The sequence below is a fragment of the Microplitis demolitor genome, chromosome 10 (genome assembly GCF_026212275.2).
Source record: "Microplitis demolitor isolate Queensland-Clemson2020A chromosome 10, iyMicDemo2.1a, whole genome shotgun sequence".
Lineage (NCBI taxonomy): Eukaryota > Metazoa > Arthropoda > Insecta > Hymenoptera > Braconidae > Microplitis > Microplitis demolitor.
Genome location: NC_068554.1, coordinates 15709749 through 15853927, shown reverse-complemented (window position 1 = coordinate 15853927; position 144179 = coordinate 15709749). Strand labels below are relative to the sequence as shown.

At 31.3% G+C, this 144179-nt stretch overlaps 7 protein-coding genes and 3 long non-coding RNA genes across 15 annotated transcripts in view; 5 read left to right on the top strand and 5 right to left on the bottom strand.

Annotated features, from left to right (window-relative positions):
* LOC103573780 (uncharacterized) overlaps positions 1–3404 on the bottom strand; it is a 7720-nt gene extending 4316 nt beyond the window's left edge. Inside the window, exons 1-3 of the mRNA XM_008552986.3 lie at positions 3129–3404; positions 2898–3050; positions 1743–1782 (exon numbers count right to left, since the gene is read on the bottom strand). Of these exons, the coding sequence (XP_008551208.1) occupies positions 1743–1782; positions 2898–3050; positions 3129–3185 (250 nt within the window). The 5' untranslated portion in view covers positions 3186–3404. The remainder of the gene's footprint in view (positions 1–1742; positions 1783–2897; positions 3051–3128) is intronic.
* Positions 3405–14090: 10686 nt separating this feature from the next.
* On the bottom strand, positions 14091–21185 carry LOC103573779 (uncharacterized). 2 transcript variants are annotated; one of them, XM_008552985.3, is made up of 8 exons: positions 21015–21176; positions 19376–19474; positions 19205–19297; positions 19074–19113; positions 17453–17628; positions 16289–16512; positions 16050–16202; positions 14091–14431 (listed from the first exon to the last, which is right to left on the bottom strand). In XM_008552985.3, the coding sequence occupies exons 2-8, from the start codon at positions 19376–19378 to the stop codon at positions 14263–14265; spliced, it is 858 nt and encodes a 285-aa protein (XP_008551207.1). In that variant the 5' UTR covers positions 19379–19474; positions 21015–21176; the 3' UTR covers positions 14091–14262. The 2 variants fall into 2 exon arrangements, with proteins under 2 accessions (XP_008551207.1, XP_008551206.1); XM_008552984.3 differs by lacking the exon at positions 19376–19474 and having other exon boundaries at positions 21015–21185.
* A 6839-nt stretch (positions 21186–28024) lies between these two features.
* LOC106693265 (uncharacterized) lies at positions 28025–41285 on the bottom strand. Its single transcript, XR_008404427.1, has 7 exons — positions 40652–41285; positions 38857–39808; positions 36224–36318; positions 33440–33728; positions 32320–32495; positions 28698–28831; positions 28025–28476 (listed from the first exon to the last, which is right to left on the bottom strand). It is a non-coding gene; the product is annotated as an uncharacterized LOC106693265 (long non-coding RNA).
* An 8052-nt stretch (positions 41286–49337) lies between these two features.
* Positions 49338–50633, top strand: LOC106693702 (uncharacterized). The gene has a single exon (XM_014442588.2). It carries the CDS (start codon positions 49338–49340, stop codon positions 50631–50633), a length of 1296 nt encoding a protein of 431 aa, XP_014298074.2.
* A 90-nt stretch (positions 50634–50723) lies between these two features.
* LOC103573783 (uncharacterized) lies at positions 50724–54560 on the top strand. Its single transcript, XM_008552989.3, has one exon. The coding sequence runs from the start codon at positions 50724–50726 to the stop codon at positions 54558–54560; it is 3837 nt and encodes a 1278-aa protein (XP_008551211.3).
* A 2630-nt stretch (positions 54561–57190) lies between these two features.
* LOC103573777 (uncharacterized) lies at positions 57191–59068 on the bottom strand. Of its 2 annotated transcripts, none has more exons than XR_549184.2 (3): positions 58239–59068; positions 57716–58156; positions 57191–57646 (listed from the first exon to the last, which is right to left on the bottom strand). It is a non-coding gene; the product is annotated as an uncharacterized LOC103573777 (long non-coding RNA). The 2 variants fall into 2 exon arrangements; XR_001345221.1 differs by having other exon boundaries at positions 57728–58156.
* Positions 59069–70188: 11120 nt separating this feature from the next.
* On the top strand, positions 70189–73142 carry LOC103573776 (uncharacterized). Its single transcript, XR_549183.2, has 3 exons — positions 70189–70283; positions 70429–70545; positions 72983–73142. It is a non-coding gene; the product is annotated as an uncharacterized LOC103573776 (long non-coding RNA).
* A 6209-nt stretch (positions 73143–79351) lies between these two features.
* Positions 79352–102318, bottom strand: LOC103573775 (hemicentin-1). Its single transcript, XM_014442594.2, has 24 exons — positions 102208–102318; positions 101395–101522; positions 100169–100382; positions 99961–100088; positions 98815–98968; positions 98527–98690; positions 98283–98448; positions 98081–98195; positions 97708–97892; positions 96242–96414; positions 96011–96149; positions 95743–95876; positions 95414–95630; positions 95117–95262; positions 93118–93277; positions 91771–91916; positions 91523–91694; positions 91319–91436; positions 82980–83164; positions 82740–82909; positions 81179–81317; positions 80937–81092; positions 80708–80863; positions 79352–79906 (listed from the first exon to the last, which is right to left on the bottom strand). The coding sequence occupies exons 1-24, from the start codon at positions 102257–102259 to the stop codon at positions 79839–79841; spliced, it is 3585 nt and encodes a 1194-aa protein (XP_014298080.2). The 5' UTR covers positions 102260–102318; the 3' UTR covers positions 79352–79838.
* Positions 102319–103148: 830 nt separating this feature from the next.
* Positions 103149–117271, top strand: LOC103573774 (uncharacterized). Of its 4 annotated transcripts, XR_549182.3 has the most exons (4): positions 103149–106044; positions 107139–107505; positions 116204–116779; positions 116869–117271. XR_549182.3 is itself a non-coding variant. In XM_008552981.3 (3 exons), the coding sequence occupies exons 1-3, from the start codon at positions 105782–105784 to the stop codon at positions 108549–108551; spliced, it is 645 nt and encodes a 214-aa protein (XP_008551203.1). In that variant the 5' UTR covers positions 103149–105781; the 3' UTR covers positions 108552–111458. The 4 variants fall into 4 exon arrangements, 2 of the variants coding, with proteins under 2 accessions (XP_008551203.1, XP_008551202.1); XM_008552981.3 differs by lacking the exons at positions 116204–116779; positions 116869–117271 and adding an exon at positions 108537–111458; XM_008552980.1 differs by lacking the exons at positions 116204–116779; positions 116869–117271 and adding an exon at positions 108482–111458.
* A 5082-nt stretch (positions 117272–122353) lies between these two features.
* Positions 122354–126953, top strand: LOC103573782 (uncharacterized). The gene is made up of 3 exons (XM_014442586.1): positions 122354–123332; positions 125783–126149; positions 126789–126953. Exons 1-3 carry the CDS (start codon positions 122518–122520, stop codon positions 126951–126953), a joined length of 1347 nt encoding a protein of 448 aa, XP_014298072.1. The 5' UTR covers positions 122354–122517.
* The last annotated feature ends 17226 nt before the right edge of the window (positions 126954–144179 follow it).

Sequence of the window (144179 nt, the reverse complement as noted above, 5' to 3'; positions counted from 1 at the left end):
AGTGTGTCAGATAAATGCCAGGCATTGACCTTGGGATTAATTGGCGATCCCAGATCCATATATTGGGCCTTCTTCTTGAAAAGACCGAGTCTTCAAGTCGTCCGGTAACATCTGCCGTTCATTCTGTGATTTGCTGCACTCGGCTGGCTTAGATGCCGCGTCACAAATTCCTATGTATCTCCGAAAATAATTCGAATTTTGAAAAATCCGTTTAAGGGCATATTTTTGAGAGTCTGAACTTTAAAAATGTACAAAAAAAAGAAAATCGATTTTTTCAAATTTCTAGACCAGAATACCCCCTTAAGCAAGTTATTTGACAGATTTCCTTCAACAAGTTTCTTACGGAAGATTTGAACTAGTTTTGATGAAAATGGATTTCATAAGTATACTTGCTGCAGATTTCATCAAGTCTCCGTTAAGGTTCTCCTTAAAGACTTACTGAAATCTGTAGGAACAGTGTGCAGCAATTTTTAAGCAATAAAACGTTCTCTATAACATTTTGAAGTCAGAGTTGCTAAAGAATTGCTTGATGTAGGGTTACTTTATCGTCAAGCCACTCCACACTCAATAATATTATCACTCGATAAAATTATGCCAACATATCTAACATTTATCTGACGAAAAAATAATTGTTTCATTCATTAATACTTTTTCAAAATTTATTAGTTGTTAACCATTTGATTTTCTGAAATAAAATACACCAACGCAAAAAATTAAAGGAACAAAAAATTTTTAAAACTTTTTAGTGATTTTTGCAAGGCTGTAATTTTGTGAAAAATAATCGTATCGAGATTCTAAAAAAATCGTTTTGTAGCTTGAAATCTCTAGTTTCGATGAATTTTCATTAAAATTTTTTTAAACCAACGGCTATTGCGCTAATATGAGAAATATAACGGAACAAAAAAATTACAAATTTTCAATTTTTCAATAAAAAAAAAAATGTCCCTTGAATTATTTGGTTCGATAGATCAATTGAAAATTTTACAGGATTTGAGGGGGTCCATTAAGCTAAAAGTTACCAAGCAACATTCTTCTGTTTTTCCATCGATTTTTACAAAGTAGCGGTTGATTTACTAAAAAAACAAAAAAAGCTATTTTTTTATACTTCTAATAGGTATTAAAAATATAAAGAATTTTTCCAAAAATTAATAAAGGAATCTTTTAGGGAGTTAATGTGTTTTTTAACGCCGCTTTTCAATTTATCGTGCGTTTATTGATAGCTGAGATATCGACTATCAAAGCTAAAAGGATCCTCTTTCGATTGCAGTCTGATATCTCGGCGACAAATTGTCCTACGAGATTAAAAAGAAACCAAAATAAAGCTGAATAAATTTGCTAAACGACCCATACATTGGTTTAGCTGAAAAAAAATTTCCACGGCCCGTGGGGTCTATATAAAATTAAAAAAAAAAAAATTGGGAATGTTTGACTCGTCATATTGCTCATGTTAGAGCAATAGCCGTAAGTCTAAAAAACTTTTGATGAAAATGCAACGAAACTAGAGATTTCAAGCTATAAAGTGCTTTTTTTAGATCTCCATACGATTATTTTTCACAGTTACTGCCTTGCAAAAATCACTAACAAATTTCTAAAATTTTTATGTTCCTTTAATTTTTTTGCGTCAGTGTATTTCTACCAAGATACTTTTGAAAATGACTATAAAATTATTTTCGATTTTACAGTTTTGTCAAATTTTTTTAATGCTTATTATTTTCAAAATATACAAAATTGAGTGTACTCACTTGGATAAACTGAGTCAGGTGAATCACCACTGGAAAATTTCTGTTAGACCCAAGAAAATGATCGTTAAAGTCGATGAAAATGTAAATAAACAAAAACATGGACAATGGATTTATGCAACTCAGAAAAAAATGTTTTTATAAAGTTTTATAAAATTTTGTAAAAGGTTATAAAATTATATGAAATTTAATACAAATATATAAAAACACTTTTTCCCAGGAAGAATCATATCAAAGTATTCGAGATATTTTAGACATAAATTTTTTTTGGATAACTTCCCGTATGATAATAACATATATGGTCAAAATATATTTAAAAATATATGATAAATATCAGAAAATGTATGTGGCCAATTTAACTATATTTTCTGATATATTTTTTTTTTATATTAAAAAGTATAATATGCATTATATAAAAGTTCGTATATGTTTAGCATAGATAAAATATATATGTCAATCATATACAAAAAATATATTTTTATTATATATGGAAATATATATTCCTGTCATATACGAAAGCTATATTTCCATCATACATAAAAATATATATTTCTATCATATACGAAAAATATATTCTGATCATAAATAAAAACATATATTTATATTGTGTGTAGAAAAGAAAAATTTCTTATTCGTATGACCAACTCTAATTAAATCAGATCTTAATTTTAACATTTTTGCGAATATGCACACCCATATACATATACATACACCGAATAAAATATATGCTTAAATATACTAAAGAAAATATATGGTGTTATACATAATATAAGTTATATGCTACCATATATTTCATTCCGTATAAAAATTTTATATTTTTTAAATATAAAAGGAAATATATCAATACAATATATATTATAAGGTAAATGTAAATGTATATATAACTTAATATAAAAAACATATAAGTAACATCCATGTATACATATATTTACTACTGTATATAATTTTATATTAAATCGGCATAAATCTCTATATGACTATAATATACAATATAATATATCATAGATTTTTTTGTTGCAAACATATATGATTTTATATATTTTAACCATATACTGTTTTTTCATACGGGTCTATTCAATTCTCTTACATGATCCATGTCCGATATTTCTAAAAAAACAGGACGATGTTATCCCGTGTAATAGTATAATTATTACTCACGTTTGTTTCCCGGACAACCTTCAAGTAATCTTTTCTTAAAAGCTCAAGGTAATATACTGGGGTATCGGATCCATATACAACATTCGTTCCCAAATAATCATTCGAATCAGATTGCTCCTCAGTATCAGCATCATAATCATAATTATAATCACTCTTAGTATGTAAGCAGAGTAAAATTAATTATTACTTCGTTAAAAAACAAAATTAATTGCGCATTATTTTAATACTCACTGAACCAGATGTCGAATAAATTACAGTCGATAACAAACATATTAAAAACAGCTTCATGATTATAATATTACTTAAACGTCTTCTTCAATTGAAATTCTGATATTTTCTGATGATTTTTAAGAGAACCAAAGTACGTCAGTGTTCACAATATATAAAGAAATTATCAGCTTGGTTCGAGTTTTAATATTCTACAGCAATCACTAATTGATCGGAAACGTTCACTTTAACCCATCTTTATTGTCGTGGCCTGATAATCATCTACTATGTACTAATGAAGCTTGAATTATTTCCAAATATATATATATATATATATATATATATATATATATATATATATATATATATATATATATATATATATATATATATATTGGGTGTACAAATTAGTTCGGTCCGTTTTAAAAAGATGGATCTGGCTGTCATGAATGTTTTATTGTGACAGTTGATCTCGGTGGTTTCAGAGAGGTTAGACATCTGTCAATAACATTCCGTTCCCATCACTTCGAATTTCGTAAAAGAACTTGTTTTTAATTTTTTTGAATATGTCAAATTTTGTGTTAACTAAGCAGCATTTGCGGGAGGTTTTAATTTTTTGCTTTAATTGGAAGAAAAGTGCATCGGAAGCGCATCGAATGCTTGTGGAAGTTTATGGTGATAATGCTCCAACTGATAAATCATGTAGGGAATGGTTCCGACGTTTTAAGGATGGTGATTTCAGCGTTGAAGATAAGCCTAGACCCGGACAACCAAAAAAATTCGAGGACGAAGAATTGGAGGCATTACTCGATGAAGATCGAAGTCAAACATAAGAGGAGCTTGCAGATAGTTTAGGAGTGACTCAACAAGCAGTTTCTGTACGATTAAAGTCCATCGGAATGATTCAAAAACAGGGATACTGGGTTCCTCATGAATTGAAACCAAGAGACGTTGAAAAGCGATTTTTCACTTGCGAGCAGTTAATTCAAAGGCAAAAAGGAAAGGGTGTTTTACATCGAATTGTTACTGGAGATGAGAAATGGATATTCTACGATAATCCCAAGAAGAAAAAATACTGCGATAAGCCTGGTGAATCGTTACCATCGACCTCGACATCAACAGCAAAGCAAAATTTGAGTTCAAAAGTCATGCTGTGTATTTGGTGGGACCAAAAAGGTGTTGCGTACTATGAGTTGCTACAACCTGGCGAATCTATTACGGGTGATCGGTATAGGTTACTATTAATTCGATTGAGCCGTGCATTACGTGAAAAGCGGCCGGAATACGAACAAAGACATGATAAAGTTATTCTTTTGCACGACAACGCTCGACCTCATGTCGCAAACGTCGTCAAAAAATATTTAGAAACACTCAAGTGGGATATTTTACCACACCCGCCGTATTCTCCGGACCTTGCTCCTTCGGATTACTGGTTATTCCGACAGATGCAGCACGACTTGGCACGTCACCGGTTCACTTCTTTTGCAGAAATAGAAAATTGGATCGGAAGTTGGATTGCCTCGAAAGACGAATCATTTTTTCGAGATGGAATTCGAAAATTACCTGAGAGATGGGAAAAAGTAGTAATCAACGATGGACAATACTTTGATTAATCTATTAATTTATTTTGATTTAAAAATAATTATATTTTTAACAACAAAAAACGGACCAAATTAATTTGTACACCCAATATATATATATATATATATATATATATATATTAGACTGGTTCAAAAAAAGTGACTATTTTTTTATTTTTCGAAACTATTCCATTTATACCTTCGAGGAGGTGTAGATAGATGCCTGTTAAAAGGAGAGCTCTTAATATTAATATTCAGAGGTCGCTCATCGCAGATTTTTATTTCCCATTGAAATAACATTGGAAAAAAAATTTTAAACTTTGGATTTTTATATTTCGGTCGAGAAGCGAAATGCCGGGATGAGCAATACATATTTTTATAGAAAATTTGTTGTCCTACAAAATAGGTTTTCTATCATTTTTCGACAAATTCACTCCTTCAAAAGTTATTCAAGGTTAAAGTTTAATTTAGAGTAAATTTTTTTTTTCTCGATTTCTGACAAAATGTTAAAACTTATCACTTAAAATCATAAAATCATTCATAGAAATTTGATAGATGATTATCTAGGGAAAAGGAGGGCCATTTAAAATTCTAGATTTGCGAAGTTAATCGTTTTACGTTCTAGATTTCCTTCGAAAAATAGATGAATAAATAAAAAAGATGTCGATAAAAAAATGCCAATCTTAAAATAAATACTGTTTAAAATCCATCAATATATAAAAATGTATTTCTACATACATATCTTGTTTAACATTACTTTATAAAACAATATTTTCTCAAATTGAAAGCGTATAAATTTTTATCAAAAAGTATGGATGATTATTTCAAAGTTTTTTTGTTGCAATCCGGAAAACGCCGACGATGTTCTTGCACGAGTTGTAAAAGATATTGTAATTGCTCCTCGTTCTTCGTTATTTTTTTATTAACCTTCAAATGGGAAATTAATAAACTTTAAATGGGATTATTTATTATTTTAACGAGAGATTTCTAAATCTAGAATTTTTAACTGGCCCTACTTTTTCCTGGATAATTATTCATAAAATTTTCACATACGATTTTATTATGTTAAGTGATAAGTTTTAACATTTTGTCAGAAATAAAAAAAAAAAAAACTTAAATTTACTCTAAATTAAACTTTAACCTTGAATAACTTTTGAAGGAGTGAATTTGTCGAAAAATGATGAGAAACCTTTTTGTAGAGCATCTAATATTCTATAACAATATGTATCGCTCATCCCGGCATATTGCTTCTTGACCGAAATATAAAATTCCAAAGTTTAAAATTTTTTTTTCCAATGTTATTTCAATGGGAAATAAAAATCTGCGATGAGCGACCTCTAAATATTAATATTAAGAGCTCTCCTTTTAACAGGCATCTATCTACACATCCTCGAAGGTATAAATGGAATTGTTTCGAAAAATAAAAAAATTGTCACTTTTTTTGAATCAATCAAATATATATATATATATATATATATATATTTATATATATATATATTAGGGTGCTTCGTTTCCGGCGAAAGTATTTTTTATGTTGCTCATCAAGCAAAATATAGTTTTTTATGCTAAAACAAAAATTCCTGCCAAGTATGAGCTCTTGATTCCAATGCTAAGTACTTTCCATTTGATTCCAAAGATTTCCCATTTAAAATACACGTAAATTAAATTACTTTTTTTTTAACTTTCTAATACTCAGCTGCGTTTTATGATATCGACGCGGTTTCAGTTGCAAATTGTAGGGTATTTGGTGTTCTTCAAAAGTGTCCATAGTAACTTAGCTGTAATTCCAGCTGTTTTATTGATGTCCGCTGAGGGAGTCATATTTCGTATCAAGTTGACCTTTATTGGCTTGCAGAACGTAAACCAATGAATACACACCAAAAATGTAAATGGGAATTTTATAGGAAATTTTATTCCCTTCAAAAAAAGCCCTATGAGTCAAGTCACAAAATTCCAGAGTTTCCGAGTTATAGGAATTTTAATAGTTTAAAAAATAAAATAGCAATTGTCATTTTTTTTTAATATTATATTTTTTAAATTATTAAAATTCATACGAGTAACATTTTTTTTTTTATTGAATTGAACCTCAAAATGTCAAGATCTGTTAGAAATTCGATTTTCGAAAATTGGACTGAAACCAATAACTTCCCGACTTGTTGAAAATTTTTAATTTTGTTATCGGGAAGTTAAAAACAAAAAATTAATTGTAGACATTGTAGTGTAATAATAATAATAGATAAAAGGACAATAGTATTAGTCATATATCTTATAAATGGCCGATGAAATGTTATTATAACATATAAAATATAATAAACAAGAAGATGGACGTTAGTCTTTAGTGATCGTCATATCTTATGATTTTGTTCCTCTAATAAAACCCATTACTATTTATCAGACTAATGCACTCTTATTACCTCTATACCCACAACACGACATTACCAAGTAATCTTGTAAGCAATACTAATGGTCCGTAATATTTTATATTTATAATCGATATATAGTTATATCGCATTTATACAACTCATTTTATTATATATATAAATATATATTTATATAAGATTGGTTCAGAAAAGTCGACTTTTTTTCTTTTTTTTTTTAATTTTAGATTTCCTTTTCTCTCTACGAAAAAGGTCCCTTATCATATTTCGATAAATTTAATTTTTCAAAAATAATTCAAGGTCAAAGTTTAATTTACACTAAATTTTAATGTTATTTAACTTTTTCAGCAAAACTATCAAGCTTATCGCAAAATATTACAAGACCTTTTTTGGTGATCATTTCATTTCCTACAACTAAATTTTTGCAAAGTTTCCAAAATTCCTGTATCTAAGTATTTGCATTTAAATCTCAATGTGTTCCAAAAAATCGTATTCTGGCCGATTATAATTACTTACTATTAAATGCAAACAACCAACGAACTTTCAAAAATTTCGGAAACTTTTTTTCGATAATTTGTGCGGGTAATAAATGGTTTAGATACCATTATTATATGAGTAAATTTTTTGTTGATATTTAAAAACTATTTTAGCTTTCCCTCTCTCAATGTCTTTATAGAACTTTCAAAAATTTATTCAGCTTTATGAAATTAACGAATAAGGTAAATTAAAGTTTGACAAAATTCTGTGAAAACATTTTATAAATCATGATAAAATGAATTCCTGTGATTCCAAAATGTAATGATAAAAATTTGACGTCAGTTCATCAACTTTTATCAGCAGTAATCACATGTTTGTAATGACGACAATTTTTTTTTCTTATCATAAACTTCAAGTCAGTACGTTATCAATCGATGAAATAAATTAATTATACCGTATATTGACGTATGTAAATAATAATTACTTGAACACAAAAAAGAAATCTAGATATTGGTTGGCCCTGCGGGCCAGTCCCAAAACTTTCCACGGTTTCCGAGCTCGAAAACACTCTTGCACGTGAGCATTGTTTTTCAAACTTTTCAAGCTCAAGCAAATTACATTATATGCTAATGTTTGAAAATTTAAGAATTGAAAATTATTAATGAACGAGCGTTTTTTCAATTTTTATTTCCAATTTTGTTCAATCAAATAAATGTATTCAGGCAGAAATCAATGCAAGTGATCAAAATAAAGATTTAAATGGGTTCTGACTCAGATCAGAGTGTTCATGTATAAAAAATCCGACAAAAAAATTAAAAACGATGTTTTTTTAATTTTTTTATTGACAATATCATTTAAATTAAAAAACGAGTTCCATCACTTTACAAGGTAATCGAAAAAAATCATAAAGACAAAGATTTGATAACGTTTTTCACACACTTCAGTCCGATATATGACGATTGATCCCGGAAAAGTAACATAAACGTTATTTTTCAAACTTTTCAACGCTGATATCTTCTGAACTTATTAACCAATTTTGGTGTTCAATGCAAGAATCGACGCGTTTTATTAAGTCCTAGAGCTGATTAGATTTGAAAATCAATCGATCATGCTGTTTTCGAAAAATGTATAAAAATTAAAAAAAAAATGTTTTTTTTTTGTATTACTTCTATATCTCAGAGTCTATTAAATCGATCGATCGAAAATTTTCAGAAAAGTTCGATTGCCTTACGAACCATTTCAATCGGTTAATTCATTAAAAAGATATGGAGAGTTTACATTATTTATACACACACGCACACACACATGCATACATACAGACGATGGGAAATCATTCTAGAAATGGTCGGAACAACTTCCTAGGATCTTAAAATGTTCACATCTCATGAAAGCTCGATTTTTGAAAATCGGGGTGAAAACAATAACTTCCCGAATTATTGAAAATTTACAATTTTCTTAGCAGGAAGTTAAAAAAAAACTTAACGAGTTAGAAAGTAATGAGTAATTTGGATAAAGACAAAATCTGTTAATAATTAGTAAGTCAATATTAATAGCAATTGATTTATTAAATTAACAGACGATTGCACTGGCAGCATGTGCAGTTAAATTGTCCAGTTAAATTCGTCTCAATGACTTTCACATGTTCACTGATTACATTATCAATATCTGAGTCAACACCCTCACTGATTTTACATCTCACTAATACTTAATTTTCTCTCATTATATAGAATGAATTAATAAAATGGTTTGTTAGTAATTATTAATTTGTTATTATTTATTGATTAATATACGGATATTTGTCAACAAATGAATTAACAAAAGGGAAGAGATGAGAATAAGCACATATTAAATGCGCATGCACTACGTGCGTGTGAATTCAAATGTGTTTCATTTCAGCAGTCATTACAAAATCATTGTCATGATGCACCAGATTGGGTACAATGAGTATTGTACATTATTTATATGTTACCAACGATTATATTTAATTAATAACAATACACTAGGTGAATATTATACGGGTGATTTTTAGCTACTGAAAAAATAAAATTTTATAAATATAGCTATCCAAAGTCTCCTCTAATGACGTGTTGTTAATACGACAAATTAGTTCTTGGTAATTTCAAAACTTCTAATTACTCTGATCACTTTCACTCTCTTAATTTGAAAAAGTGAGCAATCTACTGGTTCATTCAGTGAGTAAAACCCGCATGTAAAAGCTATATATTTTTAAAAGTATATAAAAAAATATATGGTGAATATGTGATAAATATATACCGGCAAAAATATTTATATTGAAAAATATATGTTTTCTACATATATTGGATTATATTTTTATAATAATATATTTACCCACATATAATATTGTGTATTTTTCTATATATATATATATATCATCTCATATAATGCTCAATGTATTCTTGCCATATATGGATAGTATATATATAATTTATAAGTATAATATAATAAACTTGATATATACTTCCATAAATTTTGACCCATAAAATTAGTGGTATATGGTCTCTATATAATTGATTATATATGAAAGAATTTATATGTTTAAATATATAGTTCGCAGTATATTGGAATTATATTTTTCCAATACATTAAAACTTATATTTTTCGCAATATATTGAAAATTTTATTTTTTCAATATACTTTTTCAATTTTTACACAATTCCACAAAAAAAAGTTAAGTTTATTATTTTTTTTCTTTTCCTTGATCTTGCATTTACTGAATAACTAACGCAATAACCTAAGAAAAGTAAAATAAGTGCCATATATTTTACAATATACTGGAAACCATATATTTTGCAATATACTGGAAACCATATATTTTGCAATATACTGGAAAACATATATAAAAAATACAAAAAATACTATATGGGTCATTCCACCAAATAAAGTTATTTTAACGGGGCGACCCTCGTCGATTTGATTTAAACTTTGTGGAGTCTTTCTATATATTTAAAAAAAAATTCTCTGAAAATTTAAGCCTTTAATATGCAGCAGTTTCAAAGTTATGATTTTTTGAATTTTTTAAAAATGTTTGTTTTCAACTTTTTCATTAATTTTTTTGAAGGAAAAAATATTTTTAAAAAAATGAGCACATAACAGTTTTTCGTAGGAAAAATTCTCAGCTTTCTAACAAAAATATCCATTTTTTATTTTAAGTTACAGAAAGCCCTTTAAAATTCGTTTAAGAAAAAACGAATTTTATGACCGTGCGGCGCTTGATTTATCTAATTTGATATTTTTTTCTGAAAGCTGAGCCTTTTTCCCACAAAATATGTAATTTTCACGATGTGCATATTTTTAATTTGAACAAAATCAATAATTATTTAAATACAAATCATTGATTTTATAGTTTTATCAAACTGTAATAGTTTATTGTGTGGCAAGAGATGAAATAAAAAGATATCAGACGAGAATGAAGTAGACTACCCAAGCCGTAGGCAAAAGCTGGCAATAACTGCAATCTGAAGTCGTGTTTTATCTCGTGTTACACACTATTTTTTCATGATTACCTGCACTGAAAATTAGTTTCAGTGGCAGCAGCAAGTTAGAATTAAGTCTGTTTAAGATCGATGGTGTGATCAACCATAAGTCTACGCGTAGCTTATGATTAGTAATTTATAATTAAACGGAAACCATAAAGACTATTTATTATTTACACAAATTTTTATAAAACTCGATGACAAAGTTAGAACTGTCATTAAGACAGATAACATCAATAACCTAAAATCATTTTTGAACAAAACGCAAGAATCAAAGTTCAAATCACTTATTGCTAAACTTGAAGCTTTGATGCTGGTATCATGAAAAATAGTTTTATAACTTTTGTTGTCAGAGCTTTACTGCAGATACATACCAGAAAACATATCCTCACACCGCAAGATTTATGCATCCGGGCTATTCAAAATTTTACCAGCGATGATTTCACTTTTATAACCAACCCTTCTTAAAAGAAACGATTTCAAACGATGGGAAAAAAAATTTGTAATACTTTTTTATGCTATTGAATACTTTGAATACTTTTTAATCACACTTTTTTATTGGCATTTAACATTACAAATCGTTTCGAATCGTTTCTTTTAATTAAGGAATAATGACTTTATAGAAAATAAATGTTTTAGACGTATAATACTTAGAGTCAAATACGGGGAAAGAAACATAAGCAGTACATCCTTTCTTACCTATTGTTGATAGCCTAGGATATACATGTATTAAAAATGTATCAAGATTCTCAAAAAAGTTTAGAATTAAAGTTTTTTAATCATAGAGAGTTTATATTTTATTTAATTTTGTTCAAACTAAAAATATGCACATCGTGAAAATTACATATTTTGTGGGAAAAAGGCTCAGCTTTCAGAAAAAAATATCAAATTAGATATATCAAGCGCCGCACGGTCATAAAATTCGTTTTTTCTATTTTAAACGAATTTTAAAGGGCCTTCTGTAACTTAAAATAAAAAATGGATATTTTTGTTAGAAAGCTGAGAATTTTTCCTACGAAAAACCATTATGTGCTCATTTTTTTTTAAAAATTGTTTCTTTCAAAAAAAGTAATTAAAAAGTTTTTTAAAAAAATTCAAGAAATCATAACTTTGAAACTGCTGCATATAAAAGGCTTAAATTTTCAGAGAATTTTTTTTTAAATATATAGAAAGACTCTACAAAGTTTAAATCAAATCGACGAGGGTCGCCCCGTAAAAATAACTTTATTTGGTGGAATGACCCATATATTAATTAATATACTACTTTCAATTTAATATATCAATATAAAAAAAGATATACCAAAATATATATGTAAAACATACATAAAAAAGTCGTATATTGGTAATATATTCTAGCAATATATTTTTATTCAATATATTATCATATATTAATACGGCAAAAATATTAATATTATTTTATATATTGTATAATACATCACATTATAATATTCATATATTTAATCATATATGTTTTCACATAAAAAGCGTTTTCATGCGAAAATAGTCACTGGTGAATCAGTGAGAAAAAGATTTACTGATTCGATCCATTGCGAAATTTAAGTACCTCGAATGTCCGTTGTCAACAACGACCTATGATTAGTTATACCGATTACACCAAGTTACACATAACCTAATGTTCATTTGGTAATTAAAATCGAATTAATTAAGATTGTGTCACAGCTTTCATGCAAGTAAGAAAGAAAAATAAAATAATTAAATTTTTATTTTACGTTACTGAAATACGTAAGAATAACAAAAATGTATATTTTGTTTTTGAAATAATAATAACCATTGATTATTTTAAATCAAGCCCATTTTTAATTTTACAACGATAGATATCGTTCAGTTGTCTACCCAGGTTAAAAAATTCGATCTGTTTTAAAATAAATGTAGCATTTAAATATTTTTTCTCTAATTTAAGTTTATAAATCGTATTTATTTCATATAGGAATTTAGTCTGTTTTTGCCCGTACTATTCCTTATATCGGCAAAAATCAGACTTATTTTTGTATGAAGTTTAGTCTGTTCTAAATCGCTTTTAGGCTAAAATCAGACTTTTTGTGATAATTATTAGTCTGTGTTCAATAGTTTTTAAGGTTAAAAATAGATTTTATTCATTATAATTCTTAGTCTACTTTTGATCGACTTTAGATCAAAAACAGGACTTTTTACAAATATTAATAATGATAATAATAGTTTAGATTTAAAAACTTATTTTAATTTTCTTGATATTTGAAATATGCTAACCTGCTTCCGTAAGCAGATATCACAAGAATTTTGATGGTTTCTAATGCCAAAATATTTTTTGATTTTATCTACTACATAAGAAAAATTTCTCGATACTTTAAGAGTTATTTTATTACTTTTATTTAAAACTATAAATATTCAGTTAAGTCAACTAAAAAATAAAGCTGTCAATCTTTCATTAACTGCCGACATTTTTAAACAAAAGACACTAAATAAGTAGTAAAACAAAACATAATCAATTCTGTAACTTAAATTCCTTTTTACAAATATTGTCCATCAACAAAAATATTACTAGTCCATGATTTAATCTAGTTTTGTCTTTATTAATTTTCGGATCTAAAATTTTTTAAAGTTCAAGAATTAATCCAGTTTTGTCTGCCCGTAACGCAATTTTTTTTTTAAACAACAACGGATAGTAAGGAATTAATAGACTATTAAGGACCAATTATTAACGATGAAGATACGATGAGAAAACTAGAAGGTATACTCATTTTGTTTCAAAGTTATCGGGAATGAAATTTTTCTTCATATCTCGGGCGAAAGTACGTATCTCCAGCATCAATTTCGCGGCAGAAAGTCTAAGATTCATGCATTGATAAAACTACAGGCTCACCATCTGAAACAGCGGGAGCAGTGATTGCCCCGAATACCGTCAGTCACTAGACACTATCTGGGAAAAAATGTTCAGACGACCATGCCTGTTCATGTATCATCAGACCCGAAATTAGACATGATCATGTCTGTTTACGTATGATTAGTCCTGAAATTAGAGATGTCTGATTTCTTTAAAAAAAAGATAATTCAAAACGATTTACGTAACAATATGCAATTTAATATGATATTATATTTGATTGGATCTAATTACATATCATTTTGTTTTCTATTATTGTTAATTGAAAGAAAATGTAAAGTTTACATAGTTTAGAATAATCTATACAAACGGAATATGAGATTTATTTATTTATGCCAGTAGATTAGATTATTAGTATTCATCTGGTTCAATCAAACATTCATAATTATTATTTTCAGCATTAACTTGAACTGCTTGCTTCAACCGTCTACGCCAATCCTCCTTTACTGACTCAGGAATAAAGAAAGTTGAAGAAAAGTATTTTGAGTCATCTCGGTCTTGAGGATGTGACATACGGAGACTGGAAATAAAAAAATAAAATATAAGTAATGGAATATTAATTAAGATCCTATGTAACAATTTCTATAACAAGTTGCTGGTCAAAGCACTGATCACAAGAATCTTTCAATAAATTCTACATGGGCTTGCCCAAGATTACGTACACAAAACAATTTTGTAGTAGTCTTGTACTATTTTTATGAAAGTATTTTACGGAAGACCCCTAGGCGTCTACGTCTTTATAAACCTATCAATTTGTCACGAGATATTAATGCAAGATTCTAAGTGAAGATTGCTGTAGGACTTACGCATGATATTTTACAAAAGAATATTCAAAATGATTTACTCAAGATGTGCTAGTAAAGTTTCTTACGCGTATCTTGAGAAAGTTTTGCACTAGAAATTACTTGCTGACGCTAACACATATCTTGCGACAAATCTGCTCGAGAAGTCTTATATTTTACACTATTTACCCGAGTAACACGCACTTAAGAAAGTGCTATTGTACAAGAACCTTGTGGAAGGACCATAGTTACTAGTGTCTCCTTCTACGTATGTGCCTTGCGCAATATCATGTAGCAAGGAACTGACTTAAAAATTGTACATGATTTGCTCATGTTATCATAGGCAAGAATATTGAAGATATTCTTAATATGGTGCAACCAAAAGTTTCTGACGCATTTCTAGCCCAAGAAACTTGCACATGGCTTGCTCAAAATCTGCTCAAAACGCGCGATACTCCTCATACTATTTCTTTCCCTTCTAGTTTTAGCTTGAGCAAGCCATGCGCAACGTAAATTCAACATGCTTCTGGCGCCGATTTTTCCCTAGAATTGAAAAATAACTACACCAAAATTCTTGTGTAAGGCTAGCATAAGACTTGCAATTCAAATCATCTCACTTCTATCTCTGTCACTTTACGCCAGGATCCTGTATCGTATACCAATAAAGAGGATAAAGTGACAGCGACAGGAGTGAGATAGCTAGTGTAATATGACACTTTTTGAGCAGATCTGCTGCAAGATATGTGTTAGTATCTGCAAGTAATTTCTGCTGCAAGACTAGTTCAAGTCTCTGTACCAATCTACCTTGTGCAAGATGTTTTCAATGTTTTGCAATTTAAAATTTCGTATCAGTGTCGTTAGCGATATCAATAGGTACATAAAGATGTAGATAATACGTGTACTAGTGACCAATAATGGGAAACTTTGTTGTATGATAAGCTTTGAACGTTGAAATAAGACGATTTCAGACGCGAAAGGTGACTGTTTGAATTGACTTTGGTAGGAATGAATTAGATATTCGAAGGCAAAGTCAAATTTGAATCGCATATTCACAATCTGGGGAAAAAAATCAGATATTCTAACCCGCGAGTACACTCGGTCGTTCCGCAGGTGGTAACCAACATATGAGGCGACAAGTCTTTCAATCTTTCCCACAAAGATACTAATTTTCTACCAAGTATGCAACGCAAAGTCTGAATATTTGCCATCGTATGACGGATAATTGACGCACACTTGTCGTTATTTTATTCGTTTTCGTGTTAGAGGTAAACGAATATTTCTCTTTTCAAAATGGAACAGGGATTCACACATTCCGTGCAGATGACGTGAAAATATAATTCCATTAGAAATACATACGTGGAAGAAACGGCTAATGGAATTGCTGCATGATTATCTCCAATCAAATCACTTATAATTACACTTGCTGTTGTTGAACAAACATATCCCCTTGATAATCCCATTACTATATTAGCAGTCGAAAGTGGATTGGTGCTATCAGCTAAATGATATCTGAATAGTGATAAATATTTATAATCATTGATTAACGTCTCGTTCTCTTCATCTCTGCTGGTTTCAATTATTTTAAAGAAACTTACGGAGATAAATATAATAAGATATTGGCATCCATATTCTCAAATCGATTTTTGTTTTCGTTGAACCATTCTGTGACTTTTCTCAATTCTGATTGAGCGTTTACGTATTCCGTTGAAGGTCCATTTTCGGTTGATGCTTCTACTATATGTTTTTGTGTCAATATATCATTATGGATGAATCCAATGTCGTAGATACTTGAGGGTTCTGGATCGTATATGCCTTTCGCCTAGTAAAAAAAATATATTATTGTTATTTTTATTAAAACTACGATGGTGATGGTACCCAAAACTCTGATTGTACCTCAGAAGAAAAATCAAACCTCAATTTAGGCTTCTAAATTAAACTTTAAAAAAGAGGTGATAGAAGTGGAATTGAGGCTTAATAATGAACTTCACAAGTGTCCATAAAAGAATCTTTTCATATAATTTTATGAAATTTCATAAAAATTCAGGAAATTTCGGGGAGTTTTATAAAATAGGAACTCGGTCCTAATGACAACGATTTTGTAACATTTACAAAAGGTCATAAAATTGATAAAATTCTGAGGAATTGTACAAAATCTAACAAAATTTTCTAACACTTTGTTGCATAAAATTTATAGAGTTTATGATTTCCCATTAAGTCTTAAAAAATTTTATCGAATCTCAGCTTCTTTGCGATCTATAATTTTCAAAAAAAATTTTTTTTTTATATTATATACTCTGGTATGAAGTTGCCAGATTCATCAAAATTACATGTAATTCCATTATTATGGAAGTTTAAAACTTCATATCTCGATAAATATTCTATTAGTCCGCGGTTTATTCATACGCGCCTACGTACGTGGTTCGGTGCAATGGATAGCAGCAGTGACAGTAGCAGAGTCGAAAGGATCCGGGTTCAAGCCCGACAGTCACTACGATTTTTTCATTAACAAAAGACATACTTAATCCGTTTCAGTAATGCGACTCAATTTAAATCCATTAGATTGATATATTAGATTAAGTTGAAATTTATTTTTCGCGATCTCATTTTTTTTTTAAATAATTATTGTCGGTAAAATTTTATAAGATTTCACCAGACCATCTTTGGTATAAAATTTTATAAAAAGAATTTTTCACGGGATAATCAGATGCAACTATTTTTTCTCAGGTAAATTTGTCATTAATTCATTAGTCATTACTTACTGGCATTATAATGAGTCCTTGTAATAATACTTCAACCGCCGGACTAGTATCGGCCCAGCTGAAAAAGCTATTTATCCAGTTGATTATTATTTGTGAACGTTCAATTAATTTACTTTCACCGTATTTTTTATAACTAACGTTATCAGTGATAATTGCTACCTTTGGAAATAGTACACCTGGAACAACATGAAATTTTAAATTTATTTATTGCATGTACAAAATATTACTTCAAAATCCAGCCCATGGTCAGTATTGGGCTAATATGACGGTACTTATATATTTTATACGAATCAAATAATAAATCATATTATATTACTTGTATCGCATTATTAAACTATCATTCAAATGAACCCATATTAAAAAAATATATGTAAAGTAAATATTTATGATATAAGTTGGATAAGTAACCATAATGGCATGGATTGGTTCCAGCATCCTTGAGCTCGAAAACAGCGGGAATTTCCTGGGCTGGTCCGCAGGGTCAGGTGGTTCTCAGATTTTTTTACATTTTACGTAATGGCTTTTACAACACGTGATAATGAACAAATGATACAGATTAAAATTCCAGAGTTGAAAAAGTTAATCTGATTTTGGTCTAACTGGACTGCGTTTAGTTTAATTGGTTCGTATTTGAACTATTTCATTTATTTTTGATTTTTAGGCAGACAAATTATAGCAAAAAAGTCTTATTTTTATCTAAAAGCGATTGAATACACGTTAAATGTAATACGAAAACAAGTCTGATATTGGCCTGATAAGCTCATAGAATATAAACAAAGTTTAAAAACTTAAAATAAATAAAAAATATTCGAATTTATAGTTTAGTTTCAAACAGATTTAATTTTTCGACCCAAGTAAAGTAACAGCAGGGGAATTTAAAGCTTATACCCTGGCGGTCTTGAATCACGGTGTATTACGGTGATTCACTGCGATTCACCGTGATTCATCGTGATTCACGGTAGCATCACGGTGATTCACGGTGATTTACTGTGAGAGTTCACCGTGATGTTGCAGTGAATCACAATGGACGCGAGATCTCACGATGTCGTAATCGCGATGATTCCGCGAAAATCGCTGTTATTGTATAGAAAAAAAGGCAATACATTATGAAACCTCGATCGGGCAGCAGAATTTCAAAAAAATTCACCGTGAATCACGGTAAATCTCCATAGTTCGATTATAGAACATCACCATGATTCACTGTGAATAGACGTGAATCACCGTGATTTTTCTTCGAATCACCATGAAAGCTCACCGTAATATCACTCACACATTCACGGTAATTTACGGTGAATCACCGTAATTTCACCCTATTAGCGTAATTTACCGTGATTCACCGTAATTCACCCTATATCACGGTGAATCAGGACCGGCAGGGTAATTATCTCATCAGCTACAACACGCAATTATTATCATTTCTTTCCAACGTAGCATTCAGAAAATATTAAAATAAAAGCCGCGAAAAACATTTTTTCGATATTCTTTGGAATAGAAAAATATAAATACTATGTAGATTTTAATATATTTTCATATTGAAAAATTATATTATTCTATATATTTTTCCCATATATATTTCTTTCATACAGGAATACCCGACTGTAGGCCATCGAAATTAACTTACCACTGTCCTTTGAATGTTGCGTTTTTTTTTCGGGGAATATCTGGAACATATTGAATTATTTTTTTCTTTTTCAATTCATGAATGATGAAAAATTAAAAATTAAATGAATAATCAATTCATAATTAACTCACATTTCTTTTTACATCGACTTTTATAAAATAACGTATGATTTCTGGATAGTATACTGGAGTTTCGGGACCATAAACATATACATCGTTTTCATCCTTTGATTAATAGAATAGAAAATATATTATTAAAATATATTATAAAAAATATATTACATTACGATTAAAATTTTTCACCATTAATAGTAAATTGTATGATAAGGGATAAAACAAAACGATTTCAGATCAGCGTGTTGGTTGCCCAAGCCATAGGCAAGAGCTGATATTGCCCGCAGTCTGAAATCAGGATTCATTCTGTGTCACAAACTATATTTTTTACGATTACCAGGATTGGTACTTAAAGTGTCAGCAGCCAGTCAGAAACAAGTTAATTTAAGACCAATGGTGTGAACAACTATTAGCGTAAGCATAAATTGTGATTAGCAATTTATAATTTAGCAGAAACTATAGATACCGTTTATTATTCACACTAACTTTTATATAATTTTATCCATAGCAGCCACACGTGGTAACTAGTTACCCCAGGCTCAGAAAATGTGAAATTAAAGGTCTAAAACCTTTGAAATTGATTCAAGTTACATTTGCCGGGAGTTGACAAGTGTGAAGTGTAACTCCTTTACATAAAAAGCCGAAAAGACGCGTAGCGACGCTTCGAGCATCCGTTTTCTCGGTGTGGGTTAACTAGCTACCCCATTGTAGCCGCAATCGTTTCTTGGCACTGATGTTTTTTTCTCAATTCGACTTGTTTGTGGTATCTCTTCGAACTCAAAAAATGCTATTGCATGCGATTATTTTTTATGAGCTTTTCAAGCTCTAACAAATTACGTTTTATGCTAGAATTTAAAAATTTAAGAATCGAAAATAATTAATGAAGAAGCGGCTTTCAAGTTTTTATTCCTGATTATGTTCTATGAAATAAATGTATTGAGGCAGAAATCAATGTTAGTGATCAAAATCAAAATTTGAATAAGTTTTGACGTAGGCCAGAGCAAGAATATATGAAACATCCGAGAAAAATATTAAAACTGAGTTTTTTCAATTTCTTGCTGACGATATGATTAAATCTAAAGAACAAGTTAGATGACATCACATGATGATCTAAAGAGACTATAAACAGAAAGAGTTGGTACGATTCCAGACCTTTTTTAGCACATTATATTTTGATTTATCCGAAAAAAATTACATTTTATGTTATTTTTTTAACTTTCAAGCGCCGATATCTGTTGAACTAATTAACCGATTTTCGATGTTTGAGGTGAGAATCGGCGCATTTTCTTGAATTCTAAAGCTGATTAAAATTTAGAATCGATTGGTTCAGCCGTTTCAAAGATATTTGACCGAGAGAAATCATTACAAATATTGAAGAACTCTTAAACAATCATGAAACTATCGGTTAGAAGTCTTAAAAGATCCATATGTCGGGTACAACTGGATTTTTCAGCGTGGGGTAATGAATTAATTAATGTGGCCGCTAAGGATTAACCCTTCACAAAATCACAAAGTCAGAACTATAATTTACATAAATAAAATTAATAGCCTGAAATTATTATCAAACAAATGTTAAGTATCAGAGTTAAAATTGCGAAAGCCTTCAGTCAGCATGCAGAAACATTTTTTTCCTCAAGGGACGAAATAAGTTACTTTCTGCCCGCTGACTGAAGGCGTTCACAATTTACGCATTTGCTAATATACATTCGCGGACTTGGACTTAAATGAGCTTATTTTGATTGACTGTAGAGACATAGAAATTTTAAGTTTCATGCTATTATCATGAAAATTTATGTATTCATAAAATGTAGATAATTCGTGTACTCACTGCTTGAGACGATTCAATGTACGCTGCACAAACAAACAATAATACAATAGATAACTTCATGATTTAAAATTTCGATGAAGTTATTCGTTATTATTCCAAATATTTTTATGTCCGTTAGTATGTAAAAACAATATACTAATTATCGTGAAGGTTTGGAATTGTGCTCTTATTATTATTCCTTTCCCATTATAATGACATTGTAACAAAGAATTTCTGCTCATGCGCAAACTCAAATATTGTGGTGGTGGGGAAAATAATTTTAGTGGAAGTGAAATTCTATTTTGTCACCGTAATGCTTGGAAGATGGTGATTGGTGGAATTTTATCAACTACTTCAAGTTAACAGACGTCACTAACTTTTATCGTATCACAGGCACGGTTATTAATATCTGATTATAACGAATCGTGTTATCTTACATTGGATTAAAGTTTAATTGTGATGGTAATTAACGTTTTATTGGAAAGAGCCGTGCGTCAAAAAAAAAATATAAGACGCACATTGATGAGGAAATCTGAAATGCGGACTCCCAGTAAATTCAGGTTTCAATTTTTTTAACTTCCCGCTCAAAAAGTTGAAAATTTTCAAAAAAAAGAAAAGTAAAAGAAAAAGGAAGTTATTGGTTTCGGTCTGATTTTCGAAAACCAAGCTTTCAACAGATCGTGACGTTTTGAGGTCCTAGGAATCTAGGACCTACTCTGACTATTTTTAAGAGAATGCCCGAGTGTATGTATGTGTGTATGTACGTACGTATGTAAATATTCTGTAACTTTTGAACGGATGAACCGATTTGGTTTTTTGAGGTAGCGTTTAAAGCGGCTCATTAATTCCAACAATTTCGAAAAAATTGAACATAATCGGTACGGTACATTCGAAGATAATCAAAAAATAAAATTTTTTCCAAAATGTTATTTTTCGGATAACTTGTAATGTACTCGATGAATAGATTTCAAAATTTTAACAGCTCTAAAACTTTATAAGCTGCGTCAAACGTCAACTCAACCATCAAAATCGGTTTATTCGTTCAAGAGAAACCGTTGTCGAGTAAACCGCAAAAAAGTGTTTTTTTTTCCAATAAAATTTAAATTGTTGAGCTAATTAGTAAGTGTTTTTTTTAACGTGAGTAGTGTTACGTTCCCATGATATTTATTAATCAAACGAATATAGCTTACTTGAATATTATTTTTAATTTATAATTTCTAAGCCGTTTGAATGGAAATATTGCTGATAAATATTTTAAGAACGTTGATGCAGTCCATCCGTAGACAAAAAAAAGTGTTTAGGTTGATGAAAGTTGGACAGCCTCGACGTTTCCATAATGAACCTGAGATACAACACCGTGATAATTTTTTTATATATAATTATGCAGCGCCAAAAGAAAATCAGTTAGTCGGATGACTAAGCAGAGACGAGTACCCTGCCGAATTTGAATCTGATCTATTGGTCTGTCTTTTTTTTCACTCAATTAATTATTAAATAAATCGCTCAATTAATTTGAAATTAATGAAACCTTCATTTTGGAATGCCAATTGCCACCTCAAGGTTTCACCTGTACAATTGGGAACGCTGATACCGGCGGTCCTCACTTCCTGTCTTGCTATTAGGAACGCTGTCTTGCTATTAACACCGGTGACCTAGTAATCTACCTGAGCGCTGCTACTGGCTGTCAAGGATCCTTATAAACCCGTAGCCTAATAACCACTATCTCTGGCACCACAACTTATTTTGGTTTTGTCAATAACCTAACGCATGGATCTTCCTTTCTGATAATCGATAAGATAACCTAGAAGTTTCAATATCTTCAGGTCTCAGTAAAATGTATTTTTTCAAGACGCCATAAAATTCTTTTCTAATTATGAAAGTTTGTGAATAATGATTCTCATTATCTTTTTTTTATGGTAATAAATTAAGAGCCTGTGTCTTCAACATCTTGGATTATGATATCACAAAACTCAGTCGTCCTCAGTCCACCACATACAGTCGAAGCTCCTTAAAGTTGCTCTCTCTGTACAGGACCATTCTGTGAAGTTGCTTTTTCTCCCTCCCCCTACTCTGCATTTTCGCCAGTAGGATAATTGATTCCCCTATGCGCGGTTCGATGCGTCACAAAATCAACACAAACCGTGTTTGATATACATTAAGGCTAACCTTAAAACGTGATTTTTAAATTATGTTTAATATTCTGATATTAACAAATAAATAATAAATAAGATATTAGCGCATTAATTACTAATTTAAAACATTGATTGAACTATTATTTGCAATAATGAAAAATTTTTTTTTTAATTACCGAGCGGAAATTTGAAAAAATAAACTAATAAAATTTATTACATCTTGAAAATACATTTTTTTATTATTCAGAAGTTGCTCGGATAGTTTTTTTAATAATAAAAAAATTATATTTCAAGGTTACATATCTTGCATTACAGAATATGTATTCAATCAATTATAGATGTTTGAATCGCACGCCAGAATTTTGAATTCTGATTCGTCTAGTAAAAAGAAGAGTGGAAGAAAATCCAAGCAACTTTAATGAGCGTATCCTGTCAACTTAAGAAAGCTAGCAACTTTAGCTGTAGGGAGGGCAACTTTAGAGAGCTTCGACTGTATACCGAAAATAAAAATAATCTGTTATATGAAAAGTGAATAGTTATACGAATTAAAATTATCAAATTTAAGTTGTGATCGTTTTTTATTTTATTTCATTGACTTTCATTACCAAGTAAATTAAGTCATCGGGTTCCTCCAAAAAATTTGATATTTTAGTTAAAGTCAACACTTTGGCTTACTTTAGTCTCTATAGTGTTTTGCACAATTTCTGATAAAGGCCTTTAGATTATGATATTTATGCATATTAACACCATGCCGGCTATCCACAGTCGGTCTTAACATTGACTATATACTTCCCAAAATTGAGGGTGAATGATTTTGTGCAAGCTCGTTAAAATGAACTAAAAATTCGCTCTCAGTAAATAAATTGAATTTATTATTTTCTCTTCAAGACATAAACTCTTGTTAATGTAATTCATATCGTTCTTTCGATTTTTCTAGAAGTAAAATAAATAATTAAAGGGATTGAATAACTTTTTTTTGAATAAGGATATCCTGATGAGGTCCTGATAAGGAACTCATCAGGTCAGCCCGATAGCAAATAATTTTTTTTAAATTTCCGCTTAGAAAATCGATGATTTTCAAAAATTTCGGGAAGTTATTGTTATCACCCAAATTTTCGAAAATTGAGTTTTCATCAGATGTCGACGTTTCGAGGCCCTAGGAAGCTATTCTGACTATTTTTAGAATGATGTCCGAGTGTGTGTGTGTGTGTGTGTGTGTGTGTGTGTGTGTGTGTGTGTGTGTGTGTGTGTGTGTGTGTGTGTGTGAATGGTCTGTAATTTTTTAACTAATGAATCGATTTGAATGTTTAAGGCGGCATTTAAAAGAGCTTGTTGGCCGTCAACTTTTCTGAAAATTTCAGATCATTTGATGGAGTAGACTTGAAAATATTAGCGAATTACGAAAAAAAAAATTTTTTGTAGTTTTTTATTGATTTCTCAGAAACAAATGAAATGATCGACGCCAAAATCTAATCAGCCTTAGAACTCAACAAAACGCGTCGAATGCCGTCTTAACCATCTCAATCGGTTTATTTGTTCGAAAGATATCGTTGGAGAAAGAAATTATAAAAAACGGTTTTTTTTCAGATATCTTCGAGACGACTGAATCGATCGCGTTCAAATTCTAATCAGCTCTAAAATTCAATAATAAGCGCCTATTGCCACCTTAAACGTCAAAATCGGTCAATTTGTTCAAAAGATATCAGCGTTGAAAAGTTAACAAAACGATTTCCGATTCTTAAACTTTTAAACTTTAGCATAAAGAATAACTTGTTAGAGTTTGAAAAGCTCATAAAAAAAACAATCGCATGCAATAAGATTTTCGATTTCCTTGAGCTCGAAAACAGCGGGATGTTTTGGGGCTGGCCAACCGACGCCCGGATTTTTTTTTATTAGTATATTCTGACAGGTTCCTGATAAGGAACTCGTTGGGTTGACCCGATGACAAATAAATTTTTTTCGAGTATGGATTTCCTGACATGGTCCTTATGGTACTTCAGGCAAATCCGGAAAAAATTCTAGTCGGGCATTTATGAATTTTCAACCGTGATCATTAATTATTTTCTGTAAGAGGGGAGCTGGTAATAATACTAAACGTTTGTAGTTTGAATCAATTATTTTATTTAACTGTCCATGATTATCTGCCAGCAATGAACATGTTATTTTTAAATTAGTCATAATCTTCGTTTAATGATGACTCTTCAAAACACGAATATCGATGCCTTTGGTGATTTCCGGATATTACTGCAGCTGTGCTATTTTTCCATGCCTCCAATTTATCAGCAGAAACTTCGAAGGTTGACGTATACCAATGCGAATCTTTTTTGTCGGCAGTGTGACTGAGACCAAGCCGAGATTTTTTTTTCAATTTATTAGATAAATGTTAACTAAAGCATTCTCATATCCTTACGCTGTAAAAATACTAAATAGGAATTCACTTAGAAATTCTTATGGATCTTTACAGATCTATATCTGGAGTTATCGACAGAAAATTTATTCCTTAGATTTTCATGAATTCCTTGAGAACCTTATACTTCTATTGTAGATTTCTACAGAAACTTTAGGAATCTATAAAAAGGTCTCAACAAGAATTTAAGGAAGCAGGAAAATAATAATTTAATGGAAAATATAAATAAAGTAAGACATGCTCAAATGTTCAATAAAATTGATATTATCTCTGAAACAAAAAATTAGATTTAATTTATTCTTGAGACCTTTTTCATGGAAAATTATACGATCTTTTAAATATATCCACAAACAATTACTAAACTCGCTATAAAAAAATATAAAAATATTCAAAAACATTTGTATCTTTAATATAATGGCCAATGTTTCGAAAAATTTCGATTTGACATTATTTCTTCAGAGAAACTTTTTTGTGAAGAAAAAAATTTCCTATAAAAAACGTACTCACATTACTATAATTCATGGTTACAAAGTTTGCAGATCGCAAAAAAGTGAAATTATGATATAAAATCGTCATTATCTCAAGGACTATTAATTTTTCATAATTTTTTCAGAAGACCGTTTTTGAAAAGAACCAAATTTCCTATCAAAATTAGTACCTGAATCATTTTTTTTCCGACTTTGAATTTTCATTTCATTTGGCGAGCCTAAGATGTCTGCCTAAAATTTTTGTCTTCTGCACATATTTTTTTTAACCTTATAAACGATATTTTCGCTATAATTAATTTGAATTAAAAAAAAGCGGATTTTTGGCCCACCCTAATATACATGCATACATATATATATATATATATATACAGGCATCTCTCTGAAAAAGTCAGAATAGCATCCTAGCACTTTTAAACGTCGAAATCTGATAAAAACTCAATTTTTGAAAATCAGGGTGAAACCAATACCTTCCCGAATTTTTCGAAAATCTTCGATTTTCGTAGCGGGAAGTTAGAAAATAAAAATAATGATAATTCAATTCCAAATTAACTTATTTTGTTAGTATTACTGTATTGTTAATGTTTACTGGCTGATAAGTATTTTTGAATTTTTAACCGTACCCGGTCTCGAACCCACGACCGTCATGTTATGAAGCACCTCCACTGTCCACTAGGCTGACCTATCTCATTCAATGTACAACGATTCGTGACATCTTTTGAAACTTAGGGTTGTAAAAAATAATATATTATTTGAATCCAATCTTGATTTGGTTATTAAATTTTTTTTTTAAATAATGAATAAAAATAATTGTAGTTATAAATTACAAGCAAATTTAACAATTACATTAATCTTAATTATCAATTGAAAAAAAGCAATTATATTGATTTTCATTATCAATTTAGCAAGGATTTATTAATTTAACTTTCCAATCAATTCGCCAAAAAAAATTTTAATTAAATTCATTTAATTATTTTTTGTAAAAAAAAAAAGATTTAAATTAATTATTAATTCAACCAAAATTATAAATTAAATATATTTTATAAATCGATAAAAAAAATAATCGTTTTAACTACGATCGTCAAAATGTTAAATTATCTACATTTTCTACAAAATATATTATCCGTAATTAAATGCATTATCTCTAATTACAAACTTCAATTAAATCCGATTGAAGCTTGATTGGATTTTAATCGTATTCAATCGGATCAATCGGAGTTTTCAATCATGGACATTGAATACATTATTACCAAAATTATTTTTAATGTGTAATCATGCATGATCATGCATTCTGATTTTTTCTCGGGCTCATCAAAAAAACCCATACGGGAATCTAGCCTAGATTCCACGTGAATTCCCACATGATGTTTTCGGATAGATTTCTACATGGTTTTCTATATATTATTCAAGCATAGATCCCGATATAGACTCACATAAGTTCCTAAGGGAATCCACACCACGCCAACTCCACATGGGAATCGTATGGAACCTCGGGTGGATTTTTAGTTCGATTTCCCATGGTGATCTGCGCCATGTCTAAAGTGGAATCTAGGTACCCATAGTAGAGTATTTAAAAAAAATCGACTTTTTTTTCTCAAAGAACATTAAAAATTCGACAGAATATCATCACACAAAGACTCTGTTAGAAGATGAGCCCTTACTATTAATATTTAAAGGTGGCGCTTCTCGATTTTCTATTTCTCATATAAATAACATAGGACAAAATTGTTTTCAACTTTAGAACGTTGTAACTTGATTACGAATCACTGAATAAGATTGATGATGCCATATTTTTTAGGAAATCCAATGCTCTATAAAAAAGGTATGAACAAAGGTTTTGTAAATCGAGCCGTTTCGAAGACATCAAGCCTCAAAGTTGGATTCATTAAAAATTTTCGGATTATTTATTTTTAAACGTGATAAAATTAATCTATATCACTTCAATACCCAATATTGTTAACTTGATAATGAATATCTCTAAATATTAAATAAAATAATGATCAGAAACTTATATAATTGTTAATAATTAATTATTATTCCATTGATTATTAGGGAAAGTTACTAGTACATCACAGATATATGGCAAAAAATCATCAAAAATTTTTATATAATAGATATGGATGATCTATTGCAATTTATGATGATTTTTTGGCATGTATGTAGTGACTTGCAGATGAATCTTGTGGCATCGTTTTTAATACCGATATTACATGATGTATAAGATACTATTAAATAGTTCTAGATTCTTGATAAGGATCCAGTTGGAAAGAAACGTGGTTAAATAGGAATATACATACATGTATGAGATCTCCATCGCATAGGCCGGGTGGCCATCTTCAATCTCCTTACCGATAACGGCGCCGGACTTTGACGAACAAACTATTCCTTCTGATAAGCTCGGTACCAAGTGACTTGGAATTGAATGTAAAAGTTCTGTTTTGTCATCACACAGGAATCGCCTGAAATATGATAATATTTGGAGCTAAATAATTTAAATCCACGGAGACCTAAATTTTGAATTATATTGAGACCAATTTAAAAAAAAAAGAATTTTCAGTTATAAAATCTACTGCCGAATAAATTTACATGCGTTTATTACGAAGTAAGATTTAGGATTCAAAAAATTAGATCAAATAGGATCTGAATTATTGAAGCTTGAGTACTTCTAAATATAACTTACGGAACAGTATAAATAAATAAATCATAGAGTAGATCTTCAAACTGCTGTTCATTATTTTTTACCCAACGAGTGATATTTCTTAATTCTCACATTGCTGAGTACATTTGTATCCATTCTCGTCGATCAGTTTCAACCTAAAATACATATTAATACTCTCAATAAATTTTTGTCAATAGAATCAATAGTTTTCCTCCGCAAAATGACTAGTGCCATTGAAAAAATAAATCATCAACAAAAAGAAAATTTCAGCTAATTGGTTAACTACTTCTCACTTGTACGGCGATGAACTTTTACCAGATTTTTGCATTTCTATTTTTAACTTTCTAAAAAATTAATTGCTGCTAACCTTTCAAATTTTAATTTTGAATTCATGGAGGTCCTAATAATGCTTACAGCATTTTCACTTGAATTTTTGTAAAATCGTATGGATTTCCATAAGAATCTACAAGAAATAGTATAGAATTGTATGTATTTTTATTCAACTAATGCGTGCTATTCACGTTTTATCATGCTTAAAATCCGAACCCTAAATGGCCGTTTACTGACAAGTGAAAAATTATTTTCCAAAACGCAATAAAGATGTCTACTATCCCGGCCATTGTGACGTAATGAAAATAAACGTTACCATCTTTTGGGCTCTAACTGAATATCGGGTAATTACAACTCCCTGTCATTACCCATTGAGCAGCCAAGATTATAATGCCAAATGTTCTTAAAGTGGAGTTAAAACCTTAACATTAAATTTGAATTCCCGTTAAATTAAATCAACATCCCTATAATTTTGTCATTTCTTAATATTATAAGTTTTTTTTTCACCATGTCATTAAACAACTACATTTAGTCTTCGAATTTTTGGCTATTAATAAAACATAAATAGCGCACATGAGATGAACGAAATTATGGGCGCAATATGTAGGTTAAATCATAATGTCAGCGCGATCTGGTTAGCACAAGTCGTAGGTGCGCAGGCACGAGCGAAGCGACTGCATACTGCACACCGAAGACGAGTGCTAACACATCATGGATGACAGATTATGAGTAACTTACCCTTCTAGTTACGCCAATAACTAAGATAATAATCCGTGAAAGAAACCATGGGTATCTAGATTCTCATATGGCAAATCCTCATAGGAAATTGCAGGTACCCGAATTTCCCTGTGGAAAACCTCGATAGGAAACAGTGGGTACCTTAATTCCTATTCAGGAACTAGGACCTATGGATTATTTTATGGGTAATTCATATAGGAATCTAGGTTTCTACGTGAGCAATTCCTATAGAATCAGAGTTTCTGGATTTCTATGCTCATCTATTGATAAGCAGAAATGAATAAAAGAACAGATTATTATTCTACTGGCAGGATAATTTTTGATAAATAATTGATTAATCAGTGTTCCTTATATCAGTTCTTGTAGAGAATTAATGATTTATTAATCAACTCAAGGAGGATTATTTCTATAAAGAAATCACAAAAGATTCTAATAAAACACTAGATTAGGAATTATACAATGACATTAACTTTAAAAAAATTTATTAAAACATTTACACTTTTTATGGTATTTGTTTTAGTAACGTGAAGTTTTTTCATAATTTTCCTAATTCCTAATCCATACAAGATTCCCACATAGATTTTTATTTGGTGCAGATTCCCATGGGAAATCTTCGTAAAAATCCACATGTAACTCCATACTAGATTCTTATATGAATTTTGCATGGTGTGAATTTCCATAGGAACATATGTGAGCATCTATACTGAGATCTATGCTGGGTTCCTACAAAAAACCACATGGGAATCCATCTGGAAATACTATGTGGGAACCCACATAGGAATATAGGCTGGATTCCCATATGAATTTTTTTGATAGTGGAAGCTATGTACGGTCTTTATAATAATTTCAGGCTAGAGTTGCTGCAAAATTGCTAGAGATATTAGGTTTATTTTTCTCCGAATCATTCCAAGCTCAAACGCAGGACCGATTGCAAACCCAACGGTCCTTATTTAAATTTAATGAGCTACAAACTAACAATTGTATCACTAGGTAAAATTCTATCGGGCATTAAGTGGGCGGCATTAAATTCCTTATTCACTGTTAAAAATACAGACTTGATGAAGACTTTTAAAATACTGATTCACGGAAGACTACCTTAAAAATACTGCTAGGGTAATTAAAACCGATTAATTCTGATTGAATCTGATAGGCAAAGATTGGAGACTATTAAATTCAATCAAATTCTAATAAACTTCTAACTGAAATTATTCGGTTTCAATCGGAGTTTTTAATCAGACAATGTATGGACTTCTATTCGAATTAATTTCAATTCATATCGAATTCAATGAATTACAATGAGTTTCTATAAAACTCTATTAGATCTGTTGTAATTGGATGGATTCGTATAGGATTTTCATAGATTTCACTAGAGACACACTAGATTCTATGAACTCTATATATAGCTATGGTTCCCTATTTCAGAAATGTAGGAAGTACCGAACAATAATACTCATGAATTTCAATAAGAATCCATATTTTTTTTTATAAATTCCTTTTGGCTTCCATAAATTTCTGCTATTTTTCAGTAGACCTTCGTGTTAAAATGACCTATAAAAATCTAGCTAGAAATCAATTGGGATTTCTATGGTGTATTTGGCCATAGATTCTTATGGATTCCTATAGGATCCCATAACGTTCCATCTGGATTTCTATTGAGGGTTATTGAAAAAGAAAATTTCCCATTGATTCCTATAAGACTGCCTACTTTTCTCTGTAGATTATCCAATAAATTCAAAAGAATCAATAAGTTCAATGACTTTCAGTCGATCAATCTCGATTCCTACATTGACTTTTTACAGAGCGTACACGGAAAAAAAAATATTGTTCTTCGAATGATCTAAAGTATAGCAACTCGTAGATTGTTACCACAATGATGCGTATACTTATGGTAAATATATCGTATCGTTCCTGTAACTATTCATTAGATAGTTATGAGTCCTATTCGACTTTCTGTAATCATCATCTCACACGCCACCGTCTAACCTAAATAAACATTCATTTTGGCGCCTATTTTCGAATATAAGAATTCGAGTTCATTTTTTTTTTAATTTGTTAACTATCTGTAACCTTACTGATTATTTACCTAATGATCAATCTAATAAAACTGCTATATATTTCAATTGTGAAAATTATGTAAAAATCAATTTATATCAATTTAATCAATTAAATGTATATTATATTTATATATATATATATATATATATATATATATATATATATATGTATATATATATCCTCAAAAATCAAAAGATATATTTATATTTATATTTTAAATTTAATTAGACAGCAAATGATAAATCAGTTTTATTAATTATTTTATTTAATCAAAATTATTTATTAATCATTTATTTATTAATGATAAAGATTTTAAAACGTGTGTCAGATAGGGCTCAAAACGATACGGTATAGATCTCAGAGCTATCTACCGTATTATTGACAGAACGATACAGTAGATCGTTGCAGTAACAATCTAGTAGATAACTATTACGTATTGTTACTGTAACTATACAGTATACTTCTCAGAACAATATTTTTTACTCCGTGTAGTTTATTTACATAAAGAAAATTTATTTACATTCATTAATACGACTCCAGACAATAAGACTTCAACATGTGGATTTGAATTGGTAGCCTTTGAATATGAATTTATCGTTCTAATCACTTTTGTCGCTCGTTCTAAAAATTTTTGATCTCGTTCATATTCATAATTCATAACGTGATACATCAATAATAACTTAGGATGAATTGTATCTGCAAGTAAGTATTATTAATGAAAAAAATTGACATGCAAACAAAATTAGTCTGTTATAAAATGATAGTTAACAGATCTTTAAGAAAATTTAAACGTTCATGTTTATTTAATACATTTTTATTTGTTATGAAAATAAACTACCATTTGCTTTGACAAAAAAAAAATAATTTAGATCTATGTAGATTGGCTACTGCGTAGATCTATGAAAATCTTAAATTTGGAATAGATCTTAAATTTCTGATATCATTGGAAAATCTTCAAAAAGTTTAGACTTGTGATCTCAGAAGATCGCCGATGATCTCGAATCTTTTATGATTTTAGATCTATGGTGGTCTAAAATATCTCTATTGATCTCAGGAGATCTTGAAAGATTTCGCAATGAGATCAATAGAGATCTAGTTAGATTTATACAGATCAGTAAGCAATAAACATTAATTTGTCTTTTTAAGTCTACAGAGGTCGCTAGATCTCTCCAGTAGTTTCCGTGAATTTCCACTAATTGTCGTAGATCTCTTACTGATAGAATATCCCCGGCAACTACGAGATCCATCTTGATCTCAGTATATCTGTTAGTAGTAACGGGGATCTAATTTTTGGGAAAATCAAATTTTCGTAAACCTATTGAAGATCAACGTAAAACTAAAGTTCGGTACAGATGTTTAGAGGTTTCCGATGATTTCGGTAGGTCATAAATGATTTTAGACTTATGGCAGTTTTTAAAGATCGTCGACGATCTCAAATCTTCGTTAATTTGAGATCTATGGTGCTAAAAAGATTTTTACTGATCTCAGCAAGTCTTTGAATATTTTAGAAAGACATCAATAGAGATCTGATTAAATTTATGCAGATTGATCAGTACTAATCATCAATTTTTATCGAATTTCTATAACAAGTAACATTTTATTAGATCTGCGACGGTAAAAATAATTAATAGCAAACTTACATTTCTAATCATATAAACTTTAATATTATCGCGTAGAATCTCTGGATAATATACTGAAGTATCTGGACCATAAACCAAAATTTCGCCTTCGTCCTTCAATGTATAGAATCAAATAAAATATCAAAACTCAATGGGAACTCCTTCAGCTACTGAACTTAAAATTATATTAAATTAATTATTAGAAAGTGTACTTACAGCCTGGGACTTGACGATATCAGTGATACTGATTAACGATAACACAACAAAGAACTTCATCATTCAACTCACGACGAATTCAAAAATTTATTGTCTAAACAATGAAGGATAAAAGTTTAATAAATATAATGTAGGTGCCCAGATGAATTGGGTTCGTTAAGTTAGTGACTTTAATTGACTGGCTGTCAGTTATTTGTTTTTTTTTTTTTTAACTTCCCGCTAAGAAAATCGACGATTTTCAAAAATTTCGGGAAGTTATTGTTTTCACCCCGATTTTTGAAAATCGAGTTTTCATCAGATGTCGACGTTTTGAGGTCCTAGGAAGCTATTCTGACTATTTTCAGAATGATGTCCGAGTGTGTGTGTGTGTGTGTGTGTGTGTGTGTGTGTGTGTGGGTGTGTGTGTGTGTGTGTGTGTGTGTGTGTGTGTGTGTGTGTGTGTGTAAACTCTTTGTAACTTTTTAACTAATAAATCGATTTGGATGGTTGAGGTGGCAATCGAAAGAGTTTGTTGGCCGTCAACTTTCCTAAAAATTTCAGATCATTTGATCGAATAGACTCGAAAATATTTGCGAATTACGAAAAAAAAAAAATTTTTTTTTAGTTTTTTATTGATTTCTCAGAAGCGACTCATACGATCGACTTCAAAATCTAATCAGCTCTAGTACTCAATAAAACGAGTCGATTGTCACCTCAAACATCAAAATCAGATAATTCGTTCGAGAGATATCGCGGGAGAAAGAAATGGTGGATAATGGTTTTTTCCAAATATTTTCGAAATGACTGACCCGATTAATTCCAAATTTTTTTTTTTAGTATTTTGAAAGTATTTCAAAAACGACTTGATGAATCAATTCAAAAATCTGATCAGTTATAGAACTCAATAAAACATGTCGATTGTTGCCTTGAACGTCTTAATCGGTTTATTCGTTCGAGAGATATCGTTTGAAAAAAAATCGTAAAAAACGTTTTCTTTCGAAAACAAAGGCATACAAAAGTATTTTCGAGCTCGAAGAGAAAATGTATCTACAACAATTTTCTGAGCTCAAGGAGCTCGAAATAGGCGGGAAGTTTTGGGGCTGGCCCGCAGGGTCAACCGACAGACCGATTTTATTTTACATTTCAAATTGATTCAACTTACATGAGAACGTGAAATCTACTATAGAACAATCTTTCAGTTAATAATTTGTATTAAGAAACGGATAGAAATAAACTGTTAAGGTTTAAAAAAAAATAACAATAAATGTACATAGATCGCTATAATTTTTAATTTTTTTAATAAAAATAAGTGAAATATTTACAAAATATTGTTAAAATATCAATAGTGATACTGCAGTCAACAGCGAATTAAATCCCTCTCTTCTTCGGTCCATATGATCGAATAATCACAAATCAACAGGAAATTCAACGGCTGATAAGCTCTTTCGATTGTGGCAAGAACGATCTAAATCGATCGATTGACTAAAAAGGTATAGAAAATTTACACACACACACACACAGATACCCATACAAACACTCGGATATCATTCGAAAAATACCCAAAATAGCTGCCTATATGACATCGAAAAGTCGACAACTGATGGAAAGTCGATTTTCGCTAATCGGCGTAAAAATTCCCAAATTTTTCAAGGATCATCGACTATAGTATGGATATATCATAGCGAGAAGTTGAAAAAATTGAGTACTTATTTTACGGAAATACTAAGAGAATTCCTACTACACGGAGAAAAAATTAAAGGAACTGTTCCTAGTACGTTTATGAAATATCATCCCATACCGTTATGGTAATGATTACTTGGGATTATAGGATATAGACCCATACTTTTTGGGAAGGTTTCCATAAATATAGTAACAATTCCTATCATTATGGTAACAGTTCCCATATCGCATATGGAAGAATCATGGTAATGATTACCATACTCATAGGAATAGTTCCCATAAGCAAATAGGAACCAATCCTATAACCACATTGTAACAGTTCCTATAATATTATGGTAACCATTCCCATAATATTATGGTAACTATTCCCATAATATTATGGTAACCATTCCCATAATATTATAGTAACCATTACCATACGTACATAGTAACGATTACCATAATTGCATAGGAACTATTCCGATACCGTATGGGAATTATATCCATAATTATAGGAATGGTTACCATAATATATGTGGGTGCCGTTCCTATAATCAACATTTCAAAAAAACCAGTTACCATGCAGTATGGGAACCATTCCCATAATATATTGTAACTGTTACTATAATTTTCTCTCCGTGTACACGGAAAGAAAATTCCACTAAAATTTACGAAATTAACATCGTAATCGTGGACTAGACTTTCATTGGCGTAAATTTTTAAATGTCGTATTTCAAAATTTACTATAGTCTTTATAAAAATTCTGATGTAGATTTTATTCTTCACTATTTAACATCGTAATTTTAACAAAGACTATATTAAATTTTGAAATGACATTTAAAAATTGACGCCAATAAAAGTCTAGTCCACGATTACGATGTTAACATCGTAGATTTTAGTGAAATTTTCTTTCCGTGTAGAAAATTATGTACTTTTAAAAAATTAATTTACTTTCTTTTTTTAGTATCAACCCTCAGCAAAGTTACGACTTGTTGTGAGGTACTTAATGTAACTCATCTTGGCTGCAAGATAACTGCATAACTTATCTGGACAAGAATATAATAATCGTTCATAAAAACATTAAATCGGATAAATAGAAATGATTGTGATGTATAATGTAAGGAAGACATTCAAGATGCGAACATAATAAATTTGCGAAAAATGGTTTCAAAGTATATTGACATTCAACAATACCAATCAACAAATGAATTGCTAATAAAAATTTATTTGAATTCCAGTAAGCGTGAATGAGCTCGTATATGTTTGTGTGCGCAGAGAATACATATTTAGATTAAAGCATATGTGTTTGCATACAAATTTATTGTGTGTATATGTGTGTCTTTGGACGTATGAAGGCATGAATAGCGAATTTTAAACTCAATTTTGTAATATCAATATGATTTTCACGTGAAAAAATGTAGCTCAGCTTAATAATTTTTAAAAAGAAAAACTCAATTTAATTACAAATAGCGATCTATTCTTCGAAACAAGAAAAATGATTATTCTTATACTCTTACGTCAGATTTTGATGAAATGAAATAGCTTTTGAACCGCAACATCCAAGCCAACTTCCCTGTCAAAAAATAAGTCCAAATTTCGTTTTTAAAAGTAAGTTTTGAACTCAGTTAACCTTTATTTCACAATTTTGCTCATATCACTTCCTTAATTAAACAACGTTCCTAGTAATATCAAAGAACTTATACTTCTTGCCCACATACTTTTTGCAAGTACCCTTTTTTCATTCTTTTTAAACTCATGATAACTATACACTTTGAATCTTTTTAGTTAGATTTTGTTCGATAACCGATGAAACACAAGCTGAGTTGATTAGAGTCATTATATTTATGTTATCCAAAAAGGACAATTACTAAGATCAAAGTGACTACAGAAGCGTATATTGCTTTTATCATCGGACAGCGCTTGAATCAACAGATCGAGAAAATTGGACTCGTAAGGTAAATGTCCCTATACCGGAACAAGACCCAATACCGGAACGATTTGATAATCATTATATTATATTTCAACTCGTACGCGATGAAACTAAATAAAACTTTCTTTATTTGAAACCTTAATCTTTCAGTTAAAAAATAAGATATAAAATAGATTTTAGAAAATAATTAAAATATAAAAAAAAAAAATGTAAATTAGAGCAATAGTCTCGGATTCATGACTTTTTCATGTCTCTTAATGGTTTTGCTAAGAAATCAGTCAATGGTCTTAAGCTTATAGAAAATGCATAGAATTACTTTTCAATAATTTTTTTTTTGTATATGCATCTTAAATGACATAAAATTCAAGAAAACATATTAAAAATATGAAAAAAATAGTATTATTATATTAATTTGACTGTTCGTCTATTGGTACACCAAAATGAACCCGTGCCCAGTACCGGAACAGCCAATCATATTAATGTTATCGATAGACATTAACAGTGAGTTTTATTGACTGGCTAAATCGAGTACAACATTAATTATTACTGGAGCCCTAATATTTAATGCAGTATGTATAATTGTTATGCGAAATATATTAAGTATAGATAAACTCTAATTTAAATCATACAAAATTAATTTTTGTTTTTACTTTTTTCTTTCAATTATTTTTCTAGTATAACGTCAAATGATTTATTTTGTTTCTATTCTTTAGTTCAAAATATTTATTTTCATTAAATATTCAATCATTTTAAAATTTTAAATACATTTTACATTATGGGTGTGATATAGCAGACATCAGACAAATCCAAAATTATTAATAAATCGAGTAAATAATTAATAATATAAAATTTTAAAAAATGCAAATTCAAAAAATTTTGAAATTAATAGTGCTTTTTTTGTAAATATTATTTTTTTAATTATTTATCTTATTTATTTATAATTTTAAAGTTCTCTGACGCTTGCTACATTCATACTCATTTTACATTAATATAATTTAATAATTATTAATATTTTCACCATGAATAAATGCAAAAAATAACTTATTTTATTTACTGTTCCGGTATTAGGACAACCGAATTCCCGTATTGGGACACGGCTATTTCAGCGTTCCGGTATTGGGTCTTTTGGGTGTCATACAAAAAAAATTTTTTTTTATATTAAATTTAAGAAAAATGAACTAATTTGATTATTTTTGAATTGGTAAATGTCTATTCTATATGATATAATAAATTATTTTGGTTTATAATTTATTTGAATATTTTTAAAACGATAAAAATCAGTCATATACCCTTCATCGTTCCAGTATTGGGACATTTACCTTATACGTGAGAAACAAGCAAGCTTTCCAGAATGTGATTTTACACACAGAGAAAAAAACAGTAACCATTGCTGCCCTGGCACATGGCACTCCAGAGTGAAATTCACTCTGGAGAAAAATTTTGAAAATATTATTAAAAAAAAAAACAACTAAATTAAATCAAAGTAAAAACGCACACGCACACACTCGAACACGTGGACACATACTCACACATTCGCACACACACTCACGAACATCTGAACACATGTACGCACATATTTGCACACACGTACACACACACACCCGAACACACGCACACACGTGAAAAAAATATATATGTAAAAAAAGATATTTACAAATTAACACGATATCTGTGCACGTCGTTTCTTCACATGATGGAACAAAGCCCAGACATCTCGTGGCTTTTGGAAACTGGCTGCATCACTCGCAATCGTCTCCGCTGAAGATCTGGCTTCACTTGCTTGGGAACAGTGATCAGTTCTACTTCCTTCTCGGCAACGACTGGTTGAGGCATCCGAACCATCTTCTTCTTGGGCACCATTTTTGTCTTTATGTTGACACTAATGGTCGTTTTAACTCGTTGAACGTTCACTGGACGAAAGTTTAAATTACCGTCCAGTCCACATGTTGGCAAAGAAGTGTTGGATGGAGTCACTTCGCTGGATTCTTCAATTTCAGGTTTTTTGTATTGAGCATCATGCTCAACATCAAAAATATCGGCGCACCGTTTGAATCCAGTTGCAGATTGTGGGCTTGACGACACTAAACACTTCACATCACTCATGATGATTCAATTATGAAAATTTGGAGTTTGAAATTTCAGTTATACCCAGAGACAACTTGGCTAGAGTTTGAAACTCAATGATGTTGAAATTTTAAGGACCGACGTGTAAATGCACTGCAATATTTCAGGGAGGGGATTTTGGATCCAATGGGACATTTGCACCGTACCATCAGTAATTAGATCTTTATGGTAAGGGTCAATGGCTACTTTACATCGTTCATTACTTTCCCATTTAGACTTATTTTAATATTAATCCTAAGGATTTGTGCGGATAAGGTAAGGGAATATCCGGCGACATAATTATACCTGTGTATGTCTGCTGCTTTCTCTAGGATAAAATACATTTTATTTAGGTACGGGTATAGAATATTTCGAGTAATGACATTTTTAAAGCATTAAATATTTGATACATTGTTTATACGATATTACCTATTGACCAAAATACATGTATACTTATACACAGCACCCTTATAAATAACTTGAGTACTTTACTTGTCTGGCGTCTATAATGAATAATTGGTAACAAAGTTAGCATTAAAACGTCTATGAAAATCCATTTTGTGAGAAAACGATTTTATAGTATTTTGTATGACAAATGGGCTGATGAAATTCCATGAAAATGGCTTTTTAACTTCCCGCTAAGAAAATCGACGATTTTCAAAAATTTCGGGAAGTTATTGTTTTCACCCCGATTTTCGAAAATCGAGTTTTCATCAGATATCGACGTTTTGAGGTCCTAGGAAGCTATTCTGACTATTTTCAGAATGATGTCCGAGTGTGTGTATGTATGTGTGTATGTGTGTGTGTGTGTGTGTGTGTGTGTGTGTGTGTGTGTGTAAACTCTTTGTAACTTTTGAACTAATAAATCGATTTGGATGGTTGAGGTGGCAATCGAAAGAGCTTGTTGGCCATCAACTTTCCTGAAAATTTCAGATTATTTGATGGAATAGACTCGAAAATATTTGCGAATTACGAAAAAAAAAAAAATTTTTTTTTTGTTTTTTATTGATTTCTCAAAAACGACTTATACGATCTACTTCAAAATCTAATCAGCTTTAGTGCTCAATAAAACGCGTCGATTGCCACCTCAAACATCAAAATCGGATAATTCGTTCGAGAGTTATCGCGGGAGAAAGAAATGGTGAAAAACGGTTTTTTCTAAATATTTTCGAAACGACTGACGCGATCGATTTCAAATTTTAATCAGCTCAAGAATTCAATAAAACGCGTTGATTGCTACCTCAAACGTCAAAATCGATTAATTAGTTCGAAAGATATCGGCGTGGAAAAGTTAAAAAAATAACATTTTATGTTATTTTTTCCGGATAAATCATAATATAACCTACCAAAATGTGTCTGAAATTATAACAACTCATCCTTCTTATGGTTTCTTTCGATCATATAATGTCATCGAACTTGGTTATTAGTTTAAATCATATTATCAACAAAAAAATCGATAAAATGTAGTTTTTAATATTTTTCTCGGATATTTCATATTTTGTTGTTTCTTACATGAGTCAAAATTTATTTAAATCTTGATTTTGATCCCCGACATTGATTTTTGCCTCAATACACTTATTTTACTAAACGTAATCAGGAACTAAATTTTAAAAACCGCTTCATTGATGATTTTCGATTCTTAAATTTTCAAACTTCAGCATAACAGGTAACTTGTTAGAGCTTGAAAAGATCGTAAAAAAACAATTGCATGTGATAGCATTTTCGAACTCGAAGAGCTCGAAAATATATCTACACTAATGTTTTCGAGCTCTTTGAGGTCGAAAACAGCGGGAAGTTTTGGGGCTGGCCCGCAGGGTCAACCGACGCGCAGATTTTTTTTTTCTTTATTCGACGACTTTTTAGTAAAAGCTGTCAATTCGTGATTGATTGAATTTTATCGAGTACTTGAAGTTTACAGGGATCACTGGTATAGAGAATGTTTTCGCTCCCGATTTTTAATCTATATTACAATGTGGGCAACATATCTAATACTGCTGTAGGCGTAGACTATTAAAACTACATTAACTTATTAACAGACGATTCAAAAAATGATATGATTCATTACGCGCCATTGAATTTTTTTATTATATTAGTCATTAAAAGTGAAATAAAAATGTTTATGTGCTCAAAAAATAAATATATGGCACATATAAGTTGAGAATTCTAGGAAAAAATAAACGGTCTATCGGTTGACCCTGCACGCCAGCTCCAAAACTTCCCGTTATTTTCGAGCTCCTTGAGCTGAAAAATATAGCTGTGAATCCATTTTCGAGCTCTTCGAGCTCGAAAATACTTTTGTATGCCGTTGTTTTCGAAAAAAACGTTTTTTATTATTGTTTTCTGTAATGATATCTCGAACGAATTGACGTTTTGAGACGGTTTAGTAAGTAATCGACGCGTCTCATGTAAGAAACAATAAAATATGAAATATCCGAGAAGAATATTAAAAACTACGTTATTTCGATTATTTTGTTGATAATATGATTTAAGCTAAAAACCAAGTTCGATGACATTGTATCATCGAAAAAAAACATAAAAAGGATGAGTTGGTATGATTTCAGACAAATTTTAGTACGTTATATATGATTTATCCGGAAAAAATAAGATAAAATGTTGTTTTTTTAATTTTTCAATGCCATTATCTTTTGAATTAATTAATCAATTTTGATGTTTACGGTGGCAATCGGCGCGTTTTATCAAATTCTAAAGCTGATTAAAGTTTGAAATCGATCGAGATAGTCGTTTCGAAAATAATTGGAAAAAACCGTTTTTCACCATTTCTTTCTCCAACGATAACTCGCGAACGAATATACCGATTTTGATGTTTGAGGTGGCAATCGACGCGTTTTATTGAGTACTAGAGCTAATAAGATTTTAAAGTCGATCGTTTGAGTCGTTTCTGAGAAATCATTAAAAAACTAAAAAAAAAATTTTATTTTTTTCTTAATTCGCAAATATTTTCGAGTCTACTTGATCAAATGATCGAAACTTTTCAGAAAAGTTGATGGCCAACAAGCTCTTTTGATCGCCGCCTTAACCATCCATTCGATTCATTAGTTAAAAAGTAACAAAGAGTTCACGTACACACACACACACACACACACACACACACACACACACACACACACACACACACACACACACACACACACACACACACACACACACACACACACACACACACACACACACACACACAATACAAACACATATACATATATACATACACTCGGACATCATTCTTAAAATAGTCGGAATAGCTTTCTAGGAGCACAAAACGTCGACATCTGATGAACTCGATTTTCGAAAATCGAGGTGAAACCAATAGCTTTCCGATTTTTTGAAAATTCACAATTTTCTTAGCGGGCAGTAAAAAATAAATTTAATTCGCTCTCTGCTCAAATAACGATACTCTGTAATAAATAGAATAATTAATAGCTGTTAGTGAAATGAATACTTGGGATTAGGATACATTTATACAAAAAAAATTAAATAATTGGAGGAATGAAAAAATGGAACCAAAAACTGGCTCGACTGAATAAATGTGTGAATGAAAATTACAGATACGAAAGGCCAATATATCAAAATTTTATCGTATTGTTTTATTAAGTAATAATCAAAATTTATATCATCTAGAATGTTACTTATTGTTATCATATTATACATCAAACTTACATAATAAATAGTAAAAAAAAGCATTTGTTTCTTATATTCTAATATCCAGTCTTTTATTCTCAATTCATAACTTTAAAATATTTAATAAAAACAATGTTCATGTTTTACAAGTACACTGAACAAATTTATTCAATTTACATTTACATTTTTTTTTTCATGTTCTGTACTTTACTCTAAATTTTTCATACATGAAATATCTGTAATGTGAGCGATAAACAAAACTTGCCAATATATAATCCCAAAGTGTGTGGGGGTAGAAAAAAACTTTATTTTTCATTGAATGAGATTAAAGAACGATCAACTGACGCACCAATGCCCATTTATTTTCACATTTTTCAGGCTGAAATCATGTTCATGCAACATAAATTACTTGTAATCTTTTTAGTCTTTCGAGTTTTAATGCATGTTTCTTAGAATACTTAGCAAACAGAGAATGAGCGGTTTCATTTTTATATAGTTTTGGATGGAAATGCTTCCAGAAATAGTAGAACCATGCTTTGTTTCAGTTTAGCATGTTTTACAATAAAAAATGAAAAAACCTATATTTCTCTAGATTTGTCATTTATAATATTTTGAAATTATGCCGACCAATGAGACGGCTTCAATGGCAATTGAAAACTTTATTCAAATTTTGAGGTGATTGAATTTTGATCTGAGAAGCAACCAAAAATAATTAGTATTTAAGCACGTGATATATTGTGCTGTGTATATTGCTAGTCCCGTCTCATTTATTTATTCATTCTCTCATTTATTTATTATCTATATATTTATTAATTGTCATTTGTGTGTATTGATTCATTTATAACTTAAATTATTTATTTATTAAAACCTTCCGTGATTATTCATTTATTTATCGAAATAATGGATCGCAACAACTCACGTCACCTAAGAGATGGTCAGCAAGAGTGAATAGACGAAAATTATATATTAATATTATGTCAAGAAACTAATAAGGTCGTTTTGTAATGCTACTCTGAAACACAAATGCATTGAAATGCAAAAGATTGAAGGCTCACTTAAACTTCTACGTAATGAAATTGCCCTCCATGACCGAGAGAAAAAAAATTGTAGTATATTTGGAACTAGTAGTGCGGCAAATTTATATAGATTTATTTAAAGCAGTAATTTAATAATAAATGAATGGAAATGACTTTATTAAATTGAATAGTAATCAAAGTAGCTGTTTTAAGTTTAATTATAAATTATTTATCACGCAGATGAATTTCGGGAAAAGTCGACTCTGCCAGGTGATCTGGCATCATAGTTGAAAACTTAGATGCTTGTAGGCTCTTGGAATTGAGAAACAGGTGTTTTGAAAATAATACAATAAAAAAAGAGTTTATTATTCTGAGCGGATTCTGACACCGCTCCAAAATGTCAATGTTGTTAATTCAAATGAAGTTAATTTTGGTGCTCTATTATTAGTAACACTAATATTATTACCTGTTAATAAACATGTCTACCTGAAGAACCTGGAAAATTTGAATTTCACCCTTTAACGTAACCAAGAATAACACGAGATATTATATTGTGTGTGCTGTGAGTTTCGAATCCCATGAAATTTATTTATTTTTTATCGTTTATTTATTTATTTATAAATTATTACTTTTATTTATTTTATTTTAAATTTATTTAAAAATCAAGCCAGAACATCCCACACCAAAACGGTTGATTTGGTGTGGAATGTCCCGTATATATATTTACTTCTTTTATACTGTTCAAATCAAAATTAATGAATAAATTTTAATGAAAATAATCTTAGAATTTGACCTTCACACTCAAAGACCTAACATCAGCAGTGGTAACAACCCATCGAGCCGTCTTGACGGTTCAAAAGCAGGTTAATCGAATCGCACCCCGCCGAAAAAACAAGGAATAAACAGCCAGAAATAATACGTCAAAAAAAATTCCATAAAAATTGAATCATGAAGACAAACCCAACTTAATGTTTGAGCAAAATATTTCTTAACAAACTAGTCAAATTTTTTCTTCAGTTAGCAGAAATACCCCTGTCGCGCATCACCCATGAAATCTCACGGACCATCAACCGATGGAACATGGTGACAGCCGCATTTCTGAACCGAAGACGCTATCAGGTGCGGTTCAGCACCGACCTGAAGACGCAGAGGTGGATTAGGGATCCAACTCAACCTCTGGCGGCCTCATTCATAAGTTTACGGCCATAAGATGCGTCATAAGTAAGTAATAATTACAAATTATAAATGCATATATTCTAAGAAGAATCTTTCAAGAATTATGTCGAAGATTTTTTTCCCAATGAATTATATTTTGCTATAGAACTATTTGCGAATTAATTTGTTTCTTTTGATGTAGTGATATTGAAATTTTATTTTCATAAGCTCGTAGGTGCTGGCGAAAAGAGCTGCTGATGAAGCCAATGGTGATCAGCCCTCTAATGGTTTGTATTCTTACAATGTATTTTATTATTCATAAATTTCACAATAACAATTGTTTTTTTCTATTGCAGAAGGAATCCAGCGACTCACGGCAGCCATCGCACAACGCGTCAAGTTGTCGACAACGCACATCGAGCCGTCATGGGTGTGGACGCAAGGGTGAGGAGGATCACCTTAGCCGCGGCTCCTGTTCCACCTCAGGCGAGGGGGAGTCACATAGCACCACTGTCTAGTAAAGCTAATGCTAAAAAATGTATAAAAAGAATTAAAAGCGAGATCATCGATGAATTATTTCGTATAGTTCACCTAAAAGAGCGCTTTTCCCACTTAGGTCGTTCGCGAACTACCCAAGACAATAGCTTACGCTTCTTTGGCTATGTGCTAAACAATTTAAGGTTAAAAAAAATAAGACGCAAAAACTGTGACATTTATTAAGCGTTTATATATATATATATATATATATATATATATATATATATATATATATATATATATATATATATATATATGTAAGAAGGGCATTTCAATATATTTTACTTGCTAGTGGATGAAACCAAATATTTATTTCACAGTTAAACATTATTAAACCCGACAACTAATCGTATAATGTGGACAATTGATAGTAAGTAATATAATAAGGGTAAGGGTGAGAACAGTTAGATGACGTCACGTTGGGTCCTCTCGGAGGGCTCCGTTGGAATGCCTCGTCTTCGTGCGCCTCGATGTCCAACTCACCCTTCTCTAGTGGGGGTGAACCTTGTCACGGGCTGGGGGTAGCTCTTGACGTCAGAGACTACAGGTCTCAAGATGCCAACCGAATAAAAGGCTCGGTATTCAGGAAAGGAGCACATAAAAAAATTTTCAACTTCTCGCTAAGAAAATTGTAAATTTTTAAAAATTCGGGAAATTATTAGTGTTGGTTCGATTTTCAAAAGTCGAACTTCTAAGAAATCTTGCCATTTTGAGGTTCTAGGAAGCTATCTTAATTTCACGATGATGTCCGAGTGTATGTGTAGGGCATTCCACGCCAAATCGACCACTTTTGAATTCGACCCCTTTTGATTTAAATGAAAATTTTTTTCTCTTTTCTATCCCATTATAATCAATTTTCAGGAAATTTTAAAATTTTTTTACCCAACCTAAAAAAAGTTATGAGTTTTTCGAAAATAAGGCTTTTATTTTTTTAAATAGCTATAACTTCTTCAAAAATTAACCAATTGTGACGTTTTTTTATTTCAAAATTTTTGTCTTTGAATGTTCTATTCAGAAAAAATACAAGAAAATTTTGAGATAAAAAACTTTATAACATTTTTGGTTTTTTGAGAAAACCTGCCATTTCCTTGAAATTCACCATTTTTTATTATTTTTTTAATTTCTCAAAAAGAAATTTCAACTAATTCTGCAAATTTTCCCGCCAATCCCACAGTGGGCGGACTTTTCCTTCTATTTTTTTTTCATCAATTAAAAAAATTTTTTTGCCAAATTGGGCATATTTTACAAAACATCATTCTGAAAATGTTTTAGAATTTCTCAAATACTTTCAGAGTTTGAAAAATTGAGACGAAAAATTTAATTGAAATTGGTTATCCTCGAATGAATTCGATTTTTTTTTAAAAAGTGAGAAAAAGAAAATAAAAGATACCTATAAACAATTTTATTGTAATTTTTTTTTGAAAACTATACCTGAAAGCAAAGAAAATGAAAAAAAACAATCATTGCCCTTTGGTTTATTTTTGACTAAGTCATAGGCTTTTGAAATAGTAATGTGCGTTAGATATATTTTTCGAAAGCCTGTGACTGGGTCAAAAATAAACCAAAGGCCACTTTTTTTTTCTTATTTTCTTTGTTTTCAGGTGTAGTTTTCAAATAAAATTATTTATAGATATCTTCTTTTTTTCTCACTTTTTTAAAAAAAATCCAAATACGTTCGAGGATTACTAGTTTCAATTAATTTTTTTGTTTCAATTTTTCAAACTCTGAAGTCGTCAAGAAATTCTCAAAAATTTCCAGAGTAATATTTTGTAAAATAAGCCAAACTGGGCAAAAATTGTTTTTTCAATTGATAAAAAATAATAGAAGGAAAAATCCGCCCACTCTAGGATTTGCGGGAAAAATTGCAGAGGTAATTGAAGTTTTTTTGGAGAAATTAAAAAAAAAAAATAAAAATGGTGAACTTTAAGGAAATGCCGGTTTTTCTCAAAAAAGCCAAAAATTACATAGAGTTTATAATCTTAAAATTTTTTTGTATTTTTTTCTAAAAAGTACACTCAAAGTCAAAACTTTTGAAAAAAAGAACGTCCCAATCGGCCAATTTTTAAAGAAGTTATAGCTATTTAAAAAAATGAAAGCCGTACTTTTGAAAAACTCATAACTTTTTATAGGTTGGGTAGAAAAATTAAAAAATGTCCTGAAAAATGATTTTAATAGGGTAGAAAAGGAAAAAAAAGTTTTAGTCAAATCGAAAGGGGTAAGGGTCAAAAGTGGTCGATTTGGCATGGAATGCCCCGTATGTATGTATTAGACTGTTTCAAATTCATTCGCATTTTCGCAAAAAAAAAAAAACTTAGTTGGAGACAGGATTGTTGACATTAGGGGGAGAATCTTGTGAAATTTAAAGAGAGAGTAACACTCGAGAGAATCACATAACGGAAATTCTACTGTTCGTTGATCTGCAGCAGGTTTATGAAAATTTGATTTTTCCGATAATTATGTCCACGTTACTTTTTGCAGATCTGCAGAAATCAAGGGAGATCTCATAGTTGCTAAATAGTATATTACGCTATGTTGAAAGTTATGACTGATTTTTATAATATTGTATTTCGACCATTTGTTTGTAATTTTTATTTTATTCCAAATATTCCAAATGTTTTTAAGATAACCATCGACGTTGAGAGCATAGCCAAATTTAATACCATTGTTTGTTTATATTTTAGTTTTATGATTTAAGACCTTCTTTTTTTTGTATTGTAAAACTTTAAAATGTGAGTTTCTTTGAATTTGAGTTTAGATAATTTACAACTTAATCCTAAAATCCGCTTAAAAACTATTCCCAAGTAAAATTTAAACTTATTTTCCCAGACGACATCGTCCAGCTGAACTAAATTACTTTATTGCCTTTTTCCTGTAAACGCCTTTTGTCCCAAGCCTACGCGAATATCATCTGGTGTCTCCAGTTTTTTCTAAATAATTTCTAGCCTTTCTAATATCTCGCTCTTTCCTCTTGCCTATCCTTTCTCACAGTGCCCCTTCCTACCTCAAGGGTTGTTACTCCTACAATTGCTGATTACCAATCACAAGGTCACTTTTCCCACCTTTTCTAAACAGTACGATTTTACTTAGAGTTCAAGGGTCCTGAGGTACAAGGGCCCGTATGCAAGAAAATAATAAGTTAGTTATCACCAGGATCCCAAACCGTTTAGTTGAGACTTGCCTATGTCTCATCCATACCAAAATTCAAAGAAAATTCCATTTTTTAGTTTTTACCGAATTTGTTCAGTCATAATAATATTTACCATTCTTTTGCAATTAAGTTATAGAAACGTTTTGTTCACTAATAAATCACATTAATTACGATATTGAAATTCAGAATAAATAAATATTAATAAGATATTAATTTAACTTATTAAATTATTACAATTGCATGAACAGTAACATCCCACCCGCGATTGTGATAAAAAACATGGTCCTTCGAGCCGGATTTTAATAAAGTGTTGTGCAACGTGAGATAATAGTGAAAATTTAAGTTGCAAAAAGTGGTGAAGCTTCATGTGCAGAGACAATCAGTACCAGCAGCAGCAGCACCAAAGGTCTGTTGGTCTTTATTATTTACCTAAAAAAGTGGCCGAAAATTACTTTCCTTTGTTATATTACTAAACCACCGAAAGATCAGCAATTACCTTTCCTTATTTTGTACGTATCCCTGTATCAATTATAATCCAATATGGTTGAACACAGCCGACTTAAAAGACAACGCGGTCATATTCAAGCTACTATAACTGCCTTAAAAAATGCAGTTGATGCTGCAATAGCAGATCCAGAACACCGGAATATTCATTTCATACAAGCTACTTTGAATACTGCCGTAAAAGCCTTCGAAAAATTCGACATTATTCAAACTGAATTGGAAGAGGTAGCCGAAGATGAGATTGACAACCGTATGTCGTATGTATCTAGTTTTGATGTAGAAACATCTCGTGCGCGAACTTTGATCCAAAGATTAACCCCAACTCCTGTGAATGCAGATAATTCACAGAGAGCAGTAGCTAGCGTAACCAAACCAAAAGCAGCGGTCACATTACCAACAATTCCATTACCGACTTTTGACGGAACTGTCGAAAAATGGTCAGCATTTTATAATTTATTTGCAACATTGATCGACCAAGAAGATTTACCACCGGTCAAAAAACTAAATTATTTAAGGTTGTCGCTTACTGGGAAGGCGGCGAGCGCGATTGAATCCCTAGAGCTTACAGATGACAACTATTCAGTCGCATTAGATATTTTGAAAGAAAAATATGAATCAGTCCGCCGAGTAACGCGTCGTCACTGGTCGTTGTTACGCGAATATCCAAAATTGCAAAAAGATTCAGCTGCGGCAATTAATCAACTTGTTGACACCTTCTACCAGCATACCAGAGCATTAGAAAATTTGAAAGCACCCGTCTCATCATGGGATATTCCTTTAGTAGATTTAATTTTATCGAAACTTAATTCAACAACCATATGGCATTGGGAGCTCACTTTGACCGATGAAAAAGTTCCATCGTATAAAAATCTATTAAAATTTTTAGAAAAGCGTGCTAGTTGTGGTGACACGTTTCGTTATAACGAAACACCATCTAATCCACCACCAAAAAAAGATAACCATCAGCATAGACCATTCACTCAGGCACTCCATGTTACAAACAACTCAAATCACCATTATACTAAGTTTTCGAACAATAAGATTACCGACCCGGCTATTACCTGCCCTGTGTGCAACGAGCATCATTTGTTATATACCTGTGAAAAATTCCGAAGTTTGTCCACAGAGGACCGACGTAAAGTAATTAAGGATACTAATCGCTGTTATAATTGTTTTGGAAAAGGGCACAGTATTAAGTCGTGTACATCAAAAGCATCATGTCAAATATGTTCAAAACGCCATAATACGTTTTTACATTTTCAAAGGGATGATAATTTAACCCAAACTTCGAATGTTAATTATGCAACTACAAGTAATGAAACACGAGCATGACTACATGGTCAAAATATTCACACCAATGAAGCATCATCAGAAGAAGAAAAACAAGTTAGTTTAGTATTAAATACTGTGTCGAATGACATAATGGTCACCGCTGTATTGAATATCTTAGACAAAGACCAGCAACCCATTAATTGTCGAGCCTTACTAGATACCTGTTCCACAACAAATTTTATGACTCAGAGTATGGCAAGACTTTTAAAATTGAAAACAAGCACATGTCGTGTACCTGTCGGAGCACTGAATACCATGACCACCTACTGTAATGAAATAACCACAGCGACAGTTACATCCCGAGTAAATAAATACAAGAAAACACTTACCTTTCTGATTATACCGATGATTTCTCAGATAGTACCGGATCAACCTATTCATCAAGAAACATTGAAAATTCCATCTAACATTAAATTAGCCGATCCTTGGTTTTACAAGCCCGCACCAGTTGACCTGCTAATAGGTGCAGGTACTACTCTCTCACTGTTATGTATAGGTCAAATCAAAATCTCTTTACCTGCACAGCAAGAATTATTCCTTCAGAAAACATTGCTTGGTTGGATTATAGGTGGAGCAGCGCCTTCAAGTAAATACGTCACATCAGCAGCATGCCATATTACAAGTATCAATGACTTTGACCTAAATAAATTTTGGGAAATTGAAGAATGTCCGAGCACTAAAAGATTTACTCCAGAGGAAGAGGAGTGTGAGCAGCATTTCCAAAAACATATTGCAAGAGATCCAACTGGTCGCTACGTCGTAGCACTGCCATTCAATCCACGTAGTCCAGCATTAGGAGACTCTTACCACTTAGCCCTCAAGAGATTGACAAACACCGAACAAAAATTAAAAAGAAATCCAACTTTGAAGATTCAATATCATCAAGTTTTACAAGAATATTTAGATTTAAATCATATGTCTCTAATTCACGATCAACCGACAGCCACCACCAGTTATTATCTCCCACATCATGCCGTAATAAAGGAAACAAGTATGACCACCAAGGTTAGAGTTGTATTCGATGGTTCTGCAAATACAACCACAGGTACATCATTAAACGATAAATTGTTTACTGGACCTACTATTCAATCGGATCTTTTTTCACTTTTAATTCGTTTTCGAAAGCATCCAATCGTTTTAACAGGTGACATTGAAAAGATGTACCGACAATTTCTAGTGCGGAAAGAAGACAGAAAATTTCAACGGATATTATGGAATCATGGTAATAAAACACAATCCTATGAATTGAATACAATAACCTTTGGACTGAGACCCGCACCATACCTGGCTATCCGTTGTTTACATCAACTGGCTCAAGATGAAGGTCATTCGTTTCCTATAGCAGCCAAAATTCTAACGGAGGACTTTTATGTAGATGATCTACTCACTGGAGCCCAAACCAAATTAGAAGCGATTCAAATGCAACAAGAAGTCTCCCATATACTTGCCAAAGCGGGTTTAATTATTCGTCAATGGGCATCAAATGACAGTGAGGTATTAAAAGATATTTCTAAAGAAAATATCAACCCTCATTTACAGTTGGGTGAAACAACATTAAAAACTTTGGGCGTCTGCTGGGAGTCAAAGACCGATAACATAATGTACACAGTTAATGCTATTACCATTACAAACCAGACTAAGATCACAAAGAGAACTATTCTTTCAGAAGTCGCAAAAATTTTTGATCCTCTAGGACTATTAGCACCTGTTATTATCATAGCAAAAATTCTTCTACAGAGATTATGGTCCGAGAAACTCGATTGGGATGAATCTTTACCACTGGAACTTCACACGGAATGGAAAACCTACTGCGGCCAACTGCCGGTATTGAACCAGATATCTTTTCCCCGAACAATTATGTCATCAACAATAAAAAATATACAGCTACATGGATTTTCAGATGCAAGTGAAAAGGCATATGGTGCTTGCGTTTATTTGCGTGTACTTGATCATCAAGGGAAGACTCGAGTACAATTATTGTGTGCCAAATCAAGGGTCGCTCCATTAAAAACAATTACCATACCAAGATTAGAATTGTGCGGTGCACAACTTCTGGCAACATTAATTACAGCTATAGTTTCAGCCATTAAGATTACATTTGATGGAATATATTGTTGGACCGATTCAACTATAGTTTTACATTGGCTCAATACATCACCTCATCACTTAAAAACGTTTGTTTCCAATCGGGTGGCAGACATTCAAAACAAAACGATTATTGACAACTGGCACCATGTACCCACAAAAGAAAATCCGGCAGATCTTGTGTCACGAGGGGTTTCACCTACTGACTTTCTTTCAATGAGCATTTGGAGAATGGGACCTCTATGGTTGAGCGAGCCCCAGAATAAGTGGCCAGTCACTAATTTACAGTTCAGTAAAGAAATATCTGAGCAACGGCGCGTCACTTGTCTGTTTACCAACCAAAAGGAATTTACAACATTCGATAAGTTTTCGAATCTTGACCGGTTGATGCGTTCGTTGGCTTATTGCTTCAGATTTGTACGAGGGCGTCAAACAAAAGGCCCCTTAACAGTAAAAGAATTACAGGAAGTAGAGATTCGAGTAATTAAAACAGTTCAACGTCAAGCTTTTGCCGAAGACCTTAAAATTCTGAATAAATTGGAATGGTCGAAACATAAAAATGCTCAACTTTCAAAATTAACCCCAAGATTGGATGATAATGGGATAATGAGAGTCGGTGGTCGTCTATCCCTCTTTAATTTACCCTTCGATGCAAAACATCCTATTATCTTACCAAAAAATCACCATGTCACAAATCTGTTTATTCATCATACACATAGGATACATTTACACTGCGGAGTGCAACAAACATTGTACATTTTGCGGCGCAAATACTGGATTATTGAAGGTCGAAGCCAGGTATACAAAATTATCAACAAATGTGTACAGTGTTGTAAAGCTAGACCCCCGACAACTAATTATCTGATGGGTAATCTACCTAGGCCTCGAGTCAATCCTTCACGTCCATTTAGTCAAGTCGGCGTAGATTACTGTGGACCATTTCTCCTTAAGGAAAAGAAATTCCGCAATCGGGCACAAATCAAATCGTATGTTGCTGTCTTTGTGTGTCTTGCAGTGAAAGCAGTCCACCTTGAATTAATTACTGATTTGACATCCGAAGGCTTCTTATCAGCATTAAGACGATTTATCTCACGACGTGGTTTGTGCCAAGATATATATAGTGACAATGGGACTAACTTTGTCGGTGCAAACAATATTTTACGAGAATTGACCGATGAACTTTCTACGGCTGAGGCTCAAGAGAAAATTCAAGGGTATCTTACTACCAAAGGCATTCAGTGGCATTTCATTCCCCCACAGGCCCCTCACGTTGGAGGTCTATGGGAAGCTGCAGTGAAAAGTTTTAAAAGGCTTCTACAACATGTGGCTGGACATGAGATGCTGTTTACATATGAACAATTTAACACATTGGTAATTGAAATCGAAGCCATCTTAAATTCAAGACCACTAACTCCTATTTCCTCAGATTCCAATGATCCCTTAGTCCTGACCCCCGGCCATTTTTTAATTGGTGATTCACTGACCAACCTTCGAGGTCACGATTTTACAAAGATTCAAACTAACCGCTTATCAGCCTGGGAACATATTCAGAAGGTAAAACAAGATTTCTGGAAGCGGTGGAGCTTAGAATATCTTAATGAACTCACTTGTAGAACTAAGTGGGACACACCTGAGCCTAATATTGTTCAGGGAGCAGTCGTTCTTCTTCGAGATGACAACTCTCCGCCAGCACAATGGGTGATGGGGAGAGTCATCGAATGTCATCCAGGTGATGATGGCATCATTCGTACGGTGACAGTGAAAACCGCAAGAAATACCTTTGTGCGAAATATTAAAAAACTTGCAATTTTACCTGTGTGTGAAGATTCTAACCAAAACTAAAATTAACTATTTAAAGACATTAAGTTGCTCGGCTATGACCTCTCAACGGGGGGAGAATGTTGAAAGTTATGACTGATTTTTATAATATTGTATTTCGACCATTTGTTTGTAATTTTTATTTTATTCCAAATATTCCAAATGTTTTTAAGATAACCATCGACGTTGAGAGCATAGCCAAATTTAATACCATTGTTTGTTTATATTTTAGTTTTATGATTTAAGACCTTCTTTTTTTTGTATTGTAAAACTTTAAAATGTGAGTTTCTTTGAATTTGAGTTTAGATAATTTACAACTTAATCCTAAAATCCGCTTAAAAACTATTCCCAAGTAAAATTTAAACTTATTTTCCCAGACGACATCGTCCAGCTGAACTAAATTACTTTATTGCCTTTTTCCTGTAAACGCCTTTTGTCCCAAGCCTACGCGAATATCATCTGGTGTCTCCAGTTTTTTCTAAATAATTTCTAGCCTTTCTAATATCTCGCTCTTTCCTCTTGCCTATCCTTTCTCACAGTGCCCCTTCCTACCTCAAGGGTTGTTACTCCTACAATTGCTGATTACCAATCACAAGGTCACTTTTCCCACCTTTTCTAAACAGTACGATTTTACTTAGAGTTCAAGGGTCCTGAGGTACAAGGGCCCGTATGCAAGAAAATAATAAGTTAGTTATCACCAGGATCCCAAACCGTTTAGTTGAGACTTGCCTATGTCTCATCCATACCAAAATTCAAAGAAAATTCCATTTTTTAGTTTTTACCGAATTTGTTCAGTCATAATAATATTTACCATTCTTTTGCAATTAAGTTATAGAAACGTTTTGTTCACTAATAAATCACATTAATTACGATATTGAAATTCAGAATAAATAAATATTAATAAGATATTAATTTAACTTATTAAATTATTACAATTGCATGAACAGTAACATCCCACCCGCGATTGTGATAAAAAACACGCTTCAAGGGATGAAAGTTGAAATTCCTGCCCTATGTGCCTTACGATTTTTCTTTTTTTCTGGTCGAAAGTACGTTTATTAATTACATCTTTGAATACTATAGACAATACAAGCTCGTCCTGCCTTCAGCTGACAGGTCCGCCATGTTTTTTTATTTTCCCCCTATTGACGTGCCTTTTTCGGATATACATAAAACTTTAATTTTTTCTGTCTCGCTTTTTAACTTCCCGCTAAGAAAAACGACGATTTCCAAAAATTTTGGGAAGTTATTGTTTTCACCCCGATTTTCGAAAATCGAGTTTTCATCAGATGTCGACGTTTTGAGGTCCTAGGAAGCTATTCTGACTATTTTCAGAATGATGTCCGAGTGTGTGTGTGTGTGTGTGTGTGTAAACTCTTTGTAACTTTTGAACTAATGAATCGATTTGGATGGTTGAGGTGGCAATCAAAAGAGCTTGTTGGCCTTCAACTTTCCTGAAAATTTCAGATTATTTGATCGAATAGACTCGAAAATATTGGCGAATTACGAAAAAAAAAAAAATTTTTTTTTAGTTTTTTATTGATTTCTCAAAAACGACTTATACGATCGACTTTAAAATCTAATCAGCTCAAGAATTCAATAAAACGCGTTGATTGCTACCTCAAACGTCAAAATCGATTAATTAGTTCGAAAGATATCGGCGTTGAAATGTTAAAAAAATAACATTTTATGTTATTTTTTCCGGATAAATCATAATATAACGTACTAAAATGTGCCTGATATCATACCAACTCATCTTTTTTTATGGTTTCTTTTGATCATATAATGTCATCGAACTTGGTTTTTAGTTTAAATCATATTATCAACGAAAAAATCGATAAAACGTAGTTTTTAATATTTTTATCGGATATTTCATATTTTATTGTTTCTTACATGAGTCAAAATTTATTCAAATCTTGATTTTGATCCCCGACATTGATTTCTGCCTCAATACACTTATTTTACTGAACAAAATCAGGAACTAAATTTAAAAAACCGCTTCATTGATGATTTTCGATTCTTAAATTTTCAAACTTCAACATAACAGGTAACTTGTTAGAGCTTGAAAAGATCATAAAAAAACAACTGCATGTGATAGCATTTTCGAGCTCGAAAATAGATCTACACTAATGTTTTCGAGCTCTTTGAGGTCGAAAACAGCGGGAAGTTTTGGGGCTGACCCGCAGGGTCAACCGACAGACCGACTTTTTTTTGTTTCTTTTTTTATGCCTGCCCCGCGATGTTTAAAAGCACGAGCGAAGCGAGTGCGTCTGGTTGGCGGGAGCAGGCTTAAAAAAAAAAAAAAACAAAAAAAAAAGATATTACACTTATGAAAAAATAATTAATAATTACCTTTTTTTGAAATAAATAAATTTACGCTTATGAACTTAATTTTTTTTTTGCCAATAAAAAATATATAAATAAATACATAAACAAAGAAATTATTTGGCATAAATTATTTATTGCTTATTATTATAATAATTTTGGCATAGAACATTTATTGCTTATTTTTGTTTTCATCAATACGATTAGAATTTTTTTTTCCAAATTTTTATCTAAGCAATGTAATTCAATATTTGTTACGTAATACATGTCGAATTGACTATCCCCCTGAATGTAACAATGCATATCAAATTGAAAATCCCCCCCCCCCTCAAAATGTGTTACGTAATTTATGGATGTTTCCATTGTATGCATGAGTTTTAGCGTCAGATTTGAATTTTTTCGACGATGGTATATTTTCTGATTCCTCAGAAATATATTAACAGGTGATTTAAAACTAAAATGCGTCGGTAATTGTGATTGGTTATTACAAGTAAGTATTTTTCTGCTCTTTGTATTTGTAATAAATGGTGTCGGTAATTTAGATCTTGTTAATTCAGATAATCCGTCAATCATTGCTAAATCCAGATCATTTATATCAAAATGATCAAAGTTATTACACCCAGCTTCTTCACGCTAAGACTTTTTATTGATATTTTTATTAATTATTGCAATTGAATCATTTTCACTGGTTGATGGTTGAGGATTTAATTGATCACTAGGTTTAGCTGTATGGATTATGCTATCGAAAATTTTCTGTCTATTCTTGAGAGGATTTTCCACATAACCTGTAAATACATAAATTATTTGTAAATAATAAGCATTATTTATAATCTTATTAAAAAGAAAAAATTAACTTTGTGCAATACTCGTAAACTTCCATCCTTCTCGTTACTTTATCATGGTGATGTTCGCACCTGAGTCCAATAGAAATGTCTTTCTGGTTCTGCGGAAACAGTGTCCAGTGTACAGCTTTGGGTTTGGTAAATTTAAATACGAAGCAATGACCTAAGGTGTTTAACCAATTTTATTTTTACCAATATTTTCCCGCTGACACTTCCCATTGTGGTATCGTATAAGGAAATCTGTCTGTAAATGATTCACTCGCTCTTAACGAAATGTACTCTTTTATTTTTCTGTAAAAAAAGCTCTCCGATGATAAATTGACGTGGTTTATCATTTTTTGTTTCGATGATGGATCCAAGAAATCGAATGTAAAGATCTTCTACATCGTGCACCTCCAATTCAGTAAATTCATCACATCTTAGTCCTCCACAGATGCCAAATACGAGTATAATCTTAAATTATGATATGAATAAAAGTTTAAGATAATTAACTGATTAATGATTAATTAATTAAATTTTCCGTAAATACACTTACTTTTGCAACTAAATGCACGAAATCTGGTGCATTGTTCATAAAATTCATTATGTCGTTCCACTTGAACATTAATGATTTTTTAGGTTTGTAACCTTTAGAGTTGTTTTTGACTAAACACTTCAAATTGTGAAATTTGCTTATATCAATATTGCCTTAAATGTTAAGTGTTTTCTTTAACATAGACCAGATGCTCCACAATGTTGGTGGTTTTAATTTTTTCCTTAACTCTGTGATATACACGACCAAGTTACTTTCTTCTAAGTCCGATAGAGAATTTCGATGTTCAGTTAGCCATGTTGGGTAGCCTTCGTAGACCATTTGGTATCGATTGGCTGATTTTTTTTGACAAAATTGCCGTTTCAATAATTAACTTTGCCTCTGCATCAAAATCTTTTATCATCTCATCCTCGTCTATAGAGTCATTCCATGAAACTTTATCAGTCATCTTATTATTGTAAGTACACTGTTTAATTAAAATATCGCAAACACCAAGACACAGAAATACTGACGTATATATAAATCAAGCAACGATCTATGACGTTATAGTGAAAAATTTTATCGATAAAGTGGTAGACGATCACTAGATGGCAGTAGCTGGCTATTTCTATAGGCACGAAAAAATTTTTTGCTCTCAGCGATATAAGTGAGGCGCGTGTAATTCTACCAAAGGAGGGAAATAGGACTTAAGGCCTTAAATTAGGAAGGGAAGTGCGTACTTTCAACTAAGGGACAAAGAAAAAGTTTTTTTTTAAAAGATCTACGAAAATTTGTGAAAATTTTACCGTGTCGTATAGTAAAAATAGTTATCGTTTAAGGTATATGTTGTTACGTTTTGGGAAATTACCCAAAATTAATTAAAAAAAAAAATTATTTTTAATTATTTAATTTTATCCAGGTTTGGCCTCGTTAGAGTGCCTATAGACCCCTGGTGGGCCGTGGTCGTAGATTATTTTATTAATTATTAATTTTAATTGTTTTTCGCAATTTAAAGTATTTTCGGTGCCAGTTCCAACTACATATTTTTATTATAGCAGCAGGTGAATGAATGGAAAATCGGCAGAAAATTTGAAGGAAACCCGAACTGCTGTTCAACGCTCAGGGTGATAGGACAGGGTGGAACTGCTGATAAGCGCTCGCCCCTGGGTGGTAATAATGTTATGAACAGGCCAGGGTGTAGTTGAAAATATTGGGGTGCCAATTGACACCCCACAATAAGGTTAAATTAATTTAGGATTAATTATAATGTATTAATTATCGCTGGAGAGCAGAGGCTTGAGCTCTAGGAGCTCTCTCCAAAGACTGACTATCAGACGTTATAAAAATATAATAGAGCCAACAGAGTTGACAAAGTGTCGACGCTGTATCTCAGGTTCCCTGTGAGAGAATCGTCGTGGCCCGGGTCTCATGCATCGTCATCTGTTTTGACTACCCGCGAGCCACGGCGACTCTCTTATCGTAACCGATTTCAGTTATATTGCGTAAAATTAATTTAATAAAAATAATAAATTTAATTTAATCAATAAAATATTACGGGAACGTAACAATGTTAATAATATTTTATCAAAAATTACTGAAACAAATAGTATCGTTCTCAAAAATATCGAGGTGTCCTAACGTTACCTAAAATTTTTGGATAATTTTACTACACAAAATTATCTGCGTGTGGTTCCCAATGATATTATCATACACGGAGAAAAAAATGTTGTTCTCAGAAATATATATTGTATAGTTACAGTAACAATACATAATTGTTATTTATTAGATTGTTACTGCAACGATCTACTGTATCGTTCTGTCAATAATACGGTAGATAGCTCTGAGACCTATACCGTATCGTTCTGAGCCTTATGTGACACACGTTTAGAAATCTTTATTATTAATAAATAAATGATTAATATACAATTTTGATTAAATAAAATAATTTATAAAACTGATGTATCATTTGCAGTCTAAATAAATTTCAAATATAAATACAAATATATCTTTTAATTTTTGAGGTTATGTATGCATAAATATTTAAATATAATATAAATTTAATTGATTAAATTAATGTAAGTTGATTTTTACATAATTTTTACAATTGAAATATATAGCCGTTTTATTAGATTGATTATAAGGTAAGTAATTAGTAAGGTTATAGTTAGTTAATAAATTTAAAAAAAATGAACTTGAATTGTTATATTTGAAAATAGGCAGCAAAATGGATGTTTAATTAGGTTAGACGGTGATGTGTGAGATGACGATTACAGGAAATTGTATAGGGCTCAAAGCTATCTAATGAATAGTTACAGGAATGATACGATATTTTCACCATAAGTATACGTATCGTTGTGGTAATAATCTACTAGTTGCTATACTTTCGATTGTTCGAGGAACAATATTTTTTTTTCCGTATTACTTGGAAAAATAATCATTAAAACACACACACACACACACACACACACACACACACACACACACACACACACACACACACACACACACACACTCAAAGTACGACTTGAAATAGTTTGTAAACTACCAAGGAACTCAAAATGCCGAAATTAGAGTCCACCTAACAATTTTATTTCCTATAAACTCAGGTTAAAAACAATAACTTGCCTATTATTTTTTTTTTTTTTGTTGATTTTAATTTTTTCAGTCGAAAGTTAAAAATATTTAATAATTAATTTAATCAAGTAATTTTGTTACAATGAACATCTGGGAGTAACATTAACGTGCTTATATATATATATATATATATATATATAACATTTTTTTACCATATTGCAGTGGGTAAAGCGTAGAAAGATCAAACGTCCCGCGGCAAAACCCACGGTCAAAGTATGAAGACTGAAAGTAACAGGAGACGATGATGAGTACGTAGACATTACATATAATAAGAGACAGTAATATTGCAGATATTTACTGTTAAATAAAGATAGAATGTAACTCGTATATAATATATATGAGACAGAGTTTAAACCCGAGACCAGAGACCAGACCGCGACTCGCGATACTTACCAGCATCAGTATGAACCATCATGAACATTTTCAGTGGCACGGCGGCTCTTTGTACTCGCGCAATCACCAACAGATCATCACATGCTTTTATAATTTTTTTCTTTTTTTTTACGGTTCGCGCATTGCGCTGATGCTCTAGTAAAAACATTGATGCGAATTACCTATGACAGTAACTGACTTATTATATATATCAAAATTTTTAGTCTAGTTGGATGAAAAAATGTACGGGGCAAAAGTGGCCATCGTAAAACTTTTTTTTTTTTTTTAAATCTAAATTTCTAAGACTAGGTTTAAACTCAATGACTTGGATGCTTATGATCGTAAATTGTTCTACAAAAAATATCATTTATAGCCGGAAGTTCGATCATTACAATAAGACTAATGTTATTTTTAAAAATTATAAATTTTTTAAGTTTTAGAAATCATTATTTTTTACATTAAAAAAAAGTAGACGAGAAACTTAAAAATGCCCATGAAATGTATTTAATAATAAATTTAATCGTATAGATTATCAGAGATAATTATGTGAAATATAAATTAAAAAAATGAAATATTATTTATAAACTTCAGCGATTGCCAATAACAAATTGTAATCATATGTAGGGAAAGGAAGGACCCTAAAACTTTTGATGCCTCGAAATATTCAGAGGCAAAATGGGCCCCCAAAATTTTTTCTTTAGTTTAAATAATTTATGAACAAGGAACCTTTGAAAAGTTTTTGACATTGTGGTTTACGTTTAATAAGTCTAAATAGAAAAATTTTTTAAACTTAAATTTGGAAATTAATTTTTTTTTAAAGCTTAAAAATAATCTGGAAGTTAAACCGAGTACTCTTTCAGTTGAGCTATTTGAGCTTATAACATAATCTGATCAATGTATGTGCATACAAAACATTAAATTAATTAACCGCGAAAAATCGATATTGTAGAGAAATTTATTAATTAGCGTTTTTACTATACCGACATCGAAAGTTTAAATTCTTGACCTGCAGGGAGTGAAAAAAAAAATAGTCGTTTTAAATGGACCACCCTCACATATATACATACACACATACATACTAGGGTGTTTCATATTTAAGCAATATTTTGTTTTTTTCTGTCCTACCTGAAAAACTAACAATTTATAGAACAAAAAAAATATTCCCAATTAAAAAAAAAATTCTGAGTCAATTAAAGGCTTCACTCATCAAAAAATTCGATTTTTCATTTAAATAACATAGTAAAAAAAATTTTTTTTAGTTTATTATGTTTTACCTCGGCAATGGCTCAATGTACGAATAAGCCTAGCATACATTTTTGTAGAGAGTTTAACGTTCTACAAAAGAAGGCATCTATGATTTTTTGATAAATCCATTTATTCAAAAGTTATCGGACCTCGAATCAAGTTAGAATAAATTTTGAGATTTTTTTGCTTTTCCGGTGAAACTATAGGACTTATTATGAAATTTCATAGATATTTTTTGTAGACAATTTTATTGCATGCAAATTATCATTGATAATTTTTTTTTAAATTCTGCATTGTTTTCTAGTTATTTCTATTTTAATGTCAAGTTCTTAAAAACGATCAGAACACTATTTTTTTAGGAGCTTGGCATTAAAACGGAAATAACTAGAAAATAATGTAGAATTAAAAAAAAAATTTTTAAAGATAATTTGCAGGAAATAAAATTGTCTACAAAAAATATCTATAAAATTTTATAATAAGTCCTATAGTTTCGCCGAAAAAGCAAAAAAATCTCGAAATTTACTCTAACTTAATTCGAGGTTTGATAACTTTTGAACAGATGGATTTATCAAAAAATCATAGGAGACTTTTTTGTAGAACGTTAAATTCCCTACAAAAATATATGATAGACATTCGTACATTGAGCCATTGCGGAGGTAAAACAATCTAAACTAAAAAAAATTTTCTTCCCATGTTATTTAAATTTTTCGATGAGTGAAGCCCCTAATTGACTTGGAATTTTTTTTCAAGCGGGAAAATTTTTTTTGTTCTATAAATTGGTAGTTTTTCAGATAGGACAGAAAAAAACCAGAGATTGCCTAAAAATGAAACATCCTAATACATACATGTATAAACTTTTAAACCAAAAGTATTTTTTGACACTTCTCAAGAAAATAAAATATATTACAACAAAATTTTTCGACAATAGCTCTCTTCATCTGAAACAGTGAAAACTACTGAAAAATACTGTGTGTACACTATTTCCCGGCTATGAGTATACCACTTGATATATTTATAGCTGTGAAACACTGAATAGTCACTGTTTTAGCTTTAGAAAATATAAAATGAGACCTTTTACAATTCCTTTATTTCGAAAAGAAAAATACTCAAAAATATGGAAATAAACATTTTTAACTTCCCGCTAAGAAAATTGCAAATTTTCGAAAATTCGGGAAGTTATTGATTTCAGTCCGATTTTCGAAAATCAAAATTCTAAGAGATCTTGACGTTTTAAGGTTCTAGGAAACTATCCTGACTAATTTCACGATGATTCGAGTGTATGTATGTACGTACGTATTTAAATATCTATAACTTTTGAACGGATGAACCGATTTTGATCATCAAGGTGCCATTCGACGCGGCTTGCGAATATCTTGAAACTGAAAAAAAAATAAGACTTGATCGGTACGGTTTGTTCAGAGATATTCCAAAAATAAACTTATTTCGAAAATGTTTTTTTTTTTGATAATTTTTTATGTTTTCAATGGATTGATTCCAAAATCAACTGGGCTCTGAAGCTTCATAAGCCGCGTCGAATGCCACCTCAAACATCAAAATCAGTCAATCTTTCAAGAGAAACCGTTGTCGAAATAATTAAATGAAAAATTTCGTTAGTATTTCGAAAATTTCTCAAAAACGACTCAATAAATCAATTTCAAAATCTGATCAATTGTAGAACTCAATAAAACACTTCGATTGCCACCTTGAACTTCATTCGGTTCATTCGTTCGGGAGATATCGTTTGAGAAAAAATGGTAAGAAACGTTTTGTTTCGAAAACAAAGGCATACAAAAGTATTTTCGAGCTCGAAGAGCTCGAAAATGTATTTACAACAATTTTTCAAAATCCAGGAGCTCGAAATACGCGGGAAGTTTTTGAGCTGGCCCGCAAGGTCAACCGACAGACCGATTTTTTACTTTTGCTCCAAAATTTTAATAGTAACTAATGGAAAAAAAAGTTATAGCCAAAAATCTGATCATGGATATGAAGTAATCACTATTTTTCTATTATAATTTGTGTAGGAGTTATGACTTAAAAAAAATAATGAACGTAAAAATATCGGAAAAAATAGAGGTACTTGAATGTAAATTAAAGTTGTAATGTCACTTGCCACTGGACATATCACAAATAGCAGTACATATAAATTAAGCAATATCATGTATCAGAATGGGGTGCAAAATTGCGTCAAGTGGGTAAAAGAGAAGCGATGACAAGTGTGACTGTTTTTAGGGTTTTACTAAAGGGCATCTCCCCTCTCATTCACGACTCGCCATGTTCTGTTTAATAGAGAGCATGAATTACAGTAATACCCTGTTGGGGAACAAAGAGAGAGGCTGCCAGTTCTGGTCAAGAGGTTAATATTAATTCAGTTTAATACAAGATTTTATTTTAAGTCTATTCAAATTAAAACTTTGTAAACAAAATCTAATTTATTTTTATTTTACTGCACACCAACGATTCCAAAAAAATGGGCGCCATTCACCTCAAAACTTCTGCGCGCTCAACATTTACGAACTATAAAAAATTACTCCCCTCCCCCCTTCCCCCTCTTTTCCCTCTGCTTTATAAATATTATTTGGGAATCATTTTGATTTTTTTTCAGTAAAATAAAATGAACTTCTTTTTTCAAAAATATTTTTATACAGAAAATTGTCATTATTCGAAAAAAAAAAAAAACATATAAAATGATTCCATTTTATTAAATATGAAAGTCAATAATTCAATCAAAAACATCCGTAACAAATGTCGACGCCCAGCGTGTTTATAATTCTCAAGTTATAGAGTGGGTAGATGGCGCTATTGTCGCAATTATGATAACGCGATCCATGTTAGTTCAACGTGTGGCTATTTTATGTTTACGAGTGGGCATATCTATATTTTGGATACAGATTGTGATTTGACATTGCACGCCAGTTGTTACCATTTATTTGGTCATTACACTACATGCACACACATATGCACGCATCCACGCAAATATGACTATATATATTTATATAGATGACAATATTGTTGTCTATGGAAGTACGTTAAATACTGGATGAGTATGACACGAGTGGTTAATTTGCATTATAAGTGTCGCTGGTATTGCTATTGTTATTATTATTATTATTATTATTAGATAGTACATTATGGAATTGTTGAAAGATCTGTTTAATATTGCCGTTGTAATGACGTAGACATAAAAGTTATTGTAGTTATTTTGGTATACACTGAGAGAAAAAAATGTATAATTTCAAGAAAAAAATGCGAAATTTAAGTATTTTAGTTACTTAAATATCCCAGGAAAAAAAATTTAGATCTATTAAGATCAATTTAGATCTGATTTTTCAGATCTAAACAGATCTGCATTTTGGCCAGATCTGTTTAGATCAAATTAGATCTACTCTGATCAGAATAGACCTGCTTGGATTTAAACAGATCAAGGCAAATAAAAAACACTCTTAAGTCTGCTCAGATCAAATTTGATTTAATTCGTTAGATCTCAATAGATCTATTTTTTTATCTTAATAAAGATTCTTCATGAAGATCACTTTTCTCCAAACAACACAAATTAACATATAATTAAGAAGATACTAATTTAAATAAAACAAAATATCCAATAGTTATTGATCTCGACGGTAATATAAAATGAGTATAAGTAATGAAAGAAGTCTCATTCTAAGATACATAAAAAATTTTTCCTTAAAGTATTTTATACTTATTTACCCAAAAAACATATGTAACGATGTATATGAAGAACCTACCCGTCCGGCAAAAAGATGGCATACAGAGCTCTTAAAGATAACATTTTTCTGATCTTACATCCGAAATAGTTATCCCGAAAATAACAGAAAGACATCAGAAAAGCCTCTTACGCGCCATCTGAGGATATCTTTAACAGCTCATCGGTTAGACGTCAGAATGATAACATTTTTTAGAGATCTTAAAGAAATCGGTTAACGGAGATCATAATGACAACAATTTGTGTTTTTCATATCCATGATATCTCCCAATTACAAGTGGCTGATAAACTCTGGGATAAATTTGCGCAAGAATGAGATAAAGTTGACTCGTTGAACTTTTAGCAATCGGTAGCCCATCAATATTAATATTAATGAAAATCCAGTCCGGTAGAATGTAATAATCAATAATTCTCAATTGATCAGTCAAGGCATTTTTTAACCCGTAATAAAAATATTGATGAGGAGGAACTTCACGAGTTCTCGGTGTTTCCGGTGTACCAAGTAAAATCCGAGAATCAAGAGATAGATTAGTGATTTCTTCTTGATTAGATGTTTTTAATATTTTTAAAAGTTTATTCACTGCTTCACGTGATATATTGAAATCAGTCACCCACTGAGCTAGTTTCGATGATAAACTTGTTTCATTAGTAGCTACCAAAGCATTCTTTTTTAATTGATTACAGATCGATAATATACGTGAGTCCGAAGTGCCACTAGTTTAACTGTCAGAACTGTAATTACTTGTTTCATTTTTATGAAGTTTTTCGCCATCAATATTATTGTCTGTATTAATATTTCTTTCATTATCAACATCATCCGATTCATCACAAGATACATTATTACTCACAAACTATGAATTATTTTCTACTGTTTCACTTTCATTACTAGATGAATTTTCAAAATTATGTGATTTATTTAAAAATCTACGTATTCGTTTATTTTTTTGACCTTTACATAAATTTTTAAAATTTTTTCTCTTCGACATTTTGCTATTGTATTTATAATAACTAATTGTATGTAATTACTTAAGAGCAGAATCAATAAATAATGTTTATAATCATTGGTACTTATAGGTTACAATGACATCAGCTGACGAAAGTTGAGGTTATAATTGACTCATAAAAAAGTTATTTTTTCTATGTTCTAGAGACATCCATAAATAGTTATCATTTTGCTAACTTTCAGATTTCTTTTAAGAGACCTCAACATAAAGTTATCAAAACGATAACATTTTTCTGAATTCTTAAAGGTAACATTTTTTGGATAACATTATGTCATCTTTTTGACATTAATGCCGGACGGGTATATTAATATCAGATAATATCGATAGTAGATTATTATCATTTATATTTTCTATAATAAAAGAATTATTCGCTGAATAAACAAGAAAATGTATTTATTTTAATTACGATAGACTTTTTATAATCATCAACATTTAGGTAACTGTGTCAAAATTTAGCTAGTTAATCTTATAATTATAATATAATGTGAAGAAATATTTCTTTATAATCTGTACAGATTTAATGTGATCAGAGCAGATCTGAACTTTTTTCCCCGAGAAAAAGTTATATCAGCTCAGATCTGGTTTGATTCGTACAGGTCAAATTAAATCTATTCATATTTACTTCATAAATTAATCGTTTAATCAATATTAATCAATTTTGATCTGACTAGATCTAGGTTGATCTAACTTGATTTAGGTTGATCTGACTTGATTAGATTTGATCAGGGTAGATCTAGACTTTTTTTCCCCAAAGAAAAATGTCATACCTGATCAGATCTAGTTCGATCTGAACAGATCAAATCAGATCTACTCTGATCTGGGTTTAGTATTAATTATGATCAAATTTGATCTGAGCTGATCTAATTTGATCAGAACAGATCTAAATTTTTTTTCCCGGGTAGTGTCAAGGAATCATTGTTTTCAATAAAGTTAAATAATTACTTTATCTTAGTATTTTGTTGACTTGCTTAATACTAAGATTAAAGTGTAACTTTGTCAAAAAAATATTATTAGACATGCCTTTTTCGGTAGATTTTTGCTAAAATCTTGGTATTGTATTTGTCCTCATAGTCGATTTTTCAAGGAATTTTGTCATAACCTATCATAATTGATTGAATAGAGTTCAAAAATACCATTCGTTGAAAAGTTTATGTGTATATATTTATATGTATATACACACGCTACCCTACATAAAGTCATACCATACAAGAAAAAAATTTTTTTGGGGCAGAATATCTATACTCGTCCCAAAAAATTTTTCAAGTTATAGATTGTAACCGAAATTAGTCTTAGAGCGAGAAAGATTTTCTTGGGACTAGAAAAATTTTTTCCCGTTCTGAAATAATTTCTCTTTTTAATTTATAATGCAAAATATTTATGTACCAAGAAATCGATTTTTTTATTAATATAATTATGTATAATTATACATAATTATAAATGCAACAGGAATATAAAAAAAATCACACAAATTAATCAAAAAAATCTGAGCGTCGATTGGCCCTGCGGGTCAGCCCCAAAACTTCCCGCTGTTTTCGAGCTCAAGGAAATCGAAAATATTCATGTAACTATATTTTCGAGCTCTTCGAGCTCGAAAATCTCATTGCATGCAATTATTTTCTTCTGAGCTTTTCAAACTCTAACAAGTTACGCTTTATGCTAAAGTTTAAAAGTTTAAGAATCGAAAACCATTAGTGAACAAGCGGTTTTTAAATTTTAATTCCCGATTATGTTCAATAAACTAAATATATCGATGCAGAATCAATGTCAGTGATCGAAATTAAGATTTGAATGAGTTTTGGCTGAGGTCAGAGCAATAATATTTAAAATATTCGAGAAAATGATTAAAAACTGTGTTTTTTTCGATTTTTTCGTTGATAATATGGTTTAAACTGAAGAACAAGGTCAAGGGGATTATATGATGACCAAAAGAGACTATAAAAAGGAAATTTTTGTAAGATTTTAGACACATTTTAGTATAGTACATTTTGATTTATCTGGGAACAATAACATAGAACGTTATTTTGTTAACGTTTCAACGCTGATATCTTTTGAACAAATTAACCGATTTTGACGTTTGAGGTGGCAATAGGCGCTCATAATTGAATTCTAGAACTGACTAGAATTTGAAAACGATTGATTCAGCCCTCTTGAAGATATTTGAAAAAAACCGTTTTTTACCATTTCTTTCTCCAACGATATCTCTCGAACAAATTAACCGATTGAGACGGTTAAAGCGGCATTCGACGCGTATTATTGAGTTCTAGAGCTGATTAGATTTTGAAGTCGACCGTTCAATCCTTTGCAGAGAAATCAATAAAAAACTAAAAAAACAAAATTTTTTTTTTCGTAACTCGTAAATATCGTCGAGTCTATCTGATCAAATGATCTAAAATTTTTAGAAAAGTTGACGGTCAACAAGCTCTTTCAAATGCTGCCTTAAACATTCAAATCGATTCATTAGTTAAAAAGTTACAGACCATTCACACACACACACACACACACACACACACACACACACACACACACACACACACACACACACACACACACACACACACACACACACACACACACACACACACACACACACACACACACACACACACACTCGGACATCATTCTAAAAATAGAATAGCTTCCTAGGGCCTTGAAACGTCGACACCTGATAAAAACTCGATTTTCGAAAATCGGGGTGAAAACAATAATTTCCCGAAATTATTGAAAATCATAGATTCTCTAACCGGGAAGTTAAAAAATAAGAATTAAAAAAAAATAACTTTCAGGTTTATAATTCTACTTGATTTTGTATTTTATATTTTTAAAGATAAATCAAATTTAAAATGATAACAACGATTAATAGCTCAAGCACTTAATTGTTTTGCTCGGGTTTTCCCTTACTTAAGAATCATTGTTATTATTTTTTTACTCAATTAATTTAATAGCAATAATTAAAAAAAAAAAGTTAATTACCTCATTTTTAAAAACTTCCAATAAATTTAATCTGCTGATTCTAAAATTACTGAAACACAAAGATGATCGTCTTTATTCTAACTACGCCACCACAAAAAACAAAAGTTACTGTTTTTATCAAAAGTAAGTGTTTATTTCATTTTAATGCCTCCCAATAATTCTAAATAATTACTTCCATTTGATAAATTTATGGAACAAATTAGGAAATTCCATGGATAATAATTTTTTTCAATGTTTTAACATTAATTAAATTTTGAAATATTCATAGATTTCATCCGAGTGACGAAGTTGGAAAATGTCCCAGAAATGTATAATTATTTTTTTCATATTCGCTTTGCTTGTCGGTATTATCTATTCTGACAGCTGCGTCCCACCCCATGAGCAAGTATGTATTTATTTCTAAATTTTAAGTAAATCCCTGATAGCATTTCTGAGGAAGTCTTACGTAAATCTGTATCTTCAATCGGAAGCAAGTCTGCATCATCAGTCTCAGACAAGTCTGGGACCAGGTACGTTCGTAAAATACGTTAAGTAAATCTTTAGTGAGACTTGCTCAAGATGCATGAGCTTAGACTTGCTGCAGAATTGCTTAAGATACCTGGACATGGCCGCCCTCTTAGTTACTTCGTGATCCATCTCTGTGGCATTAGTATAGTAAATTCAGTGGCGCCCACTTAATGTTCGATGTAATTTTATCAAAAGATAATATTGTTAATTCGTAGCTCTTTGAATTCAAATGAGGACCACTAGGTTTGCTAAAATACTGCGTTCGAGCTTCAAGTAACTTGGGAAAAAAAAGAAAAAACGATATTTTAAGCAATTCTGCAGTAACTCTAATCTAATATTGTTACATAGAACGTAGATTGTTTAAGAATTGCTGCAGACTGTTTCTACAGAATTTCGTCAGTATTTAAGAAGAATCTTAAACGAGACTTGATGAAGTCTGCAGCGAGTATACTTATAAAATACACCGTATGAAAAAATTATATGTGATAAAAAAAAATAACAAATGTTTATTTAGAGTATGAGACAATATATGCAGCTAATTTAACGATATTTTTTTATATATAATTGTTTATGCATTGAACTTAATATGGTTTCATCATATATCTAAAGATATATGATACTATATATACATATTAAAAAAAATTATACACGGAAAGAAAATTATGGGAAGTTTTGCCATTCATTATAAAAACAGTTCCCAGAATAGTATGGGTACAATTCCTATTTCATTATGGGAACCATTTCCATAATGGTATAGCAATAGTTCCTATACCAATTTGGAAACCATTCCTACGATACTATGGAAACTATTACCATATCATCATGGGAACCATTCCCATACTATTATGGGAACTATTCCTATAATATTATAAGAACTATTTCCATAATATTATAGGAGCCATCCCTAAAATATTATATTTTTTTTTTTTGCAAAATAGTTTAGAAAATCTCCTCATAATCTGAAGAAATTCAAATGGAGCTTCTTCGGTGCTTAATGTGTATTAAAACACCAAATTAAGCTTAAAATTACCCCTGCCTACACATGGATAATTTTCATATACAAATAGATATAAATATACGCTTGTTTTTATGTTTAATTATATTTCTGTATATTGCAGAAGTGATTTTCACACTTCATTAAATTAATATTTTCATGATAATATAGGAAACATTCCCATAATATTAGAGGAATGATTCCCATATTATTATAGGAAATATTCCAATTGCATTATGGGAACCATTTCTATAATATTATGGGAATAGTTATCATACTATTATGGAAACCATTCCTACAATGTTATGAGAATGATTCCTATAATTTATGGGAATAATTCCAATAATATTATTGGAAGGATTCCTATAAATAATAGGAACCATTCCTATAATGTTATTGGTATCATCACCATGATTATAAGAACTATTGCTATAATTATGGGAAACATTTCCACAATTATAGGAACGGCTCCCATTATTTATGGTCGTAATTCCTTTAATAGTATAGGGAAAAATTTCACAAAATTATAGGAACCATTTCCATAATTTTCTTTCCGTGTAAATGTTCAAATGTGTATGATACTGACATAGTGTTCTACGTATACATAACGAATTTATAATTCTACATGAATATTATATTATATGGTATTTATTATAACGACAATATATACGTCATCATATATTTTAATCTATTTTTTTAATATATTTGAAATACTTATTTTTCTGATTCAAATCATAAAATATATATAAAAGCCCTATGTAACATCTTCTTACACACCCAGATATATATGTAAAAAAAATTACTTTAAAAATTGTCAGATAAGTTTCACTGGATCTACAAATGTAAAAAATATTAATAAATTCACATGAAGCATATATTTATACCATATAAAATTGATATTATATTATATTTGATAAAATATATCTTTTATGTAAATAAAATATATTAATTTAATATTTTGTGAATTATATATCCTAAAATATAGATATTATATAATACGAACTGATATATAACATAAATGAAAAAAATGTACATGCAATTGTGAATATATATTATTATATATTTAATATTGCCAAAATACCTATTCGGGAATTTATAAAATATTATGTATTTTTTTATGAATTTTTAAGTTGTAAAAATATAGTGTACCATAGATATTTCCCATAAGCTTTTTTTCATACAGGACATCTTCTTCATGTCTTGTTTGAATTTTCCATAACAAAGTTGCTGAAAAGCATTTGTCAAGTTACTTGCTTCCGACAAGACGAGATACCATTACTAACTAACTAGAAATTATTGTTTTTTTTTTTTTTAAATATAGTGTAATTATTGGAAAACGGGAACATGTTGTTATGGATATACTTGCAAACCAGTAGGATGGTTGATACACGGTGAATGTTATGAAACCCATCATTGATATTGTAATCAAAGTAAGATCCAAATAAATTTTTGATGAATAAATTTTATTACCCTAAATTAAATATTGTTTTATTTTTTTAGATTTAATATAGTACTAAACTGAGAGAAATGTCAAGTAAATATGCCTATGCAGCATAGTAATAATGACATTATTCTGTAGTTTATATAAGCAGTCACATAAGAGCGGCGTGACACAAACTATAATGTAATTATTACTACGCTGCATAGGCGTACTTACTTGTCATTATTCTTCGTATCGACTTTAGAGATTGCAGATTACACTGTAAAATCATATTTTTATTAATCCTTGAATTCTTGAATTATAAACTACAATCTTTAAAGTTTTGAATTAGCACGGCTTCGCTGGTACGCCAAATTTTTCGTTTTCTTTGTTTTTGAGTATATTTTCCAGAGTATAAAAGATTAAATAAGATAGGTGTCGAGGGGAAAAACGGGGTAGTTAAAGAAGTAGTAAATTTTCGGGTACTAATTTAGGTTCCATTTTTTTTTTGTATGATATTGAAACTAAATAGAACTAATTTTCAGTTGCCAGTAAAAAATAATTTTTATTTATTGCGGGTAAAATGAGGTGCCTCCTAAAAACGTGAAAAAAAAAATTTCTGGAAATTAAATAAATTTGATCAATTTGAATTTTCTTATAAGTAATTTAAGTATAGAAAATTCACATTTCACATTATCATTGAATGCAAAGAAAGGAAGAAAAAATTCCTAATAGTTTTTATTATAAAACAAAAGTCATCGACATTTTTCGCCTGATACATTCGATTTTTGAAAAAAGTTTAATTACCCACTTAAAATTTTTTATTTTTTTTTTGTTAACTACTATTTATTATTAACTTCATAGTAAACGATTTTACTAGGGGTGTGCGAATATCATTCGAATCGAACTGAATCGAATATCATTCGAATCGAATAGTAACATTCGATTCGAAATTCGAACTATTCGAATAGTTCAGATTATTCGAATGATTCGAATAGATCGAATTATTCGAATAGTTCAAATAATTGTCTCGTGCTCTTAAATTAATCGATTTCGATTGAAAAATTGTCTTGTTTGAGTTAATTGACTCAATTTGAATATTTCTTTCACAGAACTCATTACCAAAATAATAACAATTTTATCATTAAAAAAAGTGTTATCCTGTCATATCTGGAAAGAGAAGGTAAATTCCGTATTTTGATTCAAAAATTCTTTTCTACAAAAATGTTCATGGCTTTTGTTTTATGATAGAAGCAAATAAATTTTTTTTTTTTCCTTCCTTTGCATCCAATAATTGCGTACAACGTAATTTTCCTTCATGAGTATTATTTACAAAAAAAATTTATTTAATATGCAGAAATTTTTTTTTTCAACTTTTTTTAAGGCTGCCCCATTTTGCCAGCGAAATTGAAAATTTTTTTGTTTTAACGGCAACTGAAATTTTTTTTATTTACTTTGAATCTATCGAAAGGGAAAGATCATTTTCTTCAGCAGGAGATATGATAACCCAGAAAAGAACTTCTTTACCACCAGAATCAGTATCTTATTTAATTTTTCTTCATTAAAATGTATCAAAAAATAAAAAAGAAAATATTAATAAATACGACGAATACAAATTCTTCTTTAATTTAATAATGAGTTTATTATTTGGTTTGAATTCAGATTATTCGAATGATTTGAACTATTCGAATTATTCGAACCATTCGAATGATTCGAACTATTAGATTCGAATAATTCAATTTGATTCGAGACGAATAATTTGTAAATTTAAATATTCGCACATCCCTAGATTTTACTCAGTTTGAATTCCAAAGAAGACATTTTCAAAAAATCGATAATATATTATTTAATCTAATGAATTAAAAAATGATTGAAAGTTAATTAAATTTCATAATTATAAATATTACAAATATTTTTAAGTTGATTAATGAAATTAATTAATTGAACGGGACTGAAGTCCACCTCCGTTGTATCGGAGGCCGTTTTCACACCTTTTCGGGCATGCTCGCGCTGCAAGATCATCTCTATCTTCCGACTCAGACGACATTTTTAGCTGAAAATTATAATCGAGTGACGACTAAGGTGAACCTTAACCGGAGGTATAATCAAAATTCCGCATTGCGCGTGATATTTAACCACAGCCACCACAAGTCCTACTTCTGTAGGCAAACACTACTACCATCTTAGGAAATAAAAAGACTCTGGTCAAAGTGGGCTTGGAAAGGCCCCTGTGGTACTAGTCTCCCAGCGCTGGTCAACATAGTTGCTTATGGATAAGTCGTAGGACGCAACTTCTCCCCATAACCTATGTAAAGGGCTTCCACCAATTGTTATCTTTCGCCCGTCCGGCATCAATGTCAAAAAGATGACATAATGTTATCCAAAAAATGTTACCTTTAAGAGTTAAAAGTTATCAAAATGATAACTATTCATGGATGTCTCTAGAACATCAAAAAAATAATCTTCTCATGAGACCATTGTAACCTCAACTTTCGTCAGCTAATGTCATTGTAACCTATAAATACCAATGCTTACAAAAATTATTTATTGATTTTGCTCTAAAGTACATAAAGTAATTACATATAATTAGTTATTATAAATACGATAGCAAAATGTCAAAAAGAAAAAATTAAAAAAATTTATGTAAAGGTCGAAAAAATAAACGAATACGTTGTTTTTTAAAAAAATCGGTCTGTCGGTTGACCCTGTGGGCCAGCCTCAAAACTTCCTGCCCATTTCGAGCTCTTTGAGCTTGAAAAATTGTTGTGGATACATTTTCGAGCTCAAGAAGCTCGAAAATACTTTTGTATGCCTTTGTTCTCGAAAAATAACGTTTTTTAACATTTTTTTTACATGATATCTCCCAAACGAATGAACCGATTAAGACGTTTAAGATGGCAATCGACGCGTTGTATTGAGTTCTACAACTGATCGAATTTTGAAATTGATTTATCGAGTCGTTTTTGAGAAATTACAAAAATACTAAAAAAAAATTTTTTTTTTTCAATTCTTTTAATAACGGTTTCTCTTGAACGAATGATGCGATTTTGATTGTTGAGACGGCATTCGACGCGACTTACAAAGTTTTAGAGCTGATTAGATTTTGGAATCAATCCATCAAGCGACATAAAAGTTATTCAAAAAAAACATTTTTGAAAAAATTTTATATTTGAAATATCTCCGAACGTACCCTACCGATTAAGCTCAAATTTCCAGTGCTTATAGCAAATAACAAGCCGCGTCGAATGACACCTCGAAAATCAAAATCGGTTCATCCGTTCAAAAGTTACAGAATATTTACATACGTACGTATGTACGTACACACATGCATGCACTTGGACATCATCTCGAATTAAGTCATAATAGCTTCCTAGACCCTTTAGACGTCGACATCTGTTAAGATTCGATTTTCACAAATCGGGGTGAAACCAATAACTTCCCGAATTTTTGAAAATTTGCAATTTTCTTAGCGGGAAATTAATAAATTACATAATTTTGAAAATTCATCTAGTGATAAACATTAGAAAATAATTCATGGTTTGTGAGTAATAATGTATTTTGTGATTAATCGGATGATGTTGATGATGAAAGAAATATTAATACAGATAATAATATTGATGGCGAAAAACTTCATAAAAATGAAAAAAGTAATAACAGTTCTGATAGTGAAACTAGTGGCAATTCTGACTCACGTATATTATCGATCTGTAATCAATTAAAAAAGAATGCTTTGGTAGCTACTAATGAAACAAGTTTATCATCGAAACTAGCTCAGTGGGTGACTGATTTCAATATATCACGTGAAGCAGCGAATAAACTTTTAAAAATATTAAAAACATCTAATCAAGAAGAAATCACTAATCTACCTCTTCATTCTCGGATTTTACATGGTACACCGGAAACACCGAGAGTAACTCGTGAAGTTCCTCCTCATCAATATTTTTATTACGGATTAAAAAATGCCTTGACTGATCAATTGAGAATCATTGATTATTACACTCTACCGGATTTGATTGTCATTAATATTAATATTAATGGGCCGCCGATTGCTAAAAGTTCGACGAGTCGATTTTATGCCATTCTTGCGCAAATTCATCCCTAAGTTTTTCAGCTACTTGTAATTGAGATATGTAATGTATATGAAAAACCCAAAAGTATTGACATTATGATCTCCGTAAACTGATTTCTTTAAGATCTCTAAAAAATGTTATCTTTCTGACGTCTAACCGATGAGCTCAAAGATATCCTCAGATGGCACGTAAGAGGCTTTTCTGATATCTTTCTGTTATCTTCGGGATGACTATTTCGGATGTCAGATCAGAAAAATATTATCTTTAAGAGCTCTGTATGTCATCTTCCTGCCGGACGGGCAGCTCCCAACAAGCTATTATCCGCTTGTTCAGTCTCTGATAAATTATTTACTTTCCGAACCGTGAGACGATCCGATTATTTAAGAAAGTAGTCTTGTGTCTCCGATTAAAAAAATCGAAAATTTTTTTTGATTAATTCGAAAGAACGATATATAGAGAATATACTGTAAAAATTTCAAACTGAAATTCGAAACAGATACGGAGTTACAGCGAGTTTTTGAGAGTGCCTCGTACTTGAAGAGTATTTAATTATGCTATCTACAATACAAATTTTTTAATTGTAATTATCTAACATAGTAGTAAAATTTTTCAGTGCTAATAATAATTAGTTTTACCATTGAAAATGATAACAGTACTAATTGATAGTGGTGACGATTATTATCAAAGATGCTAATTGTAACTATTCAAGAGTGTATTTGTTACAACCAAAGATCGTAACTGTTACCATTCAAGGTTGTAAAAATTTTAAAACAAGAAATAGGATAAATTTATATTAATTGAAATCCTTTATATTCATCATATGAGTGAGTGTGTGTGTGTGTGCGTGTGTGTGCGCGCGCGCATGTGTGTGTGTGTGTGAAAATTAATCGCAAAAGTGAAAATAACATGCAGACAAGCATCCGACTATAACGCTGATAGTTAGATTATTTATTAGTTTAGATAGTTATTATTATTTTTGCTGATGGTAACTATTACCATCACGTTATTACGAATTACGATGTTGATAATAATTTTGTAAATTGATGTTTTTAAAAATGAGAGGCTAAATACCGCTATGTGTACGGTATAGATACACAGTAGGCTCACGCCATGACACTCATACAAACATGTGTTTGAACGTGTACTTGGCGCAAGATTCAACCGTGTCTCCTGATTGGATAACCTCAAAACCTAAAATTTAAAAGTGACAGTTTTTTTAAAGCCGCTATATTTCATTGGTTCTGTTGTCAAACTAGCCAGTTACTTGACAGAAACTCGATTTCATCTCTACTAGGGATATGAAGTAGTTTGACACTGGGAGTTCTTTTATTGTTAATTGATAAGAAAATTAATCAAATCGATTTAATACGTTTTTTTTTTCAAAAACAAAGTTTTTCGAAAACAGTAAAAAAAAAAAAATTTATTTTGCAATGTTTGGAAAACATGAAAAAAAAAAATTTTTTTATAAAATTTGGTATATCCCACCTCCTTCCTCCTATAATTATATAGAGTTACGGGAATTGTTTTATTTATAGTTCTACGGGCGGAGCTGCCATTTTAAAAATGTTATTAGTTCATTATTAACACAACTGGTGTATTCAATTACGACCGGGTGAGAAAATTATATTTTGATGAGGGAATCAATTATAAGATGTCATTTCTCGCTTTTACTTTACACAGTGATTCAAATTTTTTGATTCGGGAAGTCTTTTACGGCCTTCCAGAATCTTCACCAATTCCATGAGTTACATCTATAAATGTGTATACAGATATATACAGATATTTTAGTTTATGAAAATAAACATAATGACAATAATAATAAATAACATAGTATAACGAAAAGACTCGAGTTGTAACAAGATGGCGTCAGTTGAGTGGCTATTGAGATTGAGATTGGTACGACGAATATTGGAGGCAATGAGCCAGCTTACTTTTAACAAGGCGTCTCGGTAGTATCTTGCTTAAACTCGAATGGTCCCCTTGGTAAAAAAATATGAAAATATAATTCAAATATCCCATTGAAACTTACCACAAAGACATATTATTTACTCAGTCAATTATTTTTCTAACCCAAAAAAAGTTTGTCAACTACCGCAATATTTATGGAAGAATTTTATCCATCTTATTATTTAAATTAAAATTTAGGAGACGGATATTTTATTACCTATAGTGGTAGTTAGAGTGATAATGATCATTGAAATAAATAATTTATTATCGTTTAATATGTTGATAGTTATAATTAACAATAAATTGCATATGATATTGATAGTAATATTCAATAAATGAAAGCACTTAGACAAATGTAATTATTTATAATGTAAGTAATTGCATCCAGGGCTTTATTAAGAAATTAATAGGGAGCTTATGGCTGGATTTCTAAATCTAAGAAGATAAAATAAGAGCGGAAATATATTGCGTCCACAAAGACAACACTTGAAGAAAACTAATCGATACACTATCTAAAAAATCCATATGGATTTCTATGGTATTCCCGGCTAGATTTCCATGGGATTATGTACGTATTCGTATTGGGATCTCAATGAAAATCCATAATGTTCCCGATGGAAACTAATATGAACTTATAATAATACCTTCATGAATTCTCACGGAAATGTATAGGGGAATTTATAAGATAACCATAGGAATCCGTACTGGGCGTCAGAGTGGCTTTTAGTATGATGGCTGTGTTACATTAGAAAGATTATTAAAATTATTAATAATTGTACGACAACTGAAGCCGAAAATGCTGCGGAAGCTGAAAAAGATAAAGAATTTATGACATTAATATTATCGAAGATCGAGTTGTATTGATGATCTTGGCAATTGTTTAGATGGATCGCCCCACCCATTTTTGCGTAGCAGTTATTTAATTTTGTACTTATTGCTCTCAGATAACTTGTTTTAGCAACTATGCAAGGGTGCATTTATAATAAAATTTGCTTTTATTAATGAGAGATGCATGTTGCGTATGTTAAATTATTTTCAATGCATAAATTTACGCCCATGAGTTTTATTGTTATCCGGATTGTTCGGAATATTTAGTTGATCTAAAAGTTCTGATTAATCAACAAATATCAAATGACATAGAACTTCGATTCCGAATAAATTAATTGGTTGTCAAACCATTAAAATGAAGAAAATAGCATTATTGGCACGATAAATATAAAGGTCAATAGATTTGTCTCAAGAATGCCAACGGACTCATCGGTAAGGCTGAGGTTAACGTGTCCTGCGTAGACCAACTGTCTACCAATATGAGCAAAGTTAAAACACTAAAGTAGATTTCAGTATATTAACTCAATACCATCCAGAGGCAGATAGTAACAGATCGCTATGTACGTACTTACAACGTGTAGAGATATATAGTGATGGAAATCATTGAAATATGTCAATCAGAACTTATCCAAAGCATAAAAATTTGGGTGGGTTTCATGATAGAGTTTCGGATTTTATACAGGATTTAATTCTGATAATTTTTGGAGTCCGTAAACTTAACAATTGCCATGAACTTCAATATCAAATCAAATACTTAAATATAAATTAACTTAAAAATTACCATTAACTGTAAGATGATACTGGTTTTTTACAACAAAATCATTGGCTGTTTTTTCTCTGCAAGAATAAGTACCTTGATGCCATTTCTTAACATTTGCGATAGTCAATAGTAAACTATGCGACTGCAATGATGAAGATTCATCAATCACTATTTCCTCTGCAATTTATTTATACAATACTTAGTTTATTTTTATATATTCATTGATTTTCTATAAACAATTTGATAGTACCATTGGATGTCAGAGGAACACTGTCATTAAACCATTCGAAATTGTGGGAAAGCCGATCGATCGGTACGCTGCAGTTCAACTGAACAGTCTCGCCAACATTAGCAGCCATACTAATATGTGCAGATTTAAAATTTTCAGTCCCCTTATTAGTACCACCTAGATTAATGGGAATTTTAAATCGTTTTCAAAATTTGCATATAACATTAGTACATTAGAGTGTGATTATAGAATAGAATATATACCTAGAACAGTTACAGAGTGTAATTTAGCTGTTTCACAACCATGTATATTACATGCCCTGCATGTTATAGAACCAGAATTTGAACTATTTATTGCGATATATGATGATATATTTGTAGTATTGGAAACAGTGTCCTCCTCCTAAAAAGTATGCATTTACATACAAATGAAAAAAATCTTAAATCTGATATTATAACTAGATTTCATCAGATACAATTATTTCGGATCAGATATTGAATTTGGGCGGTCATGTCTAAAAATATCTTATTAGATCTGATAATATCTGCTGGATATCTTTGAGAATTTGATTCAAATATAAACAGGTTTTACTATGCCTAGCCAGATCCGAATATGAATTAGGGATTCTGAACCGTTATCATGGAAAATATTTAACAGATATAATTCGATTTGAAAAAATATGTCCAGATATGGTAAGATCGAAATTCAATATCTGACAATATTTAATTTGATTTGATCGAATCTAGTCGTATTTCGCGAGATCTGAAATTTTCTTTCACAGGTAATTAGGCTTAATAACTCATGAAAAAATAATTAAGATCGATGTAGATCTACTGCTGCAGATCTACGTAGATACGGAATTAGGTAAAGATCTAGACGATCTTCGATGATTTTGGTAGATCTTCAATGATTTTCGATTTATGATGATCTTAGCAGATCTTCAAACCTTTTCCAACAATATCAATGAAGGTCTATTTAGATTTCCACAGATCTATGCAAATCGAAGTTACAAATATCAATTTTTTAATTAGGGTTACAGAGTTAACTGGAGATCACTGACGGGTTTCGTGACTTTTTACTTATCTTTTCAGTAGATCTTCTGAAAAAAATGCCTAGCATTTTTGAGATCTACATTGATCTCGGTAGATCTGTTAGAAGTAACGTAGATATAATTTTTGAATAGACCTCAGAAAATCTCTGATATTTTTGACAGATCTTTAATAATTGTAGATCTGTAACGATGCTTAAAAATTTCTAAAGAATTCGACTCTTTGATGATTTTAATTCTATGGTGATTCATGGTGATTTCTATTGATTTCAGTAGATCATTAAGCTTTTCAAAACAATATTGATGAAGGTCTATATAGATTTCTATAGATCTCATCAGATCGAAAAGTTACAAAAATAAATGTTTTCATTAGGGTTACAGAGGTCACCAGAGATCTCTGATAATTTTCGTGAATTACCACAAATCTTTGTAGATCTCTTAAAAAAAAATGCCTAACAGCTATGAGGTCTACTTTTATCTCCGTAAATCTGTTAGAAGTAACGTAGATCTAATTTGTGGAAGAATAAAATCTTCGTAAATCTACGAAAATTGCATAATAATGTTAATGGAGATCTATTCAGATATCTGCAGATCAAGAAGTTGCAAACATCAATTTTTCATTGGGACTCAGAGGTAACCGGAGATCTCTGACGATTTCCGAGAATCTTATCGAATTTTCGAAGATCTCTTTAAAAAAATTTCTCAGGCAACTATAAGCTCTAATTTGATATCCTCTACGTGGATCTGCTAAATAGGCATTGTTCGTTATGACTTACCGGAAAAGCATTATAAGTTTTTAAGCCTTCTATTGGTTTATCGTATTCATCGAGGTAACTCCATTCTATATTTGGCAACGGATACCCTCTAGCTTCACACTTCAAGTCAATTTGTTGATTTAATGAATAAATCCCCTTAGTACTTCTCTTATCTACAATGTTTGGTAATCCTGAAAAACAATATTTAACTCAATAAAAATGCGTAACAAAATAATATCGATAAAAAATTAAAATATTTACCTGTGACTTCAAGATGAAAAGTTAAAATTTTTTTTAATACCGAATTATCAGCAATAAGTGTGTAATCACCCGTGTCATTGAAGCTTAAATGATATTTTGCCAAAGTAATAGAAAATTTTTCTCCATTAACTTGATAATCATGAAAATTCCAATTGTTATCTATTTCTTGTCCTGTAGGATCCAACCTAAAATTATCAAATTTAAACCACTACAACTACAGAATTTAGCGTGAAATTTTTTATTATTAGCATTTAAACCACTCAGTTTGGGTTTATTCGAAGATTTGCCGAATCTATAGAAAAGTAATCGATTCCATAGGAATTGTTAGGAATCTACCCGAATATATCACAGGAATCCATGAGAGTCAACAGAGATTCCAATGGCTTTATAAAATGGACACTGGCCTTTTTCCCATGAAATATGTCCTTAGTAATTTTATCTGTGTCGAGAATTGCAGTAAAGAATATAATTTCTTTGTTCAGAATATTTGATTTGTTTTTTTTTTTTTTAGATTTTTTTAATTTATATGCATATAAATATCCAAATATATCGTGTCAATTCTTTATAAAGATCCGATTAGTGCATTTTTCTGAATTTAAAAGTCGACAACCACGATTTTACGCCTATCGAATATTTGAACCACCACAGCTTGGACATATCAAAAGAGAGCAGAACGGGAAGAAAAAAGGCCAAATAAGAAGCAAACGAAAATTTTGACCAAAAAGAAGGCACCCCGTACGGTGCAGGCATCGCACATTAAATTTTGGTAAGAATTTTTTTTTAGGTAGATTTTTTTTAAAATCTAGGTATTGTATTTGTCCTCATGGTTGATTTTTCAAGGAATTTTGTCATAACCTATCATAATTAGTAGAATAGAGTTCGAAAATACCATTCGTTAAAAAATTTATATATGTATATATATATATATATATATATATATATATATATATATATATATACAACCAAGTTTTGATGACACGATTGCGGCTACAATTTTTATCAGATCTTGATGAAATTTTTTACACTTATTCTATGGACGATTATCACGGTTAAGGCCATTCTCCGAGGGTGCCCCCCACTTTTTTCCAAAAAATGTGGCGCCGCCTGGTGGCCGGCAGCCACACTAAAAAAAGTACTAGAGCTGAAAAACTTTATAATTAAATTAAAATTATTTAGAATAAGCAGATGCAAAAAATATAAATTTTATAATAAATAAAAAAATTAAGATTATTTTTTAAAATCATTAGTTAGTTTAAGAAAAATTTAAAACCTGAGATTGGCAAATAATATTTTCATTGACCTTGAACTGTCAATATCATATTTATTTTATATGAGTAATTAAAAAATAATTATAATATTTATCCAAAAAAGGCCAACGTACAAGTAATTTTAAAGACACGTAGAATATTAAAAAAATTACTTACAGTAATTATAAATACCCAGTTGAGCGTAGTTTCTTTAATAAATTTCAGCATTATATTTGCCATTTAGTAACTTTTTATTTTGACAGATGTAAACATCAGGTCTGTACTATTTTGTGGGCGCGTGCAGGGCGCTCAAATATAGTAGCGGGAAAAATTAAATTTTTTAAAAATTCATTTCTTTCAGAAATAGTAATAATAAAATTTTATTTTGCACGACTCGAACGCGAAGCGGAGAGGTTGTGCTTTACAACGGACTTGTCAAGGTCACGCGATTTTTTATTTATTGGTATCAATTAATTGAATTTCGTATCATTAAAAAAGTTTTAAAAGAAGATTTGTACCGTAGTTGTTTGATAATTGATTATTAATTTGATGAATCATAATTGATTTTAATATCAAATTTCGTTCGAATCCTTATGTGAAAATTTGAAAATAAAATAAATAAATAAATATTTTAATTTGTAAAAGTTCTGATGGTAAGAAATTATTGATGATCAAAACCTTTTACATAAATTTTTCACTTATCATGACGCAACTTAAAAAAAATTTTGGCATACTTAGTTTTGAGACATTGATAATATTATATACCTTTAAATATATATTAAATAAAATTAGACAGCTTTAATACTCTTATCGAAAAAATTAAAAGAATAATAAAATTTTATAAATTTTTTAGTGATTTTTGGAATGCTTTATTTTTGTAAAATTGGCCGTATCGAAAAATAAAAAAAAGAAATTCGAAGCTTCAATTCTGTAGTTTGAAGATCTTTTACCGATTTTTTGAGCCATGGTTATTGCGTGATAAAAAATAGCTCGAAAAAAAAATGCTATTAATTTTTTGGTTTTGGTTTTTGGCTCTACGAGCCCGGAAAAATCTTTTTTTAAAAAACTAATGCACAGTTCGGTTATGAAATTTATTAAGCTACAATTTGCTTTTTTGTTGTCTCTGTATGACTATTTGTTGCTGAGATTTTGGTCTTGGAATGAAAAAGGATCTTTTTGACTTTGATTATTGATATTGCAGCAATTAATGGTCGCACAGTAATTGCTCATACAAAGAAAAAGAATCGGCCCATTATTGGGTCGTGAATAGCTGCCAATTTTCAAACATCGGCCGAAGATCGGTTAAATATCGGATGATAACGGTATGCCAAGTATCGCAGTCGCAAGCATTGGCTAATCGTAGCAATCAATCATCGGCCAAAGTTTGATATCTATTAAAAAAAAATATTTAGCGTAGGTGGGACCTCGAAAACTTACACTCAGTAAATAAATAATAGGAGTTACTATCTAGCTATGGTAAAAATTTCTACCATCAATAAGATAGTAATAAATACTATCTACATGATTGTATATAAATCATGTAGATTGTAATATTCACCATATATTTATGATAATTGTTTGAAATCCTGTATGTTAACTAGAGTTAATTATTATATTATTTTAAATAGTTATATTTATAATCCAGATGGTAACAGTTACCATTAGAAATTATAATTGTTACCATCTTGATAGTAACTGTTACGAAATTTATTGCAGAAGTAAATATTATCACCCTGATAGTAAATATTACCATCCTGATAGTAACTGTTACTATCCTGATATTAAGTGTTACGAAATTTATTGCAGAAGTTATCATCCAATAAATATTAATTCTATTAAAAAAAATTATAGCACTAACTATTCTGGTACGTGGCCCAATTGGGACGATAGCCAAAAAGACAAAAAAAACTGTTTTTGCATTGAAAAACGTTCCAATCATTTTAGATGACTGGAATTAAAAATTTAACATAATAAACATAATTACTTAATTTTCTTAGTATAGTATTTCCTTAAGTATCCCCTCCCCTTTCTCTGCTACCAATACATCAATTGATAAACGTGTAATTGTGTTCTAATTTTTAAATACTGGGTATTGTTACCAAGTTCTTGAAATTGATCAAAATACCACTCTCTTAAAATGAACCAGTAAAAAGTGTTGCAAATCAGTGAATATTCATTGTATAAACAGTCTAGAAAACAACAAACTAGAAAACAATGCGGAATTTCAAAATACTTCAACAGAGATCATTTTTAAGGAACAAAATTGTCTACTAAAAAGAATCTATGCCATTTTATGATAATTCCCGGGAAAAAATGATTTTGCCTAATTATATATAAGTATGCATGATTATATATAATTATACATTAATTTATGTATGATTATATATAATCATATCTACCTCCATATATAATTATGCATGACATTATATATAATTTGATCTGATCATGTCTGACCAATACATTATGTCTCGAACTATGTATAAAGCTATATGTAATTAGATCTGATCAGACCTGAATTATATCTGCCTATGTATGATCATATATAGGCATATATATAATCATGCATATGCAGATATAATTCAGGTCTGATCAGATCTTATTATGTATAGACCTATATATACCAATGCTGGCCAGCAAAAAAAAATTAAAAATGCAATTTTTCAAGCATTGCGAGAGTATGACTCTCGTAATGCTGGAAAAAAAAATAATAATAATAATAACAACAATGATAATAATAATAATGCCCCTTCTGGAAGCAAAACTCATTATACATTTTATAATTATTAAATAAAAATTTTCTTTTAATGAAACCTTACTGTTTGGAATTTTTTACCTCGGCAATGGCTCATAGTACGAATGAGCCCAGCAAACATTTTTGCAGGAAATTTAACGCTCTACAAAAAAATTCTCCTATCATTTTTCGATAAATCCATTTGTTCAAAAGTTATGGAACCTCGAAGTCAAGTTAGAGTAATTTTCGAAATCTTTTTACTTTTCCAACGAAACTATCGGGCTTATCATAAAATGTCATGGAATCATTTTTGTAGACAATTTTATTTTCTACAAATTGTCTCAAATAAATTTTTTCAAAATTCCGTCGTGTTTTTTAGTTCTTTCCATTTTAATGCCAATCCTTTAAAATCAATCAGAACACTATTTTTTTAGGATCTTGGCATTAAAATGGAAATAACTAAAAAAACAAAATGGAATTTCGAAAAAATTTATATAAGACAATTTGTAGGAAATAAAATTATCTACAAAAAAGATTCTATGACATTTTATGGTAAGTCCGATAGTTTCGCCGAAAAAGTAAAAAGATTTCAAAAATTACTCTAACTTGACTTCGAGAAAGTAATTTAAGCTTGAAGACAAATTCATAGTAAATTTTGAGGTCTTATTACTTTTCGGGCGAAACTAGCTGACTTATCACAAAAAGTCATAGCCCTTTTTTAATCAGTAAATTTATTCCTGACAATGTATGACGCATAAAATTTTTCGAAACTCCGCATTGTTTTCTAGTTATTTTTATTTCAGTGTCAAGCCCTTAGAATCGATCAGAAAATTATTTTTTCAAGAGTTATAACTTATGAGCAGATCGATAGGTCGAACAGATTTATATACATTTTTTATAGAAATTCGACGTGCTATAAAAAAAGGCCCTTATCATTTTTTGATAAATCGACCAGTTCATAAGTATTATCAAGTTAAAGTTTAAAGTACGAAGAATTGAAATATTTTTGACTATTTTGGCGAAACTATGAGACTTGTCACAAAATACCGTATGACTTTTTTTTTAGGCTATTTCATCTCCTATAAACTATCTTGTGAAAATTTTTCAAAATTCCGATGTTTTTCAGTTATTTTCTTATCTATGATTACTAAATCATTGTAAAAAAATCATGTACTTATTCAAGAGACAATCACAAATGTAAATTATTTACTTTCGCCAAATAATATTTGTTGAATAACGGAAATATCTTTATACAAGTTCAGTCAAATAAGTATCAGCGAAAGTGAATAAGATCAATATTTGATCGTTTCTTGAATATAAGTACATACATTTTTTTCAATGATTTCATAATCATAGATTAAAGAGTTTAAGTAAAAAAAAAATCTACAATTTTGATTTTTACATTGTATATATAAATGTTGATATGATAATGTTATACACATACATAATTATAAATAATTATATGTACCTCATATGTAATCATACGTTATTGTATATATATATATAAGTTAGGCGAATTCATTCTCTCCAGGGTTACTAATTCTGAAAGAAATGAATTTTTAAAAAATTTAATTTTTCCCGCTACTATATTTGAGCGCCCTGCACGCGCCCACAAAATAGTACAGACCTGATGTTTACATCTGTCAAAATAAAAAGTTACTAAATGGCAAATATAATGCTGAAATTTATTAAAGAAACTACGCTCAACTGGGTATTTATAATTACTGTAAGTAATTTTTTTAATATTCTACGTGTCTTTAAAATTACTTGTACGTTGGCCTTTTTTGGATAAATATTATAATTATTTTTTAATTACTCATATAAAATAAATATGATATTGACAGTTCAAGGTCAATGAAAATATTATTTGCCAATCTCAGGTTTTAAATTTTTCTTAAACTAACTAATGATTTTAAAAAATAATCTTATTTTTTTTATTCATTATAAAATTTATATTTTTTGCATCTGCTTATTCGAAATAATTTTAATTTAATTATAAAGTTTTTCAGCTCTAGTACTTTTTTAGTGCGGCTGCCGGCCACCAGGCGGCGCCACATTTTTTTGGAAAAAAGTGGGGGGCACCCTTGGAGAATGGCCTTAAGTTCGAAGATGGACTAAATCGCTCAATTAGTTTAAAGGTTATGGCTGCTTGAAATTTCCACGATTTTTCGAAAAAATTAGTTTTTATCCACTTTCATATGTATATAATTTTAAAACTAATACTTATAGACAATTTCCGTAAAAAGTATCTGAAAGCTTGTCTAATAAGTTTCGATTTATGACCTAAAACTTTATGTTTTGACCCTTTCCTTCAATAATTTGATAGCTTTGAAAATTTTTATGGAATCAAAAAATGATGAAAATATGGTTTTCTTCTCACATAACTTTTGCATGACCTATTATAATCCAGTTTCGTTAGTTGTAATTTATTGTACACAAAATAACCTGTAAATTTCACAGCTGTTTTATATTTTTAACGTATTTCTTCTATTACTTATGATGTATCAAATGTACTTCTACCCCCTATCATTATCCCTAGTCTTGTCATTACGATAGCACCCACCGTTCTTATCGGATCTTATTGAAATTTTTCACACTTATTCTATAGGTGATTACCTTGATCAAGTTTGAAAATGATCTGAATCATTTGAATAATTTTGAAATTATAGCTGTTTGAAATATTCATGATTTTTCGTAAAAATCAGTTTTTAATCACTGTTGAAATTTATATAACTTTAAAACTAATATTCATAGACAATTTCCCCAAAAAGTATCTGAATGCTTGTCTAATAAGTTTCAATTCATGACCTTAAACTTTATGTTTTGACCATTTCTTCCAATAATTTGATAGCCTAGAAAATTTTGATGGAATCAAAAAATGTTGAAAATATGGTTTCTATTCCACATAACTTAAGCATTTCCCATTATAATCCAATTTCGTCAGTTATATTTTGTTGTGAACGAAATAGCCTGTGAATTTCACAACTATTTTATATTTTAAAAGTATCTCTTTTATCACTAATGATATTTCAAATATACCTGTACGCTCTATGATTGACATTTTTACAGTTTTATGATACTTTCAAAGCATCGAAAATTCAGAACTCATTCAGACTCATTTCATTTCAGACTCATTCAGAAATATTCCAAAAATAAACTTTTTTCAAAAATGTTTTTTTTGAATAACTTGTAGTGTGCTCAATGGATTGATTTAAAAATTAACTGGGCTCTGAAGCTTTATAAGCCGCGTCGAATGGCACTTGAACCATCAAAATCGGTTCATTCGTTCAAAAGAAACCGTTGTCGAAATAATTAAAAAAAAAAAAATTTTCTTAGTATTTTCGAAGTTTCTGAAAAAAGACTCCATAAATTAATTTTAAAATCCGATCAGTTGTAGGACTCAATAAAACGCGTCGATTCCCACCTCAATCGGCTCAATCGGTTAATTCGTTCGATAGATATCCTTGGAAAAAAAATGGTAAAAAACGTTTTTTTTCGAAAACAAACGCTCACAAAAGTATTTTCGAGCTCGAAAATGTATTTACAAAAATTTTACGAGCTCAAGGAGCTCGAAACAGCGACAAGTTTTGGGGCTGGCCCGCAGAGTCCACTGATAGACTGATTTTTTTTTATAATTCAGGACTTCATTTATCATCCCTAACAGTGTTTGTATACCCCATATTTTATAGCAAGCTCATAAAAAATTCCCCAAAGTAGACTATTCTTTAGCCCACGAGCTAAACTACACCCTCAATTTTCGATATAATGTTCTGTCTATATAAAAATCTATGGTATCTTAAATTATTCATGTATATTTTCTATAGGAAATTCAGTCATCCCAAATTATATATGAATTACCGAAAGAGTCATGTGGGATAAGAGTGCGTGATGGGTAAGTATGCGCAAGCCTATGCATTGCAGTCCAAAATTAATGGGTTTGCGCGCATTTCCCCACAGAGCACACTTATTCCAGATGAGTTTATATAAATTAAAATTTCTGGGGTTCCTAGATCTATTTCTTGAATGGAAATCTAGGTACCCATAGTTCTCATATGGATTTTTTGTATACGAATGCAGATACCTAGACTCCTGTATGAATTTCTCACATGGGAACCAAGATATCCAAATTTTCATATGAATTTCCTGTACGAGAATATAGATATTTATGTTCCTAAGTGGATTTTCTGCAATGAAATTGATAGATTCAAGTTTCTATACGTGATTCTTGTATGGAAATCCAGGCACCCATAGTTTACCATTTGGAATCCCCATGGATTCCTATACAATCTAACATGAAATTGTTTGTGAGGAAGCAGAGGTATTGGCTGTTCAACACTCATACAATACATGAAATACATTACCACGTAAATTTTGGTAGTGGATACGCATCAACATTGACAGTCAATATGAAATCTTTCCCAAAATCTTCTGAATAAGAATTGTTGAAACCTTCTATTGACATTTCCAAGTGATTTTCATCTTGAGTAGAATTATATTGATCAATAATTAAGTTTATCGAATTAATCATCATCGTTAACATATTCAATATTCGAAAAACTACTTACTGTGTAATGTCAAATTAATTTTTTCAGATTTTACCACCGGATACTCGTAGGCATAACATTCATATTCGCCAACATCTTCCAGAGTCACGTTTATAATTGTTAATTCCAAGATAGCAGTCTGAAAAATTTCAAATGTGATTTCACGGAAAAGTTTTGTCTTGAATTTTTTGCTCTATAAAAAGAAAATTTATATGAAATATAAAAAATTTAGATTGTGCAATAAATGGCCAAAGACAAAAATTTTTTACTGGTTTTGGTGTGAACCAATTGACGAAACATCCCCTACTTTGATAAATCTGAGGAACTGTACAATTTAGACTAAAGTCTTTACCAAGTTCCATGTGAGTAAGTAAATTAGTGGTTATTTTTGATGTTTTTAGTTGATCCCATGTATCTGCAATTCAATTAGTAATATAACTATTATATATGTCCGCTGTCGAAAAAATCCATTTGAGGTTGTATGAAAATCCATAGAAACGCATATAGAAAGGATGGGTTTACGGAGCAATCCATCAGAATCAACCGAAATCTGGTGCTATAAGCAGGTCCCCAAGACTTTTTTGTCTAGAGTCTCTTCAATTCCAGAGATAGAAGGAATATTAGGCCAAGAGAGGTTTGGACTCGTGGTGGTTGTATTTAGACTCTATGTGTCAATGGAGTGAGTTCTTTGAACTCACCTCCACTTTACGTCACCCTTGGTCATTTGATTATATTTTTTGACTAAGGATGCCATCTGGGGTGGACGTAGATGCATCACAGCGCATATGTCCCTAAAATAGATGGGAAGACGGCCCGTTTCATTGCTATATTAGTTACTTTACAATGTTTATAAACATGGATTTTTTTGTAAATTCATACGTTCCAATATAAATTCTCAAAGGTTTTCATACAATCTTCGATAGATTTTTTCTTTCTCGAAGAGATTCCAGACTTCCTAGCACCGGTGGAAAAAAAAAACCATTATTTTGGCATATACTTGTTATCAACTAATAAATGTAAGAACCCTAGTAGCATTCTCCAGTAAGTCTTATGTAAATCAGTATCTTTAGTCTTCACTAAATCTGAATCAACATTCTTGAACATGTCCGAGGCAAAATACTTTTGTATGTAATAATATTATCAGTTAGTAGCACTTGCAATTTGAATGATGTTCACTGGGTTTCCTATAGGTACTGCGCTTGAGCTTAAAGTGACTGGGAGAAAAAGAAACCCGATATCCTGAGCAACTTCGGAGCAACTCCGATCGAAAGTTGTCATATAGTACGATATTGCTTATTAATTTCTACAGACTATTTTTACAGATTTCCGTAAGCCTTTAAGATGAATCTTAAGCAAGACTTGGTGAAGTTTCAAGCACTTATAGTTATGAAATACATCTTCTACAAGGCTTGTTTAAATCTTCCGTAAGAAATTTGCTGGAGGACAGTGCTACTTGGGAATATTCTCCTGTATCCCATTTTTTGAGATTTATTCCGTATTATTATCATTTCATTTCACTATGTATCATGATGATTTTTATCAGATTGAGGCAAATCAGTGAAAATTATGTCACAGTAGAATACTATTAATGCTTCGCTGATCAAATGTTAAATTACCTGAGAAAAGAATATTGAAAGACATTTGGCTTATTTTACGCTGTTCACTTCCGGTTGAATTAATAATACAATCATAAAATCTCGGACTATCAATTTGAAAATTTTTAATGGTGAATCCTTTCCTCGGATCGTACGATAATGAATTATTTGGCTGTAATTGCTGTTAAAAATAACTCGTCTTTGTATCTTCATATTTTAAATTTCAAAAGCAGTCTCAAATATTCTTATACACTACTGGAAAATATTGAAGGATCAAAAAAAAAAATTCCAAATTTTTGGGTGATTTTCAACAGGCTGTAACTTCGAGAGAAATGGTCGTACAAGAGGTAAAAAAAAAAGAAAATTGTAGTTCCACGTATCTACTTTTTTTCTTAGAACTTTAAAATTTCGTAGCGTCAGCGGTTTCCGAGTAATCTTAGAAAAACCAGCGACAAAAAAGTTTTCAAATTTTATTAATTTGTATTTTTTGGTCTACGAGCGTAGAAAAAATTTTTTTTCGCTTGACTACTATAAGGATACCTTCGTTATTCAGCTTTAATTTCATTTTTTACGGACCTTAATATGTCTACTTCTCACCAAGATATCGGTCTTCAAATGCAAAAGGATCCTTTTGTCTTTGATAATCGATATCTCAGAGACCAATGATCGCACAGAAAGTTAATGGAGAGTTTCAAAAACTTGAATAAATTTTCTTCAATGATTAGCCATTGCTTACTCAAAAAAAATTTTGTTCCTATCGTCACATGAATTTAAAATTGTAACAATGCATTTTACAATTTAATATGTCCACAAAAACTCTACAAAGAGCCAGATTAATCCGACCAGCCGTTTTTCTGATTCACTCGATCAAATTTTTGAAAAAATTAAAGGATTATGTTTTTTGTTCTAAAAAGATTATAATCTTTAACAAATGAAGAACCAAATTTTTTTCTGAGCTTTGTCTACATTTTGATTGTAGACAGTGCTTGAATTTTCCAAAAAGGAAAGTTTTTTTTTTTTTTTTTTTTTCAAAAAAAAAAAAAATTTTTCAAAATAATTTTTTTTTCGGTATAACTGTATGACATTTGTAAAAAACAATGCCCAATCATTTTTAACACGTTTCCGCCACTGCATCCCGTGATTTGACTGATTTCTCGTTCATTAAATTCAAAAAAAAATTTTTTGAAAAATTAAGCACTGTCTGCTATAAAAATATGTACAACGCTCAGAAGAAAATTTGTTTTCTTATTTTTTCAAAGATTATAATCTTTTTAGAACAAAAAACGTAATCCTTTAATTTTTTCAAAAATTTGATCGAGTGAATCAGAAAAACGGCTGGTCGGATTAATCTGGCTCTTTGTAGAGTTTTTGTGGACATATTAAATTGTAAAATGCACACTTAACATTATCGATTTCCAAAAAACCCCCAAATGCCCTTTTTTTGTTACAATTTTAAATTCATGTGACGATAGGAACAAAATTTTTTTTGAGTAAGCAATGGCTAATCGTTGAAGAAAATTTATTCAAGTTTTTGAAACCCTCCATTAACTTTCTGTGCGATCATTGGTCTCTGAGATATCGATTATCAAAGACAAAAGGATCCTTTTCCATTTGAAGACCGATATCTTGATGAGAAATAGACATATTAAGGTCCGTAAAAAATGAAATTAAAGCTGAATAACGAAGGTATCCGATCCTTATAGTAGTCAAGCGAAAAAAAATTTTTTCCACGCTCGTAGACCAAAAAATACAAATTAATAAAATTTGAAAACTTTTTTGTCGCTGGTTTTTCTAAGATTACTCGGAAACCGCTGACGCAACGAAATTTTAAAGTTCTAATAATAAAAGTAGATACTTGGAACTACAATTTTCTTTTTTTTTACCTCTTGTACGACCATTTCTCTCGAAGTTACGGCCTGTTGAAAATCACCCAAAAATTTGAAATTTTTTTTTGATCCTTTAATATTTTCCAGTAGTGGATAATTTGCTTTGCTTGTTTGTTTTTAAATTTTATACTTACGTTTCCATTTGTACTTAATTCTACTTGATATTCTAACGATGTTGGTCGACATGGTATCGTAACATCATCACTAACGTTTACTTTTAACATATATCCGAAAAATCCGTAGTTAGCAAAAGGAATATTAACAAACAAGTAGTAACTCGCTGAAATAAATAATAATGGCAATTAAAAATATCTTATGTTGCTAGCTTATGCAAGCATCATATTGTACAACTATCTGAATATTAACAATAAATACTGCTTGTGGATGACTGTGCAGTGATTGAAAGATTAGGTATATAGTTTATTTCTTACATTTAACAAAAACGTAAATCCATTTGATCCCAATGTCGTTGTAAATGTCGGGTGTGATGGAATAATAATTTTGAAAAGATCTTTTATACTTTTGAGTTGTGTTGGCACATCCATACCATCCACTGTCAGTATAAACTGTCAGTTGACGTTCGAAAACATTTTGATAACTCTGATCAATTAAGATAGGCCCATTTATGGTCTCTAATGAATTTACTCTCTGTAAATGGCAATTTATTATCATGTTAACAATCATTTCAAATGTTATTGAACACACTCTCGAAATTCATAGTCATTAAATGAAGTTAAACGTAAACTTTAGTTGGACTTACACTTTCGGGGTCGGAAACGGGATAAAAGAAAATTGTTGGTTCGCTACTTAAGCATATGATTGTCAATGGATCCCCTTCGCTTAAAGAAATTGTTTCCAAATTCGATGTTACTTCTGGCGCTAATGTAATAATAACTGTAATAATTTAATTTTAGTTAATATTATTGTGAACTTTTTTGTTACACTACGTTATTAAAACAGGGATTTCATTTATGATTTTAATAGTGACGGTTTCTGTAAGGGATAATTTAGAAACACAAAGATCTCACCTGGTATATTAATAGTCGCTACAACATAAGAATCGCAGCCAAGGTAATTGCATGCTTTGCAAGTGACTTTTCCAGTTCTTTGGGCATTCAATTTAATAGTAGATGTAACTTTTTTACTATCAATAGGAGTTACATGTTCCTAAAAATATCGATAAATATATAATTATTGATTTAATAGCTCATAGTATACAATCAGCGAGTGTATTGATAATGTTGTTTTTAATTACGGACATTGAATATGTCATTTTTGACTGTAGTTGATGATGAACTGTCAAAACTGTTTGAATAAGTCCAGGTTATAGTCGGCAAAGGATATCCCTCAGCTTCACATTTAAACTCTAATTCTGTATTTTTTTTATATTTTTTAACCTCTTCTTGCGTACGCTTCGTTATAATTGGCTCCACTACAAAATAGTTATAAAATAAATAGATACATATATATATATATATATATATATATATATATATATATATATATATATATATATATATATATATATATATATATATAAGTTTCAAAATCAACTGTCCTTAATATATCCGATCGTTTTGGTCCTATATCGGTCCAAGCTCGTTACAAGCAACCGTAAGGGGTCGAAAGGGAAAAACATTCGTCAGGAATTCACGATTTAGGCTCCCACTCCATCTCAGTTTTGGGAGCACGTTCTCGATTTTTGAGTCGTAATGGAAGACGGAATTAAAGGGGTTGCGTATAATGAGCTTGGACTACATATGCAGGAGAAGAAATACTTATATAAGTACTGATTCCGATGCCTGATACTCTAGATTATCATATATGAGGTTAAAGCTTCATATAGTTTCATGTTGATATCATGTAAGGTCACATATGATGAAAGTCTCACTCATGCATGATTGTATCTACCCTATCAAAAAAATCCATGTGGTATTACATGAGAACCCATCGGAATCTTTATAGGAGAGTATGTATGTAGGAGTGTATGACTTGATTTACGAATTCATATAGGAAACCATTGATATCTGGATTCCCATATGAAAAATCCACACAAGAACTTGTAGATACCTGGATTCTCACATAGAAGTTTAACCTAGAAACTTAGATATATAGATTCCTTTGCGGGAAATTTATATATGAATCTGGGTTTCTATATATGTGATTTCTATAGAATCTGAGGTATCTAGATTTCAATATCTATCGTCTGTTGATACTTGTATACGCTAAAAAGAACAGATTAATATTTCTATAGAAAACCATATGGGAATCTATCTGAAAACACCAAATGGGAATCCACATAGGAATCTAAGCTGGATTCTTACATGGATTTTTTTGATAAGGTAAACATGTATGATTACGTGCAGATACAAGAAGTTTATTTATATGAAGTTATATATATATATATATATATATATATATATATATATATATATATATATATATATATATATGATTAGATCGTTAATCTTAACTGATCGTGCCAACGCACCGATAATCATATACGGTTTTGGAAAATTTTATCTATAGGTAGTTGTGATTATTAACGAATATTATTCGATCATATATGATCATGCATGCTCGTATACGATCATACATAGTCAGGACCATTTTTACATGGCATGATCGTAGATAATCAAACTGGATTATTTTATATGGGTGATCAGATATCAGTTCTTAATGTTCATAGCTTGAAAAAAAAATTTACTGAGCCATTGATTCTTACTCAAGACTTCCAAAGAAAAAGTTAGAGTTTTAGTTTCTTCTGAATTCGTAGCGATCAGTGTATAGTCACCCCCGTCTTCAGTGGTCAGGTTGCTTTTCAATAAGACGATACTGAAACTTTCACCGTTAATTTTGTAATTACGAAATGACCAATCGTTGTCGATTTCTCTTTCCTTGGGATCGAACCTAAGTTGACAGAAGACATAAATTAAATCTAGAATAACTAAATGGACGCTAATAATATCATCTAGCGACTTATTTAAAACATTTTTTTCATTCCGTCCGCTGTTCTTGTGATATAAAATTAATAGTTTCAAAAACAATCCCAGTTGAGGGTAAAAATTTATAAGCTAAGTAATTTCTAATCAAATCACCATTTAAATGTTGGCAAGGGATAGGCAGCAACATTAACTTTCCACTTTATCTCTTGTCCGATCATTTGTTTATACTGGTTTGAAAGGCTCTCGGATATATTTAGATATCTTTTCGCTAAAATAAAAAATGTGAAGAAATTAGTCCTGATATTAATGTCATTCTTAAACGTATCTAGACAATCGTTATGAGAAAATAGCGTACTATGCAGTTTGAGATTAACTTTTATTGGACGTAAAATTGAGAACCCATAAAAATGACACTTGTATTCACCGACATCGGCATCGGTGACGTTTTCAATCGTCAGTTCACTAGTGTAAGAAGTACAATAAGTTCCAGGTTCAATGATAAATCTTGTCTTTTGTTTACCCTGCAATTTATCAAGTTTTAAAAGAGCATTGACACTTGGGATTGGAAACGTAATGGTATTTTTTGAAACAGTAGATACCTGTCTTGGTGTAAGCCATTGAAATAAATTTTCTGTAAAATTTTTATTTTCATAAATAGTGCAATTAAGTTGATAATTGTCACCAACACTCATTTGCTTTGGTGGATAACTTGTCAAATGTAGTATTTCGGACGTGCTAAATAGGCCTGATTCAGCATCTGGAACTATAAACAAGTACAATCTGGTTTCAATACGTTGTTGATAATCTTCGAGATACATGAGTACAAATATTTGCTTAAATTCATTTTTAGATAAAATATCCTACGAAATAGCCATATAGCTGATTACCTTTAACTGTCACGTTAACCGCAAGTTGGTCTCCATTGGGTCTAACGCCACATGCATAAGTTTTGGCATCTCTTGAGTTGATGTTGTGTAATGTAAATCCTATGGTTTCATTATATGATATTTTATCACCCAAGGACAAATATTCAGTAGGTTCCTTATCAAAGTATAAAATAATAAGTATCAATATAGAAATATAGATTATTACAAATAATAACTCATCAATTGATGAAGTAGTTATCCACTAATTAATATTAGGGGGCACTTCCCCCCCCTCCATTTTTGAAACAATTCTGAACTCCACTCTTTAACAAGAGCTGAGAACACCAAGCTGCAGATTATCGCATTCTTATCGGGTAGAAGGAGTCCCTTGAAGGGTCAACTTAAAATAAAACTGCATGCTCTGAAGTGTCGTTGACAAATCGCAGCAAACTTATTCCATGTGACCCTAAATAACTGATTGTATGTCAACTTATTCTGCTGATAGCAGATCCCAACAATCGCCGATACCTTAATATTATATTAATATACACTGACAAAATAATAAATTTGACCAGTGAGATCAGATGTCATTGGGATCAGTTGTCCTAGGATCACTTCCCGGAGATCAGTTGAAGTGGATCACACGTGAGTGGACAAGCTCGTAATTAATTTAGGAAATAAAGTACTCAGACATAGAGCTTCAAGTTACTACCCAGCTGAGCTATCTGTTCTTCGTGTGATTATGAAAACGTTGTCCCTATGATTGGCTTATGCGCTAATGAAAAGGGTGTGTTTAACGATTGCATCTTTGATAAATTCGTTACATTCACAGATTGAGGCTATCGTTCGAAATAAGAAGGATTCGAAGTCAAAGTTTTTCTACAACAGGTTCGCTAAACGTGGCTAAATTTACAAAGTTTATCTGCAGTCGAATTCCATTATCTTGGAAAGTTAGTTTACTAAGGAGCAAAAAGTTCTGACATCAAATGCCCCTTTTCCATTAAAGAGTAAACTACAATGCATGCAATTTTACATCCATGTCAATGGTGCACATATGAATATACTCAAACACGAATATACGAAAGCCAATTTCATTGGTGGACTTAAAAATAATAATAATAATAAAATAAAATGATAAAATAAAAATAATAATAACTCTTGACTTACACTATTATAGATCGATAGTTTCACTTTATATTTTGGTGAAGTTGGGCGGCATGGAATAACAACATCTTTGCCAAATTCACCTTGAAGAAAATAAACTAAATGATCAGACACGAGTGTTTTGTTTTCGGCTAAAAAATCAAATGACAATAAGAAACTATATGCACAAAAATTTGATAGGATAAAAATCAAAAAAATTTTTCTGACATACATCTGACAAAAACATAAGTCCATTTTATATCAATTTCACTGTAAATAAATGGCGTGATCGAAACATTCCTTAAGTTTAGTTTTCGATCATTTTCACTCGCCTTTGCACAGCCGTACCATCCAGTGTCTCCATGAACTGCGTTAGGTCGTTTCAATGTTACTTTAAATTCATTTTTTGTTGTACTAGTAATTAGTTCTGCTGGTGACGTAAAAGTCTGTGAAAATGATGTAATTCGTGGAATGAATAACGTGATTGAACATGACATTTCACGAATATCTAAGACTTTTACTTTTTTATTACACGGGCCATATTAATGTTATTTTAGTTTTTTTTTTGTTCACTCTTTTAAAAACTTTCTCAACGCAAAAAAAAAAAATGATATGATTATAACTCTGAATCAGTGAATATTTACTATTTGCTAGTGAATATTCCCAATTCGCTAGTGAATTTTGCTAATTTCCAATTTTAGGGGTATTTGTTGATCCTCCCCCCCTGAAACGTTAGTGGTTGCCGAGAAAAAAATCTCCCCGAAAACTGGGCTCTCTAGCTCATCTCTAAAAGGGCGCTATTCAAATTTTAGTTCCACGTCTAATTAACATGTAAAAACTTATTTTTTCATTAAAAGTTTAATTACTTGTAAGCTACTCAATATTTTTTGAATTTATGTATAAATCATTAAAGTTAATTCCTCAAGCTTTCCAAAAGCCTAAGATGAGTCATAATTACTATAATTGGAACGCCAACTGAAACTGTCTAAAAATTATCGATTATGTATTTCAAAATGAAATTATTAATTTTCATTTTGTTTTTTTTTTTTTTTTTTTTTTTGCTAGCTTTACTTGGCGATAATTTTGGCTTATCATAGGATTTTAGAGAGCTTCATAAATCAGTTTTGGAGATCTATGCATAAAATTAAAAAACATTTAGTAGCTTACAAGTAATAAAACTTTGAAAAAAAAAAAAAAAAAAAAATTGGTCTGTTAGTTGACTCTGCGGGCCAGCTCCAAAACTTCTTGCTATTTTCGAGCTCCTTGAGCTTGAAAACATTGTCGTGAAGACATTTTCGAGTTTTTCGAGCTCGAAAATACTTTTGTATACACTTGTTTTCGAAAAAAAAAAAATGTTGTTCACCATTTTTCTTCCAACGATATCTCTCGAACGAATGAACCAATTAAGACGGTTGAGGTTGCAATCTCATTTTGAACAAATCTATTAATTCAACTTACATAATAATCATTTTTTGGGTAGAAAATATCAATTTCTTCCGACCCAGTGCATGATACTTCCAATAAATCACCTTCAGGTATCTCTGTTTTTCCACAATTTGAAATCATTAACTCGGACGCTAAACACACTAAATAAGAAATAAACAAATAAATATTGATAATGATTTTACACATAATTATATCTTATGAAAAAAAAAATATGAAAACCACCTGCGGGCCAGCCCAAAAACTTCCCGCTGTTTTTGAGATCAGGGAGCTCGAAAACATTATTACTTGTAAATTTTTAAGCTCTTCGAGCTCGAAAAACTATTTGACCGACAAAACACAAGTTTCAATGAAAAAAATCATTTTTGTCCGGTGATATCTTTGGAACGAATGATCCGGTTCAAGCGTTCTTGGTAGTAATCGAAAAATCTCACTAAGATTTAGAACTGACTATATTTTAAGGTAAATCAAGCAAGTGGTTTATGAGTAACACGCAAAAAATCTTAGAAAAAAAAATTGTATCTGGTAAATTATATGACCAATAGACGCTAAAGTCTAATAAATTTTAAGTCTTGGTAAGCCTTTTGGATTGACACCATGAACGTTTAAATTGGTTGATTCGTTCTAAAGTCGGACGCGCGCGGGCATTCGTCCGAAAATAGTCAAAATAAATTCTTAGGATCATAAAACGTCAACATTTAGTGGAAACTAGATTTTCAAAAATCGGACCGAAACCAATAACTTTTCTTTTTTTGAAAATTTGCAATTTTCATAGCGGGAAATCCAAAAATACATTTCTTTATAATTGTTAATAAATGGAAAACTTACGGTAGCTGTATGTTATCAACAAAATAAAATATTTCGAATACATGATCGTCATTTTCGAATATTTTTACTGTTGACCTATCGTATCACTCAGCTCGTTTGTAACTATCACTAAGAACATTTTAACGTATATAATTAGAACTGTGCCCGGGGCAACACCAATGATTAAAAAAAAATTCCATTCAATTTGATAAAAAAAATGGTTCAAATATAATTCCAAGAAAGACAAAGATATCAATTTTTATAATAATCAATGGTAGTTTTAAAATTCATCAATAATAACAGAAGTAAATGAAATCGTTGGAAATTTATTAACAATACAAAGAATACACAGAAAAACCTTCCGAGGTTTTCCTGTCTGACGGCTTATTTTTTAAGCATTTTTTTTGGTAATTTTTTTTGAGGACCAATAAAAAGATGAAACTTCGCGTTTATTATTATATATTGTAACGTTATTCTTCTACTTAAATAACTCGATTAGACTGAAACGGATTGCACATAAATCTTATTCAATAAACTTACTCAAATACTCAAACTCAAAATACACAAATCGGGCTACGTTACACTTCGCCCACCGATCACTCCTCTCATTTCCTCTAGATCCTGACGGGCGCCAGCCGACTTTTATTCCCCGGTATCGGCAACCGGTCTAAACGTACACGTAAATTAAAACCTCATATTTAAATCCTTCGGAAATGAGAGGAATGAACGGAGGTAGCGGCGTGTCCTGGTGTGCTCAGTATGCTAGGTTGTGGAGAGAGGGTCGCGAAGAGTGTTTGGCCCATAAAGGTATGGACTTTTGGTGGTTGTGGTTGGATATCACGCGTCAGTAGGGCAAGTTCTTTAAACCCTCTTACAGTGAACATCTGCCGTTAGTGACTCGATTTTACTTTTCTTTGAATATCGTCTAAGAACGGGGTAAGGGCTCCACAGTGCATGTGTACTTTAGAGAGTGAGGAAACTGTCCCCTCCTCTCGCATTTGCGGTGAACTTCAGTCCCGTTGCATTTCATTTACTTGACATATTTTACGGAAGTATCTCAGCTCAAAGTTATTTAAGACGAATGATATAAGCTCGCTGAAGACTGATGATACAGATTTACCTGAGACTTCCTTTAATATACTACTGGGGTACGTTTTCCGCGCCAACCATCGCTCAGAAATCAAGCTTTCACGTTGTTATGACAAAATAATACTTCCCAAATAAAAAGTCTAGCTTAAAATCTTATATCCTCAGAAAATGTTATCTCAAATCAACTGAATTGAACTATTGTACATTTAATGGCCCCAATTTACATCTGAAATTCTTACTTATAAATGAACACTAATGAACAAATGTCATTAAGAAGCAATTAAGAGATAACAAATACACGATACATTATAAAGCTTTGATCAATGGCATAGATCAAGATCAACTGTTCGTTGTTATAAAAAATTTCTATTTAGTTCTCACTTAGTTAACATACTGCGATTAAAATATTCTATAAAATTAGTTTTACCATGCCTTAAGCGCGAAGAGCAAATGCCATGATTTGTACTTATCTGTAAATCAAGTAATAGGTTTTGTCATTCTATATATTGTATCTGAAATCAAAAATATGCTCTCAAATATTTTGAAAATCTATTGTTGTAAAGAAAAAAGATTAGAGAACAGATTCAATACATTTTTAAGATTATTAATTACGATGTTACGTCCCTTATTAGAAAATACAATTAGTAGGCATGCCATGAATAAGTGATTCATCATGTCCAAGATTTATAAACTATTCAATATGTTCTGGAGGTAAAAAATGCCTGTGTCACTCAAATAAATGTGTAACAAAATATCATACGTGCGTACTAAAGCTCAATGAAGAATATTCAACTAGTGAACGTTGTGCAGTAGACAATGTCATGTGTATTGATAAAAATTGTCAATGTAAGCGTAATCATATCTTTCAAGGAGCTAAACGTGTTCCAAGTATGTTACTTTATTCTTGTAAGACACACTCGAAATTTATGCCACTGATACGCGTCTATCGTCGGCAGCTAAAAAAATTATATATCTGCAGGTAATAGAAATACCTAATTATTTAAATTGTGACGTCAGCATTGCAAAAAATATAATTTATAGTGGCATGGACTATATCCACTCTTACGGAAAAAAACAAATGAACACTATTGATAATTTATGAGTTTCAATAAGTTTTTGTTAGTGATCATTGGTACTCGGATTAATGAAGTTTACAAATCTATTGGAAATGAAAAGTGGTGATCACACTCCTTTAATAATATTGAAGTAGTCCTACTAATTAATCTATAAATGAATGAAAAAAACAATGACATCCATAAGTATTTCCGAGCTCGAAGAGCTCGAACATGTATTCACGACAATGTTTTCGAGCTCAAGGAGCGTGTTGCTCATAAGATGCAAGCAAAGTCATCTTACAGTCACCGAAATAAATTTAAGATGCTTTAAGCATAATACAATACAAATTTTATAATTGCGTGTACCACAGTACTAAGGTGTGACAGCGAAAAAAAATGTTAAAATAGGTCATTTTTATGGAGCATCCTAATAGAAATCCATGTAGAAAACCATGGGTTTTTAGATTCCCGTATAGGAAATCCATTTAGAAAACTATGGACACCTGGTTTTTCATATAAGAACTTTACAAAGGAACTCGAATATTTGGAATTCTTTGTAGGAAATGAATATGGGAATCTGGGTTTCTATGTGAGTAACTTCTCCAAAATCCAGGGTGTCTCGATTTTGATAGCTATCGTTAATTCATACGTGTACATAAATACACCAATATATTAATATTCGATTGGCAGCATACTTTTCAACAACGAGTTGCATAATTGATGCTCTTTGTATCAGTGCTTGTAATGAGTTATTAATTTATTTATCAAACCAAGAAGTATAATATCTTCGTTATGGAAATTACTATTTGATTACTATTAATTTTTGTACTCCTAGAAAAATGATGAAAACCCATTTGCTGTTTATGGTATTTGTATCAATAACGTGACGTGTTTTGTTAATTTTCCTAATTCTTAATTCATATAAGATTGCCATATGGATTTGGCATGGCCTTGATTCCCATAAGAACCCCTTTGAGAATCTATATCAGTATTTATGTTGGAATCCTATATGGCATATTTCCATAAGGTTAGATTTTCTTAATGAAATCGTAAATTGTGAAAAATATTGTTTATTATAGGTTGTTTATATTTTATACCATCTAGCAGATGACAGGTTTTTCTAATATTAAGTTAGTAACAACGTTAACTGTGGTTTATTATACCTCATATCCTCATTAAATTGACATACTGGTACAAAAATAAGTAAAAATAGTAAAGTTTATTTATGAAAAACACGTTCATTAAATTCAAGCTACGTAGTACTTTTTTTTAATTATTTATATCATTTTATTTATTATCAGACGTATGTTTGAGTAATAAAAGACAATAAATATATCCAATACTAGTTTAGATAATGAGTTTAAAAGGTAAAATTATTTCGAAGTGAATCATCAATATGTTTCAAGATTTCTACGTATTGGAGCTCAATTAAGTGTACTAATCTTGTAGAGATGATTAAACTCCTGTTGTTATTCAGTGCTATGAATTTGGCTTATTCAGCTCAAAATGACCAGTTAATTGGGAGCTGGGGTCCGAATGTTAGACCCACTGGTAAACAGAGTCCAAATGAGCAATCCACAGAAAATACGAGTCCTGACAAAGAGATCCTGAATGGATGGATGGTTAAAGTCAAGTACCATAAATATTTCAGATACCATTATGGTTTCTTCATTGAGCCACGAGTATTCTTGACTTCTTCCTGGAATGTTGATAGGTAAATTATTTATTTATATGATTACGCTATGAACGGCAGAGTCAGCTGTTTGGTACGCGTGTAGCTTGGGTGGTCACTAGGCTAAAGAGTTATTGAGCATGAATGCTACTTGGCTGGGCGACCGCTTTGCCACACGATGGGCTTGAACAGATGTTTTTGAGTGCTAGGTGCGGGATAAAGAACTAGGTGACCGGTAAAATGGGAAGATTGTAGATTACTGATGAGGTGTAGGGTATCGTGTAATGATACAGTACAGTAGATACAAGTCAGGCCTCAACTGCAAGTTAGCGGCAAATAACAAAAGTGTAAAAGGATTCTACGTAGGATATACACTGCAACCCATAAAAGCTCATTATATTACGTATATACATTTAATTTGATAAAAAATTATATGATTACAACATCAAGATAAATTCACATTAAAGAATAGAATACTTTATAGAAATGGTATTTTTGCAGTATCATCTATAAGGATAACATCCACATAAATTATGATAATCATCACTATCTATATGGCTATCATTTTGATGCCATATCTATCTAGTTACTATAGATTTATGGTAATCGTTCCCAAACCACTGTGGTAATCGTAACCATAGTAGTATAGAAACGATTACGATAATATTATGGTAACAATTCTCATAGTCTTACGAATTACTAAATATTATCTTAATTGTTCTCATATTATTATAGTATTTACTACTTGGGTTGTTTCCATAGTTATGAAAACTTTTTGAGCTTATTCAACCAATCTACATGATTTAAACCAGTATGGTTTTTTTTTGTAAGATAGTGAATATACAAAATTGTATTCTAAAATTAACCACGTACAGTCCAATTCCTCAGTTGGATAGAATAAAATAATTTCATATTATAATTTATAGATAAATAATCGGTACCTGATCACTAATATGTTCTCACACTAACCAAGCGACATTCAGTCGAACTCCTTGGCTGAGTTAAAGAACGAGGTAATTCGGTATTCGGATATTAAATGATAAACTAAAATAAACCTTTCACCCGTTGCCTTCACTCATGCCGATCGTGAATATAGTGCAGCATCTGAAATGAATTTACCTATTTCTTATTTACAGTATTAGTGATATTAAATCCATTGATGTTTCTAACGACTTACATAATTCCTGGCCAGATAATAGAAGCCTCCATGTTGACTTTCAAAATATATACTTCGGGATGGAATTGAGCAAACGACCTAATAATTCTCAACGAGACTGCGCTGTGTTAATAACCGATCAACCAGTTATTCCAGCATTCAAAATTACTGAAAATACATTTATAGAAGTCGTTTCAGATATCAATGATGTTAATCTGACCAAATGTTTTATACAAGCATCGAATACTTCAACCATGTCGTTCTATGATTGTCATCTTGAAAATGCTGGTACTTTAAGCAACACAGATCGTTTTTTTGAGTGCTCAGTTGATGGTGGCCAAAAAGACGTAAGCATTCGATTAAATAATTTTCAAAACAACTCTTACTCGGTCTGTAGGTTGCTTTGTTTTAAGAGAAAATCTTTTTTCCTTCGCTTATCAAGAAAATGTTGTTCTCTATTTTGAAAAAATATATTCTTGCCTTTATACTAAGAACCTTTAAAATTAAATGGTAAGTACTTATAATTGAATTTAGGAACTCAAACTTGGTAGAGATTTTTAATTTATTTTGTAAAATAAATTGTGGTTGATGAGCAAAGAAAAAAGACATTCACCGGTAACGAAGCAGCCTATTGATCAGTATTGACATCCTAGGCTAAATTGACAAGGTGAAGCCAAGTATTACGTATTTAGTTAACTATTGAAAGTCGGTAGGAATTATCGGGTTAATAATCTTCCCAGGGTGGGTACCATGTTTATTTGGGTTTAAAAAACTTAAGGGCCTGAAAGGTCGGGAAACTAGTTTATCATTCACAGAGGGGACCAATGGATTGTAACTATTCAACAATTTGAACGCCAAATAAATGGAGAGGACCATTTTAGGATAAAAGTGAGGCTACGTCTTACCATTTTATCTCGAAGCGGCCTGTTGGCTGGAACAGGAATCTGGTTTCACGAGCGGTCTTTCCCAGGCTCACTTCGGCCAGAGATTCTTTATTTTCTGAGATGGTAGGAGTGTTTGGCCTACAGAGGTGTAGACTTGTGGTGGTGTCGGTTAGACACCACATGTCCATGGGGTGAGTTCTCTGAACTTACTTCCGGTTGATGTCCATTCATGGTCACTCGATTATATTTTTAGACTGAGGGTTTACCTAAAGCGCATACCTAAAAAACAGCCTCTGTAAAGAAATTAAGGCCATAGACCATTGTACTAATTTTTTTGTGTTAATAGTCTTTGTCATTATGACGATTTGGCCTGAAATGTTCTAAAGATACTTGCTTAAATTTTTTTTTTGTAAGAGATATTATATTATATTTTTTATAGCTAACGAAAGAGAGTGGATTTTTTTGCAAATTTAAAGAATTTCCTCATAAAACAGGTTTCGTTGGATTAGCAACAATTGGATATTATACACACAAGAAGCCAAATAAGACTTTGAACCTTATTTCAAATTTATGTGGATTAAATTTAACAGAAATAAGGAAATTACTAGAAGTAAAATAATTATAGTCATGAAATAAATAAAACTATTTTTATTGAAAGATATAAATTCATGTTATAAAAGAATTAAGCACTAAAATTATCTATATTGTTCACTTATCAATAAATTGAAATCAATAAAATGTAATATTTATACTGATAATTGCATTGATGTTCATTTTTGTAATTCATAGATTGTTATATTCGGAATGAAATAATTTTTCTATGTAACTATTATTTTCGTTTATTAATGGTGAAAAACAAAAAATATCTTTTAGCTGCTTTATCACTAGCTTAAAAATGCGACAGTATAGATGACGACTTTTAAGCTTGATGCTTTTTATGGAAGAGCCACGCCCTAGCGCTAACATCCTCACTTGTTCTCTTGTAACGCAGAGCAGCCTCAAGCTAATTCCGGAATTAACTCGTATAAAAAAGCTATACGTTTAAAAAATTGATGTTGAGACATATTTATAATATCAGACAATATATGTGGTAAATTAAACTGTATTGCGATAGATATCATTTTCTCTCCATTGAACTTTATATTCTACCACCATTCATCTAAAGATATATGGGTAAGCATATGTTAATGTGAATGAATATTGAGAATTGAATTATACATATGAAAATATATGATACATGCGGCTGAGGCAGCCGTTCGACACGTGTGGCTTGGGTGATCATCAAAGTTAAGTAGTATCGATCAGGATTACTACCTGACTGGGTGACCGTTTAGCCACGCGTCGGGTTTGAACGGAGGTCTCTGACCATTAGGTGCGGGATGAAAATCCAGTGATCGGTAAAATGGGAATTTCACCGATTACTGGAACTTTACTCAAACCGAAACTGTACTGGCTAGGTTTTCTCTGTGGTTTCCCTACGCCTCTACTCCTCTATCGCACAAGAAAGGTAGCAGTGCATCACAAGTCAGGCCACAGGCACACAAAAACAACCGAGTATAGGAAAAATGAGCTGAGTAAACATTGTATACCATGTGACAGACAATGCTTGCCTACATACATGGTGGATTAGCAGCTAAAAAAGATAAATAATCTATCAGAATTTTATCATATTAGTATCTTCTATCATCGAGGCGATTTGGCAATTTTAATTACATGAAGATAAATTAATTCAATATCTATCATTAACCGTAAGTTGAAACCGATTTTTGAGAATAAGTCGATCTGTCGTTTTTCCTTCTCAAATATAATTACCTTCATCCGATCTTTTAACATTCAGGATAGTTAATATTGAATCTTGTGACTGCAATGATAATTTTTATCAATTACTATTCTCTCTGTAATTAATATATCAAATAATTCATTTAATTATTGATTTCTTGATTCAATAAAGAATAAACCAAAGGGTTTTATTCCAAATAATCGCTCTATAACTGATCCCAACGACATCTGATCAAACCTACAGATGGTCTAATCACCTAAGTTTCAATTCAAGTTAGCATTTTTGCCTTTATAATCTGTTAGATTCCTCGTGCCATCACCGAAGAATACTAACGAACACTTGGAAAATCCAAATGGAAAACTAATGGCCTAGTACTTTCACGTATCAATGATTTAGTGTCATTAGTTAGTTCAGTATATTTAGTACGCTGAGAATGCGTAGTTAGTATTGTCGGTGTTTCCACTGCCCTGAGTGCATTGCATTCATTCTTAGTATCGACGATGAAATCCAATAAAAAAAAAAAATTCGATCCAATCATGTATACTTATGATTACTATTTGTACTGATCAACTGATGTTTCTTGATTTTTTTGTCGATGAAAAATTATTCAACATTACTAAGACGTGAACCCGGATCCTTATGCCTATCGGTTGTAGCTTATACCATTCCGTCAACACTATGGACTCAGGACTTAAAATAATTTTGAAGATCTATAAATATATCATAGAAATCTCAACAATCTTAACAATGTAAATGATATTAATCGTGATGATTGAGTGATTCATAAGTTTTCACTGTATTTATATAGAAATTAAATATCACATTTTGATGTTGGAGTTTTTTTTTAATTAACTCATGATTAAACTGATATCAATTTCAATAGCGATGTATACTCACTAACCGAACTATTTATCAACATTATTGAGGACGTAATTAACACTCATTACTTTTAATTGTGATGTAGGCCCACTAGTCGGACTACTAACGATTACTAATGGAACACTATTCAATACTAACCATATCGAATAGTATAAGAAGATTCATTAGTCGGATAATACTGATAACACATTTATTTAAGTTATTAGAACAAAGCCTCAAGTTATGTGTCATTCTATTTAAATAACACAATTTATTTAACTGTTAAATGACGAAAGGAAAGACAAAGTTTCAGAATTAGAACATCGAATATGTTAAAATATTATTTATCTACGTCCTTACTTACTCACTTATACACACACACACGCACGCGCCCGCGCAGGTAGATGGACGGCTGGACGTACAAACGGTCAGATGTCTATCTAATAATAATAGGGAACATTTCCGTGGACCTCAAAACGACAATATCTGTTAAAAATTCAAAACTTCCGAAACCAGGCCGAAATAAGTCCCACTGATAATTTCAAATTATTACAACGGAAAATCAAATATAGACTCCATGGGGTTTTACAGCCATAACTTATAAGAAACGTTCAGTTTGCTAATGAAGTGAAACTACCAACTATTAAGGGGCAGTCTTATCTGAAACTCACACCTGTGAAGCCGTTACTTCACCCAAACCAAGCAAACACGCACTGTAGAGTTTCACCTTTCGCAAAAATGGTTTCATAGGTCTATAAAGACATTCATGTAATCAGAATGGGCATTATCTAGCGGTGTATTAAATAAACATACCTTATTAGCATATGGGATTCAACCAGAGCATTACCAAATTTTCGTAGACCATTATTTGTCCATCTTAGGAAACAGAGATGCTTTGATTGGAGAAGGCTTGAAAGGTCTACTCAAGACGCTACTGTTCTGGTACTGGTTAGCGGGCCACTTCCGAATATGGTATAAAACTACTTTGTCTAATAAGACAAAAAGGGTAATAACCGAAAAAGGGTATTCCCTTATCAAAAAAATCTATGCGGAATTGCATGGGGACTCATAAAAATCCAGACAAGAAAGTATGGATGTATGCATGAATCGATAGGAATTCATATTAGAGTGTATAAATTTATATAAAAATCCATGTAAGAAACCATGGGTATTTAAATTTTCATATTGCAAATCCATACAAGATATTGTAGGTATCTAAATTCCTTTATAAGAACTTGAGAGAGTAACCTGAATGCATGAATTTCTTTTTGAAAAATTTTAACAGAGATCTGAGTTTCTATGTAAGTAATTTCTATAAAATCTGGGGTATCGGAATTTTTATATCTGTCGTCTATTGACGCGTGTATATGAATAAAAAAGTAGATTAATATTCTATTGACAAAATACTTTTTATCAAAAAATTTATCAATTTATCAATCGATGCTCTTTACATCAATAATTCGAATAAGTTATTTATTTATTAATAAATTCAAAAAGCATCAAGTCTTTACAGAAATTACAAATAATATCAATGGAACACTAAATTAGGATTCGGAAAAAGGTATTGTACTCCAGAAAATTTTATGAAATTATCTACGCTTTTTATGGTATGTGTATAAAAAACGTGACGCTTTTTGGTGATGTTCTGAATTCCTAATCTATACTAGATTCCCATATGGATTTGGCATGGTGTAGATTTCCATAGGAACCCATGTGAGAATCTGTATCGAGATTTATGCGCTATTCCTGGATAAAACCATATTGGAATCCATCCGAAAATGCCATGTGGGAACCTACATAGGTACCCAGACTTAATTTCCATATGGATTACTTTGATAAGGTCTTCTTTAAGTTAGCCATATTCTAGCTGTCTGATGACATAATTCTGATAATAAATAATTAGCAGTTATTGATAACTGCCTATTCTATCCAATACTTTATGACATTATTTAATTGAAGCACACTAAGCGTTAAAGCACTAAAACGTTAAAAAAAGTAATGGCTTACTGATGAAATCCACGATGATTAAATTTAATTGCTCGGGTTTTTTTTCTCACTTTTATTGTATTACGTATCATTATTCAATAAATCTTTTTATAAATCTAATAATTGCTCGATGTGTTCTAGTCAAAAAAAAAACAATAGGTAACTATAATGCTAGTTCAGATACTTAAGATTAACCGATTTTGTAACAGTTACACAATTATAGTGAGTTGATATCAAACTTTATTTTTTTTTTGTTTCATCAGAGTTGACAGTTCATAAAAATTACGTACTTGAGCCTGTCTCAATTTATTATTTTTTTCAAAATGATAAAATTTTTGACGTTGCTAAGTATCACGGTTCTAGCTTATTCTACTCCAAATGTGATCGTCGTTTATACTTTCCACCAAAATAACGGAGAGGTTGGTAACTAGACTCACGATGATGAATACGTTGAAAACCAGAGTCCAGGTGAGCGGACGCTGAATAATTGGATGGTAAAAGCAAAATTCTCAAGATATTTGAGCTACTATTATGGTTTATTTATTGGCCCACGACAATTTTTGACTTTTGCTTCAATCTTCAACTGGTAAATTATAATATATGATTTTAACAACTTATTATTTTGACTAAAGGAAGAAAAATAATAATATTTATTGATTTGGCATTAATATAAATCATGGTCTATGAACGATTTCTGAAAGTTTTAAAACTGAGTAAGAAATTTGAAAGAATTTTCCCAAATTAATCAATAGCCGAAGTTAATTCTGTTATAATTCCATAATTTTGACGAATATAATAACTTAATAAAAAACCACTACGACAAAATATCGTGTGGCAAGGGGTGAAACGAGAAGATTTCAGGCGAGGGTGAAGGTGACTGTCCAATCCGATAAAGAGGCTTAATATCACTGTTAGATCTCGTACCATGCACTTCAATTTTAATTTTACCTGCGTTAATACTGAGCATTTTGATGACTGCCCTGACGGACAATACACTAATCCGGGTCAAAAATAAAACTTGATTCAGGCTCGCTTCACCTTATTTTCTTTTAAATTTATCGATTTGCCGACGATATTTCGATAAGAACTCGACTCTTTTGACTTAAATCAAATTTTTGTCAACTTTCAGAACTTTTAAAATCTTATTTTGAACTTATTTGTCTTTATTCCGAGCACTACAGTCATTTCCTTTGCATTTGACTTGGTGAACCAAGTGGAAAAAAAGTTATTTACGTAAGATATAAGTCATAAATGAGTTAGGTTTGACGTATTATTTCGCACTTTTTTACGTAAGTTTATGGGGTGAAACTAATCACGTAATTATGACGTAAATGTCATAGCGTATGGGTGAGGCCAAAATTATCAGTCTGGAAACAATGTTCATGAAAAAAAAAAAAAAATATTAAAAAATTGCGACATTTTCTTTGTCATCCTAAATAATATTTTCGGTATATCATTTTGTTCAGTCACGAGCTTAATCATTTTGAAAAGCATCGTGTACTTTCGCTACGTTCAGGAGCTGACGAAGTCGCTACTAACCTCAAGGTCAGAATAATGCCGGGTCACTCGCTATTTGGGCCTGGTATATACAATATCTAGCTCATAGCCGTGTCAATTCGGCATGAGAGCCCCGTTACTAGCCAACCAATCAGGAAAAATGATGGCTAACTTCATTCTGTTTTTGTGCTTTTAAGCCAATGAGAAAATTCGCTGGGACAGCTATGCTGTCTACGTCACTACCGAGTGGCACCGAAGAGAGAAGACGCCGCCATTTCAGGTTTTTTTGCTTCTGGTGTTCAACCTCTGCACCTCGGACTTTTCATCCTACTTCGAAGAGTCTAATGTGCTACCGCGTACTCTCAAACCGCTTCGCTTAGTCTACATTACTCTTGTGTGATAATTTCGCTTAAGACACTAATATTTCCTCGATAATTAACTAGCATATCAAGCTACTAGTTATTGAGCATATATTCAGTATATTAACTCTCACAGTTTTTTCAGTGCACATATTGTTAATGAAACAGCTAATTTATGACAATTAAGAAAATAAAGTTAATTTTTTTTGCTTACGCTAATGATTTAATCTAAAACGTCTGAATAATCTATTATCGAGTCTACCGATAATTGTTATTTATACACTTTTTAAAATTCATTCTATGATTTTATTATTTTAATAAATCGATGATAAAAAAACAATGCTTCGAAAATTACATCAGTATTGCGTGAAATACTAACTTGCCATTGATGTAAAGAGATGATTTCAGAGCGACATCCATATTTCGTATAACCGTGACTTTGCTATTGACGTAACTGTATGTATGACTTTATAATGATGTCATTATAATGTAAAATGATGACTTTATTATTACGAAACAGTGTGCTGTAGATCTTACGTCAAGCGTACGTAATAGATAAGTCATATCTGTGACGTCAGACAAGAGTAATGCTTACATTAATATGATGTCACAAGTTTTTATATCATACTAAAGTCATAAAGAACGTCAGATTGACGTCAAATTTACATAAGATACCATGACATTTCTATGACTTACGTATGACAACAAATTAAAGACGTGTTCAATAGAAGTGAGCCCATGGTTCAGCAGCGTGGTACAAGCTTCAGTTGACCCACACGAAAAAAAAATATATCTGGATATATCTGGGCAAATTTGTATGTATGCAACATGTATATAAATATGTCTAAAATATGCAGATTTGTCCTGATATATATTATTTTTTGTTTCAATGTATAGCCGCTTATACGGCCTTTTACACTTTTTGTCTTTATATCGCAACTGCTTCCTTTTTCTGCCTTCATTGTGTAGCTGTGGCCCAACTTGTGCTTAAACTGTACTTGTATCATTACAGTGATACCCTAACCTCCACCTTGGCTATGGGAGTGTAGAGGCAAGGAAAAACACAGAGAAAACCTTCCCCAGTAAAGTTCGGTTTGGGTGAGGCTCTAGTGATCGACAAAATTTTTATTTTACCGACCACTAGATTCTCATCCCGTACCTAACACTCAGAGACCTCTGATCGAGCTCAACGTGTGGCTAAGCGTTCACCCAGCCAAGCAACGATCATGCTCGATGCTGCTTAATTTGGGTGATCGCCCGAGCCAAACGAGAACTACTCAGCTGCCTCTGCCACCTGCCCGGATATATATTTTTTCCATAATGAAAAATAATTTTTTATCGGTAAAAAAATTGATAAACACCAATTAATCAGTACAAATATTAGCCATAAGCATATACGATTGGGTCCAATTTTTTTCTTATCAGGTTATACTATTGACACTAAGAAATTAGCATAATACGCATATGACACCAAAAATATCGAGAACACTTACTAAGACCACCAAACGCGCTAATTATACTAAAACAACTAACAACACTAATGACACTAAAGCATTAGAGTGCGGCAATTCTAGACCGTTAGTTTTTCATTAGTGTTTTACAGTAGTATTCATTAGTATTTTTCCGTAAGGGAAAATTTTTGAACAATATGTCTTGATAATTCCTTTATTTTCTTTTACAGCAGTGATGCTCTTTTATTTATCGATGTTTCTAATGATTTATACAATTCCTGGCCAAATAACAGAAATATATATGTTGACTTGCGTAATATATATTTCAACCTGGAGTTTAATAGACGATCTAACATATCACCCCGAGATGTGGCTTTGTTAATAACCGATGAACCAGTTATTCCAGTATCCGAAATCACTGAAAACACTTTCAAAAAAGTCGCTTCAGATATCAATAATGTTGATCTGACTAAATGCTTTGTACATGTTAACTATCCTGGTCATTTGAGTAACGACGATAGTTATTTTCTGTGCTCGGTTGGTGGTTATCGTGATGACGTAAGTATGGAATTAGTGTGTTTCACACCGAGAGATGTGTGTAGGATCATCCAACCCGTGTGTGTAACTGCCTACCGAACTCAAGGTGACTGTCATACACACCCAGATTGGGGCAACCTACCTTCTTTCATGGTAGCAGTACTTTGTTTCCACCACATCTGTGCCTGAAAGTTTAGATTCTTGCCTCTATTTGCAGGCAAAATAGCAGAGACATAAATTTCCTTCATTTGTTTTTCTATAAGATAAAAGTACGACTCTCTTCTTGCTCAAACAGGGCAGGAGTTTATACTTATATTCATTATATTAATCATAACTTATATTTATTCATATGTTACAGGTATGGTAGAATATTTTACTCTCTTAGAAATCTAAACTTTGTCGGTTTCGCATTTCGCGACAAGTCAAAAAAAAAAGCGCAAAAGTTTGCTTTATTGAACAAAATTTTAAAGTTGGATGAGATTGTTTGTGGTACCAATCTGAGGAATCATAGTGAATTGGTCTAAAATGTTCCAATATACACTTGCATGAAGACTTTTTTCGAAAGAAATCATACTTTGTATTTTACAGCTAGGTAGTTCAAACAGTTTCTTTTGTAACTCAAATGAATACCCTCATACCAAAGTATTGGTTGGATTAGCTACAAGTGGATGTCATACAAACCCGGAAGCAAATGTGAGCTCTAAGCTCATTTTAAATGTGTGTAGATTGAAGACTAGTTATCAATAATTGACAAAGCTATTATAAGGTAACCATACATTGAGAAAAATATTGTTATTGAAAATATAAATTCTTGATGTAAAAATAAACGTAATTTTAGAAACTGAGATATTATTTATTCAATTCGCTAATTAAAAATTTTGAATTGAAAAGCTATAATCTATTCTTATTATTTTTCCAAACTTTATTTAATCATTCTTAACTTCTCGCTAAGAAAATTGTAAATTTGGGAAGTTAAGGTTTTCACCCCGATTTTCGAAATCATCTTTCATCAGATGTCAACACTTCCTAGGAAGCTATTCCGACCATTTCCAGAATGATGCTCGATTGTGACCGATTTTGACGTTTAAGATGGCATTTGGAGCTTTTTTTTAGCCTTTGAAGTTATAACGTAAACCATTTTTTTTCCACGACGGAGGCGTGGAATAAACCCGGAATCGTACGTGGTCACCCAAGTGGATTAAAAATTATAAATAAAAATAATAAATATGATTAAAAATTATAAATAATCATGAGTAAAGTAAAGGTGTGCCTGGACCAGCTCCTCAGGCTGGGTTAGTGCACGAGGGCGCCAGCCCGTTTTTACAAAACGGAGAAAAAAAATAACAATTCAGGGGAGAGATCATGGGACAAAATCTTGAGCGAGGATGTATGCACCAAGCGGAATGACAACCAAACAAATATGTAATGAATAAAAATAATAATAAGGAATAAATATTACTAAAACATATCCAGGAAACAAATAAATAAATATTGGCTACCGCCAGGTTCCTTTTACGAAATTATTTAATTAAAATATATTTATAATCGCCATAAATGATTACAATACCAAATTATTACATCAATTATTTTACACCAATTTTGTCAATAAATTGATAAGCTCATTTTAGCCCAAATAATAATAATAATCAATTCTATTCAAATAATATTATTAGGTTTTCCACTGGAGAATTCAAATACAAATTACATATTTTTAAACTCAATATAACGAGTATAAATTGTATACAAATAAAATAATAATAATTTTTTTCTTTATTTTAAATTATTTATTCTGGGGAGAGGATGACGCGGGTACACAATACATATTTGGCAACACTGGGTTGCATATCATTAAATGATAAAATAAATTTTACCCAGAGAAATAATATTTTAAATACTGTTGTAAGACAAGGAACTACATACGTTCTCCTTGTCTAATCTCCTAAGGAATTTACTCGACGCGTCTTAATACATATGCGCCCAATGCTGTGACGTACGCCGAATGTATTCAACTTTTTATAACAAAATAACTCAGGTTCAATTATTTATCAAACAAATACTGCGATCAACTCTATTAAGGGACCAGCAATAGCCGATGCAACAAATGAAAATACCAATTGACTTACCAGCGTTGACAACAATTTACTTCTGGTACTTTCCAATAATGAACGATACATGAACTATATTTTTACTTTATATAACAAAACACTAACTAATCAAATTGACTTTTTTTGATATTCGATTAATTCATAAACAATTTTATTTAAAGATCTCGGACAACAACACGTCCTCACTTTACAAAATCCCGGTCCTCTCTGACTATATCTCACGTTGTTTTTCCGAGGGACGGGTATCACTCACGTGTTATCCCCTCTCATGACCTTGGACCCGAAATTATAAATTAAAATAAAATATTTAAATTCATTAAACGACCTGAGTTATATTATAATAATAAACTAAATAATATTTTCTATTTATAAACTTAAAGTGAGCGAATAAATCAGTTGGATCTGGTTTAGGCGAGGTGAATTAAACAATTGAAAATTACACAGATTTTATCAATAAATAAATTATAGATTTATTTACACTTTAAAATTATGAGAACTTATACTCAAGATCGAATGCGACTAGAAAATAATACGCGATAGTAAATGCAACTCAAAGATATAATTCACGTATAAATTGACACATGGTCAGTAGTGGTTAACTCAACGGAAATTAATTTACTATTAATTACTAGCGAAAGTACAATTTATATATTCTCAATAAATAGCAGCCTTCATATACTGACCAAATATTGAGGATAATGCAGCGTAGCGGTGTAGTTTCATATCACAAAAGAATTAATTACTGATGCGGTTTCAAGCACGAGGTTGCAAGTAGCAAAGCAGGTTGTAGAATCATAGATGGTGGCGTCGTTGAGTCGTCGAGAAGCTTGGTGTCGACTAGGCAGCCTTGCTGCATATAACGAATTTTCCCATTGGCTTAAAAGCGCGCCAACAGGTAGCAGTTGATAGCGAACTCTCTCATTGGCTGACCAATATAAAACGAATTATGTGATTGGCCAGCCTGTAGCGGGTTCTCAAGGCGTCTTGACACGATCCTGAGTTAGAAATTGTATGTGCCGGGCCCAAATAGCGAGTGACCCGGCACTATTCTGACCTTCAGTCAGTAGCGAGCTCGGCAACTCCCGAACCGAGCGGAAATGCACGAAGCTTGATTCAAACTAATCAAGCTCGTGACTGAACAATAATTATTAACCCTTTAAACAACAAAACAATGATTATTTCAGTGCACCACGTGGCTGGAGAAAAATATTGATTTTTATCATCAGTATATCGACTTACTCTCCCTTCGGTCGATATTTTTATGTATGCTCTACACACACGTGTGCTACTGACTGAAATGAAAATATCGATTAAGTACATAATATTCAGATTAATTATCAAAACATAAATATAAATATAATAAACAATAATATCAATAATTCATAATTAAATCATAATCGAATAATTAACAAAAATACTATAAATATTTAAATAATAATAAATTATTACAAATAAATGCGCTTTATATCAGCTTGGAGGTGTTGTTGAATTCACGGCGAGATGGAAAAGCGCGCGCAGTGATTCACGTTCGAATCGCTACGTGACAATGATAAAATTCTCTTGGAAATAATCAATTAAACGTTTTGGATTTTATTCGAAAAAAAACCTTTTTTTGAGATTCTTTTGTTAACGATATCTCTTGAACAAATAATTTAATTTTGATTATTGAGGTGGCATTCATGGCAGCCTACAGAGTTTTAAAGCTGATTAGATTTTGGAATCACTCCATGGAGTCAGTTAGAAGTTATCAAAAAATAAAACATTAGTGAAAAAATTCTTTTTTTGAAATATCTCCGAACGTACCATACTGGTTATGCTTGGATTTTCAGAAATTACGAGAAATAATGAGCCGTTTCCAACGCCAGCTCGAAAAGACAAATCGATGAATCCGTTCAATAGTTATAAAATATTTACAGATAGACGGACGTACATACATACATACACTCGGACTTGCTCTTGAAAATAGTAAGAATAGATTCCTAGGACCCCAAATCGTCAAAATATATTGAAAACTCGGTTTTTAATAATCGGACCAAAACCAATAACTTCCCATTATTTTGAAAATTTTCAATTTCCTTAGCAGGAAGTTAAAAATCCTTGTATGATTGCATGGGAATCTGTAGATTTATGTAAGATTCGATAGGAATTAATATAATAATGTATGAATTTATGTAAAAATCCATGTAGGAAACCATAGGTATCTGGATTCCCATATGGAAAACCCACTCAGGAAGCTGTGGGTACTTGAATTTCCATGCAGGAACTAGACATAGGAACTACTATGTATGCATTTCTTCCCAAAAATTCATATAGGAATCTGGGTTTCTATATGAGTCATTTCCAAAGAATCCGAGGTGTCTATATCTAAGTCTGTCGTCTGTTGATTCGCGTATATGAATAAAAAAGCAGATTAATATTCCTATAGGAAACCATCCGGAAATACCATGTGGGATCCCATGTAGGAATCTAGACTGCATTCCCATATGAGTTCCTTTGATAGGGATAGGACTGGAATTAGTTAGGGTCCTACTATGTAGGCAAACCTGCTTATCATTGACACATCGCAAGATGTCAACTGGAACGCTGGTTGTTCAGGTATCTACGGTAGTTGCAGGTTGTTTGTAGATGTAGTTTCAGGCACGGATCTACCGTTTTGAATCCTGATGTTTGAATCACAACGCCACCATGATGAAGGTTACCAAACGATCTATATATAGTGTATCATGGGAATGGTTCCTATAATTGATTGTTATCATTTTTGATACTTCATTGTCATGTGAATTTAAGCGTACGTGACTATATTTTCTCAAGTCTACTAATATGTAGAATCTATATAGACAAGGATGGATTTTCGTAGGAATCTCTGAGAATCTATCAGAAAAATATGAATTTATACAAGAATTTATATAGGATAGTATTGATTTCGATTCATATATAAGAATCCATATAGGGAAATATGGGATTCTGAATTCTAACATAGGAAACCATTTGAAAATTTATTTCAACAACTAATACATTTACTGGCTAGTAGAGAAGAGGGGACTAGTAGCTGAAGTCCTTTGTCGAGCACAAGACAATTTCCACGATGTGAATGATAAGTTGAGTGATTGAATTCGAGTAGAGTAAGAAAAACGTTAAATATAAGAATTTATTCTCGTTGACTAGATTTCCATAGGGATTCGGCGTTGTTTGGATTCCCAAAGGAATCAATGTGAGAGTCTATATCAGGATTTATGCAGGATTCCTATCGGCAGCTAGATGGGAATCCATCCCAAAACGCCATGTTCGAACCTACATAGGAATCCAGGATTCTCATATGGTTTTTTTATAGTCTGGGTAGTATATATATTTCAAGCAACGTCTTTTGGTTATAACTTATCCATTACTTAGACTGAGATATCTGGACCTTATAACCAGTAAATGATTAATTACTGCCATGCTAAAAAATTTAATTTTATTTAGGATTCCAATTGATTTAAAAATTTTTAAATTTACTTAGCGATTCTTTAAGTTATTTTTTACAAGAATGAAACGTGATAAAAGTATTGTTTCTATTTTAGTCCATAGTTTTAATTAAAAATTGATTAGCTCATGATCATAAAATGAGTTGAAAATAGCAAAGCTATCTGATAAGAGAGTTTTATAGCGGGGAGTTTCTTACTTTAATTGCAATACGTGTCAATTTTTTTTTAATTTTTTTACTAAATGTCATCATGTCTGTATTAGTTATCGTACACATAGTTTATTACTTCAATACATTTTTTGGTGGAGTGAATAAAAAGTAAAGCAAATTGGTAATAGTTCACCAGTTACATCAAGTCAGTTTTAGACTTTTTCTTTAAAGTAAACTATTAAGAATAATTGCGCTTTTGAGCTTTTTAGAGTTTATTCATTAAGTCATAATGATTAAATTATTGACATTATTCAACGTCATGGTTTTATTTTTTCCTTCTCTATATGAGGGCCGTCTAGAATTTGAAGAACGTAATGGGGATTTCATTGAAATCCAAAATCGATATGATGGACTTTTTGATAATCAGAATCCATCTCAGGAAAACGTTAAAAGCCAGAGTTTGAGTGGAAACCTCAACGAAAACCAGGGATCAAATGAAGGATCCATTGAAAACAAAAATATAAGCGAGGATCTTAATGGAAACCAGAGTCAGATCGGAGAGCTCATTGAATACAACAGTCTGAATGAAATTCCAGTTAAAGACATGGAACTAGATAGAGGACTGACTGAAAACCAAGATCTGAATGGAACATCTTTTGAAAGCCACATACCAAATAATGGACTTTTTGAAAATCAGGAGCCATATGGTGAATCGATTGAAAGCCATAATCAAATTGAGAATGCAATAAGAAACCAGAGTCAAAATGAAGAACTCATTGAACATTACGGTTGGAATGAAAAACCAGTTAAAGACCTGAGACCAATTGGAGAGCCGACTGGTAACCGAAACCTGAGTCAAGATTTCATAGAAGGACAAGTTGTTCAAATCCAGAATTCAAGTAGAAAGTCCATTGAAAATCAGAACCTAGGTGGACTAGTTAATGTGAACCAAAGACCTGATGGAGAATCAGACCACCAGATTTCAAATAAACAGATTTCCAATGAATGGATGGTAAAAATCAAGTATCGTAATTTTGCACTCTACGATTCCGGTTTCTTTGTTGGACCTCGAATATTTCTCACTTTTTCTAAAAGTATTCCAAGGTAAAATACCACTTACAATGATTACAATACTTATTAATTAAGTTTTGAAGAAAGAGAATGCGAGTAGTTCTTCAAATACAGACATATATAAACTTTTGAGTGGGTGGTAGTTTTTGATTCTACTAGGTAAAGTAAGATATATAGTGGCAAGATGCTTTGATAATTTAATCATGAGACCCATTGCAATAGTCCGATTTCTAAAGATATCTACCTAAAAAGTTTAATTATTGAATAGAAAATTTATAAATCCATTATTTAGCATAGGATCAAGAATAAGTGGTCCTGTAAGATTAAAGAATCCTGTTCAAAAATATTTTCGCTAAACGATCCTGTCCCATGAGTGATTGTTGAACTATTTTTTTTTTTTTTTTTTTGTAAAATCGAAATATGCATTTGTAAATGGCTGTGTATATTTATAAATTCATTAGACATGCAGTTGTAAGAGCACATGCGCTGTAATTGATTCTTTAAGAAAGAAGTGGCATTTCATAAGTCGGAAATTTTGCTTAAAGAATTAGAGTCAACAGAACACGGGAGTAAATTTGTAGCCTATGCTGACGACCTCCTCGTCATCATAGAAGGCACCTCACGAGCCGATATTGAGAGAACGGGGCAAGGAACAGTAGACTCGACACTGGAATGGTGTCGTTCCGCGAAACTTACATTGTCGGAGTCCAAGACCGAGGCAATATTCCTCAAAAAAGAGTACACCCGAAGCGGTCCACGCAAGGACAAAGGTCCGTACCCCTATGAAGCGAAAAGACAGAAAAAGCCCAAGTATGACTCAAAGCCACTGAAAATCGTAATAGGTAAAACAAAAATAGCATTCAAAAAGAGCGTTAGATACTTAGGGGTGCACTTTGACCAGGACCTCAAACCAACAACACACATAAAGACAAGGCGCGCGAAATTAGACAAAACTTTTGGTCGTCTACGCCGTCTCGCACGGACTGAATGAGGACTGCGCTTTCCGGCTATGTCCACTATCTACAGGGGCTACTTCCTGCCTGTTGTCACTTATGCGGCAGCAGGTTGGAGTGACCTATGTGGGGCAGAGGAATGGAAGGCTCTTACGGCCTTGCAACGTCGAGCCTTGATTACGATGACGTCTTCATACAAGACGGCATCGTATAAGGGACTTTGTGTAGTTGCGGGGGCAGTGCCCATTCAGCTTGTGATTGATGAACGTTGCGCCCACTACAATCTCCGCACTGGCAAACAGGCAACCCTTGGAAACGCGACCGTGCAGCCGGATGACGAAGAATGCTTTGTCTCCCTCAAGAAAGAAGCCATTCGCAGATGGCAAGAACAGTGGTCCACAGCGGAAACAGGACAAATAACATTTAACTTCTTCCCCGATGTTACTGAACGTCTAGCGAGCAAACATATCATCCCTAATTTCTGGCTTACCCAGATTTTAAACGGTCACGGCTGTTTTAAGGATAGACTCTTCAAGTATGGACTCGCAAAAGATTGCAAATGCCCCAAATGCAACGAAGGGTGGGATACCGTTCAGTACTTACTGCTAAAATGCACCGAGTTCGAGCCTTAGCGTGAGGTGCTCCAGAGCATAGAAGGGTGGGTCGCGGAGTGGCTACAAATCGGGCGGGTTCTTGCCGCATCCCCAGACTCCTTTAAAATTTTTAATGGTTTCAGCAAAGATTGTCTCCACCACAAGCTCAGCAGCCAGTTCCAGCACCGAGAGGAAGGAGGAGAAGACTATTAGATCGCGGTTAAACTGGCATCCACTCAGTTGTTCTCGGAGCTTCTGGGCATGGGTGTACAGAACTCACGATTTGTGATGACTCTGTGCATCCCGGGTGTCAGTCCGAAGTTAGGTATGTGTGCGAATGTGTTGAAGTATGGACGAATGAATGTAAATGAAACTGGGTGTCTTCCCAGGAAGGCAGGGGAAGAAACCACGTCCCCTCTTGACCAACTGTGGGATGTCGACCAATACATGAAATTGGTGCTATGGGGGGGGCCCATTCCAAGCCCCACTTCAACCAAGAGTCTCTTTATTTCCTGAGACGGAAGGAGTGCATGGGCCCATTTGAGGAAAGACTCGTAGTGGCTGTTGGTTCGGCACCCACAAGCAAAGGATCTCTGATCCTAAGGTTTATAACATCCGCCAATATTGAGCTTGCTCAATGTTTCGATTTTATTATATAATGGTGGAAAATAAGGGATTTGCGAAGCGCAAGTATGCCCAAAAGGGTGAGGTCTCGGCTTCCGGTCGGCGGAGGTGGACTTAAGTTCCGTTACATTAATTAATTAGGTCGGAAATTCCTGGAAGTTTCCGCTTCGCCGTATGCTAACTGTCCAAGTCAATAGCCTTTGACTGTATATTATAGCGTAGAATATTTTCCGGTGAAATCTTACATTACTTATCCTTTAACGTTGACATTTAAAAATTAGCATATTTCCTTTATTTTTTATGTAATTTACAGGAATCTAACTAACCTAACTATGGAAGTTTCCAATGAATTTTTAAATCCTGAGCCAAAATTTAGGAGGATCCGTGTTGACTCTGAAAAAATATTCTACGGGTTAGAGTTGAGCAAAGAATACAATGAATCTCAACGAAACTTGGCATTGATAATAACCGATGAACCAGTTATTCCAGCATCTGAAATCGCTGAGAATACATTCGCAAAGATTGCTTCGAATATCAATGATGTTGATCTAACAAATTGTATGATACCGACAAGGGATACTTCGAAGACTTCATTCTACGATTGTCATGTTAGATATCGTCATTTTATAAATAATAACACTGATTATTTTTGGTGTACAGTTCATGGTAACCTTGATGCTGTGAGTAGTAAAATGAACTATCATGTAGCGGACTCTAACTTTAACATTGTTACAAGAAATCACCCTGATTAAAAACCCCAATTAAATCTGATTGAAACTCAATCGGATTTCTATCAGATTTAATTGGAAACAAACATTCAATCAGGATTATTCGAGAGCGTTTCAAGTACCTAATTAAATTGGAATAGGGCTTAATTGAAAAAAAATCCATTATTTTCCGATTAAGTCTGATTAAAATTATTAAAACAGATTGAATCAGACTTAATCAGAAAATAATAAAATTATATTTTGATTATTTTCCCATTAACTCTTCGATTTCCGATTAACGTTAAATCGCATTCATTCGGAACTTTCCAATTGAATCTGATCGGAATTTGCTGAACAGATTCAAGTTGACTTTTTAAACGGCGTAGTTAGTAAGCTGAAAAATTCCTTACATGAAAAAAACAATATTTTTAATGGAAACCGTAGATGCACACGCGAAAGCGTCGGCTAGTATTGAGTATACACCGGAGATGTGTACTAAAAACATTGAATTTAACAGAACTCAGCTTAAAAAATTTGATATTCTAAGACGAATTTGTTTGTTAATAAAATAATTTGGATACTATCACTAATGATAATAAATTTTCCTCACAGGTAATCCATTCGAGTGCATTCTTTTGCAAATCAAAAGAAAATAGTAATACTGAATTATTAGTTGGATTAGCGACAAGCGGATATCATACAGAAAAAGCAACAAATAAAACCTCAAAAACTATTATAAACGCATGTGGGCTTAATATCACTTCAATGTATGATTAGGAGAGCTAAAAAATTATAATTATAAAATTCTAAGTTGGTCTTACAATAAAAAGTTACACAAGTGTATATGTGTGTAAATAAAAAATTATTTATTCACGCAATTGACCCACGACTGACATTACATTAATCAATTCGACTGTACGTGACAGATTTGGTTCAATACAAAAAATGTTACAGCTGATGACAAATATTCATAGCTATACTTCTATCTTAAGGTCCAAATTCATGACTAAAAATGAAATTTCTGTTTATATATAATTAAACAATGTTACAAGGAACTCGCCTGTTCCTTCCTTTCATTATTTTGATTATTAAATTACCAGTAAATGAAAATAAATAAGCAAATATTAAGCAACCTCAGATGTGGCGCCCAGTTTGGCGGCATACTAATTGCTTATAAAATGTCTAAATTCCGAAAAAATTTGTTTAAATGTCAAAAATCCTTCATAGCTGGGTTGACTCTTGTAGAATATTCCCAATCTACAAAAAGGGACGACTGGGAACGAGATAAGAGCTTGTGAATCAAAAAATGGTATTATTGGATTGTTACCATACATCGTTGACTTCATGGCCAATGTCAAATTTACGTAATGACGTCCTGATTCACTTATTTCGTAGGTTTGGTTATTTGATTCTAGAGGTGAGTTGAGATTAAGCAAATCTATATTTTTTCTAAAGGTAATGGATAATTTAATACTATGAATAAGGGTTAAAAATGATAATTTTGGTATTGACCCTAATTGCAAACTCTGGTTAAATTCAATTGGCAAATTTCAATTGATTCCGATCAAATTTAACCAGAAAGTCCCAAATAAATCCGATTGTAAGTTAATCAGAAATCAGAAAGTTAATCGAAAAAAAGAAATCATTTTCCGATCAAATCCGATTACAATATTTTTATCGAATTCAGTTAGAAACAAATCGAAAAATAAATTTATCATTTCCTGATTAAATCTGATTCAATCTAAGAAATTTTAATCGGATACTTGGGACGTTCCTGATTGAATGTTTGTTCTCGATTGGAATCTGGTTGAAATCCGATTGAGTTGCAATCAAATTCAATCGGATTGATCAGAGTTTTTAATCAGGGCCATTTCTTGCTTTACCTTAGCTAAGTATTTTTTGAATAATACCATTGAGATTTAGAGCTGTGTGTGATTTCGTTATCACGATCTGACATTTCCGATCTACGTACCACTAATGATATATGATTGTTTGAAAGTTTTTCAAATCTAACTCCAGTCACAAATCTTCCGTCAGGTATTAAAATATCATCGATATTGAATGATCTCAAGTTAGAATCAAGCACAATAAAGTTCAGATGATTTTCTCTAGTATAGTTTCTCTCCTTCGTATTCCATCTGACGGAATTGAGATCAACTTGACCCTTAATTAAAGCTCCACATTGGATTTCAATACGGATTATACTATCTTGAACATGGAATCGTACACCGTTCAAAACTCTAATTACAAATAATAGTATCTTAGATAACTAGTGCCATCAAGTATTATATAGTCGAATTCCGTTTTTAGATTCCTTCAACTTGGGACTGTCTCTCAATCTTGACCCCCACTACTACGTTTTCTCTCTCCTGAAGCTGTATATTTGTACGTGTTTGTGTTAACTTATACGTTTACTATTCATATAGATGGAAGCGCGCATGGGTTGTAGTTTAGTATTTCAAGGAGAAGGACCGTTGGATAAGTCGGAATTTCCAGGAAATTCCTGCTCTTTCATAGCCTGTTTGAGTTAATGAAACTCAACTGTACTACATGTAACTAGTTGTCTATGGTATTTGTTTCTTTCGTTTTTTTCGGATAGTTCAAAAACTGTTAGATGGATCAATCTTAAAATTTAATCAGCTCTAGAATTCAATAAAAGCATTCAATCGCTGCCAAGAACGTCCCAACCCGGGAAAAAAGGTTTAGATTTGACCTTATATAATTATATCTGATCACATCTGACAAAGTAGATCTGGTCAGATCTTTAAATTGTCTCTATCTAGCGATATCTGGCCAAATCTAATCATATAAAATTTATATGGTCAGATCTGAACCTTTTTCCCCGGAGATCCCTATTAAAAAAATATTAAATTGCGAAAAAAAAAGATAATTTCAATTCAATCCGAAATGTAATCTGGTATTTTCGGAACATTACTTAGAGGAATTATAAATGATTTTAACTAATGAAAAAATCCCGATCACTGCTGGGCTTGAACCTGCATCCTTCCGATTCAGTCTTTGATGCCATCCACTGCACTGACCCACATATGTGATCGCGTGAGTGTAAAATACTAGATATGAACAATTTTCAATAATAATACAATGTATACATGATTATATCTGAGCAGATATAGAATGATCTAATTATGTCAAGTGTTGTATTTAGTTTAGATGAAGTTATATCTAATCAAATCTCATGAGATACACGCAGATCTGACCAGATATAATCATGTCTGCGGAAAACGTGAATTCTCGTCCCGTTGTGCAAAACGAGGTTGCCGCTTTCTGCCTCCGTTGAGGAGAAAAATCATATACACACCTCGGGAAGTAAATAAGAAACCCCCAGATCACATGTTTGTTAACCTCGGCCCGTTACATGTGACCTGAAACATTTCTTACTTTACTTTCCTAGATGTGTTATGACAGAGAGACTAATCTTGCCAAGTCTGGTCGCACCTAGTATTATAGTCGAATATTAGGGCGCCACTGGAAGATGGACTCGGCCTTCCAGAACCAGATGCTGTATGATTTTATTTTAATTAAATTATATTAATTATTTACTCCACGTCGTTTGTAATATTTTGTGAGTGAGAAGAGGAATCGTAGAGTAGGCTGAAATAATGTTAATCCAAATTTTATTATTTTCAGCACCTTGCTTTATTTCATTAACCTTGTGACAATAATTATTTCTTATGGCAAACTAATATACTTATGACAAACTACTGTTCCTTATGACAAACTAATTTTCCTTATGGCAAACTAAATTTCCTCGTCTCCTGGACGGTAACTTATGACAAACTAATATTTCCTCGTCTCCCGGACGGTAACTTATGACAAACTAATTTTCGTCCCCTGGACGTTTTTCCACACCCACACACCCACAATAAATTATCTCGTCCCCTGGACGGTAAACCTTAATATTGTCCCCTGAACAATAACCTTAACCTAATAACTCGTCTCCTGGACGGTAAACCTTAACTTTAATTTAAAAACCATCCCCTGGATGTCTAATTATTTAAAATAAACTTAACATGTCCACCGGACCTAAATCACAGACACAGTTTTCCTTTACTTAAAATGTACTGACTCTACTTTACTTTATTTAATTCCATGACATCACTTCCTTATACTCAATTAATAAACTTGATTTTCCAATACAAAAATTTCACTAATAAAATTTCCAGTATAAAATTTTCACAATTATTTAATTCTTATTTCTTTTCACTGATTTATTTAATTCATTTTATATTTATTAATTAATTTTGGTGTTAATTTAATTATTAATTAATTAATTTTTCACTGATAATTTTCCTATTAACATTTGCTTCAAAATCTATATATTTAATTTACTCAATATTTCTGATAATTATTCTTACTCAACTTAATTTACTGACAAAATAATCCGTTCATAACTTTTACTCGACCTAATTTTACCGTAATTTTCTAGCGTCTCAAAATTCTGATTTTCGATTTTATAATTTTAATTAGAATTAGTTTAACATTAATTTATAAATATTTTATAACTAAATTTACGACTAAAATTACGTTAAAATTGATTAGAACTTTCGGCCGGTGAATTGGCGTCGCAAGGCCTGAATTTATGATCTTACAACGCGGGAAAACTTTTGTCTAGAGCGGCTGATAGGCCTGAATACTTTTATTAAAATATTGAATTTAATTGAATTTATTTATTGAATAATTTATACGAAAAAATTTATTTTATTCCAGCCGAGAGGCCTCGAATAGAATAAATTTAGAGTTACGACATAACGACGAATACACGGCAAAGGTTTTACGGAAAATACGAGAAGCGTGGTTAAACTAGCCGACGGGCCTTGAGCTACCAATCTAATTCCACGAAACTAGCAGAAAGATATTAAGTAATTTATTTATAATTAATTCGGCCCTCTAATAATTAAATCAGAGGATTTAATTAATTATAAATTTACCTCGAAAAAACTCCAATGACCAAAGATGAGTCGTAGTTGGTATCCGTTCGTTCTACTTCTCTAGCTTTTTTCTTTCGCTGCTCGAAATTTCCCCGTACTCTCTCTCGCTTACAATGAAATTTAGCAATTGAACCTTGATGATGTTAAATTTGGGTCCGTTAGTTCTCGTCGTCTGGACAACTCTCTAAATTTTTCGTTCCGCAGTCCATTATATCGTTTCACTTCTCCGGAAACCTATTCCCACTATCTTAGACTAAGGAAATGACGAACGGACGGGCCTTAGTGATCCATGCGACACCCGGTGACCAGTCGCATCACTACTTGTAACTTACGAGGTCGTTGGCCGGTTATTGGCGGGAACGAAATTCAAATTCAACTTAATTTAATTATTCATGTTTATTAAGATTTACCCTGTTACAGTGTAATATACTATGTCTTGAGGAAAAATTACTACAGATTTACTTAACGTATCTTGAAGAAATATCTTGCTCCAGACTTGCTAAAGACGGGAGATACGTACTTATCTTCAACTTCCTTAAGATTGCTACTTGATTAAGGAAGATTCACCCGGTCATCATCTTGTAAACAGTGAGAATAATTATCTACGGACTCGAAACTCACTTTTCGAAAATCGGATCAAAACCAATAACCCCCATTATTTATTTGAAAATTTGCTATTTTCTTAGGGGGAAGTCAAAATCATTGTTTGCAAAATCTTTAAGCTATTTATGGAAATAATTTAGTTTTTTAAAATTTATATTATTTAACCAGAGGTCATTAACGATACATAACTTTTAGTTGAATAAGATTTTAATTGTCAATTAATAACAATTTTGTTTCTGATATGTCGAAAAGTTTTTTAAATAAACGATATATCAGTGGATTTAGAGTTAACTAAGGGATAATAATTTGAATAATACAGTATTATTTGTCACGATTAGTCGATTTTCTCGGATAAAGCACACGACAATATTAAGTAAAATTACTTTCAACCCCTTTAGACCTTAAATCTTCTCGTGCGCATATTTAACACTGCTTAGTTATAGAACAGAGAAAGTTAACCATAGGATATGGTATGAGTATATATCTCTGTATATATATATAGATATAAATAGTAACGTACTATTGAGCGAGTAGAAGAGTACGGTGGGGTTGCTTCAAAACTTTTCATTAATTTCCACAGATTCGAATTATTGTCGGTTGTTATACGGACAATTTCGAAATGACAAAGACTCTTACTCTAGAGATTTACGTTGTGTGCGTATGTTTCCCGTGTATATGTATGGAGCTGTACTGGCGCTTACTAATATTAATGCAATAAGATAGGTGTAGTGTCAGTGGTGTGTAGTTGATGGTTGAATATATAAGATTGACGTCAAGGGGCTTGTCAGTGACACTAGAGAGCTTAACTATGACGACTATGAGAAGTTATGAAGTTACATTTATTATTAAATATTTTTTTTTTAATGAGATACTCATTTTTTTTTGTTATTCACATCTGCAGCAAAAAATCCAAACCTTTTCACTCGAATTTGCACTAGAAGTGTTGTAATGTTGAATATTTAAAAGAAATTTTGAAAATTTTATTTTTTTGCTTTTTGAAAAATTTTTTCAGACCTGGCTTGTGAGTATTCTAAAAAAAGAGCAAGACATGCTGAAGGTTAAATCATAAACAAAAAAAATTTTTTTGGTTACATATTTCTAAGATTTAGAAAAATTATTTCCTTGATTTTTGCTGTAATTAGTTTTTTTTTAATTTTATTTAGTTTTATTAGTTACACAGGTTATTAACAGTAAATTTCGAATTTGAAAAAAAAAAATTTTTTTTAATTACAGAAACATTTTTTCAATAGAAACCTAATCATGTGAATATTCTAACGATAGAACTTACCGAGCTTGTGCTAAAAAAATTTTTGTGCCCACACTTTTCTCAGATTTTCTAACACTCTTTTTTACCGATTTTACACAAATTATTTTCTTTCACTATCTCTTATTTATTTATCAATTGTAAATGAGCATTTATATTAGACTGGTTCAAAAAAAGTGACTATTTTTTTTTTTTTTTTTCGAAAACAATTCCATTTATATTTTCAAAGAGGTGTAGATAGATGCCTGTTAAAAAGAGAGCTCTTAATATTAATATTTAGAGGTCGCTAATCGCAGATTTTTATTTCCCATTGAAATAACATTGGAAAAAAAATTTTTACATACTTTTATAGTAAATTAGTTGCTCTACAAAAAAAGTTTCTTATCATTTTTCGACAAATTCACTCCTCCAAAATTTATTCAAGGTTAAAGTTTAATTAGAGTAAATTTAAGATTTTTTTCTTGATTTCTGACAAAATGTTAAAACTTATCATTTAAAATCATTCATGTAAATTTTATGAATGATAATCTAGGGAAAAGTAGGGCCAGTTAAAAATTCTAGATTTGCGAAGTTAATCGTTTCACGTTCTAGATTTCCTTCAAAAAAAAGATGAATAAATAAAAAGATGTCGATAAAAAAATGCCAATCTTAAAAGAAATACTGTTTAAAATCCATCAATATATAAGAATTTATTCCTACATAAATATTTTGTTTAACATTACTTTATAAAACAATATTTTCTCCATTTGAAAGCGTATAAATTTTTATCAAAAAGTACGGATGATTATTTCGAAGTTTTTTTGTTGCAATCCGGAAAACGTCGACGATGTTCTTGCACGACTTGTAAAAGATATTGTAATTGCTCCTCGTTTTTCGTTATTTTTTTAATAACCTTAAAATGGAAAATTTATAAAATTCGAATGGGGTTATTTATCATTTTAACTAGAGATTTCTAAATCTAGAATTTTTAAATGGCCCTACTTTTCCCTAGATAATCATTCATAAAATTTTCATGAATGATTTTATGATTTTAAGTGATAAGTTTTAACATTTTGTCAGAAATCAAGAAAAAAAATTTAAATTTACTCTAAATTAAACTTTAAACTTGAATAACTTTTGAAGGAGTGAATTTGTCGAAGAATGATAAGAAACCTTTTTGTAGAGCATCTAATTTTCTATAAAAATATGTATCGTTCATCCCGGGACTTTGCTTCTAGACCGAAATATAAAATTCCAAAGTTTAAAAATTTTTTTCCAATGTTATTTCAATGGGAATAAAAGTCTGCGATGAGTGACCTCTAAATATTAATATTAAAAGCTCTCCTTTTAACAGGCATCTATCTACACCTCCTCGAAGGTATAAATGGAATTGTTTCGGAAAAAAAAAAATCGTCACTTTTTTTGAACCAGTCTTATACATAAATATATATATATATAATAACAGAATCACATGAAAATTCAGAGGTAAAACAAAAATTTTTATCAAAAATAAAAATAAAAAAATGTTGTCTTAACCTGATCGTGGAGGTACTTTAACAAAAGCTCTCGTTTTCTAAATAACAAAAATATATATTATTCCTAACTCCAACCTCCACAAAAAAAAAGTATACAAAATTATCTAATGCATTATTGAAACAGCCCATAATAAATAGAGTAAAAGAAAATTTTTGAACTAAATTTAAGTAAAATTCCAAATAGTTAATCAATATAAGACAGAGTAAAGAAAAAAGTAAAGTATAATTTGGTCTGTATCAAAAGTTAAGCACACGAAGTGCATTTGGCCATCAAATAACATCGGCGTCGCCTATAACCGGCTTATGTCCAGTCATAAACTTGGCTTGACCCAATCCCTTTTCTCTCTTTCTTTCTATTTAACTTGTTCTTTACTTGAGCTTTACTCTACTCAGACTTTTACTTCTACTTCTATTTCTATATAAAATTCTCTCCTCTTTCTCTTTCAGTCTTAAACTCTCACACAAGCCCACATTAACGTCTAGCATACCACTATTGTATTATATAGTGAAGTATAGTATATATTTATATAGCTATCTAGAACCTTACTAACTTGTGATCAGGCGAACGTAACATCCACACGAACGTCGAACTAACGTTGAATCAGGAGTTAAAGCACTTCGGGGAAGCTTAAGCCTTTGCGATATCAGTTGATTGGCTACGTTAACTGCTACTTCATCGTTCAAACTAAATTGGAAAGACATTCTATTATTTTTGATTATGTTTTTTTTTATTTTAATAGTAAAAACATAAATAAATAACTAAAACTATTGAAAATTAATTTTTCTCGACTTTTACGAAAAAAGATCTGCAGTTCTTACACGAAAAATAAATTTTACCTAAATTTACAATGTTAAGATTGTAATTTTTCTTATTGGACGTTGTAGCAGTGAACTATATCATTCAAATAATAATTTTTAAAATTTCCGGAGAAAATCCAATCATATATGATCCTCCATATATGGCCATATATATAAATTGGCAATGTATGGCCAGATATGACCATATAGAGTCATATATGAATATATATGGACAATTTATATATATGGCCATATATAGCCATATGTGACCATGTATAGGCTTGATCTTGGGTCTTTCAGATTCAAAGTCTGGCGCGCTTACCACTGCGATGAGTGATGAACATGAAATATAGAGTCTTTTGTATTTATTTAGATGCAGGTAAATGGCCATACATGACCATATATCCCGCCTAAAAAAAATTCTTATTCATAATAAAATTAGATCTAAATTTCATCATGAAACTCAGATCGTGACACAAATATGACTCTCATCATAAATTTGAATCAACAACTTTAATCACGACAAAATAATGACAGTCTAATTTTTATCCTTGTGATCCGAAGTTCATGGACTAAATCAATTTTACAATCAAAACTGATTTACGTGAACCAAGTACTTGGTAGAAGAAATTTATTGGTCATTTCTGAATCGATGAATGACAAAATGTTTAATACAGTAAAACTTCAATAAAATTTTTACCGAAGTCATCCAAAGTCCAATTCAAAGATGAAATAAATTAATATTAGTTGAAGCGAATTCATGATGAAAGTTACATTTGTGACACGATCTGTGTTTCGTTGCGAAATTTCGATGTAAATCGTTCCAATATTCATTATGAAAAAAAATTTTTTTACACGGGTATGACTCGTTTTTCCCGAGATTCTTCAGAATTACTTTGAATTTTATTAAACTTTTAAAACCGTGCACATTTCTAAATTCTAGTTTCTACCCAGGTAGGAATCGCCAAGGCTGACTATAGGCAGAGCCTTGGCTCTGTTGTCACTTGCCAAGCTTCGGCAGCTGACCATTAGTCTAAGCCTCGGTCAGAGCTTGGTCCAATGGTTTGATTACATTAAGCCAAGTCTTGGGTAGTGACCATTGGCCCGAGCCTTGGTCAAGGCCAGTTCCTATGTTTTGATTTTCATATAATCGAGCATTGGCCGCTGACCATTAGTCCAAAGATCAACCGAAACTTAGCCCGACAATTTTATAGTGTTAATCTAAGCCTTGGAAAAGGACCATTGGCCCAAACCTCAACCGAGGCTTGCCTGATAAATTTTTGTCAAGCCAAGCCTTGGCAGCTGACCATTAGCCAATGCCTCAGCCTAAGTTAAACTTTTATTTAATATTAAAATAAACAACTCAACATGTATCTATATATATATAGAGAAGACCAGGGCATGACGGTCCACCAAGTATACGATTAATATCAAGAGTTAAAATTTTCTAAGAAGTAAAATTATTTGATATACAATAATTTTCATTTAATTAGTTATTGCTATGTGCAAAACTTTAGTTAACATAAATGTTAGAGTTCAATAAACAATATAGTAGTACTTCTTGATCTTACTCTTAATTTGGCCATTTACATTAAATCACAAAATTACAAATTAATAAATATATGTCATTACTCATCAGACAATTCTAAGTTCATTGAACAAAACTACATTTCACCTCATCTTTACGATGCAATATTTCTGAATTAAATAGTATTTAAATAATTAGCAAGCAAAAAAATCATGATTACCGGAACATCAGATTTAGCACAGTGGATAGTGTCCTCGACTACTAATCAGAAAGGTCTCAGTTCGAAGTCCAGTAGCCCCCAAATAATTTTATTTGTTATTTACCGTTAATTCAATAAATAATTAATTACACCCCAATGTAACGTCGATAAAAGTGTGATCAAACTTTTTTTTAATTATATTTATTATTTTAAATAACAATATGTTAGATCGAGCATTGGGTGAGCTTTAGATTTTTTGCTCCTCGAGGTTCAGCCAAGGCTTGACCACGGCTTGGAACTCTAGCGTGACGACTGGCCAGAGCCTGGTCCGAGCCGTGTCCAATGGTCCCTTCCTAGCAGGGCAGTGACAGGTTAGATTTCATATTTAATTGTGTTTATTTCTTACCGTGACATTGTTTCCTACAAACACAATAAAAAAGTATATTGTTTAAGTATTGCTCATTCTTTTCGAGTGATAATTTAATTAATTGATTATTAAAATTTTAATTAAAATAACAAGCTGAATCACATTGCTACGATCAAACTTAGTTATGCGCTGTCTGATATTTTTGAAATACGAGGTTGCTTACATATTTTCACCAGTTGAGATACGTGATTGCATTTTGTTAAATGAAAAAAAAAAAAAAAAATTCAATATTTTTATTTATAACTTTACAAAATTATGCAAGAGCATTTATTTATTATTTTTCAGGCAAAAACTCAAAATCGTCAAAAATCGAGTTACGAGGTTGCGTTAGAAAACCCTCGAAATTTAGTATACAAAAACATTTGCACGAAATATTTTGTTCTTTCATCGATAATTCAATTGATAGAAGCGAAAAATTTGAAAAAAAAACTATTGGAGTCTGTAACTTCCCAGACAGGAAAATTCGACGGGCCAAGTCTTGGTTCAACTATGTTGAATTCTGGGCCAAACTTGCAAGCCAGCCTTGTTCCAGCCTTGGTAGAAGTCTGGAATGATAACATCGTGCTAAGCCTGGTTGCCAGCCCTGACCCATGCTTGCTTGCCAGACACGGCCCATGCATCGAAAAAATAAAAAAAATTTAATTAAAAAAAAAAAATTATTATTATTCAAGTACTAGAATTTGCGGTCATTAACTTTTGAACTATTTAAGTGAGGTAATTGACGTGAAAAAAACTCGGTGAAAATTCTGCTGGGCTCTGAGCGCGAACTGTCGTCCTTCTGATTTCTGGGTCTGAACGCTGGCTACTGTACAAACCTACTAATATTGAATTGAAACTTTTATATGTTCTACTTATTCATTTTATTACAACCCCTCGATTTTATTAAATATAAAGAGCAATTTAATTAATATTTTCAATGAAGAAAAAAATAAATAATAATTTCGTACTATTTACATTACAATTACATAATTTTTGAAAATAAGTTATTAAATTTAATTTACTATTTATCAAGAACCCAGCTTAATTACCTTACTCTACCACCATTATTAAAAATAACATTTATTATAAAAATTCATGAGTTATTTTTTAATTAAATTAATTTTTATAAGTAAAATTATAAAATTATGATTGTTGATTGCAAATAATAACGAACTAAAAAATGTATTAATTATTAATTGTAAATAATTTTAATCAGAATGTTAAAATATTTATTTATTAAAACTTATTTTAATTCAAAAATAAATCATTATTAATTTAAAAAACCATAATAATAAGATGATTGGATAATTAATAAAAAACCTAAATTAGCCAATTCTGACTCAAGGGAGAGAAACTATAGGTATACCCGAACTTGGATAATCCTACCTTGGCCCAAGTCTGGGTTGCCATTGAATGATCAAGGCAGGAAAACCCAGTCTTGGCTCAAGCTCGGGCAATCATTGTAACGGCCAAGGCTAGGTTACCCAGACCTGCCCAGAACCTGAGTCGTCATTGAATGGCCAAGGCTGGATTACCCAGTCCTGGTCCAAGCTTGGGTCACTCATGAATGGCCAAATTAGGAGAACCCACTCCTGGCCCAGACTCGAGTAATAATTGGAATAGCCAAGATTGAGTAACCTTTCTTGACCTAAGCATGGGCCAAAATAGACGTGCAAAAGCTAAGTTCCTTAGTGCTGAGCTAAGGATGACCCCTTTTTTCAACTTTGGGAGCTCTTGCATGGGTTTGTTCGTATTAATGATACGAAAACTTCGTTGGGGATTTTTTTTTATAGGGTGTCGAACAGACTACAAAATTGTCATATGACTTTTTGTTCTCTCCAATAGTTTAGCTGCAAAATTCACAAAACGCGAAATTTAAAAAAATTAACATTTTAAAGATCCGTAGAAATTCAAATATTGTCGATTGACATAAGACTCAATAAAATTCTTTGTCAAAAATTTAATGCTAGAACAGATCTTTTCATTTATTTTATCGAAAAAAGTTCTTCACAGCTTGCAGGAGAAAATATTGTTAAATAAGTGCGAACCATATTTTTACAATCGATTTGTATTAATTTAAAACAATATAAATTTGACTGCTTAAAAACGTTCACTACGTTTTTTTTTTTTATAAAAAAATTCATTTGCGAATTTTATTTATTATTTTCACTATCAATAAAATATTGACCGCAATATAAAAGTTTATATCGAAAGTAATAGTGTACACCGTAGATCCCTTATTCCATTATTCCAGTGACCGCATCAAAGAGACATTTATAACGTAATGAAAGGAGGGTCATCTTAATCCCTCGTTACTTTTCTTGCAAAGTATAAAATATATTTTTTTATTGACTGAATATTTTTTTTTATTATTATTTAAGAATCAATAATTAGAAGCGATTTGTTAAATAAAGTGTAAAAAATGAAATAAAAGTAATGAGCAATAAAATATAAATATGATTATGTTTTTTTCTTTTTTAATGCGAGTGAGTTATTAAGTTATAAGTTTTAAAAATAACGAGAGCTTCAATAACTTATAGGCCAATAAAAAAAGCTTGAGATAAGACTTGAGAATCGACTTTTGGTACTGTTAAGATGAGAAAGTACGGCGAAAGTCTTGTAAAAAATATAACTTCATGGACTCTTTTCTCGTTACGACGCGTATGAAAAATAACAGCCTGGGTCGTATCGGGCGTTAATGTTTCTATGGGGATTGATGTCTGCTTTTATGGGTTATTTATTTAATACTGACAAATTTACCCACTGCGCGGTATACTTTTTTTCTGGATATTTATTCTGGGCTGATACTTTTTTTTCATTACCGAGACATTGAGCGCGTAAATCATATATATTTTTGTTAGTTACAGACCGAGAGCTTTTGTTTGAGCACCCATATCAATAGGTTAAAAAAAAAAATTTTAGAAATGATTTCTAATTTTTGGAGAATTTATATTAATTATGTAGCAATTTTATTTTCAACACGATGAAAAAAAAACCGCTGACGTTTTCAATTAGGCTCAAGTCAGTTAAATAAGAAAATTTTGTAAAACACGTGGAAACAAATTTTGTAAATTTTGATGAAAGTTAAAGGTCGAAAAAATTTTGTAAGTAATGTTTGGGACGAGCAGACATTGTCCTTCAATTAGAGTACCCACATGAATAAGTTTTAATCAAAAAAATTTTGAGTAACAAAAAATGACAAAATAATTTTTTTTTTAAGTTTTTGAAAAATTAATGTCATTTTGTCAGTCATATCACTTATATCTTTTTTTATAAATAAAAATCTACGAGCAAATAAAATAAATTATCCACAATCATCGGAGATAATTTACAAAAAAATACCAAATTAAAAAAATCAAATTATATTTGAATTATGTTTAATGAGCTCTTTCACTCGAGTACCCTTAAGCTAAGTGTAAAATTTTTTTTCTAATTGAAAAAAAAAAAAATTTTTATGAATTTAAAAAAAAAATCAAAATTTCTTTGCTAATTATAAAAATAGTAATTAAGTAATTAATTAATACAAGAAATAAAAGAACACAAGTATTTGCGATGTAATTTTACGATGCGGAGAACAGGATTAATGATTGGATTGGAATCTATTGGCAAACAAGGATTTGGTTGTCTTTGATATGTTTAACGCATTAATAAATCCAAGATTTAAAATCGCCCGGCAATATTATTACAGCACCAACACATCACTACAGTACACTATACTACGCTAGGCGGCCTCTTTTACTCAACAATCGACTCCTTGTATCGACAAACTACGCCGCGTCTTTTTAATACAGACACACCCCACTACACTTGTGTATTTAAAACTTTTGATCTCTGAGCCGACTTGTATCGCCTCATCGCACGCGTACCGTTCCCCTCTACTCTACTCTATTCTACTCACTATATACAAGATATAACTCTCTATACATACTCCTTTTACCGCTACTACTATACACACTCTTCGATTATGCCTTTGGCATAATGTCTATTTTATTTAACCTCTTTGGATCTGCGGCATAGCTCTTTTTCGCACTTTGCTACTCGCCGACACGCTGGTGGTCTAATAACTCTAATCACGTGTCATTAATCATTAATTACTTGTACATTTATTATTCAGCATATGAATAGATGATTTCTTTAAATATAAAATAAAACAAAAATCGATTTTAAGAATTTTTCGAGTTTCGATAAATCGATCTATCGATTTTTTTATGATGAAAAATTGAGAGATGGGAAATGTTGAAACTAAAAAAATAAGGATTTTGATAACAAATCAATACTTTGACTCGGTCGATTAATCGATCCCTCAATTTGTTCAATTAATCGATTTATTGCGATTTCTTATGTCAAATTGTTTTAAAGCATACAAATAATAGAAATAAATAATTTTGCAGTTTCAAAATTAATCAATACTTGGATTCATATGATCAATCGATACCTCGCTTTGTTCAATTAATCGATATTTTTATAGTTGTCAATACTTCACGTCGAAATTTTTTCAAGTATACTAATACTGAAACTTTGAAATTTTGGAAATTTGAATAAAATTGATGTATCGATTTTTTCGATGTTTCGATTCATTTAATATATCGATTTATTTAATATTTTAAACCAAAACACTCAAATTTATTCGTTGTTTAGATACGATTTCGAAAAGAAAATATGGAAAGTAATCGATCCAATAATCTCACTACAAATCGATCTTTCGATTTGTACTAAATCATCGATTTATTTCGATACATTGATTCACATTGAGGTACGATTTTTTCAAGACATTAAATTAAAACGAGTTAACTTTTGTGATTATTTTATTCCTTCGATCAATCAATAGAGTTTAAAAATTCGATTCAAATCTATTCTACGTAATCGATCGATCTAGATATTGAAATCATGAATTATGATTTTTCATAGTAGATTCTGTTGGAAATTCAGGTATAATAATCATGAATGAAACCAGCTATAGGTATATTTATACTGATTAAAAATCCATTAAATTTTTTTGTTTCAGACCCATAGAAGAGTAGAATTGTTCTACGCCGCCCGGGTCCCTATTTTTAAAGGAGCTGGCTTCAACGCCATCTTTTAAATACTAAAAATAATTTTTTTTCTTAGCTATAAGCATTTTTGTATATATTAATAACAATAAAATAATCCCTCAAAATTTTAAAAGTTTTGATATTTATTAACATACAAAAAAAAAATTTTTTTTAAATCATGAAATTTTCAGCCTCTAGACCACCGGGTCCCTTTAACAAAATGATATTTTGCTTTAATATTTGAGTTTGTTGGCACTACAAAATAATTTACTAGTCTATCAAATAAATATTTTCTTAACTTTACCAAATGATTTTATTATCGTAGCAAGAGAAATATTAACATCAATCAAATAGAGTCTATTAAATCATTTGTTAAAAATTACAAAATAGATTTGTTGACATAATAAAATTGAGTTGTTACGATTAAATATTAGTTTAACAGACTTTAACAAAACCAATTTAACTGTCCGAAGAAATACAAAAAAATAAAAATTTCAATAACAACAAAAAAAAAAAAAAAAAAAAAAATTGATTATAATAAAAAAAAATTAAAAAAAAGAAATCCCAGGTTATTTATCTAATAAACAAAATAAAAAATATTAGTATCATCCTGTATATAAGCTTCTATCCATAATTTCTTATCAAGATCAGGGTCGTCGTCTTGTTCTCCCTCGCAGCCCCCTTCCCATTGCCCCTCACTCCCTACTCAGTTCTATCACTTTCTCATGTATCCTGTTTAGCCTCAACTCACAAAAAATCTGAAAAAAAGACAAGACAAGATCACGTAAGGGACAAGTAGCCTGAGGTAATGAGTCCAAAAAAAGCGTCAGCGGCGTCTAATGTCAGGAATTATAGCATATTGCCAATAAAATCCGATGGTCCGAATCGACCCGTCGTCTCTTAGTAGTAGCAGTAGTAGTTTTCATCCTTATATCAGATCCCCATTCCTACTCTCATTTTTATCCCCATCCCCATCCCCATTACCTTTCTCTTTCCCTGTCCTTTCCTTCCCTTATTTTTGCTCTTACTCTTACCCTTACTCTAGTAATGTTGAATTTCTTAAAGAAAATGCCACCACTATTCCTACTAGCTTATACTAGGGTGACCGAGAAATGAAAATAGCTTGTCTATACACACACTTAAGGTCTTTAGTATCACTATATTGTCGTATACTTTTGGTTATTATATACCGAACCCTCTATTACATTTTCCTTTTTCTCCTCCCTTGTGTGGTGGTTATTGAAGTAAAAGATATTATTGATGATCAATGAAATGAGATAACGATATTATTAGTCATTATGGAAAAAATATGAAAAAAAGAAATATATATATATAAGTAATCGCTAAATACTCATGGGATAATGAGTTTTCCATCGTTATTTATGATTTAAGATTATTAGTTTTGGGCAATGGACGGATGATGTATAAAATGGTGAGATAAATTTTTTTTATTAGTCACAAGGTGTAAATTATTTTTTTTTAGAGCTTTAGATAACTGGAGGAGGGGTAAATAAATTTGGTTGTTATTCTGGATGATTTGAATTAAATGAAAGAAACTATGGAGCTGCTGGAAAAGTGGAAAAGTTTTTTTTTGTAGGCACTGCAAAGATGAGATTGCGGAAATTTTAGAAATTTTGAAAAGGCTTCCCGAGTCAGAATTAAAACAGTAGTTTGAGCCTCCAAAACCTCAGTTAATTTGTTGTTGGAGT

Bases quoted from the DNA above. Each gene is read 5' to 3' on its own strand.
- LOC103573779 (XM_008552984.3), bottom strand. From the start codon at position 21,074: ATGAAGTTATCTATTGTATTATTGTTTGTTTGTGCAGCGTACATTGAA. The intron at 16,513-17,452 runs GTAAGTAATGAC...TTTTTTTACTAG, and splicing joins AAGGACTCATTATAATGCCA to GCGAAAGGCATATACGATCC. The intron at 16,203-16,288 runs GTAAGTTTCTTT...ATCACTATTCAG, and splicing joins ATCTTATTATATTTATCTCC to ATATCATTTAGCTGATAGCA.
- LOC106693702 (XM_014442588.2), top strand. From the start codon at position 49,338: ATGGTTGAACACAGCCGACTTAAAAGACAACGCGGTCATATTCAAGCT.
- LOC103573783 (XM_008552989.3), top strand. From the start codon at position 50,724: ATGGTCACCGCTGTATTGAATATCTTAGACAAAGACCAGCAACCCATT.
- LOC103573775 (XM_014442594.2), bottom strand. From the start codon at position 102,259: ATGACGATCATGTATTCGAAATATTTTATTTTGTTGATAACATACAGC. The intron at 98,196-98,282 runs GTACGCTATTTT...TTTTTATTTTAG, and splicing joins AGTTAATCTCAAACTGCATA to CGAAAAGATATCTAAATATA. The intron at 80,864-80,936 runs GTACTATCAAAT...AATAAATTGCAG, and splicing joins TGTTCCTCTGACATCCAATG to AGGAAATAGTGATTGATGAA.
- LOC103573774 (XM_008552980.1), top strand. From the start codon at position 105,782: ATGATTAAACTCCTGTTGTTATTCAGTGCTATGAATTTGGCTTATTCA. The intron at 106,045-107,138 runs GTAAATTATTTA...TCTTATTTACAG, and splicing joins TCTTCCTGGAATGTTGATAG to TATTAGTGATATTAAATCCA. The intron at 107,506-108,481 runs GTAAGCATTCGA...TATTTTTTATAG, and splicing joins TTGATGGTGGCCAAAAAGAC to CTAACGAAAGAGAGTGGATT.
- LOC103573782 (XM_014442586.1), top strand. From the start codon at position 122,518: ATGATTAAATTATTGACATTATTCAACGTCATGGTTTTATTTTTTCCT. The intron at 123,333-125,782 runs GTAAAATACCAC...TGTAATTTACAG, and splicing joins TTTTCTAAAAGTATTCCAAG to GAATCTAACTAACCTAACTA. The intron at 126,150-126,788 runs GTGAGTAGTAAA...TTTTCCTCACAG, and splicing joins TTCATGGTAACCTTGATGCT to GTAATCCATTCGAGTGCATT.